Source organism: Heterocephalus glaber, unplaced genomic scaffold (genome assembly GCF_053883595.1).
Source record: "Heterocephalus glaber isolate CG9 unplaced genomic scaffold, H.glaber_assembly_v1.0 deba00001141, whole genome shotgun sequence".
Classification (NCBI taxonomy): domain Eukaryota; kingdom Metazoa; phylum Chordata; class Mammalia; order Rodentia; family Bathyergidae; genus Heterocephalus; species Heterocephalus glaber.
The window spans coordinates 3,267,291-3,401,905 of NW_028258201.1; the positions used below are offsets into that span (position 1 = coordinate 3,267,291).

Genomic DNA, 134,615 nt, shown 5'->3' on the forward strand with positions numbered 1-134,615 from the left:
GAGCGGCCGCCACGCCGAGGCCCCATTGGAAAGAAGAAAAAAAAAGGGGCACGAAAAAGGAGGTGGCGGCGGAGGAGGCGGCGGGGGAGGAGGAAGAAAACGAAAAGGAGCGAGGAGAGGAGGAGAAGGAGGAGGAGGAGAAAGGCGAAGGAAAAGACGGAGCCCGAGGGACGGAGCGAGGGCGAGGAGAGGAAGAAAGGCAGAAGGGCGTGTTTCTGCGCCGCGACTCCCCTCCCCTTTCTCAGGTCCCTCGCTCCGGCTCAGCGCGCTTTCTGGCCGCGGCTCCTCCGGGAGCGGCTGGGACTCCGGGCTCCCCGCCGTCCGCCGCGCCGGGCGCCCCTGGCCTCGCTGCGCTCCGCGCCACGCTCTCCCCGGCATCCGGCTGCGAGCGGCCGGCAGCAGCGCCCGCAGCCCCGGCCCGGCCCCGCCGGCTCCCCGCCCCTCCCCCTCCGCGCACCGGGCCCGCCGGCTTCCGCGCTCCCGGGCTTCGAGGCGGCACCGGCGGAGCCGCCGCGCGCGGAGCTCCAGCCATGGGCTCGGGGCGCGTGCCCGGGCTCTGCCTCCTCGTCCTACTGGTCCACGCCCGCGCCGCCCAGCACAGCAGAGCTGCGCAAGGTAAGGCGGGAGGCTGCGGGGCGGCCGGCCCCGGCCCAGGGCAGGGCAGGTGCCGGGAAGCCGGGCGCTGTCAGGACCCTGCTCGCCCGCTCAGGGGTCTCCCCCCACCCCCCACCCCGGCCGGGCCCTGACCTCGGGCGCCGCGCCGGGCGCAGAGCTGGAGGAGCCCGCGGCGGAGGGGTGAGCGGGAAGCCGTGGTGGTGGGCAGAAGTGACCGTGCACTTCAGAGCCCCGCCAGACTTCGCCGCCACCCCTCGGATCTTCGAAAGACTTTTTGTGCTCTAAAGTCGGAGAGAATCCTCTCTTCTCTCAGACGCTGCCAGACACTTAAAGTTGTGGCCTGGAGAGACTGCGGGAATGAAAACTTTTCAGCCGTGCTGTAGATCCCCACCCTGCATGCAAAGTTCAGAGAGAGAATTTCCGAGTTGCTGTCTTATCAGTGGAAACGTGTTACAGAAAAATAGACTATGGAAAACCCAACTCGCCTCTCACCCGATGGTAGGGGGCTGAAGAAGCGAAGAAAATTTCTGTGACTGGCTTCTGGCAAGAATGTTGCGTGTCTGCCTTTGAGGGGGGAAGTCTCTTTCGTCTTGCATGGCTTTCATTTCTTATCATAATATTTATTTATTAAGTCCTTGGGTTTCCAATTCCATTTAAATCCAGGTCAGAATTGCATTAAAATAACAAAGTAAAATTCCAGGCTGGAGAGCTCTGACCGAGCCCTCTAGGAATTAAAGAGAAGAGACTGGGAGGCCCTCCCGCCCCAGTCCCTGACCCCAAGCTCATCTCCTGGCCCATCCCGGGGCTGTGCTAGCAGAGACCAGGCTGGGGTCCCTCAGTTCTCTGGGGACAGACTCCCCTCCCCCTTGACCTCCTGCAGCACGCCTCCCCCAGTGGTGTCCTAACTAAAGAGATTTATATGGACAAAAAGAGAGTTCCTCCAGGCAAGGTTTTGGTTGGGACGTTATGATTCTGCCTGTTGTCCCGGGGGTTCCTGAAGCCAGCCAGGGGGAGGAGGTGGTAGGGCCAAAGGGAAAGTTGAACTTGGGAGTTGGGAAAGGCTGTGTCTGGCAGTAGGGTCGCTATGTCCCGGGGCCTTGAGCGCTTGGCCCGTAAGCTGCTCGGTTACTAGATGGGGTCCACTCGGAGCAGGATGGAACTCCATGCACGCCATGCTCCTCCCCCAAAACACAACCTCTTCAATGACCCCCCTTCCCCTCCAGCCTGTCTAACGCAGTCAAACACTAGAGACCCTCAGCTGTCAAACACCAGACGCCACCCCCACCCCACCCCGAAGGTTCCTCTTCCTCCCAGTCCCCAGCTACCCCCACCCCCAGCCTGGAGCAGCCCCTCTCCTCACTATGGATTTGCTTGTGTTTTCATAAACAAAGCTGGCTTTTGTAGTGCATGCTGACTTACTCATAACATGGAATTAGCTGGGGAGTTTAGTCTGAAGGAACAGATTTCATGAAGTAATCTAAAGACTAGATAAGGGCCTCTTTCAAGTTGGAGCCAGTGTCTGAAGTGGCCTAGGGAGACTGGGGGAGGGTGCTGGGGCCAAAGCAGAAGCAGATGGAGATCCCTAAAAGGGACAGGTGCGACCGAGCCAAGGTTCTCAAGTCTGGGAGATCGCCCCGTCTTCCAGGGACTCAGAATCCCTCTGGGGTACCCCAGGGTGCCCTCTTTCATGGGATACCCCTTTGGGTCCTGGGGGAAATGCAGCTGGAAGGGAGACCCCTACCCTGAGGAACTTAACAGACTAATAGTTTTGTTCACTCCTGGGCCACACCTGCTCCGACTGGGCTGCAATTAACTTGGCATCTTTCCCTCCCTCCCTCCCTCCCTCCCTCTCCTTCCTTCCTTCCTTCCTTCCTTTCTTCCTTCCTGTTTCTGAGTCTAGCTTGGCACCAAATGGAAGCCTCTCATTGACCCTGCTATTCAAGAAATCTATAAACCCTGCCCAGGAGTTGCCCAATGACAGGTTTGTGAATTAGAAAGTTGTCTCTGGACCCAGATTTGCAGATTTGCAGATTTGCTGCAGGAAATACAAGTACTGTTTGGTCAGGGCAGTCTTAGGGTCCTACACATAGGCAGGGTCCTTGGGCTTGGGAGGCCTCCCTCACCCCTAAACATATTCCCCTACCCCAGTCTTAGCAGTGCCAGGAAGTTTGTCCTTAGTGCCACGTGCTTATAGACGAAGCTTGAGCGGGTCTTTAGAATACAGACACTCTGGGCAGTCATCTTCCATGGAGCTACTGTACCTCTGGGGATGTCTGCGTCTCTGTCCTTTTCATCAGAGATCCACAGCAAGAAGCCAGAGTCCTGTGGAATGGGGAAGGGGATGGGGTAAGAAGAGCCCCAAGTGTAAAGTGGCGCGTGTGTGTGTGAGTGTGAGTGTGAGTGTGAGTGTGAGACTCACCACAATCACCCACCTGGGCCAGAGCCGGCGGCTGTGGGACTGCGACTTAAGAGCCATTGCTGTTGTTTTGCCTGTGAGAACTGAGGGGTGGGTCAGCAGTGGGCTGGGAGGGAGGCAGCAGGAGAGTGCACGGTTCTGAGTGTTTTTCAAGTGCCTGTCTGTGTATCTTAAGGTAGACGGACTGGATAACCGAGATAATTGTTAACTTAAAAGCATTAATTTGGTTTGCTTCTTGGGGGGGGGCAGTGGTTAGAAAGACCTAATCCTTGCACGGGGCTCAGGTTACAGCTGCATGCAGAGGTCTCAGGCCTCCAGGGAAACTTGTCCCGGGGTGGGCTCCTGGGAGAGTCGGCCTGGTCCTTTGGTTTACCTGGTAGTTTTCGCTCTAGAGTTTTGATAAAGTCAGGAATTTAGAGTTTCCAAATGACGCCATCCCTGGGACTGAGAGGGTTCATCTGGCAGGGAACAGTGTCTCTCTGTCTCCGAGCGTCTCTCCAGGTCTCTGTCTGGGTGTACGTGTCTCTCTTTCTTTCCCCCACCCCTCTCTTCCTCTTTAATGTGGCTGTTTCCTCTCCTCCTGCTTCCCTCGGCTCCTGTGGCCAGCTTATACAGTGAGGGGACTGTTCCTCCTAGCCCCTCCCTCCAAAATATGAAATGAAAACCATTACCGTGTCATCGGATGAGGTGGCTCTGCAGGCAGCTGGCGACTGCCTGTGTCCCCTCCAGGCCATACTGGCGAGAGAGGAAGGGAGAGAGCAGGAGGCACTGCTGACCCTACCCTTGGAGCGATCTTTAACCAGTTCCCCAAAGCCCGTTTTTTCCAGAAGGGGGTGGACTGCTTAGAAATTCCTCAGGAATCCCTTTGACCTCTCTTTTCTCAGTGACCTGTCTTGGGGGTGGGAGGAGGCAGGCATAGAAGATTCCCCGTCCTGCAGTCCTCCACCCCTGCCTCTCATCACCTTGAGTCTCTGCAGGGTGGAATGAGAGGGACACTGAGCCCAGACACACTGCAGGTAGAGGAAGAAGAAAGACATCAGCAGCCCTCAGATCAGATTGTTTGGTGTAACCTTCTGCAATTTGAGAGCATGAGAACCGGTTTGAGATGTGAGCGGCTGGGACCTGCCGTAAAAGGAGCCGGCCGGGTGTGAGTTTGGGAATGTGAGATGTGCATTCACTGGGGTGTATGAGCGTGCACGTGCATGACTGGGGGGGGGTGTGCGCGCTCCGATGAGAGGAAAAAGGAAGTGGGGCAATGTGCGCTTTGTTGTAGTTGGAGAGGTAAAGAAGTGGAATGACTTGGTCCAGTGCCTTGCATTGGGGATGGAGGAAGGGAACAGATGGCTTCCGAGCTCTTGAGAGGAGGTAGAGGCGGTTGCTGCCCGAGCCACCCTCGTCCCTGCCCCCGGCCCGGTCCCCGCGTGTCCGGGTGTGGGCCTCCTTTGACATCCTGTACCCCTGGCACATGACCACGTATAAGAAAGAGTCCCTGTCAAGGCTGGAAGCTGTGGTGCTACTCTGAGGCTGGCAGTGCCCGCAAGAGGCCCCGACCTGGGGACAGCTTCTTCAGGAGTCTGGAAATAGAAGGACTGCTGGGCCTCGGGGAAGACAGGCAACAACAGCCAATCCAGGGGTGGTTGGGGGGGGTGGCCACGCTGTTCACCTGGGCCACACAGACTGCCCTGTCTGCAGACTGACAACTCTCCTGCCGTGCCCACACGCTGCCAGTCTCAGGTGGCACCAGGAGGCTGTAGTGCTGACGGGTTTTGCCAGTGAGGAGCCCAAGGACTGGGGCCTTGGAGGAGATCACTGAAATCCCCTTCCCCACTTGTAAAATTTGAAACTGAGATCCTTCCAGCTGATGGCAGAAGATGCGGCCAAGCCTCAGTCCTGAGCCAGCCTCCCCTGGTTACTCAACCTAGGTGCCAGGCCCTTCCCCGACCCTGTTCCACTTTGGTCACTTGGCTACTTTTCCTTTCTTCCCTCCCCGGTTTCCTGGGGCCCAAAGTACCTGATAGTTTGACTGTGTCCTCAGGTGGTATTTACAAACAGGCCCTAAGGTACATGTGTGTGCACTCATGCACATGTGTATGTGTACACCCAACAAAGCTGGGAAGTGGAGCCCAAGTGTCGGTGTTGTAGGAACTGAGTACCAATGCCTGTGGCCACAGCGTGTGTTTCCTTGCTCCAAGGCTGTCCCTCTGTATTCTGCCCCAGCCTGGACCTCTGCCATCTTCAGAGCCAGGCCCAGCTTTGGAGTTGCAGTTGGATGTTTCGATTTGGCTACACAGGAGGGACAATGGCCTTTGTATTGGGTGCTGGGGCCTTGGCTTTTACCTGTGGTTTTCCCTGTGACTGTAACCATAACCCTAAAGAGCTGTGGGCTTTGATTTCAAGAGACTCACGGCAGGGACTGTCCAGGTCTGGTCACTGCTGGTGACAAGCTGAGAAAAGACCTGAACTGGAGCTGCTGGGATGCAGGAAGATGTAGGATAAGGCAGCAGACTTAAGGAATCCCTGGGTAAGGGTGGAGTATTGGCCTGTGCCGGCACTGGGGGAGGGCTGGAAGAAGGGGGGTGCCTAAAGGGTAGACCCTGGGGAGCAAGTTTACAGAGAGGAGGTTTTTACAAGATTCTAATTATATTTATTTGGAGTTTTCCTCTGGTGGTTTGAAGCTGTTAACAGCAGGAACCTGCATGCTGGTGTTTGTTTTTGTTTCTCACCAGCTGCTTGGCCCTTCTGTAGTGAATCCAGGGGCAGGCGACACCTGCCACTGCTGCGCCTCCCACCTCTTCTTTCCTTCAACCCTGTCTTCCCCTTCCCTCCCCACTCCTCCACTCTATGCTCCTCTTTTGCTGCTCCTGTGCCTGAGCCTTGGAACATCTGTGGAGTCACACAGGTTTCAGTTCCATCCCTCCCTGGTTCTGCATGGGATGCTTTAGTGACACGGGTCCCCGACCCCTAGGCAGCCTGTGGCCACACAGCAGGAGGTGGGTGGCGGACAAGCTAGTGAGGGAGAGGAGCTTCCTCTGTATTTATAGACTGTCCATCCCAGGCCCCAGTGACTGAGCTCCGCCTTGGTCAGATCAGCGTGAGAAGATTCTCACGGGAGCACGAACCCTCCTGTGAACTGCACACATGAAGGATCTAGGTTGTGTGTTCCATGAGAATCTAATCCTGAAATGGTCCTCCCACATTTGTCACTGGAAAAATTTTCTTCCATGAAACCAGCCTTTGATGCCCCAAAACTTGGGGACCATTACCAGAATCTGGGAGACAGTGGGTAGCGAGAGAGCCATGGACTGGGACCAAAAACCCACGCCCTTGCCCTATGCTAGCTATTTGCTCTTCCCAAGATAACTTCGCTGGGTTTTAGGCTCCTTGCCTACTTAATGAGGGATGCCCGCAGCCCTGCCAGATGACATCTGAAGAACCTGCGGGTCTTTGATTCATTGTCCCCAGACTCTTCTCGCCCCAGGATCCATCAGTGGATGCCTTGAAGTGGGTACTCGTCTCCTTTGAGTTTCTTGTCTTCCTTCTTTGACCATCCTGCAACCCAAACAGTTATGAGATCACGGGTGAGTGAAGAAGCAAGCTTTTGCCGAGCTGATGCTACAGACATCGATCTCATCCACCCACTCACCCGTGTTACAAACGTTTACACCATGCCTTCAGTGGATCCTTTGTCTGCTACACCCCCGGCCCCTGGCACAGTGCTGGACATATTGCAGGTGCTCGATAACTGTTGACTGGTGAAAGAAGTATGTTCAACTGTATTCCCATTTTTTTGTTTTTGGAGACAACTTGCTATGTAGTTCACGCTTGCCTTGAACTCACTAAGTTGTCTAGGCTGGGCTCAAACTCACAGCGATCCTTCTGTCTCAGCCTCCCAAGTACTGGGGTTACTGGCATGCACCACCACACCCAGCTTCAACTCTATTCCCACTGCAGTGTGGATTTCAAAGATTGAGAAGCCGTGGCCTCAAGGAGCTTACAGCACTGAGTTCAGTGTGATGTGAGCATCCAATATGTAATTGGGATACCGGAGGGAAAGTTAGAGACCGAATAAAATAGTAGCAAGCCCTTACTGAGCACTTACTGCATGGCCACAGAGTGGCTCTAGGTCCTTGGGATATTAACTCACCTGATTCTCACAGCATCCCGTGGGGGTCTAATGATTGTTATTCCCATGTAGGGAGGAGGGGCAGTGAGCTCAGAGGCTGGCACTGTCACTCCAGAAGCCCTTCTCAACTGCTTTGTCATGTTGCTCCCCCAGAGTCTCCTCCCAGCTTGGGCAAATAGTTCACCCACATTACCTGAGTTGGGAAGAGGGGAGAAACAGCAGCCCAGCCTCTCCGTGGAGACCCTGTTTGAATGGGTCTAGCAGGACCTAGATATTTACATTTTTCAAAGGTCCCCAGCGAGTCCACTGTGCAGTCAGAGTTGAGAGCCACAGGGCTAATCCAGTTCGTGCCCAGCAGTATCAGTTGATTTGCCAGCTCGTGAACACCTGTGCCCTGCCCGAGAGGACAGGCTGAGATGAGGTTTTGCCTGTGAGTACTGCACAGATCCCTGCGAGAACAAATTCTGGGCTGGCAGGCCTGGTGGGAGGGAGCTCTGCAACAGTGAACTAGCAAAAGGAGGAGGTGCTGGCTATAATTCGTTGCCCTATCATAGTTCTGCCTTAGGCCCGTTTTGCTGCAAAAGATAGCAAGTTCCCAGGCAAGTGAAGAAAGTGTTACCAGAGACAGCTTCAGAGTATATTAGCAGAGCAACTAAAAAAGAGTTGCAGATGGGCGGAGGCAAGCTGAATCCCCAGGACCACCGACTTGCCAGGAAGAAGGCTCACCAGGATAAGCTTTAGAGAAGACAATTTTGAGCCAGACTGAGAAAGCAGAGTGCAGTGTGGCTGGAAGAGGAGAGAGGAATACCATCTCCAGTGTGAATGTGAAGAATGAATGTGTGAGGAGGAATAGAATGGTTAGATAATGTGAGACAAGCACTGGGCACAAAGATGGGAGAAGGCCGGCTGCTGGAGGGGCTCTGCCAGGGAGCTTGGGTTTGCTGTGATCTGCATCACATTTCACTCTAGTACTGGTGAGCTTAGACTGGGAGACAAAGCAAAGAACTGGGGGCCCAGAGAGCCTGACAGAGGCTCCAGGGAAGCACCGTCAGGTCTGCCCTGGCCCCTTTGTCGCTGGGCCCAGGGTAACCCTTCTTCAGAACTCCTAGAGCAATGCTGTCCAGTAGAACTTTGTGTGATGTTTCATATTGGTGCTGTCCACTGTGGTGGCCCCTGGGCTGTGGCTAGTGCAACTGAGGAGCTGAATTTTAAGTTAATTAGGACTTGGGACTGGTGGCCACCATAGCAGACAGCCTGGTCCCAGAACATCTGTTGTCTGAGCCAGTGATTTCATACTTACTATCTCAGGGTTCCTGTACTGGGACCTTCTGGTCCATCAGACATTTCATGAAGTACTTCACATAAATTAATTCATCAACTGCCCACAGCCTGTCACGAGGATGTATCATCAACCCCATTTGAAAAGGGAGGAGATAAAAAATAAGAAAGCCTTCCCTAGAGAGTAGCAGAACTGGATCTTACTCTGGGACTGTCTGGTTCCAGTGTTTATGATCTTTCTATGGTAGTACATTCTGGGTTCTGTTTTCTCTCCATCAGTTTGACAAACTGATTCTCCATGTAGCTTCGTACCACCTGCAAGGTCCCTCTTGCCCTCGCTTATAAGCTAGGGCCCGCTCTCCTCCGTTCTCTCACTTGGGGATGACTTCCCAGGGTGGCCGGCAGACAGACACCGAGACTGTGGAGCTGACCCAGGAGGAGAGTAAGTGCAGATGGGCTCCCGGCACTTAGAGTCACTGGGCATGGTGGATGGCTACACAGCAGGAGAGAGAGGAAGGGAGGATCGAAGAGCTGAGTAGACGCCCAGAAGATCTGAGGCGGGGTCTTTGGAGGCCCTCTTCCAGGCTTCAGTTCTTCACATCTGCCCCTAAATACTTCTTTCTTTTTTCTCCTTAAGAATGAAAGCAGAGGCTAGGAAATTGCTTGGAGCCAGTCTAGCAATCCATATCTAAGTTGGAGAGATTACTGTCCATCCATTCACTGTCTAAAAATATGTTGAGGCCTGGGATTTAGCTCAGTGGTTCCGTCATGTGCCTCGAAAGTGCAAGGACCCAAGTTCAATCCCCTGTACCAAAAATAAAAATATGTTGAGCACCTTAAGGATTTAGATTCAGTAGATCCACAATAAGGCCTGAGAATCTGCATTTAAACAAAACGCATGCAGTTTTGCAGCCCACAGATCATAGTTGGAAGTCAGACTGTCTTGCTTGCAAATCCCATCTCTTATGGCAGACTGCTACTTATGCACTATCTTTGGTTTCCTAGTTCACAGGTAGAAATAATCTCTTCCTCCTTGGCCCTTCCCTGTAACTCAGGTTCTCGAACCTGGCTGCACATTGCAGTTATCTGGTATCTTTAGAAGAACACTTACCGCGGGGATCTGGGGGCTGGGACATCGCCCAGGGGAGCTGACTCTGATGTGTGTCAGGGCTGAGGCCCCTCGCCTTATCTGCAGTGCCTCATGGCGCACACTGCATCCTGCTTCGTGTTTCTCCTCTGTCCTTTTGGCTCGGCTGAGTCTCCTGGGCGCCTCCACAGCACCCAGTATAATGCCAACCACAAGCAACTCAGCGAAGCATTTTCAACTCGATGAAGCAGTCTCCCCTCTTTCACTGCGGCTTTGCAGGCACCGTAGTATGGCCAGAGGTTGGACTCTTTTTGCCAAAGACTCTTTCCTAGGTCTTTTCTTAACTGTCCTCATTTTTGCCAGATCTGGGGGGGCTTCTTCCTTTGACGTAGCTCTGTGTGTGTGGTGCCTGTGGTCAGACACACACTTAGGTTAGAGCAAAAGACTAAGGGTGGTGAGGGGACCTGGAGAGGCGAGAGGGCTGCTCTTACCAGGCTTCAGGTTGCCAGTGCCAAACTGCCGGCTCCAGGTCCTCTGCTGTTGATGGCACAAAGGCCAAAGGAATGTTCCAGGCTGAAACGTCTTTCCTCTAAAGCTTCTTGCTGCCATGGTGGGCAAGTGGGAGCAGAGGGGGTCTAAAGCAGACTCACGAGGCAGATGAGAATCCCTCAGGTGCCCTGTCACCCTTTCTTCACCAGTGACCACTGGACATTGTCCCCTTCACAGTGGCTGCTGTCCCTGTGCCTTTTGGCACCCCCTCCTGCTAAGCCTGCTCCTAAGAACAGTAAACCAGTTCACACTGGGTTGATTATTCCTAATCATGTTCCGTGTCTAAGGGTTTTTTTGTTTATCTTCAAGTGCAAGAGGAGTATTTCAGATGACAGGGGTTAGCTGTCACGTGCATTACGTGTTTTTGAAGGCGGGGGAGGGGTTCTTTCTGAGTTCCTGGAGTTACAGAGTCTTCCTTCTCTGAAATCTGACTGACACGGGAGAACACATCCAGAAGGGGTGTCGGCTCTGTCTTCCGGAAGAGGGGATTTTGCTCTTGGGAAACCCACCTTCAGGATACTCCTCAAGGGGTACCCCTGAGGGTCTCATGTGTCTCCCTCTGCCCCTGCCAGATGTGGATGAGTGTGTGGAGGGGACTGACAACTGCCACATCGATGCTATCTGCCAGAACACCCCTCGGTCATACAAGTGCATCTGCAAGTCGGGCTACACAGGGGATGGCAAACACTGCAAAGGTGAGGCTGGGAGGGTATCCAGAGAAGTGGGACCTCCAGGAGAGGGGAAACCAGTGTCACTGGCCCCAGCTGGCCACACTGCATTACCCTTAGGCCTGAGATCCCCACTGACCGAGCATGGGCAGCTACATCTTCTCAGAGAGGGCACCTTGTTCTGTCTTGCACTGGGACCATATGGACTCCCAGAGACCCTGGTAGGAACAGTTCCACAGCCACACAACCGACTGGGAAGATGAGTCAGAGTCATGTGACTAAGGCCTGTGGTTCCTGGAGCTGGAACTTCCACCTTGAGACCCTTATACTGTGCCGACAAAAGACAGGGACAGACCGGTACCCCAGGGGAAATTCACACTGTAAACAAACACATATTCCCCTCATAAGTGATGCAAACTAGAATAGCCCTGGGATATTGTTTTAAATTTACGGCCGTCAGTATTGATGAGACTTCAGTGGACAAGGTACATTTACTAATTCCTGATGGCCGTTATGAATGGGAAAATATAGTTATCCCTCAGTATTTGAGTGGGATTGGTTTTAAGATCTTCCAAGGGTACCACAATTCAAGGATGTCAAGTCCCTTATATAAAATGGCATGGTTATTTGCATAAAAACCATATGATTGGCCCTGGGACTTAGCTCAGTGATGGGCAAAGACCTGAGTTCTATCCCCGGTACTAAAAAAAAAACCCCAAAAAACCCCATATGATCCTCCTATATACACTTTAAATCATCTCTGGATTACTTATAAACCTAGTACAGTGTGAATGCCATGTCAGTAAATAGCTGTTATATTACATTGTTTAGGGAACAGTAACCAAAAAAATCTGTACCAATAGAATTTTTTCTTTGACTTTTTTGTTGTTTTGGGTTTGAACTTAGGACCTTGTGCTTGCGAGGCAGGCACAGTGCCACTGAGCTAAATCACTGGCCCCTTCTTTGACGATTTTTGATCCACATTGGTTGACTCTGTGGATACGGAACCCAAGACTGGAAGGCTGACTATAGTTTTGTAATACCTAGCAGTAATCATAAAAGGTATTTATAAGTTTTGACCCAAAGATTTTTGCTCTTGGAGACTTACTCAAAGAAAATTCAGTGGAACAGTATGAATGACAATGTTCTTTGATGCATTATTTATGATAGTAAAGTAAGTGAAAGAAATTTAAGTGCTCAGCAATAGAGAAAAGGGTCTAACAAATTATGATATAGCAACACAATGGAATATTCTGTGGCCAGGGACGCTGGTAATTAGAAAGACTGCACAGAGACATATAAAATGCTTATAACTTAGGTTTAGATGAAAATTAACCAGCTAATTATTGTGCCGTAAGCCTGTAATCCCAGCACTCAGGAGGCTGAGTCAGGAAGATACTGGGGATTAAACCCAGGGCCTCCATACTAAGCTACATTTCCAATCCTTTTATTTTGAGACAGGGTTTCACTAAGTCACTAAGGTGTCCAGGCTGGGCTCAACCTTGCAATCCTCGTGCCTCAGCCTCCCACAATTCTGGAATTATAAGCATGTGTCACCATGACTGGGTAGGTGATACATATATTTTTAAGTAACCACAAGGAGCCTGGGGTGTGGCTCAGTGTTAGAGTACTGGCCTAGCATGCACAGGCCCCAGGTTCATTCCCCAACACTACAAAAAACCAGACCAACCACAAGGCTGAGCCCAGGCCCGGCCAGCCGTTGGGGGCATGCGGGTGCCTATGGCTGTCTCAGCTTCTCTTTGCCCACAGATGTGGATGAGTGTGAGCGAGAGGACAGTGCAGGCTGTGTGCATGACTGTGTCAACATCCCTGGTAACTACCGATGCACCTGCTATGATGGATTCCACCTGGCACACGATGGGCACAACTGTTTGGGTGAGCGAGGGTTGGTGAGTGGCCACCTTGTAGGGAAAGAGGTGTCTTCAGTACCCCCGGCAAGGGGGGAAGTGACCACAAAGAGCTGCATTCCCTCCAGAGAGTAAGGTCAGCCTCCTCTTCGGGACTGGCCACGAAGGCGTGCTAGTCCTGCTGCCAGGAGAACAGCAGAGGCGATGGCAGTGGGGAGTTGTCCTGGGAGAGGGCCAGGAGAGAAGAGTAACGGTCTGGCCAGAGTGGGTAGAGCACAGTGGGTCCAGATAAATCCTGGCTCTGTAGCTGCAGAGCCTTGGGAAAATGAATGAGTCTCTGGGAATCTCAGTTTCCTCGTCTCTAACATTCCACTCGAGGCTGCTGGGCAGATGTCAGAGAGAACGTGTGTAAGAGCCCTGCACACTCCCGAGCACATAGCAGGTGCTCCATGAAGGGAGGAATGTTGCTGCTGAAGATGATGATGATGCCCCCTGGGCCCCTGGAGCCCCTGGTCCTACAGAGGGTTTTCTCCCAACTTCTCCTCTCTCCATGTCACCCTCCCTTGCTTCTGAGGCCTCAGTCTGACCTGCTCTGCTTTGCCCCAGGAGCTGCATCGGAGACAGAATCTCCAGGGAACTGAACTCACCTTTGGCCTCTGTCATTTTGAAAGGTTACTGAGACCAAGTGAGACTCCTCCAAGCAGAACACCTGAAGCCCATGGCAGAAAAGGATTTGAGATCTGAACCCATGGGCCCTCTCCCAGACTCTCTCTCTTTGGTTCCAAAATAGATATAGGGAACCAAAGCATAGAACAGGAGAGGAAGAGAAGCGTGATGCCCAGAAAGTGGGCTGCACTGGGCCCCACTCCGACCTGACTAAACACACAATTTAGGTGTTTAGCTCCTGCTGACCTCAAACGGCTTCCTTACTGTAGGCTGCCTCTACCTGTCACCCCATCCTTGAACTGGCTCTAGGCCTTTCCTCCCACCCCAGCCCTGGCCACCACTCCAGCCCCTGGAGCAGGGCCTCCTTTCTGCTCGCCTCTACCCGCTCACCCCTGATGACCTCCTTTGGGAAGAGAAGCTGTGACACCTGGAGAGGAGCGTGAGCTGCTGACAGAATTGGAACATCAGCTTCCAAGTGCTTTGGCTCCCGTTCCAAGCCCCTGGCCCTCACGCATTCTCTTTTCCCTATAAGTGTTTTGGGAAGGACTAATCAGAGGGACAAGAAAATGACCAGGAATCCAGAGGGTCTGTCTAGGGTTAGGGCAAAGCCTCAACTGTGCTTTTTTTCTCAGGGGAACCTTAAGCTGATCATCCCCTGAGGCTCAGTTTTCTCCAGAAAGTTGAAGGAAAGAACTTGGCTAGAGTAACAAAGCCACAAGACGGGAAGAAAGGGAGCAAGCAGGATGGAGTGTAGGATGGGGCGGAGACAAGAACAAAGGAGAGGGAAGTGTGCTGTCTCAGCTTTGCGACAGGTGCATCTCTCAGGCCAGAGCCAGCTGGATGAGGGGCTCTGCCCTTGGCCAGAGGGCAGGGGAGAGTGCGGGCCTCAGCAGAGGATGGGGAGGGAGGGACAGATGAGCCCCCGGAAGCCCAGATTCTAGCTGCTCCACTTGGTATGCAATCTCCCTGATGCCTCCGGGACCAAGGCAGACTGAGAAGGCCTGGGAGTTGGGAACCAGCAGCTTCCACGGAGATGGAGTCAGGGCCTTGAAGCGGGAGCCCCAGGATGAGCTCGGCTCTGGGCCATGGGGTGGTGATTGGGGGTAAGAGCCTGCTGCTCCCCCACCCATCCAGGGTGTGGCCTGGAGCTCTTCCTCCATCCCTCCTTGCCAGGCTGCCAGAGTTGTTTTGTTAAACCAAAATAGGAGAAAGACTAAGGCACATGGCAGCAAGCCCAGGCGGGGGGAAGGGACAGACAGGGCTGTGGCCTGGCCACGGAAATGGCCCCAGCCCCACAAGGAGTTGAGGTTCACTACCTCACCCCACGCTCCTCTCAATCTTGGTACCATGGCTATAGCTCGTCCCGAACACAGAACCATTTGCACGTTCCCCCATTTCCTGCCGACTTATCCCAACCGGCTGCTTCCCCTGGTCACCTCCCTGACCGGTGTGACCGATCTCCATCCTTATCTCCATCACTGGTCCTCTTCCCTTTCCCGACCTCTGCCCGCGGTGAGAGAGAGGGAGGTGAGGCTTCGCCCAGGGGAGCAAGGTTCAATCCCCCAACCGTACACACTTGCTTGGTTCCCAGCTCCCTCTCAGGGCCGTATTAGTTGACAAAGGGGTGAGAACTTCCTGGTCTAGGTGAGGAACGGGGTTGCGTCTTCAGGACTCCCTCAGCCCTGGCTGCTGAAGTCCAGGGCACAACTTGGACCCTGGGCTGCACTCCGTGGCCCCGCTGACCACCTGTCCTGCACAGATGTGGATGAATGCGCCGAGGGCAACGGCGGCTGTCAGCAGAGTTGTGTCAATATGATGGGCAGTTACGAGTGCCACTGCCGAGAAGGGTTCTTCCTCAGCGACAACCAGCACACCTGTATCCAGCGGCCAGAAGGTCAGCCCATGGCCTGGAAGGCTCTGCCCCCAGCGCGGCTTCTACCTAACTGTTCTTCAGTACCCCCTAAATTTCATTCTTCCTTTTCAATCCTGCCAGCTGCCCCTCTGTCCCTCAACTCAGTCACACCCTTAGGGGTTCATGGACAGACACTGTATTAGAGAAAAGGCTGAGGGAATTCATTTGGGGTTAGGGTCATTACGGGATCGAGGCTCCTTTGGGGTGAGCTCTGGCCCAGACCCGAGGCAGATCTCATTCCTAAATGTAGGTATTTGAGTTTCTCCAAGCTGCTGCTCACCAAAGCCTTCCTTGGCCTGGACTGGGGCGTTGGGCAGGAAGAGCAGAATATATTTTGCCTGTTTCTGTGGCTCACCCCCCCCACACACATACACACTGGACGGTGACATCCTGAGGGCAGGAACTATGTCTTAATGCCTCTTGTGTCTCCCGCACCTAATATACTGCCCTGCATGGAACGGGAGCTTCATAAATGTTTGTGGCAAAGTAATTATCTATACCAACCACTTGCCACTCACATTATAGATCTGATTCTTATGTATCTTCCCAGGTTGAGTGTAACTCCTTTGAGGGAAGTGAAGTGGGTCCTTTCTAAATCCCCTGAGTCCCTAGCACAGGGCTGTCGACTATTAGAGAGACACTGGTTGTGTGAAGGACAGAGAGATCATGGAGATGTTCTTTGGGGTGGCTGTTAGTACTTATTAACACCCTGTTGGGAACTGCTCTGAGCTCTGCTCCTTCGCATCCAGGTCTGTGGGCAAGGCAGGAGGCCTGTGACGGGAAGACACGGTCCCCTCTGTGTCACAGCATCAGTAGAACGCTAATTTCCTAAGCCTCCAACATCCCATTCTAGTTCCACCCAGAGCAGGCATCCAGGGGTACAGAACACTCACCCTTCTCCTCTTCTCTTTTAGAAGGAATGAACTGCATGAACAAGAACCATGGCTGTGCTCACATTTGCCGGGAGACCCCCAAAGGGGGTATTGCCTGTGAATGCCGCCCTGGCTTCGAGCTCACCAAGAACCAGCGGGACTGTAAATGTGAGAGATCACTGGGCTGGCAGTGGTGGGCGGGGGAAATGAAGAGGAAAGGATGTAGGACCCCAGCAGCAAGTCAGAGCTAGGAGGGAAGAAGGTGGGAGAGGCAACTAGGAAGGAGGGCTGTTCCCATGTGGCGGGGAACTGGTACCCAGCAGAAGCAAGCTGACAGGCCTCCTGCCCTCTCTGTGCATAGTGACATGCAACTATGGTAACGGTGGCTGCCAGCACACGTGCGACGACACAGAGCAGGGTCCCCGCTGTGGCTGCCACGTCAAGTTTGTGCTGCACACCGACGGGAAGACGTGCATCGGTGGGTGAGGCAGGGGAGAACTCGGTCCACCTGTGATGGGGAGGGCGGTGGAGGCCCCAGGGGACTGGGGGCTACTGCGGACCCAGGTGCTGGACAGTGCCTGGTGAGGGGTTGAAGAGCCCGACAGTGGCTGGTCTGGCGAGGGGCAGCTCTGAGAGACTCGAGGGCCACGTGGCCCTCTTCCCCGTGGCTTCCAGCGCCACCCCTCCCAGGACCCTCACCATCCTCTTCCTCCCCGGAAAAGTGTTGGGAACGGATCCTTAGCAGATGTGCTGGTCGACCAAGGCTGGGGTGGAGCAGGGGTGGGAGAGCTGGGGAAAGCAGCTGGCGACCCCTGCCCAAAGGCCCTGGTTGACTAGTGACCCCTCTCCCTGGTCAGAGGGGAGCTGCCACGGCCCCCTATTCGGGAACCGGAGGTGGGGCAGAGAGCTCTTTTCGGGAACCGCCGCCCCCGAGCTGAGATGGGGTTTCCTAGCTCCAGGTGCCTCCTTCCTCTCCATCCTTTCTCTCCTCACCCTCCTGCAGGTCCTCTGCTCCTCCCCACCCTGCCCCCTCTCTCTTCCAGTTCTCAGCTCCGCCTGGAGCCCTTTTCTCACCCACTGCAGCCTTCCATCGCTCTCGCCCGGGTCTGGGGCCCTCTTAATACCTGGATCCCTTTCCCAGAAGTCCTAGGCCGAACCTCACCTGTGTCCAGGTACCGGGGATGAGCTTAATTCCTTAAAGCTGACTCCTACTCCCTCAGTCTCTAGTGCTGAGAAGACAGCAGGTCAAGGGGTCCCCTTGGAGAAGCAGGAGAAGAAAGGGAGGAGCTCTGGCTGGGGCTAAGACCGGGCCTTGAGCCAGACAGGGGTGAGCTTGCTGTGGGCATAGGTGTTTACGGGGGGCCGTCTCTCGGGGCGCTCCTACAGGCTGGGGAGGGGAGCCGTGAACAGGCCTGGGACAGGGAGACACAGGACGGGGCAACAGTGCTCTTCTGGGGCTCCCTCGGCGCACACACTAATATGTGCTTCTGTCACTGAAACCCCTCCTGCTGCACATTTCCCTCCCGGTTAACTCATCCAACATCCAACATGTTGAGGTCTTCTTGCTGCTCTCCCTAGCCTGGGTTGTCCCAGCTCCTTTCGTTTTCCCCGCAGAGGTCTAATTCTGCTTTCTAAACCTCCCACCACCAGCCAGACACATTACCCATCCCGAGTCTGCCAGAGGGAACTGCATGCGGTCCCCAGAGAAAGGATGCATGAGTCAGGACAGCACTTAGGGCCCAGGGACACAAGGCCCGGATGGCACTCGGCTTCTTTCTCTCCTGAGGGTCCTGGACATGACTGCTTCTGAAAGCACCCTGTTAAGCTGGAGCTCTTCTCTAATCCTGGACCCACTCTGCCTCCGGGGCCATGGCCAGGGGAGCCAGAGGAGAGCAGATGAGGCTGTTCTGGGGTTGACAGCTGTGTCCTTTGCTGGTTCCTCTTCCACAGCTCCAGGAGCACTTACTTTGCCTGCCCTGTACCTCATTTTCCTCACCAGCCTTTGCTAGGAAGAAACTTCATTGTCTGGGGCCACCAGCACACTCAGATGTCAGGGGAGACTGAGGCTGGGGACTTGGCTGTTTGAAGATTTGATGCTGCATGCCACCTTTGCCTTTGGCATGCTGTGTGGTCTTGGGCCCACAACTGTCCCTGTGTGAGACTCACTTTTTCAGTCACTTGCTGGGACCTTGCCTTCTTTGAGGATTCCGGGCAGGACAAGGCTGAGAAGTGACAGTGTCTTAGGGCTCCCTGGGCTCACCATTTTGGGCTAGTGGTCTGGGCGGCAGGGTGGAGGGTGTGGGAGGGTCCAGCGGGCCACACTGGCTCCTGCCCGGCATCTAAACAGCTTTTTTACGATGTCAAACAGGGGAAAGGCGGCTAGAGCAGCACATCCCCACTCAGGCCGTTTCTAATGGTAAATATATCTGCTCTCTCCGCTTGCTCTCACTGGCTTGCTAGGGGAAGGGCTAACTTGCTGAGGCTCCCACTAACCGCATGCCCATCGAGCCCAGCCTGACTGGGCCCCAGCCTGGCAGTGCTCCCCTGGGCACTGGGCCTGTCGGGTGACAGGAACCCTGAATCCCCAAGAGCTGGCCCGGGAGCCCTCATGTTGGCCTTCTCTTCCCTCTCTCTGGCTCTGCTCCCTCCTCCCGGCCCTCCTAACACCTCAGCCTCTCCCCTCCCTTCATCACACAGTTAAAACCCAGTCAGCTCCATCCCAGCATCTCGCCCACTGTGCCACCGGAGATGGGGGTTCGATGCCATCCCCTCCTTAGGGCATCTTTCCTGGGTTCTCACCCACGTCAGTCACAGCCTGGCATCACTTGCCTTTCTCTGCTCCGTCATGGTCCACAGCATGGCGTTTGGGTTCAGACAGACCCGAGCTTGAAGCTTGGCTCTGCCTGGCTCTAACCACACAGCCTCAGGGCCTCTCTGATCCACAGTTCATTCTTCTGTAAAGTGAGGGGAATGACAGTCCTCCCCGAGGTGCTGATGACGGAGGTAGCATATGTGGTGCCTGTAGGAAGCACTGGCACAGTTAGCTCAGGGTGACTTGTGGTTTCGATTCTGCGACCTAGAGAGTCAACAGTGAGGCTGTGCCACCCTGCTCTGAGGAACACTGTCCTGACGAGGTGGACAGCTCTGCCCAGCTTCCTGGTCCAGCTGGGTGGGGATGGACATCTGCCGCCTCCATCCTGGACCCTTCAGAAGCCACCTAGCCATGGCACAGGATCTCTGTTCCCCACCCTCTCCCAGGACCTTGTGGGCCTCTTAGAACTCTCTTGGGGGCTAGCTGGGCTTGGTCTCAAGGTTCTTTCCGGGTTCCTCGTGGTCTTGGAAACCTTGGGATAGCTGAGGGAAGAATGACAGAGGATCCCACAATGGCTGCTCCTGAGCCTGGGACCAGGACATAGCTTGGGGCCCACAGACAGGGCCAGGCTTCTTCTGGAGTCCTGGCGACAAGGGTGGGACTTGTTAGGAGTGGAGATTAAAGGTGACAGCACCATCCGTGCTTTTCTCATCAGTTCCCCCAGTTCTGTGAACCACTCTCCTCTCTTCCCTTGCGGACACCTTGGGATTTTCTCTCTCTAGAGGGAAAAGCTCTAAGAATCTCAGACAAAAGGGTCTATAACACCTCCCAGTCTTGGGGTCAGGTTCTTGCACTATTTGAGCCGCTGGTTTTCCTGGACCTGTCCGACCGACTCTTACAAGCTGCTGTCTAAAGCTGTTTTTCTCCTGCTCTGAATTCAGAAAATAGGGAGAGTGACCCATGCATACTTCCCTTCTGGCCTCTCAGCAAAGGAAACTACCACCAGCCAGGAGGGAGCAACAGAAGAGACAGTGAAACAGGGCTCCTCCGGCTGTGTCTAGCTCTGGGGTTCTCTAACGCTCTCCCCTACCTTTTCTAGCCCTCTCTGCTCTGCATTCTTCTCCTTTGGCCCCTGCTGTCCCCTGCACATTATCTCCCATTAGGAAAGTAAAACAGTGACCAAAGAGTCAGCTCATCTCCTCTGGGAGCTGGGAGGGCCGGGGCGGAGGTGAAGGTACATGACCCAGTGTGCAGGCCCCTCGGAGCCTGAGCCGTCCCAGAGTGGGATCTTAGTACAGCTGGGCAAAGAGCGAGGGGAGATAAAGTGGGAGCATCCCTCAGCTATCTTAGGGACCCCCAGGCTCACTCTTCCCAGCCTGCCCCAGTGAGCCTGTCCCACTGTGACTCCACTCACCCGCCACGTCAGTGGGAAGAGGAGGAAACTTCTGTCCCTCCTGTTCCCGGGTGACCCCGTAGCTCCCATCCCTCCTGCTCACCCACCCCCGCACATTCCTGCCTGACAGCTCTGGCTTGTACCTGCCTCACTGCTGTCCACCTTGTTTCAATCAAGTAGGGGGCAGGGAGATGGACTGCTTGGCTGCACCGTGAGAGCTGGGGGTTGGGAGTGAGGGGAGGAAGTGGCCGCGAGCCTCCGCTTAATGCTCCAGCTAAAGCACAGGGAGGTGGCTCTGTCCTCTGTGGTCTCTACGACCCTGAAGTTGGGATGCCTCTTAGGCGGGTAACCCCATTACCACCCCTCACCTCCCTCCTAAACAGAGACCTGTGCTGTCAACAACGGGGGCTGCGACAGTAAGTGCCACGATGCGGCAGCGGGCGTCCACTGCAGCTGCCCCGTGGGGTTCATGCTGCAGCCCGACAGGAAGACCTGCAAAGGTAAGGGCTTGGAGACCTTTGGGCCGGGGCCGAGGGTGGCACCACACTTCCTCACACCTTTCTTATCAAGAACCCAGGACAGGGCCCAGGGCTGTCTCCTGTGCACCTTTCCCTGCTCAACTCAAGGGGCACAAAAGTCCAGCCAGCGGCTCAGCGCCCTCCTCTGCCCTACTCCCATCCCTGCTCCCCAGCAGGGCACAACCCTCCCAGTTAATGAGCCCCAGTTACATCTGCCCTGGGGCTGGGAGGATATTTGAGCCCTGACTTTGTGAGCAGGAGGTCACAGGTGTGTTCTGTAAGCCTAACCCGAATTCCTCAGACCTTCCCAGGGGCTCCGTAAATGCTCCTCCCTCAAAGGCCAGACTGGCCAAGGGAAGTAGGACAGCAGTTAGGCCTGGGGCTGTGCCTGGCTGCTGGGTGCAGATGCCAGCTCCGCCTCTCCTAGGTCCATGACTCTGGGCAAGTTACTTCATGGCGCCTGCCTCCTTTACTTCACAGTACTTGCCTTGTTGGTGAACTGTGAGGATTACATGAGATATATATTTAGGAAAGAGCTTGGTACATTGGGAGCATGTTGTGTTAGCTGTCATCACAGTATAATTTCCCATATTGTCTATTCTAGCTCCCTTTTTGAATTAGCTGGGTCTGAGGGAAGACAAGGGAGAAGGGAGAGAAAAAGGGAGAGAGAATATTGAAAATACTGATTCACCAAGTCTGTGTCCTTTGTTCACACAGAGTGGGGACTGCAAAGAGTAGCAGGCTCCTTTGTGTCTTTCGGCCCAGCAGCTGGGAGAGGAGGGGAGGCCTGGGGCAGCAGGTCAGCCTGAGTGCAGAGGTTTCCTGCTGGGAAGGACTGTTGACAGGTAGCTAAGAGTGAAGTGGAGGGCAGGAGGGCCGAGTAGCCTGGGTCCTGTCTGCCACCAGCTTGGGGAACTTGACCTCAGGAAGGAAGCTGCTTGCCTGCCCCCCTTCCCTCTCCATGCTGAAAGCTGCCTCAGGCCTGAGTCTCTCCAGACCTCTCCCGTCCAGGCCCCGGACTGGCCCCGTCCTCCCCCCTCAGCGACCCAGCCTCACTGGCTCTCCTGGAAGTCCTCCCTGTCTGGCCTCTTTCCCAGCTCCTCCCTGAAGGCTGGCCCTCTCCACTGAGTCACTTCCACTCTCCACCTCTCCACGGCCCCATGCAGCCCTCTTGACAGGACCCTTATGCCAGGGCTTGGGGACAGGAAGGGGACAACTCTACCCAGCAGCCCTCTTGGGAATGGATGTCAGCTGGAGAGTAAGGGGCACAGCCTGTCCTGCAGGTCAGATGCCTACCTGCTCCCTGCTCCAGGGAGTTCCTTGATGGCCTGAGCCTGGCTCCTGGGACTCGGTCCCAGAAGAGAAGGTGTTACCAGTGGCCGCAGATCCCCTGAGCAGGGAAGAAACGGGGCCACCTGAGTGGCAGAGGGCTCAGAAGGGGCAGGCCCAGGGCCCTCTGTGGTTTTGCTTGTCCCTGTGAGGAAGGGATCTTGGCTCCTTGTTTGTGTTTCCTGTTCTTCGATACTATCTTTGACTCTATTTTGTCCTTTTTTCCCAGACATAGACGAGTGCCGCCTGAACAATGGGGGCTGTGACCACATTTGCAGGAACACAGTGGGCAGCTTCGAATGCAGCTGCAAGAAAGGCTATAAGCTTCTCATCAATGAGAGGAACTGCCAGGGTGAGCAGACCCGGGCCAAGGGGAAAGGCTTAGGAGAGGTTCTTGGTGGCGGAGGGGAGCTTCGGGGAGGCCAGCATCTGAGACACTCGGTAGACACTGTGCAGTCTGCAGGTAGAGTTGTGCTGCAGGCAGGACTGGCTCCACACTGGCACATACAGTGTGGCAAGGAGGGAGGGACAGATTTCACCCCATGCGTGTCCTTGACAGAGTGCCTGCCTGCCCACACGTGGTGCCCCATCCTCCAAGTGGAGGGCACAGAGAGGGTGGGCTGGCATTGCTCAGCCACTGACTGGGAGCCAGTTCATGACTAGAATCATTCTGAACTCAAAGAGGAGCGAGCCAAGGGCCCCTTTACCTCAGCCAGGGTCAGGTGCCCCAAGGCAGATTCCGTTGCCTGAATTCTTGCTCTTCCAGATATTGACGAGTGTTCCTTTGACCGGACCTGTGACCACATGTGTGTCAACACCCCAGGAAGCTTCCAGTGCCTCTGCCATCGTGGTTACCTGCTATATGGTGTCACCCACTGTGGGGGTAGGTCAGCAGGGGTGCGCCCTCCAGCCACCCTGGCCCCTCACCCGCCTTCCAAATGGCAGCCCGACTGGCAGGCAGCACAGTATTAATTACAACCATAGTATCGTATGGATCCCTAGAACTCACCCCTCGTGCCTAACCAGGGTGCCTTGAACTAAGTCCCCACTCCCTGGCGCCTGCCCCACCATTGTCTGTCTGCCATCTCCTTCCCCCAGATGTGGACGAATGCAGCATCAACCGGGGAGGCTGCCGCTTTGGCTGCATCAACACTCCTGGCAGCTACCAATGTACCTGCCCCTCGGGCCAGGGCCGGCTGCACTGGAACGGCAAGGACTGCACAGGTGCGCGGCGCGCTCTGCTGGCCAGACCTGGCACTGCAGCTTCAGGGGTGCTTTGGGACTGGGAAGGGGTGAGGGGGAAACAGGGAGCATGTAGCCATCTGAGATAGACCTGTGGCTCTCCTGGTAAATATTCCCCTCGTCAGTGTCCAAGGCACAGCAGTAGTTCTGCGTGGAGCTGATTTCCTGCACATTCACCAACTGAGGAGAGGGTGGGAGAGCAATGCACCTGTCTCCTCAGGCCTCTCTCCCTTCCTAGAGCCAGTGAAGTGTCCGGGCAACCCTGGTGCCTCCAAAGCCATGCTCAGCTGCAGCCGGTCTGGCAAGAAGGACACCTGTTCCCTGACCTGCCCCTCCCGGGCCCGGTTTTCGCCAGGTACATGGCAGGGCAGTGCTGGAGGGCTGGGGGCTGCTCAGCAGCTCCTCTGGCTCCCTGGGACTCCTCAGCCAGCAGGCTTTGGGGGGCAGTCAGAGCAGTGACAGGCCCCTTCTCTCAGAGTCCGAGAATGGCTTCACGGTGAGCTGTGGTAGCCCCAGCCCTCGGGCCACCGCCCGGGCCGGCCACCCTGGGAACAGCACCAGCTCCAGCCAGTGCCATGGTGAGTGCTCTTCCCAGCCTCCTGTCCTACACTAACCCTTTGCTTTGCTTTGTCCTGAGTCCTGGCCCTTACGCTTTCCTGGGTCTCCTCCACTGCTCTGTAATTCTCCAGCCCTGCTGCCTCGTTCCTCTGCCTCACCCTCCGGCCCCTGGGCTTTCCTAACCCCACTTTCCAGCCCAGCCCCACCACACCCTCGCAGCAGCTCTCTCCCTGGGACCCATGCTGCGCTGAGCTTCTGCCATCCCTCTAGAGGCTGCAGCGCTGTCGGTTAAGCAGCGAGCCTCCTTCAAGGTCAAGGATGCCAAGTGCCGTTTGCACCTGCGGAACAAAGGCAAACTGGAAGAGGCCAGCAGAACCCCAGGGCCAGGTCTGGACTGGGGACCTCACTGCCATGGGCTACTTGGCCACCAGACCCTCCCCGCCCACCAGCTCCTCTGCTTAGTGAGATTTCTTCCAGCACCCGGAACTCCACACAGAGCAGGGGAAAGCAGATGTAGGAAGCCCCAGGATGGTCCCCCGACCATGTAACGGTGTCCTAAACTAAAGAGGGTGGAGGAGGAGTTAGTCAGAGGTGCGGTAAGGTCTGCCCGGGTGGCGGGGGGAGAAAACTTCTCTGTCCCCGGTGGTGCTCCTGGGGTTGACAAGGCCTCTCCCCAGGTGCTGCCCCCTGCTCTGACTGCCAGGTCACCTTCATCCACCTCAAGTGTGACTCCTCTCGGAAGGGCAAGGGCCGGCGGGCCCGGACCCCTCCAGGCAAGGAGGTCACCCGGCTCTCCCTGGAACTGGAAGCAGAGGTCAGAGCTGAAGAAACGACAGGTGGGACTGGGGACACCGCTGGGTGGAGGGCCAAGGAGAGGGCAGAGGTGGAGAAACCACAGGTCTCAGCCCAAGGAAGGGATGCAGCCTGGGCAAGGGACAGAGGCTGTGTCATGCAGGCCCAAGGACTTGTCCCTGTTGCTCATGCCACTCTCCTTTCTCTTCTTCTCAACATACACCGCCATCCACCACCAGCGGGTTGTGGGCTGCCCTGCCTACGACAGAGGATGGAACGGCGACTCAAAGGGTCCCTGAAGATGCTCAGAAAGTCCATCAACCAGGACCGCTTCCTGCTGCGCCTGGCCGGCCTTGACTATGAGCTGGCCCACAAGCCGGGCCTGGGAGCTGGGGAGCGAGCAGAGCTAGTGGAGGTCTGCAGGCCCGGGCAGCACCGTGCTGGGGCCAAGTGTGGTAAGGGAGCTTGCCAGGGAGCAGAGGAGTGGGGAAGGCCCAGCCCGGGCCTGGCTTAGAGCAGGACCCTTACGGCTTCAGATGCATTTCTCCAATTACAAGGCCGCCAAGACCCTCCTGTTTGTTGTCCTCCCTTCCCTGGTTCCAGGGTGAAATCTAGGCTACCAGGCAGGGCCAGCAACCCTCCTGCACACAGACTTGACCTCCCTGCCCTCTAAGCACAATTCAGTTTACTCCCGACAGAGAGGCTCTCCCAGAGTCTGGGGGAGCGGGAAGGGATCAGTCCTAGGCCGGGGGGTGGGGAATGGGGGTGGGTGGCTAGCACGGCCGACTCTCCCTCAGTCAGCTGCCCGCAGGGAACGTATTACCACGGCCAGACGGAGCAGTGTGTGCCATGCCCAGCGGGCACCTTCCAGGAGAGAGAAGGGCAGCTCTCCTGCGACCTTTGCCCTGGGAGTGATGCCCACGGGCCTCTTGGAGCCACCAACGTCACCACATGTGCAGGTGCCAGGGGAACAAACAATACAGAGTGGGCTAGGGTGGGCACTGGGACGCCCATGGGCATGGGATTTCCCAGAGGGCAGGCCCAGGCTCCAGGCCACTCGTAGTTGACATCCTCTTTGTATGCTTCTGTCCCCTGAGAATGGGTGACCCCATGGAGGTGACTTGGGACCATCCCCATCAGAGTTGAGCCCTTGGTTCATTGCAGGTCAGTGCCCACCTGGTCAACACTCCGTAGATGGGTTTAAGCCCTGCCAGCCATGCCCACGTGGCACCTATCAACCCGAAGCAGGACGGACCCTGTGCTTCCCGTGTGGTGGGGGCCTCACTACCAAGCAAGAGGGGGCCATCTCCTTCCAAGACTGTGACACCAAAGGTGAGTGAATAAATACCCTACTAGGGGACTCTCTGACCCCAATTGCTCTAAAAAAAAACCCTCTCCAAGTCTGCAGAGGAAGCTGAATATGTTCCTGCTATTGCCCCCAAAGCGAGAAAGGCCCAGCTGCCTAACCAACCACACCATCCTGCTCCCAGGACCCTTCTGGCCATCCAGGCCCAACCCTGGGGATCATGAATTAAGAGTCCCACTTTTCCCCCAGCTTTGGAGAACTGGCAGCACATTCCCCTCCATACCCCAAAGGTTTCTGTATTGGTTCAGCACTGTGCTTGGTGCCTGAAGGAAAAGGATTGGCACCATAGATAGCCACTTTGTGAAGTTTATTTTTCCTGAGCTTAAGCATGACTAGGAAAGGCTGGGACCCTGGAAAGAACTTTGGAGTCTTGGACCCCCTGATTCACCATGATGAACAAGTCCCCAGAACGCCCATCTGTCAGCCACACTGACTCCTGCCTCTCCCTCCTTGCCTGCAGTCCAGTGCTCCCCGGGGCACTACTACAACACCAGCATCCATCGCTGTATCCGCTGTGCCATGGGCTCCTATCAGCCTGACTTCCGTCAGAACTTCTGTACCCGCTGTCCAGGAAATACCAGCACTGACTTTGATGGCTCCACCAGTGTGGCCCAGTGCAAGAGTATGTGGCAGGCCAAGCTGTGGAAAAGGGGTAGAGGCCTGGGACCGATGGGCATGGAAAGAAAGAAAGGGAAGTGATAAACCCACACGGAGGAGGGTGGGTGGGTAGGCGGGAAAGTCCTACCCTCCACCTCTCCCCACCCCACTCAATCTCCAGGCCAGTTGTTAGGCTGAGCCCTGTAGCACCCTTTCCCTGGAAACCAGTAATGGGGAGGCAGAGATGGGTAAAGTGAGAAGAGAGGGCACTAAAAGCACAGGAAGGAAGGTGGACCCAGCACTTGAAGAGTAGACGATGAACCAGGATAGTGGCTGCCACACATCTGATCTCCAACTTCAGAACTCTTCCATATCCCCATCCCGGTTCCCCCACTGACTTTCCTTCTTTTTCTTGCTCTATCCCTGGGGCTTGGCTGCAGATCGTCAGTGTGGTGGGGAGCTAGGTGAGTTCACTGGCTACATCGAGTCCCCGAACTACCCGGGCAACTACCCAGCTGGCGTGGAGTGCATCTGGAACATCAATCCCCCACCCAAGCGCAAGATCCTTATCGTGGTACCCGAGATCTTCCTGCCATCTGAGGACGAGTGTGGGGACGTCCTCGTCATGAGAAAGAACTGTGGGTGGCTGCAGAGCTGGGCCAGGGAAGGGTAGTCTGAATCTGGCTGGGAGGGAGAGAGTTAGGTACAGGAAGAGTGGGAGCAGAGAAGCTGAGGAAGTTTAGGAGGAGGGAAGCTAACAGGAAACAGCAGTGGAGGGTGCAGCAGTCAAGAAAGCCAGCCCTAGGGCTAGAGTCCAGTGCTGTTACATGTGTCACTTTCTAATCCTAGCACTTTGCCAATTCATTAAATGTCAGATTTCATACACATATCACAAACATCACAGAGGAACTGCAGAATGAACCCAGGAAATGGGAGGGCTTTGGGGCTACGCATGTGTGTGGAGGGAGAGGTCTCTGTCAGAGTAATCCCGTTCCCCTACTCCACAGCCCTCCATGGGCAGGGCGTGGGTAGCCTGCCCTGCTGCCCTCTTAACCTGCCACTTGCCTCGCCAGCCTCCCCATCTTCCATTACCACTTACGAGACCTGCCAGACCTATGAGCGCCCGATTGCTTTCACGGCGCGGTCCAGGAAGCTCTGGATCAATTTCAAGACAAGTGAGGCCAACAGCGCCCGCGGCTTCCAGATTCCCTATGTTACCTATGATGGTGAGCAAGGGCAGGAAAGCTGGGGAGGCGATTAAGGAAGGGAGGCTCAGAGGTTGTGGGAGGGAGCTGGGAAGCAGAAAGAGCTCTGGTCCCTGGGCACCAGCTCCCACCTTGATCACCTTTGCAGAGGACTATGAGCAGCTGGTAGAAGACATCGTTCGGGATGGCCGGCTCTATGCCTCTGAAAACCACCAGGAGATCTTAAAGGCAAGTAAATACTAACAACAAGGACAGTTAACAGTGATGGGCATGTAACCGCAGGTTGCGTGCTAAGTGCCAGTGTGAACATGCAGAAGGTGGCTTCGTTCATCATTCCAGATGAGAAAACAGGCAGAGTTAAAGAGCTTGCCCATGGTAAAGCTAGGATTTGAGTCCAGTCTTCTGACTACAGTGTCACCCATACCATATTTACCTTGGGGAGATACTGGGGAACTGAAGAACAGAAAATGCTCTTGGCAGAAGTCCTTTCCATCCCTTCCTCTCTCCCCAGCCCACAGAGAAGCAGCAGACTAGCACAGCTGTCTCAGCATCAATTTATGGACAGACATCTTTTTAACTTGGTTGTACAGAGCTAGGGCATTGTGCATGCTAGACAAACACTCTACTACTGAGCCACATCGCCAGCCTCTAGATGTCTTTTTTTTTGGTACCAGGGATTGAACTCAGGACCTTGTGCTTTCGAGGCAGGCAGTAGCACCATTGAGCTAAATCCCCAGCCCATCTAGATGTCTTTTAAAGGAAGGGAGGCAGGCATGGTGGCGCACGCCTGTGATCCCAGTACTCAATGGGCTGGGGCTGAAACAGAAGGATCAGTGGGAGTTCAAGGCCAGCCTGGGCTACGTAGCAAGACCCTGTGTCAAAAAAAATTAAAAAGAAAAAGAAATTAAAAGAAACAAAATATTTCCAATATTGAAGAATAAACTAGACACTTTGGGTCTGTGGACCCCAGTTTGAGAAAATCCTACTTAAGAAACTATAGTTCGGGCCGGGGATTTAGCTTGGTGGTGCCGCCGCCTGCCTCGCAAGCACAATGTCCCGAGTTCAAGCCCCAGAACCAAAACAAAACAAAACTATAGTTGTAGTGAAAATTATCCTTCATAGGGCCCGGGGATTTAGCTCAGTGGTTACACCGCCTGCCTCGCAAATGGAAGGTCCCAAGTTCGATCCCTGGTACCAAAAAAAAAAAAATTATCCTTCATAAATTACCACTGGAAAAAAATCTATTTTTATTATTAGTAACAGAATTTACATATTATCAAAATAAAATCCATGATGACAGAAATCTCCTAGAACCTACGGACTTCAAAGCATATAATTCTGGCAATGCTTTTCAAACTTTTTTTAAGCACCTGAATCATTATTTCAAATCAAATATACCCTGGAACTCCAATGCATAAAGTAGTACAGCTGTTCTGATTAGAGTAGGGGTGAGAGGCTGGGAACCCCGCCTCCTGTTTTACAAATCCTCAGATGCAGTGGAAAGAGCCCCAGTCCAGAAGCCAGGAGATCTGAGTTCTAATGCACGGCACCTGGCACTGCACACGTCATTCTGCTGTTACAGATGGAGACCAGGAAAAGCCCTTGAGGAGGTCAGGGACACCCGTTAGAAGATGCTACCGAGCGTGAGAGAGTTGAGCATGTTTGAAACCTCAAAAAGCCCAGAGTGGCTCTGCAGGGGAAGGGAGAGCAGGGCAGAGGTTCCATGCAACCAATGTGCCATGCAAAGGACTTGGCTTTTACTCTGAGATAAAAGAAACCAGAGGAGCAGAGGGTAATAGCTCAGTGACAGAGTAAATGCTTATATGAGACCACAGCTTTAATTCCTACCCCTGCAAAGAAAAGAAAATAATAGATCTCATCCACGTGCCATGGCACATTCCTGGAGCCTAGCTACTTGGGAGGCTGAGGTGAGAGGATGGCTTAAGCCCAGGAGTTTAAGATCTTGTCCCAAAAAAGCAAACAAGAAAAAAGTGAGCTAATTAAACCCCAAAAGTCACTCTGGCTGCTGTGGGGAGAATAGCCTGTGGAGGGTCAAGGGCAGAAGCACAGAGATGGGTCAGGCTATTACAATGTGCAAGTGAGGGATGATGGGGCTTGGCCCAGGGTGGTAGTCATGGAAACGGGGAGAAGCAGTCAGACCCTGGCTGTATCCTGAAGGCTGAGTCAGCAGGATTTGCTGTAGCTGTGAAACAAGAGTCTGGGGTCAAAGATGGCTCCACAGATGGGTGGGGCAGTAGAAGGCTGCAGCTGCTGTGGACTTGTGGAATTCTAAAGGAGGAGCAGACCGTGAGGATGGGAGTCCAGAGTTCAGCTCTGGGGGTATGCAGTGTGAGGTGCCACTGGATGTCAAGAGGGGCTGCTGGATCGAGGCTGCTGTTCCTCCTTCCTGCTCCTGACACCAAGGCTGACATTGCCACGTGCCATCTCCTGCAGGACAAGAAGCTCATCAAGGCCTTCTTTGAAGTGCTGGCCCATCCCCAGAACTACTTCAAGTACACAGAGAAGCACAAGGAAATGCTACCAAAGTCCTTCATCAAGCTGCTCCGCTCCAAAGTGTCCAGCTTCCTGAGGCCCTACAAATAGTGCCCCTGGGCTCAGAGACCCAGCTTCTGGAGCCCGGAGACTCCTTAGTCCTCAGAGCTGGCAGCCCCTACCCTCCGACAAGGAACGAGTCCTGTCTTTCTTTTTGGAGGAAAGATATCACTACACAGACCAGGCACTCTCCCTTTCTATCTTTCTAGTTTTCTTGTTTCTCTGTTTTTTTGGTCTCTCCTCCTGATTTCCTAGATGCCCCCCAGAAAAGCCATTCTGTGCTGGCTCCCCTCCCCGAGGGTGAAGGGCAGCACTGGCCCCCCCCCCGCCCATCTCACCAGCTCACACGCCTGCCCCATCCATTGGAAAGGCTACTCAAGGCCCACGTAGGAAGTGGGTCCACTAGAGAATGGGGAAGGGGAGGAGGGACTTCTGCCATTGTAGGGTTGTGCCTTGCTAGTGAGGAGCCAAAAGGCCCCCTGGCTGTGCTCCCCAGGGTGACTCTTAACAGTCCAGGGTTCTGCCAAAGAAGCCTTTGACTTCTGGCTCAATGCCACCACTGGTCTGCTGGGGCACGTGGTTTGAGCCCTGGGCTGCCCACTCAGCTGGCTTCCTTAGCTATACAGCTCCTCTCTGTCCAACCCCACACGTCTGCCTGGGGTAGACTCCATAAGGGTTTACAGATGGCCCACACCACTGGGCTAGTGGACACCTCTGAATGAGGAAAAGCAGCAAGCATTACTGTGCATCGCGATGGCTCCCTGAGACTATAGCTCTGCAGGACAGAAAACAGGTTTTAAAGCATTGCCAAAAAAGAAAAAAAGAAAGAAAAGGAAATGTATCATCTGAAGGACTAAACGACAGAACAATTGGAAGCCAGCCTCAAACAGGAATCCCTCTTCTTACTTGTCCCCCCAGGCCCAGCCACGCCCTCACCCCGCCCTATGCTCCCTGGGGGAGCCCTACTCCCTTGCTAAGTGTTGCCCTTAGAAGCCTGGCTACTGACTGCAGCCAGCCTGGGCCTTAGCCCTCAGTCACCTGTCCCTTGTTGTGCTAGGTGGCTTGTGGGTGCCACCAAAGAGGACCCTGCTCTGCAGCTAGCCTGGAGCCACCTACCTCTGGCCTCCGGCTGTGGGCAGCAAGAGGAATGTGTGCACTTGGCGAGCCTCCTGCCCACCCCGTCCACATCTAATAAGTGCAATCATTTTGAGTCTTTCTATGTTGTCTAGAGGGAGAGGTTTTTGTTTTTGTTTCCTTTTTCTCTGTTAGAACAACCCTATTTATAGCTGTCCAAGAGAGAAGAGTGTATGTATGGAATGGAAGAATATCAGTTCTGAATCTCATGAACCTTGAGCGCTGGAGCATCTGATCTGTTTCATCTGTGGCCACTCAGACCTCTAGGGCCCTCGGCTGGGCCAACCCAGGGCTCCAGCTCAGAGGCATCTGATGTGTGGGACAGGGATTCTGGGGACTTGATGGAGCAGGAAGGAGAGGGATGTGTTTTCAAAACCAATCCTGCTGTTGCTTTGCCTCTCCACGGATTCAGCATGAACCTCATGACTACGGAGGCTGATGAACTTGATCAGTGATTCTCCACTCCAAGAAGGGAAAACCTCCACCTTTTCCCTGTCTTCATCACATTTTCCCCAGTGTGCACATGGAAGGAGACTGGGACAGATCCCCGGTGATGGGCTGACTCAGACTCCTGAGGCCACAGACACGGCTGCAGGAGCCACGAGTAGGACAGTTGCCCAGGCACGAAGCTGAAAAGGGACCAGATGTTTGCCTGGCATTGGCCAGTTCCCCTTACAGTTGGCTTCAAAGGAAGAAGAATCAAGTCCAAACCTAAATCCTGCATACACTCCACCCTAATCCAATTGCCGCCTGTAAATTTCTTTTCCATTTGCTCCTTCTAGTTCCCTAGAGCTGTAGTCCTGCTCAAAGGCTATCAGCTGACTCCTCAGGTCCAGATTTAGGTGACTCTCCCAGACTACTGTTCTCCCAGGAGATTCAACACTAAATAAAGGAACCTGGAACCACCTCTGGCCTTAGGCTGTGGACAACAGCCTTGGTCAATAACATTCACCAGCCAAAACGAGCCTTAGCAGTGGGTAGTAGATGGCACAGTTAGATGCTCTGACATCTGGGGATGGAGAGTATGCTATCATTGTCTCCCTTGGTCAAAGAGGGACACCATAAAGATGTTAAATAGCTGTACCCAAGCAAGGGAAATGATCACTTCATAGGAGCCTTTGCACTTCCCAGGAAGTGCCACGAAAACTGCTTAAATCAACTCTGATCATCCTAATTTCTTACCTGAAACTAAGTTCCTCTCTTCCATTTCGCATCTGCCTTGGGAAGCCAAACAGTAGGGGTGCTTCCCAAATGATGCCTTTCAGGGTCTGGCTTCTCCTTGCTCCCTTCCTTTCCGTCACACCACACATTCGCATAGAGACACTTCCTCCGGGCACTTATTTCTTGGTTTGTGGGGCCTGCAAATGAATTCCACAGTATGGAATCTGTAGACTACTGGGTTTCTTAACTGACATCAAGTCAGGTCTTGGTGAGCAGGGGCAGATCTGCTATCGTCCACCACATTTAAGTCATCCAAGTTAGGGATTAAGAATCTAGGCAAAGTTACTGCTGACCCTAAAGAGGAAACACCCTGAGGTGTCACACTAGGAGTCAGTACTCAGGGACTCTGTAGGAATTTACAGGTCAGACAGGAGTTTTTACCAGTGAAGGAAAATGGGAAGCTATATATAGGAATCCTTCACGAACTGACCCAGAAGCCTCCCTGCAGAATAGGGTATTTGTGGGGCCACAGAACTGTGAGGCCTTCATTTTAGTACCAAACTTTCCCTGATCTGAGTCTGGGAATGGGAAACCATTTCCTCAAGGGCCCCAAGCACAAATGATGTGTATCAGAAAGGCACTTACATCCTTAGCAGCACTGCAACTCTTTACTTCTCTGTTGGTGTCATCAGACCGGGCCCATCCCTAAATCTGAGGGAATTCTCAGAATCAGGAGAAAACTGACCACAGCCTGGACCTGAGCAGCCCACTGCCAGCCTAGAAATCCCCAAAGGCTCGTCCCTGAGCTGTTTCTGCTCTGACTTGGCCAGTACAAAGCTGTGGAGACTCAGATTTGTGCCAAAAGGTCAGTACTCCAGTCCAGGTCTTTGGCCCCAATGAAACATTTTTATGTCCCAGAAGTGTTCTCCATAGGCACGTTTGAAGTGTCTATGGAATGGATTAGGAGGTCACATCTCAATGTCTGAGAATGTTACAGAGCGTTCAGATGTTTATATTTGCTGCTTTACCTCAATATGACAGCCTCAAAGTAGGTGGATAGAAACAAAAGTATAACTGGCCATAAGCAGAAAATGATACCTGCCTGGTTTTTTTCTTCAGCATAGTAAGAGAAAAATGGAAGCAAACGCCAAGGTTTCTTTCAATTTGACCTGTTTCAAAGGTAGTGCAGCCTGTCCTTGGGCCATTATTTGGACTAGGAAATACTCCTTAAGAAAATACATGATTAGAGGGAAATAGAACCCCCAGTACTGTTATCAGCTCATCTAGACAACACCGACTAGCAGTTTGGACAAACTAAAAACTTTGTTCTTCTGTGTAAATTGAACTGAAGTTTCAGAGAATAATATCGCCATGTGGGAGGCTGTTTTTTTTTTAAATGCACAAGAAATCTCAAAAAATTGTATTTATGTCTGCCTTCCACTGCTGGCAATAGAGTAAGCATCTCCTACACAACCAACATTAAACAGCAAATGATGCAGTTCATAGAGTATTTTGCACTTGGGGAAAATATGTATCTGAACTTGTAAAAAGAAATGTTTGGATTTTGTATTGTCTTTTTTATTATTATTATTATTATTAAAATACTAAATGAAACTCTTCAGCCTGGTATCTATTTTTCTATCTCAGTAGCTTACCCTACAGCCAGAAAAAGCCTTTTGGATAAAGTGTCTTCTGGCTTCCAGATAAAGCTTACCCACATTTTTTTGGTGAGTCATTTTATTTCTAATGATTTTAGAATTTGAAAGGGCTTGTCTCTCTCTCTCTTTTTTTTTTTTTTTGGCACCAGGGATCAAACTTGGGTCCTTGCACTTACAGGACAGGCAGTGGAACCACGGAGCTAAATCCCCGGCCCCTCTTTAGCTACCTTTAAAAGCGGTATCAAGAATCATAGCCTGAGCCGGGGATTTAGCTCCGTGGTTCCGGTGCCTGCCTGATGCCTGGAAAGTGCAAGATCCTGAGTTTGATCCCTGTACCAAAAAAAAAAAAAGAAGAAGAAGAAGAGGCCAGGGATTTAGCTCAGTGGTTTCACCGCCTGCTGCTCAAGCGCAGGGACCCGAGTTCTATCCCCGGTACCAAAAAAAAAAAAAAAAAAAAAGAAGAATCACTGGGCCAGGGATCTAACTCAGTGGTTTTGGTGCCTGCCTCGCAAGCGCAAGGTCCCAAGTTCGTTCCCTGGTACCAAAAAATAAAAATAAAAGAATCATTGCCTGAGAGGGGAATCTAAGGAGTGAAGAAAAGTTAGAGTATTGTTCTCCCCCATCACAGTATGGTTCCAGAAAGCTGGCCAGGCCACATGTGGCTCAGACACTTCCCTGGTTAAGATGTCCCCCCTTTAGCACTGAAGGTTTCCCACAGTATTCCTTTTATGTAATATATTCTTAGCCACCAAAGAGAATACAGATTATCCAGCTACTACCATCATCACTATTCCTACAGAGCATAGGAAAGCAGTCTTTAATCTCTTATAAAGGAACAGCACCAATTTCTAGACTCAGAGATGATAGGCAACTTAATGGAATTATGTAAATCACTGACATGAAATTTTATTGGATCTAATATCTACATTATGTACCAATTTAAGAGTATGACTTGAGGAACAAGGAAAAATCTATCTGATCAGAAAATACACTGGACTGGCCTACCAGAATCTTGAACTTCCCCTTACTAGCATCTATAAAGAAAAAAGGTGCATTCATCCCACAGTTATTATATGCCAGGCAATGCATATTTGGCTATCATAGCTTGAAGACAATAGCTCTGTTCAAGATCCATAGTCTGAAATTTCTGATTATAACTGATGTTCCCATGATGAGATCCCAACAAGGGGGACAATCCAGCTGCCCTTGGTTATTTCATCTTTTAAAATGTTTAATTTTACTTCCTACTAGCAAACAATAAAGTTGTTTTTCTAGCTTCTCAGCCCCATTGTGTGGTTTTTTGTTTTTTGGGGTCTTTTTTTGGTACAGGGGATCAAACTCAGGGCCTTGTGCTTTAGAGGCAGGCAACGGAACCACTGAGCTAAATCCCCGGCCCTGGCAAATGTTTTCTGTACAGTGAATGGTCTGAATCTGCACTTCAAATTTTTAAGAAAAAGATCCTGAAAGAATGTAATGATAAAAGAATTTTATATGTGTAAAAAAAGGTTATATTGGCTGGGATGGTCATGCACACTTGTAATCCCAGCACTCTGGGAAGCTGAGGCAGGATTGCAAATTCAAGCCCAGCCCGGAGCAACTCAACAATTTAGTAGGACACTGTCTCAAGATTTAAAAAAAGAAAAAAAAAAGGGTTGAGGGTGTAGCTCAGTCCAAAGGCCTTGGGTTCAATACCCAGCACCACACACACACACAAAATATATATATATTGGCAAAGGAATATGGAACACAGTATCTGTTTGTGTGGGGGTTTTTTTTTTTTTTGGTACCGGGGATCGAACTCGGGACCTTGCACTTGCAAGGCAGGCGCCGGAACCACTGAGCTAAATCCCTGGCCCAACAGTATCTGTTTAACAAGGTATCTCTTAGTGAAAAGGTAACAGGTAAAATCATTTTTCATAAAATTAAAGCTGAGATTCTAATGACTAGTAAATCCTTTTGCAAGTTCAGTGGTTTCCAATTCTTTGCTTTTAATAAACTCCAAGAAGAACCTGTTTGACAGTATTTGATAATAGAGCACATTGTAACTGTTGCGATATAATTTGGACATTCAAAGACTTAAAGAATATCATTGTAAAATACATCTTCCTTTCCTAATTATGTGAACAAGGTTTCTCAACACTCAAGTCTAAAAATATTAAAACATTCTGTAGAGAATTGGAAGTATATTTTATTTCCGTCTACTGTTAAGTAATATTTATCATATTACTCATTAAGAGGTACATAAAAATAATACATTTTAGGATTCATGAGCTATAAAAATGCATATATATTTATGTTGTTTAGTAAATTATATATACTTACAGGAAGTGGATGGAATTAAGAATTTGAGAAGAAAGGGAATCTGTACAATTTCTATTAAAGAAGAGTTTGCCCAAATGCAGTATTTGTAAATATTTCAAATTTACTTCCTTTAGGGCCAGGGATTTAGCTCAGTGATTCTGCTCCCTGCCTCAAAAGCGCAAGGTCCTGAGTTTGATCCCTGGTACCAAAAAAAAACCAAACTGGAGGGTAGGGGGAAAGAGGATTAAAAAAATTAAGATGTGCTATGTATGTGTACCAACTCCCCATGACGTCTGTAATCACTATCTGCTACAAACATGTATTAATAAAAATATAAAATTATAATTTAGCGGGGCACTGTGGTGCACACCTGTAATCCCAGCACTCTGGGAGGCTGAGTCAGGGGGACCACCAAATTCGAGGCCAGCCTGGACAACTTAGTGACTTACTGAGACCTTGTCTCAAAATTTAAAAAAAATTTTTTTTTGGTATCGGGGATCAAACTCGGGTCCTTCTACTTGCGAAGAAGGTGGCAGAACCACTGAGCTAAATCCCCCCCCCAAATTTTTTTAAATAAATAAAAAATAAAAAAGGGTTGGGGGAACATCTGAGGAAGGTCTTGGGTTCAATCGTAACCAAAGGTGGAAAAAAAAAAAAGGCTGGGCACCCTGACACACACTTGTAATCCTCGTTACTCCAGAGTCAGATGCTCGAGACATTGTCTGAAAATTTGTAAATGTGAACAAAAGGTCTGGAGATGTAGCTTAGCATAAGGCCCTGGGTTTAATCCCCAATGCCGCCAAAAAAATAAAAATAAATAAATTTTGGCGGAGGAGAGGATGGTGGATACAAAAGAAATAATCAAAGTTTGAAAGGATGGCAAGGGAAAAGTTTCACTTCATTCCTCCAGGTACCCAGTTCTTTTATTCTTTTTAAAATTTTCTTTGTAGAGCTAGTCTTGCTAAGTCGCTAGCGCTCAGTTGCCTCGACAGGACTGGAATTTGTGATGCTCTTGCCTCAGTCTGCCTCACTTGAGTGCTGGGGATTATATCGTGCGCCAAAGCACCTGCTTCAGGTTTGTTTTTTTTTGGTATCGAGGATCGAACTCATGATCTTGAGCTTGCGAGGCAGGCAGGCTGCCACTGAGCTAAATTCCCGGCCCTCAAGTTCCTTTTTTTGTTTTGTTTGGTACCCGGGATCGAACTCGGGTCCTTCTCCTTGCGAGGCAGGCGGCGGAACCACTGAGCTAAATCCCCGATCCCCCGATCCCCCTCAAGTTCCCTCAAGTTCCTCTTTTAAGAGGCAATCTTTACCAGCTCTTTAACTCTCCTTATTTGTTGGTTTGTTTGTTTCTGAAAATTCCCCACTCGCGACCCCTCCCTGCGTGGAGCGGGCAATAATAGGAGGGTTTGATTGGCCTACCTGTTGCAAGCCTACCAAGGGGAGCGGCTGGTTTTGAGGCTGCGAGCGGTGCTGAGCGGAGTTTGAAAGGGAGAACCCGACAGGCCCGTCCGGGCGCCGTACCTACGGGCGAGTCCCTCACCGCGCCTACACATCGTCCTTTTCAACACTGGCTACCATTACCTGCAGTTGCGTCCTTCAGAAGTTGGCTCCAAGGTTGGCAGGCAAAGCCAGGGTGCTGCGTCCCTCACAATCTTTGCCCCTCAGGCCTCAGGCACGAGGCCACATCCCGGGCCGCCCTGCTCCCGCCTCAGGTGGACGGAACTCCGGAGTCCTCAAGTAGCTGTCCCGGTTGCTATAGCGACGGGCTCTTCGCCCGCGCCCAGGCCCCGCCCCGCGTTGTGACGCCATCACGCCCTCCCCGGGCGCTCGGCCTCGCAGGCCTGCGTCAGCCGGACCTGGGGGCGGGGCACCGTGGGGCTCAGCCGGTTCGGAGCCGGGTCGCCCAGGCTCCAGGGGCCCCGGAACCGGGATAAGTGGGACAGGCGCCGCGGCGAAGGGGGGTTGTGGGGTGGAGCGTGCTCAGTATTTCCTACACGGGTTCTGGGGCCCGGCGAAGACGCACCGAGAGCAGAGGGAAGTGCGGCGGCCCTGGAACCTGGATATCGCGCGAGGCAAGCCGCGCGCGGGCGGGCGGGCTATGGCGCAGGCGGTTTGCGGGGCCGGCCGGCGCTGGTGGCGGGGCCCGGTGCATGGCGGTCTGTCGGCGGAGTCGCCCTCGGGGGCTGTCAGGTTGGTGGCTGCGGGAAGAGTGGGTCCACCGTTCCCAGAGCGGGAGGCCGGGCGGGCGCAGGGCCCTGGGAAGTTCCCGAGCCCGTCGTGCCCACCCTTCTCCGGCCCCAGCCCCGCGGCCGGGCCTCTGGACGGCGGCCTGGCCCCGACCCCACGCAGGGTCCTTGCCCCTTCAATTCCCTTGCCCTGCGACTCCTCCCCCACCTCCCAAACCCACCTCTTGACTGCCTGTCTCCACCTCAGTGACCCTTACACCTCACCCGCCGGCCCCATACCTCACAGGTAACCCTTAATTCTTGCTCTGATCGCCAACCCCAGCACTTCTCAAAGACCTACCAACCCAGTGACTCCCTCACTTCGAATCAGTGACTCACAAGGACCCAAGATCCCCGCATTCCTCTAGTGACCCCCAAACTCTACCCTGTGTCCTCCACAAACTTAGTACTTCCCCTTGAAACCGCTCCTGGTAACTCCTAAGCCACACTTCAGTAGTTTCCCACCTACTCATCTACATAACACTCAGTATCTGTGTCCTGTAATCCCATGATCTTCAATTCCATGTTCTCCCTTCATCCTAAAATCGCCCCGCCGGCGTCACTCTGTTCTCTCAGCCCTCTAGTGTCAGTTAGCACTGTGATTTATAAGTGTCCAGCCTCCTTCTGGCGCTGAGAATATAGAGATGAATGCGAAGAAGCAGTAATTGGAGACATCAGAGAATTCTGGAGTCTCAAGTTCAAGTCGTGGCTCTGCTTTAGGGAACCTGGCCGAAGCCCCTTTCTCACTCCGTGCCTCAGTTTCTCATCAGAATTGTGATAAGGTTGGGCTAGATGATCTCAGAGTTTCCTTCCAACTGTGAAATGTGAAATTCTGCAATTCTCAGTCAAGATAGTAATGGTTTGCAATCATTTTTGTTCTCCACTCTAGAAGTTCAGGCTCATAACCTCAACCCAGGGTCCACTTGCTTCATAAAGTTTTCTCCCTCATTCATGTGACCCCTGCACTCTGAATTGCCCAAACTCATTACTCTTGATCAGGACTCTTGGTTGACATGTTTGCAAAGCAGTATTAGAGTGCTTCAGCTTGGGGTGTTGATGTCAGAAACCTAGGTTCCAGTCTAACTGACCCTTCAGCCATGGGACTTTGGCATACCCGTTAGCCTGTCTGAAGCCTTCTCCTAAGAGATGGTGGACAGTGGTGCCTGGAATAACACAAGCAGAGCACTTGGCACCTGGGGAGTCTTTTTTTTTTAACCTGGGAGCTCCTATAGGTCTTACTCTGTCCTAGATTCTAAGGATCCCACAAAGAACCGGAGACCCATACCTTGCACAACTGCTGACATCTGGAAATCCCCATCCTTATCTCTACTGAAGCATTCTTGCCTCTTTGGTTGTTTCCCTTGATACTGCCTTAATGATTGGTTTACTGACCACCTACTGTATTCCAAGCTTTGAATGTACAAGTTTACCTTTCAGCAAGCCCAAGAGGTAATTATTATGTCCACCACTGTCCCTCCCACCTTTTCTGGCTTGGTTTTAAATAAACCCAAAACTCATACAGCTACTAGAACAGCTGGGATTTGAGCCTAGTCTTCAAAACAAACAAATGAATCTTCATTGTTTCTCTTACCCTTTATCCCTGGATCTACCTGGTTTTTCAAATCAACTTCAGCCCCGTGTTTCTTATTTTCTACTAATTCTTAAACTCAACATCAACATTCTGTGATCCCCAGGGTTTCTAGGACCCTTTGCCCCACGTGGTGATTCTCATCCTATTCATGCCTTTTGGCCCATTAAGCCCTAAGACCCCTGCACCTTGTACAAGAGGGAAAATATATTAAGTTTATAGCTGAGGTCCCTAAACAAAAAAGGCAAATCAAGAGAAAAAGACAGATGTACTTACTATAATGTTTATGCCGCACAGGATCCTTTAATAAATAAGACCTAAAGAAAAGGTTAAACCTGTGTGTTATAATGCTAAGTTTGAAGAGTAAATAGTTGTGGAGGAAGACAATAAGGCCAAAAGGATGTGATCTAGTGGTGATAAATGGGGGAAACAGCACACCCTGTTCAGGTTCTTCCCTAATCTGTCTTCAAAAATAAGGACCTGAGGGCCAGGTACTTAGCTCAGTGGTTTCGCCGCCTGCTGCGCAAGCACAAGGACCTGAGTTCGATCCTCGGTACAAAAAAATAAAATAAGGACTCCTCTTCAGGGAGTAGGGCACCTATCACATGAAGGTTTTATCACCTGCTTCAGAGGAGAGGTGACAGTGACCTTTCTGCTTCTGTCATTTTCTCACACTGCCATGTTTTGAACTAGTGTGTCCTGAACCCAGTGAATCTTACTTATTACTTCTCCACATCCTTTGCCCAAACAGGAGTTCTTGGAATTCCCAGCCTCTGCCCCATGATCTCACCTCAAAATGTCTCCCGCCACACTGGGACTTTACCCCTACTCCCCCCACCCCCCCCAAATCCATATACTGTAAGACCCTTAATCCCTGTCTGTCTTCCTGTGATCTCTTCCTGGTTTTAGTATCAGTGTTCTGGCTTCTCCTTCCTCTTCTACTGTCCTTAGCCACATCTGGTTCCTTGTAACCCTCCTCTGAGTACCCCTTCATCCAGTGACCCCCTTATTGCCCAGTTTCAGTGAAGTGAGCCCCCTCCATGCCAGCATGGAGCCATCTGTTGTAACCGGTATCTCCCTTTCTGAGAGCTTGTCTCAGCACACCCCTGCCCAATATCCTGATCTCTTGGGATCTTCCTCTATTTTCATCAAGAATCACCTTTTCAACCCAAAATTCTCATTTTCATAGCACCCTCTCCTTCCTTCTTCCCTCTCTTTAGCCTCCCTAACCACCCACTCCCCTCACCGATCCTGTGTCACATCTTTATTTATTAGTGAATGTTGATTATACAGATTTTTATCTCACCAGTTTTATTTTGTTTTTTGGGTGTTTTTTTTGGTACCAGGGATCGAACTCGGGTCCTTGCGCTTGTGCAGCAGGCAGTGAAACCACTGAGCTAAGTCCCCGGCCCATATCTCACCAGTTTTAATGCACTTTGTCCTTCACACCAAACTTCATCAGCCTCTTTGGCTTTTCCAAAGAACTGCAGTACATTCTTCTCTGGAAACTGATCACCAAGATCTTGGTTCTTTAGGTAGCAAAGAGAGAGCTCTTGGAAATCCTTCAGGACTCACCTGGCTGTGTCCTGTCCTGTTTGGGAAGCTGCTTATCCTATATGCCCTTGGGGTAGAATCCTTTTGAATGTCAGCCTTCCCCAGCATTGAATCAGCCCCATTGTTTCCCGAGGCCTAGCAGGACTTCCCACTCCCCTCCCACCGGAAGCTAGGTGGTGAGTAGCCAATGTGACATTAAAGATCCACATCTGAAAGCCTGTTTTGTGCTCACCAAATTCCCAAGTCTCCTATAATGGACTTACTGCTACAGCAATAAAGACAGCAGGAGGGGAAACTACAGTTAGGGAAGAGGTGTACCGCAGGGTCTACAAATTATGTATGTGGGGATGCAGTTTAAAAAGGAGCATCTAAAAAGGGGCTTTACCTCAGTGGTTCTGCTGCCTGCCTGGAAAGCAAAAGGTCCTGAGTTCAATCCCCGGTACCAAAAAAAAAAAAACCAAAAAGGAGCAGCTAGCCTAGCCGTGTCATCTCTCTCGGCACAGAACATATTCTACAGTATGGTTCAGTTATCTGTGTACTTTTCTCCGCAGCTACTCTGTAACTTCTTCAACAGAGGCTGGGTTTTCTTTATTTTCTGTAGTCTTATTCCTGCCTCTCATATTTAGAAGATAGTAAATTCTTCCTCAATTGAATTATCTCACTTAGAAATTCTGTATCATGTACAAACAAGTCAAAACAGCTCATGAGTACGTTTTGTGACCACAACCTCTTTCCCCAATGCCCTCCCAGGGAATAATGGGCAAGTCCTTTGATTTAGACAGTCTGGAATTTAGGCGCTTCCTTTTTTAGTCATTGTTCTGGTGGGGGAATGGGTTTGTGTGTGTTTTCCCTATGTTCTTGGTATCGATAGTGAGATTGGCTGGTAGACTGCAGTTATAACACAAGTGCTGGTCTGTCTTATATAGACCTGTTCCCAAGAAAACTGAAAGGTGAAATTGTTCTGAGGGGCAGAGAGGATCAGAGAATGGAAGAAATGACTGGCAAAATGTTAGAAATTGCTGAAGTTGAGCAATGCATATATGAGATTCATTATAATAGGTTTCTGCTTTTGTATATGTTGTAAATCTGTAATAAGAAGTTGGGGGTGGGCAGCTAAATGAACAAGGACAAATTTAGTGCTGCTCTTGGAAAACACCTCAAAGCAAAATGAGCTGCTGTTACCAAGTCAGTCCTGTTATCTAGGTTAAGTAGTATGTTTAGTCCTAACCCATCTCTCACCTCCTCTGTTGGTGAGCTATCAGGAGGCTAAATTAAAACATTAGCACTCTGCAGAATTTTATACCTGGTGGTCTGGGAATTGTGACATCCAAGCAACAAGCACCTGTTGCCCCGGTGCTTCCCTGCTTTCCAGCACAGGTGTGGTTTCTGGGGGAAAAGCGCTGGACTATACCTGAGAGAAGGTGAGGCTTTGAAGGGGCTAGGGGTGCGGGGATGGAGAAAGACTAGCGCTCAGCTAGGCCTCCTGTGGCCCCAAGCTTTCAGATGACTGGGAGGTGCTGAAGATACAGGTATTCATCCTCTGCATCCGTCCATTCCACAAGTGTTTGGTGGATATCTGCTGTGTGCCAGGCGATGGAGGAATGAGCTCACCTACTGGGGAGCAGAGGAGGGCAAGGCAGACAATACAACATATATTAAGAGAAGCAAGGGCCAGGGATTTAGCTCAGTGGTTCTGCCGCCTGCCTCGCAAGCGCAAGGACCCGAGTTCGATCCCCGGTATCAAAAAAAAAAAAAAAAAAGAGAAGCAAGCAGAGAAGAGAGAGAGTGCCAAGCATCTGGGTTTGTAATTTTAAGGAGTGGTCAAGGAGTGTCTCACTGAAAAGGTTATGTGTGAGCAGAGACCTGAGAGAAGTTAGGGGTGAGTCAGTGTATGTGGGGGACGTTTATTCCAGTCAGAGTAAACAGCAAGCTCAAAGGCCCTGAGGAGTGTGCCTGGTATATTTGAAGAACATGAGGAGGCCAGCCAGTGTGGATGCAGTAGGGTAAGAGGGAGAAAAACCAGATGTTAGCGGGGGAGTAGATTGAGGCCCCGCATGTTGGGTAAAAACCACTGACTTACTGTGAACTGCGAGTGATATGGGCACCATTGGAGGATTCTAGGCAGGTGAGTGACCTGATCTCACTGATTTTTGAAAAGATTCTGGCTGCTGTATTGAGAATCAACTGTTATGGGACAGGGTGGAAGAAGGAAAACTGGTTAGGAGGCTACCACCTCAGTGGTCCAGACGAGAGACAGGGGTGGCTTGGATCCACAGTAAAGTAATAGAAGAGCAAGAGGTAGCTGGTTCTGGACTGACTTTGTAAGAGGACCCAACAGAATTGGCTGATGGATTGGATGTTTGGATGTTGAGGCTGACCCTCACATTTGGGGCCTGAACAGTAAAGAGTACGATTCCCATTTACTGAAATAGGAATGCTCACAGGCAGGTTGTGAGAAGAGGGGGATACAGAGTTCATGTCTTGTGTGAGATGTTTTTTGGACATCAAAGTAGAGTTTTGTGGTTTTTTTGGTACCGGGGATTGAACTCAGGACCTTGTGCTTTCGAAGCAGGCACCGGAACCACTGAGCTAAATACCTGGCCCTAAAGTAGAGTTGTTGATTAGCAGGTGGGTATACAAGTGTGTTGGACCCTAGAAAGTTATCTGTTCTCCCAGATATGGTAGGAAGCACACTGGTGGATTAGGTGTCAGGATGTGCTCCGCTACCAGGTAGCTGTGTGATCCTTTGGGACATCCCCAGCGGTGCTGGCAGTGTCTTCACTGGAAAATGATCTCGTTAGACTAGAAATGAGCGGTCTTCCTAGCCCTTCCCACTGTGAGAGCTAATGAATTTGGTGCTTAGTAAACACAGTATCTGTGTGTTGAGAGCATTTTGGAAACTGGCAAGCTCTAAATGAAATAGTGGAGTTGATGGTAAAATTCCTTCCTTTATTTGCCAAAGAAATACATGGCAGGGAGTGCCTGCCATGTGCTGGGTGCCGTGCCACACAAGGGTACAGTGATGGAAGGTGAGTCTGCACCCTTGTGGAGCACTGCAGATAACTCCCCCGCCCCCCCAGGTAGCTCCACTGTTAACTGCAGAGGGAGCACAGGGCTGGAGTCTGACATTGTGGTGTGGCATTAGCTGGGGAAAGCTTTTCCTTGACCTGGGTCTGGGAGGAAATAGTGAACATGGATGTCAGAGATAAGGCAAGATGATATTCCAGTTGAGCAAGTGTTCAGCCTCACTGGGACTGGGGAAGAGTTGAGATAGGAAGGAATGTGCTGGTGGGTCTCATTCCTTCCCGCCCTCATTTTTTCAACATTTACTGTCTTTCTAGGAGCTTCTCTTTAGAAGCTCATAGTTTTACCATAGATGAAATCTGGACTTAGAAGCTATGATTAGATTTTATTTACAATAAGTGGAGTTGAATTGAGATTCTAATTTGAGTTAATGGGCTCAGTTAGCACTGGGCACAGTGGCACATGCCTGTGATCCCAGCTACTCTGGAGGCTGAGGCAGGGGGATCGCAAGTTCAAGGCCAGGCTGGGCAACTTAGTGTGACCCTGTCTCAAAATGAAATTTTAAAAAGGCTAAGGATGTAGCTTAGAGCTCCCACAATCTGCAGAACAGAAAAAAAAAAAGAAAAAAAGGAGGGGCCTTAGTTAGCTATGTAACCTAGCAGTATTAATCTTTTGGTATCTGGGCACAGTCTTTGAATTTTTTTTTTTTTTTGGTACCGGGGATCAAACTCGGGTCCTTGTGCTTTCGGGGCAGGCGGCGGAACCACTGAGCTAAATCCCTGGCCCCTAGGACCTTGCACTTTTGAGGCAGCAGTGGCACCACTGAGCTAAATCCCTGGCCCGTTTGTTAGGTCCTAATTAAACCAAGAGGCATGTTTTCCAGAAACTTAAATTATAATCAGTATAACATTAAGAATGTGTTATTTGCCCCTAAAAGAGTCAGGTATTAAGGAAAGCACATACTCTGGCAGCACAATCCATTAATGTATCTGGAAGTTGTCTTCAGCTATGTTGATCCTTACATCTCTTAGATGTTGGTGCTTATACAGTAGTGCTCCTCTATCCGTGGGCATCGGGGCCAAAACCCCCAGTGCATGACAGTCTGGCCAGTACCGAACCCTGTAAGTACTGTTTTCTTCCTGTGCATACATAGCACAAAGTTACTTTTTCCTTCTTAACTAAGCATTTGTCACGATACTGTGGCCATTACTTTTGCAGTCTAAGTGCAACAGCAAAACTAGCATAAAGTTATTTTTCCTTCTTCACAATTCCATGAGTGGAGAATTTGTTTTTACTATCAATCTTAGAAACTTCAGCATGCAATTTTTTTTCCTTACTGAGAACTTCACCTTTTTGCTTAAAGGAAGCACTTTATGGCTACTCTTTTTCATGTTTGAATTACCAACATTACTTACTCTTGCACTGTGGGGCCATTATTAAGTGAAATAAGGGTTATTTTAGGTGTGGCTGCCCGTGACAGTCTAACCACTGATCTGCCTTTGTGGGATTGATAGGAGGGTAACGTGCCCAGAGAGCGTGGATACTCTGGACAGAGAGGTGATCCCTGTCCTGGGTGGGATGGAGCAGGACAGCGTGAGATTTCATCATGCTATACAGAATAGTGTGCAATTTAAAACTTACGAGTTGTTTAGCTCTGACATTTCCTATGTAATATTTTTAGACTGTGGTTGACCATGGGTAACTTTGAAAGTGAAACCTAGGATGGTGGGTGGGGCTACTGTATAGTGAAGAGAATCTGTGACCAGGTAAAAAAGAATACAAGATGCTGGTGGCCAGGGATGTAGCTCAGTGGCTCTGTGCCTGCCTGGCAAGTCCAACGTCCTGAGTTCGATCTCTGGTGCTGGAAAAAAAAAGAATACAAGATGTAGCCCATCCTAATTGATAGGCCAAGCACAAAACTAGTTTACAGTGGTCATATAATCAGCATCTATCACTTAGTGAAATGGGAAAAAAAATGGGAAAATTTATCCTGGTGGGTGGGAAGAAAAAAACCTGACATACAAATCTTAAGTGAAGATAAAACTGTCATCTTTAGCCTACTTCAAGTGCTGATTCCTAAAGCCACAAACCTAATGTGTATAGAAATGTGAAAAAAATCCTATGCAGTCATCAGTTTTGCTGGTAGTGGTACAGGACTTACAGCTCGGAATCACAGAGATCTGCCGTGTTGGGTGGGTTGCTCAAAGCCTCCTTATGTGCAAGACTAACCTGCTGTGAGTCAAAGGGTCTCCTCCAGTGCCTGTGGGTTAACACTCCCCAGAGCTTGCCACCCGGTGAGCTGTTCATCTCTGATCTCCATTTGGAACTGTTCATCTGTTGGAATTCCCTTCAGCTTTGGGATGGTTGATACAGCATGAGATGCAAATAATTAAGATGACAAAGTAATCCGGGGCTTCTTGAGATCATCGGGCTCACCTGAGGCGTGGGTGCAGGGACATGGTTGGGTGCCTAAGACCAGAGTTCTTTTCCAGTGCTCACTTCAGCAGAACATACACAGAGTTCTTTACTCTGTCTGAGACCACCCTGTAAACCTAAGAAGTACCAGGCTGGAGTGGGAGAGCCGGGAGGGAGAAGGGTAGTCCCTGTTTAGACCCTACATCAGCCAGAACTACCCTCACTGTTCCCTTATAATCAACTTGACCAGTGTTCCGTATAGAATTCCATAATGGCATTCAGGAATTGTGAGCTGAAGTGGTTTTGTTGCAAACCTGTAACATCATAGGTTCTTTCTTATCACTTGACTATCTGTGCTTCATGATTAAGGAATCATGGATACTCCTGGAGCCAACAAAGGGAGTGCAAAGCATGCTTTTAGGCTTTTTGAATCTTTCATTTATTTTGTATAGATAAAACATTCTCAGAGCTTAACTGAAGTATAAAAGAAAACCATTGAAAAGTCATCTTTCCCTAGTCATGCCCCAGTCACTCAGCTCCCTTCAGGCAGCTCTGATTAGTAATTTCTTTCTTTTCTTTTCTTCTTTTTTTTTGGTACTGGGGATCAAACTCAGGATGTTGTGCTTGCAGGGCAGGCATGGTGCCACTGAGCCAAATCCTTGGCCCAGGTTAGTAATTTCTTGACTGTCCTTCCATGGACTTTTTAGATCTTTCTAGGTTTTTAGGAGATTCCTCATTTGTGTCTTACATAATATGGAAGTTCATACTAATAGACATTTATGCTCCGTGTTGTGTGTGTGTGTGTGTGTGTTACTGGGAATCTACCCCAGGGGCACTCTACCACTAAGCTATATCCCAACCCCCTCTTTTTTGTTTGCTTTGTGTTTTTTGAGACAAGGTCTCCCTATGTAGTGCAAGCTGGCCTTGAATTCACAACAATCCTCCTACCTCAGCCTCCTGAGTGCTGGGATTATAGGCATACACCAACCACACCTGGCATCCTTTTCCACTTTTTTTTTTTTGGTACCAGGGATCGAACTCGGGTCCTTGCACTTGTGCAGCAGGCGGCGAAACCACTGAGCTAAATCCCCGGGCCCCTTTTCCACTTTTTGATAGTCTCACTAAGTTGTCCAGGCTGACCTTGAACTTGCAGTTGTACCTCACCCTCCTGAGTAGCTGGGGTGCTAGGTGTGTGCCACCACGCCCTACTGGAATAGATGTTTTTCTTTGTAGGTTCTAGGAGAAATGATGTACAGGAAATAATAGGAATGCTATGGGGAGAATAAAAGAAACCTCAAAGACAGAAGGACTGGCTTTTCAAGGTAGCATGTTTGGTGTAGAGCTGCTTCTCAGTCGATTGTTGGCATCTTTTTATTTCAATCTTGTTTGGTTCTTGCAATACAGGAGATTGAATCCAGGGCCTCCTGCATGCTAGGCAAGCGCTCTGAACTACAGCTTCAGCCCTTTATTATTACTATTTTATTATTGTTATTATTATTATTATTATTATTTTGAGATAAGGTCTTGCTAAGTTACCCAGTCTTGCCTCAAACTTGCATCCTCCTGCCTCACATTCCCAAATAGCTGGGATTATAGGTGTCCACAACCTGTATCTGTCTCAACCATCTTATTTTTAGTTTTTATTGATTTTTTTTTTTCACAGTGCTATAGATCTTCTCAGGGCCTTGTGCCTGCAAGGCAAGCACTCTACCAGTCCACCACTGAGCTGTATCCCCAGCGCTTTGACCATTTTATTTTTAAAGACTTCTACCCCTTTATTTGTTCATTTCTTTTTGTTCCCTTCTAGTCTTGTCTCAGATGGAGTTGAGTTTTTTGCAAGTTGGAATTGGATGAATGTACAACCTTATGTCTTTTTTTTTTTTTTCACTTATGGTTAATTTGTTAATCTCACTCTATTAATCCAGATGGTCTTCATGGTTCTTGTCTAAAACATTTAAACGAGAATCATTGTCCGAGTAGCTGCTGTTTATTGTGCATTCTTTTTGTGGATAAATTATGAAGATGAGGTTATTAGATATTGAATCCTGAACCTTTCCCTGTGGGGTTAAGCACAGATTGTTCACTTGAGAGCCTGGAGCAACTTCAGTGCTATGAGACACACTTGTGCCTGTTCTTCCACCTTGCCACCTTCAGTAGATGGATTTGGATTTTTTTTAATTAATAGACTTTCCTAAGTGATTTTAAGTTTATAGAAATATTGAGCAGAAAGTACAATATGTTTCCATATGCTTCCCCTACTCGTTTTATTATTAACGTCTTACATTGGCATGTATATGTCACAATTGTTGAACCAGCCCCAATATAGTATTAGTAAAGAGTGTACACAAGGGCTTACTCTGGGTTCCATAGTCTGTGAGTTTTGCCAAAAGATGTCATGTCACCCTTACAGTATCAAACAGAAGAGTTTTGTTGCCTAAAAGTACCCTGTGCTGCTCCACCTATCCATCCTTCTCCCTTTTACCCAGGACTTCTAGTAACCCCAGTTCTTTTTATTGTCTCTGTAGTTTCACCTTCTTCAGAATCTCATAGAATTGGAGTCATTTGTACATAGCCTTTTCAGACTGACTTCTTTCACTTAGCAATGTGCATTTAAGGTGCCTCCATGTCTTTGGGGGGCTTGTTGGCTCATTTATTGTTACCGCTGAGTGATGTTCTGCTATAGGGATGTATCAGTTTGCGTATTGAAGGATATCTTGATTGTTACCCATTTTTTTGACAACTATAAATAAGGCTGCTATAAATGTTTATATGCGGATTTTTCCAGGGACATAAGTTTTCAGCTTATTTGGGTAAATACCCAGAGAGCATGATTGCTGGATCATACCAGGAGTAATCAGAATATATGATGAGGGCCGGGGATTTAGCTCAGTGGTTTCGCTGCCTGCTGCGCAAGCGCAGCTACCCAAGTTCGATCCCCGGTACCAAAAAAAAAATATATATATATATACATGATGAGTGTTTAAATTTTTAAAAATTATTACAGTAAAAGACACATTGCTATTAATCCCCTTCAGAGTACTCCCCCTCACTTCAAACACACCTTTTCTCTCTTACCACTTTCTGAAGCAGTTCTGGAAGTCCTCTTTCGTGTCTTTATGAGGTATGGTCAAAAGTACATTGAATGCTGCCACTGATTCCCTTCCAACAGAAACACAGGCTCATGAAAACATCACAGTGTGTCCTCATCCATCTTATCCACTGGAGCTGGCACCGTATGACTTCTGACTCTTCCCCAAATTCAAAATGACCATGAAAGGTAAACATTTTGAATCAGTTCAGGACATCAAGGGAGCCACAACAGTCCAACTAAAAAGGACTTCCAGAACTGCTTCAGAAAGTGGCAAGAACAATAGGATACATTCGTTCAAAGAGAGGGGGAGTATTTTGAGGGTGATTGATGGCAGTGTGTCTTTTACTGTAATAAATCTTTTTAAATTTAAGCATTCACTGTAGTTTTCAGTCACACCTCATATAATGCTTGGCTTTGTAAGAAACTGACTCTTCCAATGTGCCTGTCCTTTTGTTGCATTCCTACCAGCAATGAATAAGACTTCCTGTCACTCCACATCCTTGTCAGGTTTTGATGTCAGTGTTCTAGATTTTCACCATTCTAATAGTTGTGTAGTAGTATCTCATTGACCTTTTAATTTGCAGCTTTCTAATGACACAATGTTGAGTGTTATTTTTTGTGCTTTTTTGCCATCTCTTTATCTTCTTTGCTAAGCAGTCTCTTCAGATCTTTCTTTTTTTGAGACAAGATTTCAATATATAGTTCAGGCTGGCTTTGAACTCAAGATGTATATAGCCCAGGCTTGTCTTGAACTCGTGGCAATCCTCCTGCCTCAGTTTCTCTTCCCCATTCTTTTTTTTGGTACCGGGGATCGAACTTCGATCCTTGCACTTGTGCAGCAGGCGGAGAAACCACTGAGCTAAATCCCTGGCCCTCTTGCCCATTCTTTAATTGAGTCATTGTATCCTGTGCATATTTCTTTGTCAGCCTTGACTATTGAATTTTGCACTTGTATTTTGTATTTTGGTAAAAAGTAATATCATAATTATTCTTTCCTGTTCTTTAATTATTGAGAGTCAAACTTTTTCAAAGTTATTTACTGGGCCAGGGATTTAGCTCAGTGGTTCCACTGCCTGCCTCGAAGGCTCAAGGTCCTGAGTTCGATCCCCAGTACCAAAAAAAAAAAAAAAAAAGCTATTTATTTACTGGGGGTGGTGGTGGTATTTTTTGCTTATGTGAATTCTTTTCTACCATTTGTCCAGTAGGAATTATATATTGTTTTTGGAACTTTGTGTGTGTCTGTGTTTTTGATATATTTTATTATTTTTTCTTTAATACTTTCCCCTGTGTTTTTAACCAGCTCGTCATTTGATTTTCTTTTGCTTCCAAAGTCCAAAATTTCTCTTCCTAATTACGATCCGGTTATTGTTCCATTTTGATGAACCGATGAAATAAAAATTGAACCTTTTTATCTCAGGGAGTGTTTTTAAAATAACATGTGGCTCTGACGACCCTGTGCCTCCTCAGGCTGATGGGATGTTTCATTTTCAGACAGCTCTCCCCAGGCCCGTGGTGACCCCAAGCTGAACTGCAGGAATAATTCAGATTGACCTTCATCCTGTCTGTGCTAATTTGCTTCTTGGTGTAGAGCTCACCCTTAGGATGATCCTTCCAAAATGCCTCAATTCTGGACTTTCCATTAACTAAAGGTGGGTTGGAAACCCAGGCATGATTTTCATGCTGGGTGTTTACAAACTGAGGTGTTAAAATTCACTTGAATATATAGCAGAAAATTAGATTTTAAAGTTATTTGTTTTAGTTTAAATGAATCCCACTCGGTAATAATGGGGGTCTGTATTATCATTGCCCTCTTAGAGTTGGAAATAATCCACTTTACCTAATTCTCTTTTCTGTGACTAATTCACATCTATAAAGATGCAGTAGCCAAATAGGAACCATACCAAAAGTATGATTTGGGCTTTTAAAATCAATGTGCCTTTTGCAAAGAGATGTTTAGCTGATGTTTTAAATTTGTGTCCTGTTAATGCAAGTTTCTGTTATTAATTTCCTGTTTTCTCTTCAGTGTTTAGAAACCCACGGAACTAAGCTCGCCTCACTAGGGGTTTTTTGTGTGTGTGCATTGAAGCCTTTTTCTGTAATAACAAATACTGAATCATTCTACTCCAGCTCTCTCAGATCTGGCCCTAATTTGTTCAACACTTGTCTCCATCAGCCTCTGTTCCTCCCAACGTAGTGTTTGTTTGCCATCTATGAGTTTTCCATGTTTGCAAATAAGGCATTTTCTGAGTGAAAATTGACATAATTTTTTTTTTCCAGTACTGGGGATGGAACTCAGGACCTTGTACTTGCCAGGCAGGCACGGCGCCACTGAGCTGCATCCCCAGCCCTATCATAATTTCTTTTCTGATGAAACGTGAACATTCTTCCCTTTCCAAGCAAATGTGTTTGTTTGTTTGTTATTTGGCTTTAAACTCAGTTGCCCTCCAGGCTGGTGAGGCAGAGTACAAGGTCCAAGGAGCTCTGTGTGGCAGAGGTGAGGAATAGTGAACAGGTGTCTGTGGTCGCCACAGCTGCACGTGGGTATGGATCAAGTTAGACCTCAACAATGACAAAGCTGAGAAACACAGGCACCAGGGCTGCACTTTAGTTTCCTGTCTTTCACATCCCTTATTTTTGCTGCCCTGAGGAAGTAGTTTATTTGTTTGTTTGTTTGTTTTGGTTTTATTTTGGTACTGGGGACCCTGCAGTTTCAAGGCAGGTGGTGGAATCACTGAGCTAAATCCCCAGCCCCCTGAGGAAGTAGTTTAACTTCATCTCATTTTGTGGGTAGACCTAAAGATTCAAAGCATCAAAAAGTTCCTTTCCTATTACCTCTTCCCAATAATTACATGTCATGTTTTTATAAAAGGAAACACATTGATATATTATGAAGCCATAGGATTGTTTCCTGCATTAGATCCAACATTGGGTTAAATTCATTTTTTAGGGCCAGGGATTTAGCTCAGTGGTTCTGTTGCCTGCCTTGCAAGCGCAAGGACCCAAGTTCGATCCCCAGTACCAAAAGAAAAAAAAAAAATTCATTTTTTAAAAGTACAACAAACACCTGGCTGTGGGACTCATTCTGGGAAAGTCAGGAGTCACTCATATCTGCTTTTCCCTCTTCCATGGGCTGGCTCTCCCCTGAACCCAGTTCAGGTCTTTGTGGCGCTGGTAAACCTTATCCCCTCCAAGGAGAAGAGGGAGGAGCTGCACCCCCGACTGCCTTCTCAGGGCCCCAGGAGTTATGAATCTGAAAAGGCCAAGGTAGGCAGGAGCTGCTCAGATGCACGCCCTGAGGTGCAGCAGGCCTCTCTGGCTCTGCCCATGTCACTGCTGTTGGTTGCCAGTAGACTCTCATTTAAAGGAGGGGAAGGGAGAGAAATGGCATTCAGGACCCTGGAGTGTGCTGGCAGCCATGAAACATCCTCACCCTTGTAGTCAGGGAGCCTTCGAGATCGGGAAAACCAGAGAGCGACTGTGGACTGTTTTAAAGTTCTTTATCATGAGGTTTAAGGAGGAAAAGTGAGTGAGTCAGGCTACTTAGATCATGCTAAGGAGTGGAGATTTGTTTTCTTTGAGCCTAGAAAGGGTTATTTTGGGAAATGCGGCTACTGGCTATCCTTCCTTTCACGGTGGGCAGACCAAGAAAGACTGGGTTTAAGTTCTAGGGTGTGGGGTGGAAGCTAAGCAACCTGTGTTCAAGTGTTTCTGAGTGCTGACAGTGTGTTAGTCACAGTGGATTAGCAGAAGGAAAAAGCGAGCCAGATTCCAAGAGGTTCAGACACTAGGGCAGCCAGCCTGGCTTTGAATCCTGGCTTCAGCACTTGGTAGCTTTGGGACCTTGGCCTTAGTAACCTCATCTGTAAAGGGGATGGTATATCTGCCTCCTCATGCAGCTATTTTTAAGATTAAAAGAGTTGAGCAGTGGCTGGCGCACACCAAGGAGTACATGTGTGATAAATGTTAGCATGAGCAGTGGAAAGGATTATAGGACCATTGGGCCCTGTTTTATAGATTGGGCTTCATTTTATAGATAAGGAAGCAGACATAAGAGATGAAATCAACACAAGAAGCCAGTTCTGCCGACCTCTAGTCTGAGGCTGTGGCCACCACTCCTGGCTACATTTTAGAAATACACAGACTTTGAAAGCATTTCCCTTTAAGGTGCTCTAACTTCTTCTCCTCAGAGCCACTATTTCCAGAATATTTCCTGTCTGCCAGCACTGTGCCAGATGCTGACATATGTGACTTCATTTAACCCTTACAGCAACCTGGGAAGCAGGTTGTATACCCTGTCTGAAGCCACTTGTATACCCATCTCTGGGATCAGAGGCTCAGAGCTGTTCTTATGTGTGCCCAAAACTGCACAGCTTCTAAGAGATAAAGCGTGGATTGGAACAAGGTTGTCTGACTGCAGAGCACACATACTAAAACTACCTCTGCAGGAGCCACAAGGCCCAGTCATAAGGGCTTGAGACCATTTTGCAATGCCTTTTGTGGTGGTTGTTTTCAGTACTAGGGATTGAACCAAGGGCCCCATGCATGCTTGGCAAGCATTCTACCACTGAGCTATACCCTGGGCCTCCTTATTTTTAAAGGATACAAGGTCTCACTAAGTTGCCCAGGCTGGCCTCAAACTCGTGATCCCCATGCCTTTGCCTCCCAAGTATATACAAGGCCTTTCAACCTACAGCCTGCTTTGTTTTTATTTATTTGGAGGGGTGGGTAGGGGGATCAATCAGGACCTTGCACTTGTGAGGCAGGCCTTGGCAGCATTGAGCTAAATCCCCAGCCCCTGGCCCACTTTCTTTTTAGATTAAAGTGTCTCCTACATGTCCTTATTCCTGACACAATGTGATTTCACTGAACAGTTAACAAAGGAATCTCTCTTCTTGATTTTAAAGAGAATGAAAGTTGAGGGCCATAGAGTAGACCATGAGAAGTCAGGGGCAGAGCTTTTGTGAAATAGGAACCACTGAGGATTATCAGGGCTCTTAGCAGGGTTGAGTCCTAAAGGACCAGAGAAGTTGGGTTAGGTTCCAGAATTCCCACCTTGACTGGTAGCTTTTATCCCTGTAATATTCTGATGACAGCCTTGGATTCCCTTCCCTTCTGAAAAATTCAGAGACTCACACACCAGAAAAGTATTTTCAGGTGATTTCAAGACCCCCAGCTTCATAGAACCTCTGTACTTGGCAGTGCAGGAGAGAACTTGAGAGCACACTCTGGACTGGATGGTCTGGGCTCAAAGCCACTTCCCACATTCACTGGCTTTGCAGCCTTGAGCAAGTTACTTGAGCTTAGAAGAGCTTACCTATAATGACATTGAAGCATAGGGCTGTTGCTTACACATGGTTGGTATTTCAATAGTATTCAGTATTGGTAGTGATAGTATAGCTCCTTGGAGCTTAGCTCATTCATTGCTTGTGGACAGAATGAATGAATAATTCAGTTGAGATGCCAAGCCTGGGATAGAACATCCCAATCATGGTGTCACAGATGGGCTATAGTTATACCAAAATATTGATCTGCTCAACTCTTGAGGCTGCCAAGGCCCCAACTGGTTGTTCTGGCTTCAACAGCAGCAACTGCCACATGACATACTAATACCCTTCTCTCTGCATGCCCTGACATGAAAACTGACTATCAGCTGGTAGGTCATGAGGCTCAAGCAGGCAGCTCCATTCCAAGACCAGGAGAATTCTGTGGATGGGTGGAAAAAGAGTCTTAACAACTAGACAAGAGCAGAGGTGGTGGGCTTCCCACAGGCTTCGTGGGTGTGGGGTCTGCAGCTAGGGTTAGCTCCATGCCACAGCAGATACACGAGGGTCTGTGGATAACCCAGAGCTGGAGGTGCTAGAGAAACTGCTGTGAACCCAAAACCAGAATGGAGCCCAAAGTCCTGAGTAGGCCATAGATCTTAGGCAGTGAGAAGTACGAAAGGAGGTGAGCACAGGGGTGTGAGTGCTGGGAGGAGGTGCTGTTCAGAACTACAGAATTTTTAACAGGACTCAGCTTTGTCTGCAAGGTGGACTTAGGGTGATAGTAAACTATTGAAGGGTTTTTCAGGGAAGCGGTATGTTTAAGTTTGTACTTTTTTCTTTTCTTTTGATGGTGCTGGAGGTGGAACCTGGGGACTCCTGCATACTACGCAAGAGCTCTGCCCCCGAGCTCCATGCCCAGCTCTATACTTTTATTTTTAAAGATATCCCTGGTAGCTTGTAGAAATGTATTGGAGATAGGAAAGGTTTTACCCAAGGATATAGAAGGTCTGGCAGTTGTGATGTGAGAGATGGTACTTGCCTAAAATAGGCTGCTGGAATTTTGAGGGAAAAGAGACTCAAGGACGATCCCCCCACGTCTGGGTGGGGATAAATTCAGTGGTTAGGTTCAATGTGGATCTTATGGGGAAATTTGATTGGGTTCCTGACCAATTCAGTTTGTGACCAGAGTCATGGAAAGAATTAAGTTCATGAACTGAGGTACCACTGTATTTGTCTCTGTCCTGGCTAGCTTCATTAAGTCCTTGCACCAAAAGGAAGCCGTGCAACCTTTTATGTGACACTAACCGCTTTCTCAGATTTGTGACCCGCAAGGAAATCTCTGACCTCGGCTGTGGCTCTTGGTACTGGCCAGAAGCCAACTTCATGTCTGAGTGCACGAGCAGCCATTTGCCATGGAGAGCTTGGGCCTGCAGACAGTGACCCTGAGCGACGGGACCACAGCCTACATCCAGCAAGCTGTCAAAGGTGAGCATTTTCAGGGACCTCAGGTTCCTTGGGGTCCTGTCCCTCACCCTGTGGAGAGAATCCCTTTCTAAGAGTAACCACCCTGCCTTCCCACCTACCTCCCTAGGCCCACCACCACAGCTAGCTCTGCGTGAGACTCTTCCGTGGTGCCTGATGGAAAGGACACTCTTTATTTATTTATTTTTTTGGTATTGGGGATTGAACTCAGGTCCTTGGGCTTGCGCAGCAGGCAGTGAAACCACTGAGCTAAATCCCCAGCCCCAGAAGGACACTCTTTAAAAGAAAATCTCCATCCATCTAGGCAAGCTAGTTAACCAGACTACCCAGCTGCAGCAGCCGAGACCTCTCAAAGACAGAATTTCTTCCATGTAGCGAGTAGTTCATAAATATTTCTGGCATGGATGAACACAGCAGTGTTGTGACTCCCTGCTTTTCAGATATTCCCTGTCCAGTTTCTTGGTGCTTTCTAGAGGCAGTTCATCATCTGTTTGGTTTCTGTCTGTTTTTTGAGACAGGGTCACTCTATGTAGTCCAGGCTGACCTTGAACTCACTGTGTAACCCAGGCTGGTCTTGAACTTGAGGCTGGCCTCAAACTTGAGGCAACCCTCCTGCCTCAGACTCCCAAGTGCTAGAATGATAGATATGTACCACCATGCCCAGCTCATTCATCATTTTAATTCAAGCAAGTTTAAGCCCTCGAACTATCTCCTGATACGTATCCACATACTGGATGCTCTTCTAGGTTCAAGAGGTGACCTAGAGCTCATACCTTAGTGTCTGGCACTAGTAAATGCCAAAAATAAAAATTTACTTTTTTTTGGTACTGGAACTCGAACTCAGGTCCTTGTGCTTGCGTGCAAGCGGTGGAACCACTGAGGTAAATCCCCGGCCCCCAAAATAAAAATTTAAATTCATATTGTTCCAAATATTGCATTGGGTATACTTGTATAAGCATAGGATTAAATACTAAAAAAATACTAAAATACTAGAAATACAGGTTGGGTATCCCTTATCCAAAGTGCTTGGGACCAGACATATTTCAAATTTTGGAAATTTTCAGATTTTGGAATATTTGCTTAGACAGTACCCATCGAATATTCCTAATTTGAAATCCATTCTGATTTTGGAGCATTTCAGATTTTGGATTTCCATTTTAGGGTTACTCAGCCTATACTCAAAATAACTTGTCATTTATCTGAAATTCAGACTCACCTGGGAATCATGTATTTTATGTGACAATCCTGACCCCACTGTGAGGGAACTTTACATCCAGGTAGGTCTGGAGAGGAGAGAGCTCTGTCTAGGGCAGGGCCTGCAGGCAGGAGTGCCCCTCCTTTCTTGCCATCATTCTCAGGCCTGCCAGCTGGTATTTGTGTCTTCTTGGACTGTGCTGGGTAGAGACTGCTATTCCTGTTCTTTACTTGACCTTTTCTGGATTCTGTGAACATCGCTGTTCTTGCAACCACATTGTCATTGGAACATTGCCCCCCTTCATTTCAACACATTGCCAGAATAAATTTCCAGTCCTAGGCTCACAGATACATTGTTTATTGATTTTATTTAAGTTGTCTGTTTACTGGTGGTGACTAAAGATGCCCTTAATGTCATCACTAAGCTCTTTGCATAAGACATTGCGGGAATGGTTTCTTATCATGAGCTGTTTGTGATCTCTGTGCTCTTTCTGGCTTCATTCTCTGGAAAATAGACTGTTTCTACAAGACTGAGGAAGCCTGAAACCTCAGACTTCCCACCACAGGCCTTGTCCCTCTGGTGCAGTCTTGATGGGGTGGAAGAATTTGCATCTCTAGATATGGTGACTGTGTGTACTCCTCGTAGTCGGTTATTTCCTAAACCTCTGTCTTCCACTGAGAATTAATGGGTGAAATGAATGAATTAAAAACCAGGTGACACATCTGACCTGAGAAAGCCACTCTTATATCTTCCTTTGTTTTTTTTTTGTACCGGGGATCGAACTTGGGACTTTCCACTTTTGAGGCAGGCAGTGGCACCACTGAGCTACATCCCCGGCATATCTTCCTTTCTTAAGTTTGAGTCTCTTTGCCTTCCCCACCTCCTGTTTATCTTTCATCACTCTGCCTGGCTCTGTTGCTTCCTCTTCTGTAGTGTTGCAGTGTATTTCCACGCACATGCATACACACACACACTCCAGATTTCCCACTGCCTGGGAAGCTCCTCTAAGGCTTGTTTTGTGGTACTAGGAATTGAACCCAGAGCCTTCACGGTGAGCTACATTCTCAGCCCTTTTTTTATTTTTAATTTTGAGACAGGGTCTTCCTGTTACCTTCAAAGTCACCAAATTGCCCAGGCTGGGCTCAAACTTGTGATCCTTCTGCCTCAGCCTCCCAGAGTGCTGAAGCTTGTGACTGAAACACTTTTGATGCTGTCTGTGCCCAGCTTCCCCACCAAGAGAGCCCTAGGACTTAGCTGTAATTAGGGTGATCATTCAAACCCGAAACTTTTGAGAGTGGAAGAACATGCTGTTAATAAATGCACTGGGACTGTTCTGGGCCAGTGGGACTGCAGTCCCACTGCAGTGAGATGCAAGGCCCCTTCTGGGCAGCAGCTCTCCTGACCTGCCTGGTTGTTAGAGGAAGTTGTAGGTTAAAATCCTTCCTCCAACACTCCTCCTCTGCATCTTGCTTCCTGCCTTGCAGCTGTCCACACTCTGCTGGCCGTGGCTCTGCCAGTGCTCTCAGAAGCCCAGGTACCAGTGCCCTTGCCAGGAAGAAAGGGAGTGCACCTGGCTTCCCACACTTGGAGTGGGAGAGATTCGAGTGGTCCCCCTCATCTCAGCTCCCTTTCCTGCCTCTTAGGCTCCTCACTGCGCCTGCCTTAGCCGGGTTGGTTGTAGGACAGTTCCTGACCCAAGAAGACAGCCTAGGGACAAGTTTGGGGATTCCCCTGAAGAGGTGATCGATGTCAGCAGAGAGCTGGGATAGAAGCAGCCAGCACATCCTTTTCCTTTCTCCTAAAGCTCAAGTTCCCAACCTGAAACTTGTAAAGAAAGAGACAAGCTGGGTCAGGGATTTAGCTCAGTGGTTCTGCCTCCTACCTCGCAAGTGCAAGGTCCCAAGTTTGATCCCTGGTACAAAAAAAAAAAGAGAGAGAGACAGGCAAATCACATGTCAGGAACTCTTCAGTCTCCCTTCCCACTTCCTTTCTTCCTTCCCCAGCTCTCAAAAGTCACTGCACATGAGGTGGGAGAGAGGAGCATCTCTTTCTAATTCCAGGAGCCTTTAGGATGTGATTTCTAGTAATATAAAGGAAGGGTAATATCTGAGGAAATCTGGAGTCTTAACTCTTTTTTTTTTTTGGTACTGGGGATCAAACGAGTCCTTGCACTTGCGAGGCAGGCGGCGGCACCACTGAGCCAAATCCCCAGCCCTGGAGGCTTACTTCTTACAATGCTGGTTGTTTTGCTTTATGTGGCTCAATTTTGTATTAAAAACTTGAAATGAAAATATCCCATATCAGTTAAGGACACACAAGTAAAGAGTGGCAGTGGGGTGAAATGTAGGTAGACATAGCATAGCAGTTACTCACATAGTTTCCTATTGCTTTATTTTCCATTTCCTTCAAAATGCACATTAGGCTTATTACAGTAAAAGCTAAAGTTTATTGAGGGCTGATCACATCCCCAGTTAAATAAGACACCCAAGGTCACACAGCTAGGCAGAGGCAAACCTGGCATTTAAACTCAGAAGGCTCAGCCTGGTTCCAGGGCCCTTTGCTGGGCATGGGTAGAATAATAAAGGAAGCTACTCCTCCTGAGAGTGACAGTCTGTTAGAGAAGTAAAATCCCTGCATGGGAGGATGTCTCTACCCCGAGGCCCAGGCCCAGGGAGGCAGCAAACAAGGGAAACAGTGAGTGTTACCTGTGCTTCGACCGAAGGCTGGTCCCCAGAGATTGAAAGGGGCCTCTGGTAGGAAGAGGCCAGCCTCAGTCCTTTCGGGGCCTGGCCCATTTCTCTCTGCTTCCACCTCCACAGGGGAGAAGCTGCTCGAAGGGCAATTGATCCAGCTCGAGGATGGGACCACCGCCTACATTCACCAAGTGACAGTACAGAAAGGTGAGGGCACTGCGACACCCTGACTGTGGAGGGAGGCCCAGCAGGCCTCACTGAGGGAACCCCATGGCCCCGAGCTCCAGAGAAAGGCTGTCGTTGCTCTCATTACAGAATCTCTCTCCTTTGAGGACGGACAGCCAGTGCAGCTGGAAGATGGCACTGTGGCCTACATACACCGCACACCCAAAGGTGGGGCCTTGGTCATCACCACTGGTGGGGAAGGAGAGGACACAGAACTGGCATGGGGTGGGGGACAGAGGGACACACCCTAGGAGTCGGAGTAGACCTGGGCGCTGTCATCCCCAAGCACACACAGTACTTCCTTACCTGGACAAGCAGCCTCCCCCACTTCCCTGGTGCAGGCCACAGGAGCGGCTGGTCTCTGCCACCAGGAGGCTGAGCCTTGGGGTCAGTATCTGGGCCTCAGTGGTGGCTTTGGCTTCAGCACAGGCCCAAAGTCTTAGGGCGTTGAATAGGACCCGAGGCCATCACCCAAGGACAGGAGTAATTCAACTAATATTTAAGAATGACACCAGGCGTGGTGCACACCTGTAATCCCAGCACTCAGGAGGCGGAGGCAAGAGGATCACCATGAGTCTGAGGCCAGCCTGGGCCACATAGTTCAAGACCACCCTGGACTACATAGTGAGATTTTGACTCAAAAAAACTAAGCTCATAGGGTACTGAAGAATAACACTACATTTATAAAGAATAACTATGTAGGGCTGGGGATTTAGCTCAGTGGCGCTGTACCTTCCTTGCAAGCATAAGGTCCTGAGTTCGATCCCCGGTACCAAAAAAAAAGAATAACAATGTAGTCCTTCTACAAGTAGCTTCTTGACAGCTACTCCAAACCAGGCAATGTGGTAGGCATAGAAAGTACAGCAGAGAATGAAATTAAAGTTGGGTGTGGTGGCACATGCCTGTAATCCCAGCTACTGTGGAGGCTGAGGCAGGAGTATGCAAGTTCAGCCAGCCTGGGCAACTTAGCAAGATCCTGTCTCAAAATATAAAAAGGCTGAGGAGATACCTCAGCGATAAAGGACCCGGGGTACCCGAAAATAAAAGGGCAAAGACAAATCCTGCTCACCCTCAGTCTAGTGAGGGAAACAGTATCACTGCTGAACTGATCGTTACAGACAGGGGTCAGGCTCGGGTAGGGGGCTGCTCTCTGGGAAACAGTGCTGGAGCTGGGAGCAGAAGGATGAATGGACTGAGCCACAGGAAGAGGGCGGCAAGGAGGGCTCAGTACTCCAGACAGAGGAACAGTATGCGTCGGTGTGAAGCCCGGGGAGAAAGAATGGCGATTCCTGGATCTGCCAGGAGCTGAGGTGGGGCAGAGGGTAGAGGATGTTGGTGTTGCCCCCAGACCTGTGGGGAGCTTTTGTGCAGGTGAGGCAGCTACATGACCCGACCACCTCTGCCCTGCAGAGGCCAGGTGAATGCTATACCGCCTGGCCGGAACTAATGGGGAAGGATGAGTGGCCAGGACGCCTTGGTCATCAGCGAGTTCCCGGTCAGTGTCCTCCAGGGAAGCAGCCCTAGCAGGAGGGAGGGCCAGCAGGAAAGCACCGCCAAGGCAAAGGTCAGGGGCCACTCGATGCTGAGACCTTCCTCCTGTGTATACCTGTCCTTAACTTCCTGCCAGGCTCCTGCTGTGTCTCTTCCCTGTGTGGCATCGGCACTAACCACATGTTCCTACAGAGGGTCACGACCCCAGCGCACTGGAGGCTGTCCAGCTGGAGGATGGCTCCACTGCTTACATCCACCACCCGATGGCTGTGCCCCCGGAAAGCACCATCCTGGCCGTGCAGACAGAGGTGGGCTTGGAGGACCTGGCAGTGGAGGACGAGGAGGGTTTTGGCACAGACACAGTGGTGGCCTTGGAGCAGTATGCAAGCAAGGTGAGCATGCAGAGCTCCGGACAGCAGGGCCTTGCCTGCCCGGCACTGCTTGGCCTGCCAGAAGGTTGCCTCTCAGGAGGACAAGGGCAGTCTCGTGCTCGCACACATCTCGAACACAAGCTGGGCTACTCCCTTCATCCCTTTAGTTCATCTCGAGCCCTTGGTCCCTGTCTGGCTGCGACTGCTGATAGCTGTCTACACTCGCCCTTATTTATGCTGTCTCTGCAGAGGGAAGGCACAAAGCACCGGCATCCTTGTGGTGGGAAGTTAAGCCCAGCTTCCCTTTGGCTGCTGCAGTAATCCACTGTGCTATCTGGGAAAGCCCCACCCAGGGCCCATGATTAGTTTTCCAATCCACTAAAGTCAGAAGCTCTTACATTTATTTCTCCTCTGCAACTCATTGAGTCATGTGGGAAAATAGGCTCAGTAGGCAGCGAGCAGGGCATATGGAGCAAGCAGCTGGGACCTGAGGCCCACACAGGAACTCGGCTGTGAAGGACAGCGTCCCGGCTCTCCAGACACCAGTCATTGTGTGTGCTTCCTGGACCCGAGGCCCTGCCTTTTTGGGGAGCAGGAGCAGAGATCCGTGGGCTTCCCAAATCCAATGCTCCCACCTAGGTTGGACTCAGAGCCTGGGGATGAGGCAGAGCTTCCCAAAGCGAGGTTTACCCAGAGACTGGGCAGTAGTTGTTTTCTTTCTTTCTTTTCTCTTTTTTTGTTTTTTTTGGTACCGGCGAACTTGGGACCTTGGGCTTGTGAGGCAGGCCAGGTGGCGGAACCACTGAGCTAAATCCCTGGCCTGAGGAGTTGTTTTCATAAAACAACAATGGCTGTGAGGTAGAGGAAGAGAGGAAGTCTTCATGTCTGTTCAAAACAAAGCACAAAACTTGATAGCAGCCCATTCTGTACCATACCCACTCCCCCACCCCGTTCCCCAAAGTGTATTCAAATGTGATGCCAGGTGCTGGTGGGAAGAGAACTGAGCTATATTTTGTCCATGAGCCCTGAGATCTGTGCTGCCTCACCGCTGAGTCCAACCTTGGGAGAGTCAGTCACTCCCCCCAGGCCTCAGCTTGTTCCTCCAGTACCATGAGGAGGGACCAGCTGACCCAAAGGTCACTTCCAGCCCTGATGATCCTTGATTCTCTCAATGGTCCAGGAGCAGGTGAGATGGGGATGAGATCTGTGAGTCCATGTGGGTTAGCCTGGCCCACAAGCCCAGCTGCCTGTGACCCCCCCCACACACACACCAGCTGCTTATGTCCCCCATGACACCTCTAACCTGGAGCAGGATTAGATCGACCTCACCACGAGTGGGCCTCACCCTGTCCTCTGCTCACCGTGACTTCTGAGTTGTTTCAGGCGCTCCTGGAAAGACCAGAATGTGACCCTCAGTATCCCAGAAAGAGGGCCTAAGGGACAGTCCTGCCAGGATGGGGCCTAGGAAAACAGAAAAGCAGTAAGGGCTCCGGGTGGCCAGAGGCTGGCATCCTATGGGTGGCTGTAGCCATGTTCCCAGGAAAGGAGATGGAGCGGGAGGCCTTGTCATTACCTGAACTCTGTGGTTAGAGCTGAGACTTCTGTCCCCTCTCCTGGCACTTCTGGTTATAGCTGCCACCCCTGGGCCCCTTGGCCTGCCAGTTGGACCTGGGTGAGTTCATCCCACAGCAAGCCCCTTCACGTGCTCCTGATCAGCCTTCCACCAGGAGAAGCGCCCTCCCCACATCAGGACTGATGTGTCAAGGTGGCAGCCTCCTAGAGGCATGTGGGAAAAGGGGCTTTCTGGCACCAGCCTTGCTCAGGGGTGGCCACCCTGACAACCTCACCCAGCCGTCAAGGAGATACCCTTTCCACAGTAGCTGTCAGAGCCCCATGACATTTAGTCCTCCCTCTTTCCATCAGAGGTGGGTGATGACTCCACATGCCAACCCTGTTTCTTCTCAGCATGCCTGAATGTCTGCCCCTGTCTGTCTGGATGTGACCCTCTGCCCTAGAGGGCCCTGACAGTCTAACTCTGCATATTGGCTGTTAGGCTGCCAGCTGGGCCCTGTATTCTACCCCTTTGCTCCCTTCAACGGGGAGAATACATGTAGGAACTCCAAGATTTTTCCTTAGGTTCTGCACAACAGCCAGGCTCCCCATAATGGCAAAGGGCAGCAGGTTGGAGACAGAGCTTTTCGCTGTGGCTACAAGGGCTGTGGGCGCCTCTACACTACCGCACATCACTTAAAGGTAAGTGGTGGGCAGGCAGCTTTCGCTCTGCCCTCTTCTCTGCTAAGCCACTGTCCTATCTTTGTGCTCTCACTAGCACTCGTCCGTGCCCTCAAGTTGCATGTTACCTCCTGGAGGGAAGAGACAAATACCCAAGCAGGAAGCTGTGACACGTGTGAACAGTGTAGGAGGAAGGGAACCAGAGAGCCCCGCTCAGACCCTGTCCTTCTGAGTTATGTGCTTATTGCTTATCCTCAGGTACATGAGCGAGCTCATACAGGTGACCGTCCATACCGGTGTGACTTCCCCAGCTGTGGAAAGGCCTTTGCCACAGGTAAACCCCTGGCTGGAGACTGAAGGTAGACCACTTCCGGTTGAGGGCAGAAGATTCTGGATGAGCTCCAGAGCCTCCTTGAGGGGACCCCAACACAGGCTGCTGTCAGGGAAACTCTTATGAGTGTTCTGACCCCCTGGTGCTCCCCCAAGGACGCCCTGCTGCAGATGTGAAAGGTGGCATAGCTAGGATAAAGGTGGAGAGACCTTGCCTCTCGTGTCAGCTGAGGGGACCATGTTGTCCCTGGGCCTCACTGTCCCCTCTGAAACAGGACCTTAGCCACAGCTGCCCTAGGCAGCCTCTTGGGCTCCTGCTCTGGAACAGGCAGGAGAGCAGAGTGGGCTTTTCTGTCCTCTCCATCTGCCCAGGCAGGTTAGGATAGAGGCCAGTGGGGCTTCTGCAGCCCCCCAGAGCACAGTTTAGATGGAGACCCTCTAAATACAGTGGGCAGCAGAGCCAGAGGTCCCACTGCTGCCCTTCCACCCCGCATCGCATGCATGGACAGGCTATGGGCTGAAGAGCCATGTTCGCACACACACGGGCGAGAAGCCATACAAGTGCCCAGAGGAGCTGTGCAGCAAGGCCTTCAAGACCTCAGGAGACCTGCAGAAGCATGTCCGGACCCACACTGGTAGGCTGGGTCCTGCCTCCCCACGGCATGGGGAGCGATGCTCGGCCCTGGAGCCTGTGCCGTCCCCTCCTTGCTGCATGGCTCCCTCCCACTCAGGTGAACGCCCATTCCGGTGCCCTTTCGAGGGCTGTGGCCGCTCCTTCACCACGTCTAACATCCGCAAGGTACATGTGCGCACGCACACGGGTGAGCGGCCCTACACCTGCCCCGAGCCCCACTGTGGCCGCGGCTTCACCAGTGCCACCAACTACAAGAATCACGTGCGCATCCACACAGGTGGGCCGGGTGGCATGCGAGGACCCCTCGGGCCCAGCTCCCTCCGCCATGGGCTTCTGCTCTAAGATGCATCCCAGCTCTTGGCTGGAGCTGTTCTCTGGGCGCGTGTGTCCCCACCCTCGCCAGTTCACGTGCGATGAGCACAGTTAGGACCTCCTGTGGGACCCCTCAGCTCCCAGCTGCCCTTGTACGTCCCAGTCTTCCCCTCCCTCCGTGAGGTTGAGCTCCGGAAGGGGCCAGGGTCAGGAGCGGTGGGGAGGAGGCAGAGTGGAGCATCACCTTCAGCTGCTCCCCTCATCCGCTGTCACGCGTCCGGCCAGCCTTCTGTGTGCCCCGCCCCATGGGCCCAACACCTCAGTCTCCACTCCGCCTCCGCCCTCCCACTGCAGCGCACACCTCCAGCCCTCGCCCTTCTCTCGCCCGGCCCTGCCCATGCCTCTTTTCTCTCCTCCTCATCATGCCCACACCTTCCCCGACTCTGTCCATCTGAAGCCTCAGGTCTCAGCCCCTCTCCCCTCTTCTGGCTCGCCCTCCGCCAACGCTGTCCCTCACCCTGTCCCCTTAGTTTCCCCTTTGCCAGCCCCAGGTCCCGCCCCCCTCACAGCCCAGTGTCCCCAGGGGAGAAGCCATACGTTTGCACGGTGCCAGGCTGCGGGAAGCGCTTCACCGAGTACTCAAGCCTGTATAAGCACCACGTGGTGCACACGCACTGCAAGCCCTACACCTGCAGCAGCTGTGGCAAGACCTACCGGCAGACCTCCACCCTGGCCATGCACAAGCGCAGTGCCCACGGCGAGCTGGAGGCCACTGAGGAGAGCGAGCAGGCCCTCTACGAGCAGCAGCAGCTGGAGGGTGAGGGCAGGCCGGGGAGAGGGACACAGGAGAACTGAGGGCTCCTGTGGCATCCGGTGGCATTCAGCAGCCTGGGCTCTCTTCTAGCCGCCTCTGTAACCGAGGAAAGCCCGCCACCCACGGGAGCCCATATCGCTTACCTTTCTGAGGTGAAGGAAGAAGGTGATGACGTCTCAGCCCAAGTGGCCATGGCGACTGAGGAGGATGGGGCCCCCCAGGTGGCTCTGATCACTCAGGACGGGGCCCAGCAGGTACCAGCCTTGGGGACCACTCCTCTCTCTGGGGACTCTAGGGAGCCCTGAAGCTTGGCCAGCCCCACCTCCCCAGATTCTTCTTACAGCTCTACGGACCTCAGAGAGCTTAGGCTGAGGGGACCAGACTGTAAGCCCACCTTCCTCGTGCCCCCAGCTCCATCTCACCCTCTAGGGCGGGGTCAGTAGTTTCCTTCTTGGAGGCTGCCAGGCCCTGGCAGTCTGAGGTGAACGTGGGGTGTCTTCTCGGGAGTGACCCGTTGGTGCAGAAGTCTCGAAGTCTGGCAGTCCCTCTAGTGTTGCTAGCCAGCCTTGTCCTCACCTGCACTGCCCAGCACACCTGTGCTTCTAGAGTTGTCAGGAGGACAGAATTCAGAGGAGACCCTGAGCTGCACACAGCAGGGGCCAGAGCCAAAGTGGTGGTGAATAGAAGTGGTCAAGCCAGGCATGGTGACACAGGCCTGTAATCCCAGCACTCTGGGAGGCTGAGGCAGGAGGATCACAAGTTAGAGGCCAGCCTGGAAAACTTAGTGACTTAGCATGACCCCATCTCAAAATGTAAAAGGCTAGGGATGTGGGTCAGTGCAAAGACCTTGGGGTCAATTCCCAACACTGACAAAAAACCAAAAATAGAAGTGGTCAGTAGACTTCTGCTAGTGTCCCTCTCTGTAGCCTTGGCCCTGCTTTGTTTGCTTGTCCCCACCCCCAAGAGCTGAAGCTCAGCTTCTCGGGAAGGCAGCCGCATCTCCAGACCACCCTCCTCTGGGCTCCAGCTCACCTTCTCCCTCCTGTCGCAGGTCAGCCTGTCCCCAGAAGACCTGCAGGCCCTGGGGAGTGCCATCAGTGTGGTGGCCCAGCACAGCAGCACCACCCTTGCCATCCCCAGTCATGACGATGCTTTGGCCACATCTGGCACACATACGGTCACCATGGTCAGCGCCGATGGCATGCAGACGCAGCCCGTATGACCAGGCGGTTTGCTGGGGGTTTCTTGTTCTCTTCTACCCTTTTCATGGGGCGGGCGTTAAAAGTTCAGCCCAGGACTGGGGATTTAGCTCAGTGGTTTCGCTGCCCGCTGTGCAGGCACAAGGACCCAAGTTCAATCCCCGGTACCAAAAAAAACAAAACTGTTCAGGCCAGACTTGTCCAGCCTTTTAGAAAGACACAGAGTCCCCTAGCTTTTCTGGTCCACAGAAATTTTCATCTTTAAAAGCATTTGATGAATCAAGAGAGTTTCTAAACCTCAGTACAGCCCTATTTTCCCTTGCCATTCTAGGCAAGTCACTTCCCCATAGACTTCCAGGTCCGTTTTCAGCTCAGGGGATTGACTTATCTCTGGGGTCTTTATAGGTCTGTCCTTTGGTGATTCAGAATTCCTACATTCAGTTGGGCTCTTGAGTTGGAGAAAAACTCAGCTTCATTTAGCTGTGCACCCCAAGCTAATCCATCTGACCCACAGTGGTTTTATCCATTCCCTTCTGGGTTTGGTCCAGTCATCTGGCATGGAGGCCTTTTACTTGGCTTGTGGAGAGGGAGGATATTGCAGGTGGGTGGAAGATCTTTTGCGTTGCAGGTCACAATCATTACCTCTGGGGCTGTGGTGGCCGAGGACTCGAGTGTAGCATCCCTTCACCATCAGCAGGTGGCACTGTTGGCCACAGCCAACGGAACGCACATCGCAGTACAGGTGGGTAGAAATGGAAGGAAAGGGGCTCCCAGACCAAGGAAGGGAATGGGCAGATGAGGAAATTGGGTGGTGATCTTGAGGAAAAGGGCATCAGGCATTAAAAAAAAGCCCATTTCATGGGGCCGGGGATGTAGCTCAGTGGCACTGTGCCTGCCTTGCAAGGGCCAGGTCCTGAGTTCGATCCCCAGTACCAAAAAAGAGCCCATTTCAGAGGACAAATCCTATTCTGCCTGTATCCACACGCCTGTGTTAGGCTCTGTCTAGGCTGGGGCAGAATGGAGAGACCCCTTTGGCCTTCAGGGTAACCGATGGCAGTCCTGTGGCCCCAGTCCTTCACCTCATGCCTCTCTCACCTGGGAGATGAAGCAGCTAAAGTAGATGTCATGGAGGTGCTCTCCGGCCAGTTCTGTGAGCAAGCAGTTCTCTGACCGTGGGCCCTCTGTGGTCCCTGCCCACGCCTCAGCACTAAGACTCGTATCTGTGAACTTCCTGCTTGTGGGGGCCCGGCCAAGAGCCCAGTGTGTGGCCCTTAGATGGAGGAGGTGCAGACAGGTGGGCCACATGGTGTTAACACTAGAGTCCAAAAGGGCCCCATCTCACACCTGCTCCTTCCACACCCCTCTCTGCAGCTGGAGGAGCAGCAGACCTTGGAGGAGGCCATCAGTGTGGCCACTGCTGCCATGCAGCAAGGGGCTGTGACCCTGGAGACAGCAGTGACGGAGAGCAGCTGCTGAGCCAAGAGGGGAGGCACACACCGTGCTGGAGGATGTGCTACCCTGTGCAGGCAGCCCTGCCTCGAAGGCTCAGCTGGCGGCTGACTCATAGAAGGCAGCCACATAGGTCTCTGGGATGAGAAGGCAGCCAGAAAGTGGCCTAACTGAAGAGCTTGGAGGTCCTGCCCTGGAGGAAGGCTCAGCAGCAGGCAACGGGAGTGAGGAGTGAACAAGCCTTGCACCAGGCTGCCCTGGCTGCCCACACTCCTCCCAGAGGAGGGCACACCCTTCCTGTCTTGGGCCACTCCTCTTCTCAGGTGGAAAGTGGGGCTGTGGTGGGGACTGGCCTCCACCCAAACTGGTCTCGGCCCATGTGGGAGAAGGCAGGCAGCTCTGCAGCCCAGCGGGGCAAAGCAGGCCCAGCCCCGTCCCTCCTAGCAATAACCACCTCCCTGGAGGCAGCCGAGGCGCCTTGTCCCTTGGCACTGGCGTTCCTGCCACCATAGACAGAATTAATTGCTCAGGGGCCTGTGGCTGGAGTAGAGGTGTCCCGCTCCCATCACCCCCAGCTCCCCCCAATCTGTGGCAGAGAGGCAGGGAGTGGCCCTGTGCAGAGACTGCTGGGATTGGCTTTCATTTGTTTTGTGAGTTTTTTTTAAAATTCCACTTTGACAATTATATTTCCTCCTGCTCTGGGTGGTGGTGGAAAATGGGTGAATGAGTATTTAATAAAAGTTCCAAGTTTCCACTAGGCTCCTCCATCCTTCCAGCACAGAGCGCTAGCGGCAGGGCTGGTCAAGGCCAGCTCTCATCCCTGTTTCCCTGGCACAACCCCTGCTCAGCTTCAGTGCCTGAGCAGTAGGCGATGCCAGTGGGAGAAAGGCCCAGTGTAAGACGAGGAGCTGTCGGTGGCTTCTTGCCACTCCTGCGCAGGGGACTCTAGGCCAGCTGGTTAGGACCAGCATAACCACTACCTGCAGGCTCTGGCTGATCCCAGGCCTCAGGCTGGTCGAGCTGGAAGAACTAGGTTTTTTCTCCTTTACTTTGGCAGAATGTAGCCCAGGACCCTCCTGCCCCGGACACCCCTGACCACACACAGCCAGCTGGTTCAAGAGGGCAGAGCCCAGATCAGAACAGGCTGAGAGGTGCCTTTGCCCTCGTTACTGAGGTTCTCTGAGGCCTTGATGCTCCAGTGCTACAGTCCTGGCTTTGCTACCTTGCTCCTGGGGTGGGGCCTCCTAGGTGTCTAGGGCTGCTGTGCTGTGGGATTCCTAAGACATAGGCCCCACTGGAAAGTGAGGGATGGGCCAGCCCCTGCAGGAGTAGGTGCAGGGGGTACAGGTGGAAAGGACCCCACCTGGATGGAAGCACTGTGGGAACTGGGCGCTTCTTCCCCCTCCCTCTCACTACTGCGATGAGTGTTCCTCGAGCCCCTTCCTACTCTTGAGAATGGAGGCCCCTCCCCTGAATGGATGCCCAAAAGCTCCCATTTATCCCTGCCATCAACCCCCTGGAGGCAGAGGAACTGGGGTGTGACCAGAAGAAGCTGTCTCCACATTGACCTTCGGGCTTCTCCCACAGACTCACCCATGAGGGCACTGGGTCTAATAGAATGGCAGCACTGATGTGCAGGGCCGTGAGTCCCAAGGCTGCCCTGCTGGGACACCCAAGGTGGGCCCCATGCAGGTTTCAGTTAGAGTCGGCAGCGTTCTGAGTGCCTTGCCATTGCCAGGCCTGGGGAGCCAAGTCCATCTCACCTGGAGGGGTGCCCTGGCCCAGTTCCTCCTCCAGCTCGGTGGGGCTCACTTTGTTTTCTTCCCCTTTGTTAGGTGGCACCAAAAGGGATGCTTTAACTAGAGTCCACTCTGCTGAAAGTCTTTTTTTTTCCTTCCTTTCTTTTTTTTTTTTTTGGTACTGGGGATTGAACTCAGGCCCTTGCGCTTGTGCGGCGGGCGGCGAAACCACTGAGCTAAATCCCGGGCCTAGACTCCACTCTGTGTACTATTGTCAGCCTTCCAACTCTGGGAGGCTGGTGTTTTATACATCACACAGAGCAAACTGCTCTAGGAGGCTAAGTAACTATCCGAGGCCTTTCACCTAGTAAGCCTTGCTCCCAGCCTGACCACAGTCACTGTGGGCTTGCTTTTCCCCTAAGTGAACTGCCTCTGGGGCAGGGCTTTTTTTAAATTTTTTGTACCAGGGATTGAACTCAGGACCTTGCGCTTTCCAGGCAGGTGACGGCACCACTGAGCTAAATCCCTGGCCCTAGGGCAGGGCTTTTAAAAAGGCCCTCATGCGCCCAGCAGCCCGGCAGATCAGAAGGCTGGTCAGAGCACTGCAGCCCTGAGAAGGTCGGTCAGTTCCAGGCAGGGTGCAGGGCCCTGAGTACCACCAGAGCAACAGGCAGCTCGAAGCTCAGCAAGCAGGCAGGTGGAGCTCTTGCTCCGCATCAGGGCGCCTCTGCGGTCTGCAGCCGTTTGCATTTCCTGAAACCGGATCTTGGTGTCAGAGCCGCCCCTGGGCCGGGCGGGCGCCTCAGCCATGTCCCTACGCAAGGAGCTGCTCAAGTCCATCTGGTATGCCTTCACTGCGCTGGATGTGGAGAAGAGTGGCAAGGTCTCCAAGTCCCAGCTCAAGGTGAGGGCACCCGGGGCCCAGGGAAGCTGGCAGGGCACCACACCAGCGCCTGCCGCCAAGCAGCCAGGCGTGAATGCTGCGCTTCCCAGGGCACCCAGCCATCCAGCGCCGGGCTGCGGCGGGAGGCCCCGTACTGGGCAGCTGGGCCAGCACGCTTGGGAGATGCTCTGCTCATGGTCGAGGGGCTCCAGGGAAATCCGTCCAGGGCCATTGCCCGGAACCCACACCACTGGAGGTAGAGGGGCATCACGGGGTTCTGAGGGCCAGGAGCCAGGCCACTTCCCAGATTCCATGTGGTGAGCAGCGCGGCTCCCAGAGTCAAGCTTGGGCACGCACCCTCCTCCTCCCTGCCGCCGCTTCCTCCCGGCCTTGAAGACAGCCCAGCCGGTACTTGTCAGTCGTTTCCTTTAGGGCTAGGCGAGGCACGAAGGGCCTCCCCACCGCCAAACCAGTCTGGCCCGCAAAGCCTGCATTTGGGACAGAGCTGGGGGGCGGGGTGAGGACTGAGGACCCCATTACGCTGCTACCCTGCTCATCATCCTGCTCTACCAGTGCTTGAGTACTGGGAAACTTACCTTAGGCCTTAAGCCTCCAGGCAGGGAGTGTGAAACTGAGCCCGGAAGAGCCCTAGCAGTGATTGTCCTAGACCCCTGGACTGTTCCAGGAGGTTAAGGAGTTTTCTCCTGCTTCCTTTAGCTGTGGGTTGACGCTGCCACCCACCCTGTTGGCGGAGAGGAAGCAGCTCCCTGGGCTGCGGGAACGGGGAGCTGGAGGGAAGGAGGTGCGCAGGCCGCAGCTCTCCGGAACCTGCCTGGGGCACCCATTCCTTCGCAGTGAGGCTGTGTCCCTGGCAAGAGGGTCAGCCCTGGATCCTGGGGCCTCCCCACCCTCCCTTCAAAAGAGGGGTTCAGTCTCAACCTCCCTTCCTGATGACCAAGGTAGGAGGTAGCTGGAAGGCAAACCGGCAGGGTCAGCACTGTTCCGCACCTCCATTCTACCCCTCCCACTCACTGCTGGGCTCAGACCCCCTATATAGAGTTGGATGCCCCATCTCCGAACCAGACTGGTGGGCATCTAATATATAACGTTCGACTTCTCACTGGAGAATCCACAACTCCCATGGTCACCTGGGGAGACCCCCACACAGCAAGCAGGTTCTTCCCTGCATCCCATTTAAAACCCTTTTATTTTGCCAGGGATTTAGCTTAGTGGTTCCAGCGCCTGGCACACAAGCACAAGGTCCCGAGTTCGATCCCCAGTACCAAAAAAACCCTTTTATTTAGATCATGTCATCTATCTAGTTGGGTCCTTGACATGCATGGAAGAAAATAAATCATCCAAACACCATCCGTGTAGAAACCTTGTGCCCCACACCCACCTCCCACTCTGCCCCTTTAATATCTTGCCAGGACAATCCAACCCCCATGGCTTCTTGCTTCCAAGGTACATTTCTCACCTTATGGGGCCTGAAACCTCTGTCCCTCACCTATGGAGGGCACATCCCTAAATGGCTCCTATTTTGTGGTGCCATCGGCCACCAAGGCCTCCTTGCTTGAGCTTCTGTCCTGGCCTGCAGTGACCCTGAGAAGTTGAGTGTTCCCAGAGAAGAGTCACTGAGACCTTGCATACTTGACCTTCGCACTCTGTACCACTTGACAGCTCTCAGATTGAGCCCACTGCCAGCACCATCTGTAGTCACACCGGTAATGGGAGATTTCAACCCTGCCTGACAGAAACTTTGTCCCCTCTGGGGGACAAGCCTGGCTCAACAGTGGGAGTCTCAGTGGCCTTGTGGGGGCAGTTCAGAAATAGCAGGTCCCTGCACAGGAGGGATGGTGGTTTCCCCAGCCCCAGAGTGCTGGACACTGGAATGGGAGGAAGCAGTGATGGTGCTGGGGGATGGGATGCCGGCAGGGCAGAGAAGAAGTAATAAAGTAATCTGAGGGCAGACAGATACCCCAGCAGCTCCTGCCCCCCCAGACCTGGGATAAGGGAGAAGTCTCTGGGTCAGGCTATTCTTACTAAAACTCCCCAGTCCTGGGTCCTTCCTCACTTGTGACCAAGGGACCCTGTCAGGCATGTCCACCAGTGTCGGTCACCACGTCTCCCAGGTGTTGGGAGAGGGGCTGCCTTGGCTGTCCTGGGCAGACCCCAGGTGGGCCTGAGGAGGAAGGACACAAGTCCTGGGAGAAGCCAAGGAGTCGGAGTGTCTTCCCTGGGAAAAAGAAGGCCAGATAGAGGCCAGGCCTCCTCTCTGAACTCTGGTGGAAGTGGATCCGGCTGGGTTGAGGACAGTGTAAGCAGACCAGCAGGAATGACGCTTTTGCCCGGGGTGGACTGATGCGGAACCCAAAACTTCCCAGGGAGTTCTATGGGTCTCTAGAACCTCCTCTAAAGAACCTGAGGGGTGAGAAGCCATGCCTAGTGGCCACACCCTCTGCCCAAGAGAGGATCAGCCAAGAGCTTGGTGTCCTTCCTCCCTGACTTCCAGGCAGTCGGCACTGTGGTGGGCAGACAGAGCCATTGGTCTGGCTCCTGGGGACCTGGGAGGCAGTCAGCCTGCTGCTTCCCCTTGATGGGCAGAGCTCGGGAAGGTAGGGACTGCACAGGGACTGCCCAGACTTTGAGCCTCCAGCCAACATGCTCAGGGCAGTCCTGGAACCCAGGGAGGGCCTCTTACCCAGTGGATCTCTGAGCTTCAGGCTCTGCCACCTCTGCAGAGAGAAAACCACCTGCTCCGTGGTAGAGGGAAAGTGAGAACAAGTAGTCGGGAAACCTTCTGGCTTAAGTCATCAGCTTTGCACTGTGGACTGCAGGTCTCCTTGGGCTAGGATGCGGGCTATGGAGGGGAGGGATGCCTTACTGATACACAGACCACTGTACTCAGAACCTGTACTGCTCCCCAGCTGGGTGACCCTGGGCAGGGCGTGCCCACCTCTGAACCTCCAGTTTCTCCTCTATAAAGCAGGAGGGTTGAACTGGGGATCACCATGGCACCAGCCAGCCTACAAAAATAACTTTAGAAATAAAAACGTCAAGTGGGTGAACTCAACCTTTTTTTGAGCGGGGTGGGGTGGGGGGAGTGGGGATTGAACAGTCTTCACACTGAGCTACATCCCCATCCTTGTTTTTTGTTTTTTTGGGTTTTTTGGTACTGGGGATTGAACTCAGGACCTTATGCTTGTGAGGCAGGTGAATCTATTTTTAAATTTTGTTTTGTTTTTTCTTTGGAGACAGAGAAGTTACTAAATTGCCCAGGCTGGGCTTGAACTTGTGATCCCCCTGCTTCAACCTCCTGGAGTGCTGGGATTATTGAGCCTGTCTGTGAATGAAATCCCTTTTCTGGGCCTCTGTCTTCCCTTTGATCCCCACACCCAACTCCTCTAGCCCCTTCTTTGCTCTCAGTAAATTGCACAGCTAATCCACACACTCCCATATTAGTCCCCAGCCCTCTTCTGTGACGTAGCTGCACTTCATTTCCCACTAGAATACACAGAGTATCTCTTGCAAGGATCTCTTGAAAGGATTGCCTGGAATCTAGGCTGATTTAAAGACCATAGTCTATTTAGAAGGGAGAGATCATTTATTCTTTCTGAAGTCCTTGCTTGGTGCTTTTATGGACACACACATGCACCCCAACCTGTTTCAGCTCCCAGGTATAGGACCCCAAAGGCTGGGAACTACAGAGGCAGTCTTTACTGGGTTTTTTGATTTTTGTTTTTTTGTTTTTTGGGGGGTTTTTGTACCAGGGATCGAACTCGGGTCCTTGCGCTTGGGAGGCAGGTGGCGAAACCACTGAGCTAAATCTCCGGCCCTTTACTGGCTTTTTTGAGACAAAGTGTTGCCATGTAGCCCAGGCCAACCTCGAACTCTCAATCCTCCTGCCTTGGCCTCTTGAGTAGCCGGGATTACAGGTGTGAGCAAGGCACCCAGCTCCTTACTGACTTTTTTTTTTTTTTGTACTAGGGATCGAACTCGGGTCCTTGCGCTTGCACAGCAGGCAACGAAACCACTGAGCTAAATGCCCGGCCTTACTGACTTCTTATTGTCAGCGTGGACCTAACACCCACCCTTTTACCTGCACCTGAGTTTTTAGAGGAGTCCAAGTTCCCAGAGAAGAACCACTCCCCACCCCCATCCCTCCGAGGAAAGGGAATACATGGAGCCTCTCCAGGTCATTGGCAGCTCACCACAGGCCAGGGGCTGCCCTGTGGGTGGGGGCACTGTGGCCTCCTTTCTGAGAGAGTCTGGACAGCAGCTTGGGAAAAACACAGACACCTGGGGCCACCCCTGGACACTCTGAGTCAGGAGGTCAGGGCAGAGTAGCTCATTTCAGTCTCAGCAGCTGGCCAGGTGATGCTGGTGCTGGAGCAGGCTCTGGAGCCAGACCTGGGGTGAGACACTCCACGCCCTGAGCCCGGAGGTCCTCACCTGGAAAACGAGGCTAATGAGAGCCCTGCCTCCAGGCCCAGGCAGTGATGGAGCACTGATAGAGATCTGCCAGGGAGCTCCTGCTAGCTGCTTCCTTTCCAGCCTAACCCCTCTCCCCGAGCCACCCCAGCCTGGCACAGGAAGCCTGGCAGGCTGAGATCTGTGAGCTCCAGGGAGAGCTGCTCTTCTGGAGCCTTGAACTCCTCCCTCCTGACACTGACAGCCCACGGGGTCAGAGCTTCTGCCCTGGGCTCACAAGTTCAGCAGTGCAGGTGAGAACCCAGCTAGGTCAGTCCTGGAAGGGGAAAGAAGGAAGGAAGGAAGGAAGGAAGGAAGGAAGGAAGGAAGGAAGCAAGCAAGCAAGCAAGCAAGCAAGCAAGCAGCTCAGAGAGCTGTGTGCTGCTGTGCGGCAGGTTCTCTTCTGGGGTGGGAGGAAACTGAGGCCCGGGGAAGATAATTTGCTCAGAGAGATTTACTGCATGTCTGTCTGGTGTTTGTGTTTCTTTCTGTTTCTTCCCATGAAGTCTTTGAGTCCATTCATTGGGTATTTATTGAGCAGTGGGCAGCAGTGAGTGACAACTCTCCATCTTCATGGTGCCTACACTCTAGACAGAGGAGACAGATGGTAAAATAAGTAAATAAGAAGCCTGTCTTGGGCCAGGGATTTAGCTCAGTGGTTCTGGTGCTTGCCTTGCAAGTGCAAGGTCCTGAGTTTGATCCCCGGTACCAAAAAAAAAGAAGCCTGTCCTGGTGGAAAAGGGCACCTGGCATGAGGACATAGAACAGAAGCGGGGCCAGCAAGTGTGGAGTTTAGATCTAAAGTGTTCCCCCAAAGTCGAATGGCCCATAGATTGCGGCAAGATGGCCAGGGCAGCCCTCTCTGAGGAGGTGACATCTAAGTAACATGGGAAAGAGGACAAGGTTCGAGGCATGCAGTGACCTGGGAGAGGAATGTGCCAGCCTGCAGGAAAAGCAAGAGCGGAGGCAGAAGCAAGAACAGGGGCCAGCAAGGAAGAGGCCGTGGTGGCTGGACAGAGGTGAGAGAGAAAGGGAGAGGGGAGGGGAGGGGAGGGGAGAGCAGAGGAGAGGAGAGGAGAGGAAAGGAGAGAGAGGAAGGGAGGAGACAGCACCCAAGTCCCTCTGGAAGGACTCCAGCTTTCAAGGCTATGGGAAGCCATGAGGGCATTTCATTAGACTCAGAGACAACCAGCCTGTGAGGACGTTACACCGGCCCTGGGGTCAGGGCTGGGATCGAGTCCTTGCTGTCCTTGGGAAATGTACAACACCCAGTGCCACTCTCACAAGCAGGGACAGCACGAGAATTCTTTACAGAACAACTTAATAACAGGGCAAATTAGGCCCCAGGATGTAGCTCAGTGGCACCGCACCTGCCTTGCAAGTGCAAGGTCCTGAGTTCAATCCCGGGTACCAAAAACAAAAATAAAAATAACAGTGCAAATTAATAGCTGTGACTAATGGCACCCTTTGCTTTTTTTTTTTTTTTTTAATCTGTATTGTTTTAAAGATTTTGTCATAAAGATAATATATGCTCCTGGTAGAAAAAAAAATCAGAGCACAGAAGCATACAGTATTAAAGAAGATGAAAATCCCTTCCCTCCTCCCTCCCTGGAGTGGGGTCAAGGGGTGAGATCTGTCCAGTTTGCTGAGTGTTATGGATTTTTTCCTATGTGGAAATAAACACATTAGGTTGCACTGTATGAAATTTCTGGCCTCGTGTGGTGGTAGCACATCCCGTAATCCCAGCTCCACAGAAGGCTGAGGCAGGAGGATTGCAAGTTCAAGGCCAGCCTGAGCATCTACAGGAATGAGTGATTAGAAATGAGGGGTAAAAATCACATCCAAGTTTGATAGATTTTTGCATTCCAGAAAGACAATCCATTCACACCTTGCTAGCAGGACATTAGAGTCCCCATTTCTCCACAACCTCCTCAGTACTTGATATTATCTGTCTTTTACATCTGTGTCAATTTGTTTCTTTCTTTTCTTTTTTTTTTTTTTTTAAATACTAGAGATTCAACACAGGGACTATGTACTGCCCCATCCTTTTATTTTATTTTATTTTTTTGGTACTGGGGATCAAATTCAGGCCCTTGTGCTTACGCACCAGGCAGGGAAACCACTGAGCTAAATCCCCAGCCCCTGCCCCACCCTTTAAAAACACAATCTCACTAAGTCTCTAAATTGATTCTAATTTTTCTTACTCCTGCCTCAGCCTCCTGAGTAGCTAGAATTATAAGCGTGGACCACCACGCCTGGTAGCATGTGTGTTGATGTGTTAGGCAAAAAGCAGCACTTTCTAGACAGGAAGGGAACTTACATATTTTCTGTGCAGACCTGAGCCTGGAACTCCATATATGTATTTATTATCTCATGGCCCCCTCTCCATGGTGGGTATTAGTATCTGTTTCATTGACAACAAAACCAAGGCCTAGGGAGGTGAAAGACTTTATCCAAGACCCCACAAACAGCAAGTGGACATCCCTGGTCTTCCATGTCCCCTCCCTTTAATGGAGTGTAGCTATTAGCAGGGCCTATGCAGGCAGCTTCCTCAAGAGGCGCCCCCCTCCCTGTACCAGGGATTGAACTCGTGACTTTCTGCTTGCCAGGCAGGTGCGCTGTCGCTGAGCTACATCCCCGGGCCCTCAAGAGTTGCTTTAAGAAGAGGCTTGCTTGGGTTGTGATGTTGAATGCCTGTAATCTCAGCAGAGGCAGGAGGGTCCCAAGTTCAAGGTCAGCCTGGACTTCATAGAGAGTCCAAGGCCAGCGTGGACTACATAACAAACCTAGTCTCAAACAAACAAATGAATCAAAGGAAGGAAGGGGGGAGGGAGATAAGGAGCTAGCCATGATGGTGCACACCCGTGATCCCAGCACTCTGGGAGGCTGAGACAGGTGGATCACCAAGTTTGAACGAGCCTGGGCAATGTAGTGACTTAGTGAGGCCCTGTCTCAAAATTAAAAAGGGAGGAGAGCTGAGAATGTAGCTCAGAGTGAAGGCCCCAGTTCAATCCCTGTACAGCCAAAAAAAGGAGAAAGAGAAGGAAAAAAGGACATGGGGTAGTTTGGAAAGAGGCCAAGGGACACCAGATGGGCATATAGGAAACCTGTAGAATAACACCTGTCCCTTCAAAAGCAGCCGGTGGGTGTTTGGCACTATTACTTTCTTGAGTCGGTCACCCTAGATTTTTAATGCCAGGCCATGAGCCAGTCACACCCCATAGAGTGGGGATTGTATTCCAAGACCACGAATCCATTCGTCAGGACTTTTCTGGATACAACTGATAGAAACCAAACCCCAGGGACTTTCGGGAGAGGCTGTGTATTGGCTCACACAGCCAAAATTCCAGGGTGGCTGCCCAGAGGGAACTGAGGTGAGAGAGAAACACTGACCCCTCATGGGGCCCCCTGCCCACATTGCCAAGGAGAATCTGATGCCCAGGAGAACACTGGGGAGAAGTCTCGGCGCTCTCTCCTGCTCCTCTAAAGAGAATAAAAAGGCTTGGTGCACGCACCATATCTATGACCGTGCTGGCCCTGCTTCCGAGGAACCGACCCCACCGTGAACTGCTGATATGGCAGAGGCTCTTCAATTAGGACAGTGTGGATTGATTGATTGATCATTGACTGCATTTGCTGTGCAGAAGGCATAGGTGCCGTGGGACATAGAAATGAATGGAGACCCCTTTCCAGAGTTCACCACACAGTGTCAGGATCAGGATTCTCACAGGGAGGCAGCCTTTGGAGCTGGGCCACCTGGCTCCACCCCAGAATCTTCACCTGAGAACCAGGAATGTTTGCATGTGGAAGTGGTGCTACAGCTAGGAAGGGGTATACGGAGCACTTCAGGTTGGGGCCGGAGCTCAGCCGCACAGCACCTCCCCGTCATGTGCAAGGGCCTCCATCATCTCTAACACCCCTCAGGGGTTTTTTTGTTTTTTGGTACTGGGGATCAAACTCGGGACCTTGTGCTTTCGAGGCAGGCGGTGGAACCACTGAGCTAAATCCCCGGCCCGAACACCCTATAGATTTTTAAAAATGGGGAGGCCTCATGCAGTGGCTGGCGCATAGTGTGTCATAGTATTTTTCATCATCCACGCTGTCTGTGATAAATTTCCCCAAGGCCATTTTATTTTTTATCAGGTCTCCTCAAACTTCAGCCCTTGGTTCTAATAGCGTGCATATGTTCAATTAAACTGTGTTTTCCTTGCATACCGTCATGACTACCATTCCTTCCAAGGCTTGCTCTCTGTCTCCTGGATTGACCTTTGAGTCTTCTCCAACTCCCTTTTTTCGGTGGCACTGGGGATTGAACCCAGGACCTTCCCACTGAGTTATATCCCTAGCCCTTCTTTATTATATATTTTGAGACAGGATCTCGCTAAGTTGCCCAGGCTGGGCTCGAACTTGGGATCCTCCTGCCTCAGCCTACCAAAGTACTGGCATTATAGGCCTGTGGCACTGTGCCCAGTTCCCTTTGATCTACCAGAGGGCCTTTCCCAGATCAGACACACCCTGTGCTGGGCACACAGCAGTCTGTTGGAAATGATGAGGAGTTCAGGGTCGCTTTGAGATAGCCCAGCTCTGCCAGAAGCACTCAGGCTTTGGAGTCTGACAGAGCTGGATCAGAATCCCAGCTCTCCTCACTGTGGTCCTTGGGCAAGGTACCAGATCCCGTGAGCTGCATTGTCCTTGTCTGTAGAAAGAGCTCACTGACATCTGATAAAGTGGTTAACAGTATAATCGCCAACATTTGAATCCCAGCTCTGCTGGCTCTGCCAACGAGAAACACCTCAGATCTTTTGCATCTGTAAAATGGGGTTATGAGCAGTTGTCAAGGAGGTTAAGCAAATGATGTGTACAGAGGGGCCGGGGATTTAGCTCAGTGGTTCCACCACCTGCCTCGCAGCCGCAAGGCCCCAAGTTCGATCCGTGGTACAAAAAAAAAAAGATATGTACCGAACTCAGGGCCTGGCACATTGTAAATATGCACGCTGTCATTATCACTGAACTGAACCGTGTGTGCAGGGCCCTCAGCCGGGATGGGTGGGAAGGAGCGGGAGGTGGGCACTGGCTCCGGGCCCAGGTTTGGTTGTCCTGCAGGAAGGCAAACTGTTCCCTGTCTCAGGTGCTGTCCCACAACCTGTACACCGTCCTGCATATCCCGCATGACCCCGTGGCCCTGGAAGAGCACTTCCGAGATGACGACGACGGCCCGGTGTCTAGCCAGGGCTACATGCCCTACCTCAACAAGTACATCCTGGACAAGGTGGGGCCTGTTTGGGAGGCAGCCCTAGCCTTCCCCTCTCCCAGCCAGGCCAGCACCCTAGTACCCTGCTACTCCAACTCTTCCCTCCTTCCAGTAAACTCTCGCTTCTGCCTGCTCTGTCCATCCCTCCTCTCTCATCTCCATCCTCCACATCAGCCACCTGTCCCCTTCTGGGCCCCTGAGCTCACCATCAGTGTCCTCACCTCCTTCTGGATCTCGTCCTTCCTGTAACCTTCTGCCCCTCTCTGCTGAGGCCTCCCCCAGCTTCCAGCCACAATGTCTTCCCAGCTTCTCCTTGGCTGTCCAATCCCCCCCAGGGTCCCCCTCCCACCCCACTCTGTCAGGTGGCGTGGGTTGGGGGATTGGGATTTGGAACCAGCTAGTCACCTGGTAATCAGCTCAGGGACTCCTCACATTTAGGCCTGGGCTTGGCAGGGTGGAGAGCAGGGGCGTAGATGAATCCAGATAACCATGAGGGAGCCTCATTTGGTCCTAGAGCAGAAAAGGGCCAGTGGGCTGACGTGCAGACCTGGTGGCAGGTGGAGGAGGGGGCTTTCGTTAAAGAGAACTTTGATGAGCTGTGCTGGACGCTGACGGCCAAGAAGAACTACCGAGCAGATAGCAACGGGAACAGCATGCTATCCAATCAGGATGCCTTCCGCCTCTGGTGCCTCTTCAACTTCCTGTCTGAGGACAAGTACCCGCTGATCATGGTTCCTGATGAGGTGAGGGTGATGACAGACCGAGGGACTGAGTCACTTGGGGCCAGGCCCTAGCAAAACCATGAGAAAGGCCACATCCCCTTTCTTCACTGTCTCCCCCATGCTGTTACCTGTCCCCACCAGCTGTCTCTGTACACCTGGAACTGCTCATAGCAGAGCAGCTGAGCCTTGCTCCAGAAGAACCAAATGACCCTTCTATCAGGTTCTGCTGGAACTCATGGGAGGAAAATGACCTCAGACTACTAAGCAGAAGCATAAATGCCTGCTACATCGCCGAGCAGTTTAAAATGACACCAGTTGAGATCAAATAGTGGGACTTCAGGCACTGTGGTAGTCTAGGAAGGTGGTTTATAAGGGGAAGGGAGACCTTTCTGAGACAGGAAGTAACTCCCCAGTTACTCAAGGTGGGGACCCAAGTCTGTCCCTCTGTGTCTGGCTCCGGATTGTCCCTTTCTGTCTTTTCTTCATGGAGAACTGGGGCAGACACAGTGCAGGTTCCCAGAGAGGGGGCATCCTGACAGGAGATGCCAAGAATCTGGCCCCCACCTCCTCAGCTCATGGGTGAAGTCAGAGCAGCCCCTTGCCTGCCCACCTGCACACCCACTCAGCCTTCTCTGACTCCAGTCCTCTGGCAGCACCACAGTGAATTTAGGTCGTTAGAGTAGGGCACACAGGGGAGCTGTTCACGAGAAGTCCTGGAATGTCTCACCACTTCTGTTTAGGGAGAACCACTTGAGCCCTGAGCTGATGCCCTCCACTAAACCCCAGTTGAGACCCAGGGGTCCCCAGGATGAGTGTCCCAAAGAGTTTCCCAAGAAGCTGCTGGCAAGAGAGGGACACGTGTCCACCTGCACAGACACCCTGGCTGATGCCAGCCAGTCTGGGCCAGGTGGCCTTTCAGAGGCTGGAGGCTTCTTGGTGCTGAGATCAATGTGCAGTGAGAGCACACAGCAGCAGAACGTACCCCAACCACCACTTCCTGTTCCTCTGTATGGGTTTCCTGTCCCTGCCCTGCTTACCCCCACCCCCAATCCCCTTGCCCTCCTGCAAGGGAAGGATTCCCAGGGTTAGGGACTGGGCTTTGGAATACAGACTGGAATGGGAATCCAGAGATCCAAATGGAGTTCTGGCTGCCCCCACCTTGCTCTGTGACTTAAAGCAAGTCACCTCCCCCTTTGGGCCTTGCTCTTGTCATCTGCAAAGTGAGGGTATTGGATGAACGGGTTCCTGTGCCTCCTCTAACATTGTGATTTCACTGCCTCTCCCTGGCCCCAGCTCTGAGCGCCCCACTACACCCTGTCATAGTTCAAGGCAAGAGGAATGAGACTGGCTGGGAAGGGGATGAGGTTGCTTGAATTGGGCTTGGAGCCCCGGGGCCTCCTCCTGAATCCCTGTCCTGGTCTCTACTTGGTCCCCCTGGCCTTCCAAACCCCTGTCCCTCATCCCTTCTGCCCAGCCTGCAGGAGCCTGACGGAGCGCCCCCTGGTGTTAGTGCCGTCGCAGTCCGCTGTGCTCTCAAGGCCTCCCTTCTCCCCTCCAGGTGGAATATCTGGTGAAGAAGGTGCTCAGCAGCATGAGCTTGGAGCTGGGCTTGGGCGAGCTCGAGGAGCTGCTGGCCCAGGAGGGCCAGGTAGCACAGGCCGCCGGGGGGCTCAGCGTCTGGCAGTTCCTGGAGCTCTTCAACTCTGGCCGCTGCCTGCGGGGCGTGGGGCAGGACACCCTCAGCATGGCCATCCACGAGGTCTACCAGGAACTCATCCAGGACGTCCTGAAGCAGGTCGGCCCGGCGGGCGCGAGGGGAGGCTGCAGGAGGGCGGTGAGGGCCTCGGGAGCTGCTGACTGGCTGTGGCCAGCAGGGCTACCTGTGGAAGCGAGGACACCTGAGGAGGAACTGGACCGAGCGCTGGTTCCAGCTGCAGCCCAGCTGCCTGTGCTACTTTGGGAGCGAGGACTGCAAGGAGAAGAGGGGCACCATCCCTCTGGACGCCCACTGCTGCGTGGAGGTGAGGACCCCAGCCGGGCCCAGGGCGGTATGGGCAGGGGACAGGCGGGGGAGCGGAGTACCCCACTTTCTGCACGGGGTAGCCTAACCCAGATACACCGGGCCCTCGTGGCCTCTCTCCACCACATCTGCCTTTAAAAGAACTAAAGCCGCAAATCAAATACCGAAACTATTGGTGAACAATGGCTTCTGCTGAATATTTCAGAAGGGAGGGCTGATGCCTACAGGGCACAGCCAATCCTCCTGTAGACTCCCCTTAAGAGGTCCTTCTCCTCCACCTGAATTCTCTTTGACGGCTCTAGGCCTTGCTGTTCTTCCTCCATACTCTTCTCATCTCCCTTTTCCCCACTGCTCGCTTTATTACTTTAGAGGCTTAACAACAGTATTTTTAAAACATATATTTATTAGTGTCTATTATAATTTTACCAAAATACTGGGTTTCAATGTGATGTTGTCATACACACACACAAGGTCATATCCAGCCTCTTACTCTCCTTTATTTCCTTCCTCTTGTGTAAAATCGTCTCCTTTCTACTTGTATGCCATCTTTTTGTTTTTAATGAATCTGTATATGAGGGAAACTGTGTGATACGTATCTTTCTGAGTCTCACTTATTTTGCTTAACATGATGATCTCCAGTTACAACCATTTGCCTGTTCTTTATGGCTGAATAATACGCCATTGTGGATATAGACAACATTTTACAAAACCCATTCATCTATTAATGGGTACCTAGCTGGTTCCATATTTTGTCTATTGTGAGGTGTGCTGCAATAAACATAGGTTTGCAGCTATCCTTATGGTATGCTGACTTTCACATACCAAGGAGTGATATAGCAGGGTCATACAGTAGTTCTACTTTTAGTTTTTGTTTGTTTGTTTTTTTGGTTAGTTTGTTGTTGTTGTTGTTGTTTGGTACCAGGGATTGAACTCAAGACCTTGCATTTTCGAGGCAGGCATGGCACCACTGAGCTAAATCCTCCGCCCTGTTTGGCTAGTTTTTTTTTTTGGTACTGGGGATTGAACTTGGGTCCTTGCCCTTGCACAGCAGGCAGTGAAACCACTGAGCTAAATCCCAGGCCCTTGGTTAGTTTTTTGAAACTCACTATGTAGTTCAGGCTGGTCTTTTTTTTTTTGATTAATTTTATTTTATTGGTACATTTTAGGTATACAATATAATGACATTCATCATTGGAAATTTGCACCTTTACATAATCTCTCTTGGTTCTTATTTTTTCTCCCTTCCCCTGCCCTCCCTTCAACCACTCCATTCCTCCCTATTTACAAAGACTTTGTTCCTATTTTTCCATTTTCTCATATAAATCCCATTCCCTTCTTTCCTTTCCCCTACCCCTCCCACTTCCTTCCCCTTTGCCCTTTTCTTCCTATTTCACATTACCTATTGTACATTTTAGTCCTTATTTACACTTTCAGTTTCTCACACCAGAGAAACTATTCAGTATTTATACATGTGTGTCCTATTTATTTCACTTAAGAGTATCACCTCAATGTGCATCCACTTAGCTATAAATGTCTCTAATTTCTCATTTTTTATGGCTGAGTGGTACTCCATTTTATTAAAAAAAAACACATTTTCTTTATCCAGTCTCCAGTTAATGGGCATTTGGGCTGTTTCCAAGTTTTAGCTATCATAAACTGTGCTGCTATGAACATGGGTGCACATATATCACTGTGGTATGATTCTTTTAATTCTTTGGGGAAGATCCCCAGCAGTGGAATAGCGGAGTCAAATGGGACTTTCAGTCCTAGTTCTTAGAGGTATCTCCATACTGATTTCCACAGTGGTTGCACCAGTCTACACTCCCACCAGCAGTGGAGCAGGGTTCCTCTTTCCCCACAGTCCCACCAGCATTTGTTATTGGTTGATTTCATGATAGCAGCCATTCTTTCTGGAGTGAAGTGGAATCTCAGCGTTGTTTTCATTTGCATCTCTCGAATGACTAGTGATGTTGAACATTTTTTCATGTATTTATTTGCTATTTCTACTTCTTTGTCTGAGAAATGTCTGTTCATTTCAGATGCCCATTTTCGGATTGGGTCTTTAAATTTGGGAGGTCTGATCTTTTTAAGTTCTTTATAGATTCGAGATAGTAGACCTTTGTCTGAGGAAAAGCAGGTGAAGATATTTTCCCATATTGTAGGTTGTCTCTTCATACTGCTGGTGGTTTCTCTTGCTGTGCAGAAGCTTTTTAATAAGAAGAGATCCCACTTGTTGATTGTTTGTGCTAGTTCACGGGCAACTGAGGTTTTGTTCATAAAATCTTTTCCTATACCGATGTCTTCGAGAGTTCGACCTAGCTGCCATCCCAAGCTCCTAGGGCAGAGAAGGTGAGCCAGTCCCAGAACCTGGAAGGAAGCTCCCCTGCTGCCGTCCCAAACTCCTAGGGCAGAGAAGCTGAGCTGTGCAGGCGCCAGAAGCACACCACCCCCCGCCCCCATGGAAATGAGAAGACACATAAACAAGTCTCAAAAACAGACTTCTGGATCACCTACAGCAACCCCAAAGGGAAACGAGATGGAACAATCTGATACTCAACCACCTGGACTCTCTGAACTGGCAACAAAAGAGGATCTGGGAAAAATGAAATCAGAAATAATTACTCAGATAACAGCAAAGATTTTCCTCATGGTGCAAAACATGATTAATAAATCTAGAGAGGACACAGATAAAAAAATAGAGGATCTGAGGAACATGATGGAATCCCAACACAGGAAACAAATGGAATCCATAAAACAGATCCAAACAGATTTCCAGGAGATTAAAAACTCCATCGAAAATTTGCGCAGCAGAATGAACCAATGTGAGGATAGAATTTCAGATATAGAAGAAAAGATTGCAATTAGTGACCAGAAAAAGAAAAATTGCTTTAAAATTGTAAAGGAACACGAGAAATCAACCCAGCAGCTGCTAGACGATGCAAAGAAGAATAACATAAGACTGATTGGAATCGATGAAGAAAGAGGAAAGAGTGCAGATGACATAAAAAAAACTGTTCACAGAAGTGATGGCAGAAAACTTCCCAAGGAGGGGAAAAGAACTTGACATACAGATAAGTGAGGCATATAGGACTCCAGCTAGCCTTAATCAAAAAAAATCTACACATAGGCATATAGTAGTTAGGATTCCAGAAATCCAACAGAAGAACAAAATTCTACAAGTAGTGAGAAAAGAAACAAACCACATACAAAGGAAAGCCCATCAGAATCACAGCAGACTTCTCAATGGCAAACCCTCAAGGCAAGAAGAGCTTGGAGTGATGTATTTCAAGCCCTAAAGGAAAACAGCCTCCAACCCAGATTGATCTACCCTGCAAAACTATCTTTCAAAATTGATGGAGAAATAAGATACTTTCATGATAAAGAGCATCGCAGGAACTTCATGAATATCAAACTGGCACTCCAAAAAATTTTAGACAATACCCTAGGAAAAGACAATGAGGATCACAACCCCAGGAAACCCAACAGAATGAATCCATTGGGTGTGACAAATTAAACGCAAAGGGGGAGAATCCAACAAAAAGAAAAAGTCAAGACAAGGCTTTTAAAACTTAAAAACTTCATCTCCCTAATGAGTGTATAATTCAATCTTGTTATTGTACTTATTAGTATTTTCCTGATTCTAGAGTTGCACACATTTCCCTGTGCTGTACTTGCTATTTATCATCTTCTTATGTCTACTTTTTAATTGGGTTGTCTATTAACAAGCTGTAAGAATTCTTTATATATTCTGGTCATAGGTTATATGCATTGTAAATATGGTCTGTTTAAGGACTACTTTTCATTTTAATGATGTCATTTAAAGTTCTAAATTTTGATGGAATCTCATCAATTTTTTTCTTTTATACATCATGTCTTTTGTATACTAGGTAGTTCTTGCCTACCCTGAGTTCATAAACATTTTCTCTTATAATTTCTTCTTAAAGTTTTATACTTTTAGGCTTTCATGTTTAGGTTCATAGATCCCTTCAAGTTATTTTCATGTATGGAAAAAAAGGGTTGAGTTTAATTTTTTATATACGGATACCAGGTGTTCTAGTGCCGTTTGCTGAAAACACTATCTCTTCCTTGGCTCTTGAATTGAGTTTATATTCTATAAAATGCTAATGTTAAATAATCTTTCAAAACTCAGTGGACCATGTATGTGTGGTTCTATTTCTAGATTCTCTGTTTTATTCACATGATCTATATGTCTTTCCTAACACCAACAGTGCCTTGATTAGTGTAGCTTTAGAAGAAGTCTTAAAATTAGGTACTAAACGTCTTCCAACACTGTTTTTGTTTTTGTTTTTTTTTAACTTTTCTAGATCCTTTGTACTCCTACATAACTTTTAAATTTCAATATCCAATTCTTCATTTATAGCAAGTATACACAGACCTGAATTTTTATATATACCTTGTGTTTTCTAATCCTGCTAAATTCAAATACAAGTTCTAGGAGCTCCTAGAGATTTCTTAGTATTTTCTCTGTAAATGATCATTTCATCTACATATGAAGATTATGCTTCTACCTTGCCAATCCTATCCTAATTGTGTCATTTTATTGCCAGACTATTTTGGTGGGGCCTACGTTTCAAAGTTTAATGGACAGATAAAGAGCAAGCATATCTGCCCTTGCTCCCCACCTTAAGGAGAACGCATTGTATCTTCTCCATTCATATAAGGCGTTCTGCTGGAAGTATGGGGTACATGTCTTTAATCTGTTGAGAAAGTTCCGTTCTACTTCTAGTCTCCTGATAGCTTTTACCATGAACAGCTGTAGAATTTAGTCCAATATTTTTTCTCCAACTAGTGATAGGATCATATGGCTTTTTCCTTTCCTCTGTTAAAATGATGACTTTTGGGGGTGGATCTTCCAATGCTGAACCAACACTGTCATCCCTATAACAAAACCACTTTCTACATCCTGCCAGATCTGACTTCTATTAGTTTGTTTTGTTAAACAAATTTCTATCTATGTTCATACTTTTTTCTTCTATTATCTTTACCCAGTTTTAGGATTAGCACAATGTTGAGTTCCTAAAATGAGGGGAAAAGTGTTCCTTCTTTTTTTCTGCTTTAATTGTTTGATATAATTTATCAGTTAAAATGTATATGAGCCTGCTGTTGTCATATAGGTAGGTTTTCAAGCTAGGAATATACTTTCTTTAATAGGTGCTATTCAAATTTTATATTTCCTCCAGAGTTAGTTTCATTAATTTGTCTTCCAAGGTACTTCTTAGAAGTTGTCAAATTTATTTCAAAACCGATTTTTGAAATATGCTTTCTATATCCTTTTAAATTCTGTAAAATCTGTGGTAATGTCTCCTAGATCTTGATATTGTAATTTAAAAAATGTAAAATTGATATTGTGTAACAGGAAGTAAAGGTCTAAAGGAACAGGGGAAGTGGGAGGGGTAGGGGAAAGGAAAAAAGGGAAAAGAAAAAATATGAGAAAAGGAAAAAAATGGAAACAAAGTCTTTCCAAATAGGGAAGGGTGGAGGAGGTGAAGGGAGGCCAAGGGAAGGGGAAAGAAAAATAAGAACCAAGATACATCATGTAATAGTACAAGATCCCAATGATGAATGTAACTGTATTTTATACATAAAATGTACCAATAAACTTAATGGGAAAAAAAAAGAGTTCTACCTAATCTCTGTTCCAACTGGTTCAGAGTTTCTATTTTAATATTTAGATCTTTAATCCATTTTGATTTTAGTTTAGTGCATGGTGAGAGATACAGTTCTAGTTTTAATCTTTGGCAAGTTGAAACCCAATTTTTCCAGCACCATTTGTTAAAGAGGGTGTCTTTCGTCCAGTGAGAGTGTTTGGCTCCTTTATCGAAGATGAGATGGCTGAGTGTGTCTGGAGTTGTTTCTCCATCTTCTAATCTGTTCCACTGGTCCTCAGGTCTGTTTCTTTGCCAGTACCATGCTGTCTTTATCACAGTAGCTTTGTAGTATAGTTGCAGGTTGGGGATTGTGATACCCCCTGCCATGTCTCTGTTACCTAAAATTGCTTTTGCTATTCTGGGTTTCTTCTTATTCCAAATGAATTTTTGGATTGTTTTCTCAAGGTCCATGAAGTATGCTGCTGGGATCTCAATTGGAATTGCATTAAATCTATATAGCAGTTTTGGAAGTATGGCCATTTTCACTATATTAATCCTTCCTACCCAGGAGCAGGGGATGTCTGTCCATTTTCTGATATCATCTTCAATCTCTCTTTTCAGAGTGCTATAGTTTTCAAAGAAGACGTCTTTGATTTCTTTCATTAGGTTGATTCCTAGGTATTTAAGTTTTTTGGATGCTATTGTGAAAGGAATTATTTGCCCTATTTCTCTCTCAGTGAGTCTGTCATTCGTGTAGAGGAAAGCTATTGATTTTTGTGTGTTGACCTTGTAACCAGCTACTTGACTGAATTTGGTTATTAAGTCTAGAAGACTTTTGGTGGAGTTCTTGGGGTCTTCTATATAGAGTATCATGTCATCTGCAAATAATGACAATTTGACTTCTTCATTTCCTATCTTTATTCCTTTTATTTCTTTCTCTTATCTAATTGCCGTGGCTAATGTTTCCAGAACTATATTGAACAAGAGTGGTGATAGTGGACATCCTTGTCTTGTTCCTGATTTTAGTGTGAAAGATTTCAGTTTTTGACCATTTAGTATGATATTGGCTGTTGGTTTTTCATAGATGACTTTTATCAGTTTGAGGTAGAGACTATCCCAATTTTTTGTAGGGTTTTTATCATAAATGCATGTTGGATTTTGTCAAACACTTTTTTTGTGTCTATGGAGATAATCATATGGTTTTTGTCCTTGGCTGTATTGATATAGTGTATTACATTGATTGATTTGCGTATGTTGAACCATCCCTGCATCCCTGGGATGAATCCCACTTGGTCAGGGTGTATGATCTTCTTGATGATCTTTTGCATTCTGTTTGCCAGTATCTTATTAAGGATTTTTGCATCTATGTTCATTAGTGAGATTGGCCTATAGTTCTCCTTTTCAGTTGGGTCTTTCTCTGCTTTGAGGATGCTTGCTTCCAGGAATGAATTTGGGAGTATTGCTTCCCTTTCAATTTCATTGAAGAGTTTAAACAGTAGTGGCAGCAGTTCCTCTCTAAATGTCTTGTAGAATTCAGCAGTGAAGCCATCAGGGCCCGGGCTTTTCTTAGTTGATAAGTTTTTAATTACATTTTCAATTTCTTTGATTGAGATTGCATTGTTTAGAATTTTTAGTTCTTCTTCATTCAACTTTGGTAATTCATAGGTATCTAGGAATCCGTTCATTTCTTCTGTGTTTTCCATCTTATTGGAGTATAGGTTCTGGAAGTAGGTATTGATGATCCTCTGGATTTTTGCTGGTCTTTTCATTCCTAATTGCATAGATTTGGGCCTTTTCTTTCCTTTTTCTGATAAGATTGGCTAAGAGTTTGTCAATTTTGTTGATTCTTTCAAAGAACCAACTCTTGGCTTCATTGATTTTTTGTATCGTTCTCTTAGTCTCCATTGCATTGATTTCTGCTCTGATCTTTATAATTTCCTCCCTTGTATGAGCTCTGGGGTTGTCCTGCTCTTCTTTTTCTAGAAGCTTGAGCTTCATCATGAGGTTGTTTAATTGGGCTCGTTCTGTTTTCCTAATATGTGTATTCACTGCTATGAATTTCCCTCATAAGACTGCCTTCATTGTGTCCCATAGATTCCGATATGTTGTATTGTCATTGTCATTTAACTGAAGAACTGTCTGATTTCTTCTTTAATTTCCTCTGTGACCCATTGGTTATTCAGAAGTGTATTGTTCAATTTCTATGTGTTTATGAAATTTTGTGGTTTATTTTGCTATTGATCTCCAATTTCATCACACTATGGTCTGATAATATTCAGGGGATAACGTCAGTTCCTTTGCACTTACTTAAACATGTTCTATGAGCGAGTGTGTGGTCTGTTTTGGAGAACAACCCATATGCAGCTGAAAAGAATGTTTATTCTGATTTTGTGGGGTGGAAGACTCTGTAAACATCTGTTAAGTTCATTTGTTCAAGAGTTTGATTGAGTTCTAGTATTTCATTGCTTGTTTTTTTTCTAGTTGATCTATCTATTTGTGACAGTGGGGTATTGAGGTCCCCCGCTACTATTGTATTAGTGCTTATGTGATTTTTCATGTCCGTTAGTATTTGTTTATATAGCTGGGCGTACTAATGTTTGGTGCATAGATATTTATGATTGTCATCTCTTTCTCTTGGATTGTTCCCTTTTCAAGGATGTAGTGTCCTTTTTTGTCTCTCTTAATCAGTGTTGGTTTGAAATCCACTTGATCTGCAAAGAGGATAGCTACTTCTGCTTTTTTTCGGGTTCCTGTTGCATGGAGTATTGTTTTCCACCCTTTAACTTTCAGTCTATGAGTTTCTTTTTGAATTAAGTATGTTTCTTCTATGCAGCATATTGTTGGATCTTGCTTTTGACCCATTCTGCCAGTCTATTTCTTTTTTTTTTTTTTGGTACCAGGGATCGAACTCAGGTCCTTGCGCTTGCGCAGCAGGCCATGAAACCACTGAGCTAAATCCCCGGCCCTCAGTCTATTTCTTTTGATTGGTGAGTTGAGAACATTAACATTGATGGTTATAACTGATACGTATTAACTTATCATTGTCATGACTTTTTCTTTTTGTTAAATTCTCCCCCTTTGCATTTAATTTCTTGTCATTCCCGATGGATTCATTTTGCTTGGCTTCCTGGGCTTGTGATCCTCATTGTCTTTTCCTAGGGTACTGTCTAAAATTTTTTGGAGTGCTGGTTTGGTATTCATTAAGTTCCTAAGGTCCTCTTTGTCATGAAAGTATCTTATTTCTCCATCAATTTTGAAAGATAGTTTTGCAGGGTACATCACTCTGGGTTGGAGGCTGTTTTCCTTTAGGGCTTGGAATTTGTTGCTTCTTCCCTTGAGAAGTCTACTGTGATTCTGATGGGCTTTCCTTTGTGTGTGATTTGTTTCTTTTCTCTAACTGCTTGTAGAACTTTGTTCTTCTGTTGGGTTTCTGGAATCGTAACAATTATATGCCTATGTGTAGTTTGTTTGTTTATTTGTTGGTACCAGGGATTGAACTCGGGACCTTGCACTTGCGAGGCAGGCAGCGGAACCACTGAGCTAAATCCTTGGCCCTAGATTTTTTTTGATCAAGGGTAGTTGGAGTCTTATATGCCTCACTTATCTGTATGTCAAGTTCTTTTCCCCTGCTTGGGAAGTTTTCTCCCATTACTTCTGTAAACAGTTGGGGTTTTTTTTGGTACTGGGGAGCGAACTCAGGTCCTTGCACTTGTGCTGCAGGTGGCAAAACCACTGAGCTAAATCCCCGGCCCCTGTGAACAGTTTTTTAATGTCATCTGCACTCTCTCCTGTTTCTTCATTGTCTCCAGTCAGTCTTATGTTATTCTTCTTTGCATCATCTAGCAGCTGCTGGATTGATTTCTCATGTTCCTTTACAATTTTAAAACAATTCTTCTCTTCCTGGTCACTAATTGCAATCTTATCTTCTATATCTGAAATTCTGTGCTCACATTGGCTCATTCTGCTGTGTAGACTTTCAATGGAGTTTTTAATCTCCTGGAAATCTGTTTGCATCCATTTTATGGATTCCATTTGTTTCTTATGTTGGGATTCTGTCAAGCTCCTCAGCTCCTCTCTAGATTTATGAATCATGTCTTGCACTATGGGCACAGTCTCTGCTGTTATCTGAGGAATTATTTCTGATTTCATTTTTTCCAAATCCTCTTTTGTTGCCAGTTCAGGGGGTCCAGGTGGTTGAGTATCAGAGTGTTCCATCTCATTTCCTTTTGGGGTTGCTGTAGGTGATCTGGAGGTCTGGTTTTGGTTTTTTGGGGGTTTTTTTTTTTGGTACCAGGGATTGAACTCAGGACCTTGTGCTTTCGAGGCAGGCAGTGGAACCACTGAGCTAAATCTCAGGCTGGAGGTCTGGTTTTGAGACTTGTTTACTTGTCTTCTCATGTGGCCGGGTGGGGGGTGGGGGGTGGTGCTGCAGGCACCTTCGAGGCTCACCTCCTCTGTGCTGGGAGTGGTGGCACTGTTGACCTGCAAGCCTCCTCCTCTGTGCTGGGAGCCAGTTCAGGCTGGTCTTGGACTCACTATGTAGCCCAGACTGACTTTGAACTTGCAACAGTCCTCCTGTCTCAACCTTCTGGGTGCTGGAAGTGTGTGTGTGTGTGTGTGTGTGTGTGTGTGTGTGTGTGTGTGTGTCTGTCTGTCTGTCTATCTGTCTCTTTTTGAGACAGGGTCTTGGTATGTAGTTCAGACTGGGTTTGAATCCACTGGCCCAGGCTGGCCTCAAACTCTAAGCAATCCTCCTGCCTCAGACTCCCAAGTGCTGGGATATTACAGGCATACGCCACCACACTCAGCTTCTACTTTTAGGTTTTTTGGGGTTTTTTTGTGGTTCCGGGGATCGAACTCAGGTCCTTGCCCTTGAGCAGCAGGCGGCGAAACCACTGAGCTAAATCCCCGGCCCTACTTTTAGTTTTTTGGGGGCCCTACTTTTAGTTTTTTGGGGAACCTCCTAATGATTTCTATAGTGGCTGTACTAATTTACATTCCTATCAGTAGTGTAGAGGAGTTTTTTGTTGTTTTTGCTGTTGTTTGTTTTTGTTTTTGATTTTTTGAGGCAGGGTCTCACTTTGTAGTCCAGGCTGACCTCAAACTTTTGGGTATCCTCCTGCCTAAGCCTCTCGAGTCCTGGGGTTACAGGCGTGCACTACCTTCTTTTTTTTTTTTTTTTCTTTTTTTTTGGTGCCAGGGATCGAACTTGGGTCCTTGCGCTTGCGCAGCAGGCAGCAAAACCACTGAGCTAAATCCCCGGCCCAACTACCTTCTTTTTATATATATATATTTTTTGGACCGGGGATCAAACTTGGGACCTTGCACTTGCAAGGCAGGCAGTGGAACCACTGAGCTAAATCCCCAGCCCAGCCCGGCCCTTCTTTTTATATTCTTGATGATAACCATTCTGACTGGGATGAGGTGAAATCTCAATGTAGGGGTTTTTTTAATTGAACTGAGGGCTTTTGCATTGAGGATTGGTCCTCAGTCATCTTTTACTTTTTATTTAGAGACAGGGTTTCCACTATATTGCTAATTTGCCCAAGTTAGGTTTGAATTTGTGATCCTCCTGCTTCAGCCCCACCCACCAAGTAGCTGGGATTACTGGTGTGGGCCACCACACCCAGCTTATTTTATGTAGCTTTGCTTTGCATTTCCCTAATGGCTACAGATGTTGAACATTTTTTCATATACTTATTGGCCATTTGTACTTCCTCTTTTAAGAAGTGTCTGTTTATTCACTTACTTATTGATTAAGCTATTTGGGTGTTTTGTTTTTGAGTCCTTTACATATGCTAGGTATTAATCCTCTGCATTAGAATAGCTGGCCAAGATTTTCTCCCATTCTGTGGACTGTCTTTCACTCTTGGTAATGTCCTTTGATGTACAGAAACTCTGGGCTTGAATTTGTGATCCTCCTCCCTCAGCCTCTCAGATTTCTGGGATTACAAACATGTGCCACCACACCCAGCTCAGAAATTTTAGTTTGCTGTAGTCCCATTTGTTGATTCTTGCTATTACTTCCTGTGCTATTGGAGTCCTACTCAGGAAGTCTTTCCCTGTGCCTGTGACTTCCAGTGTTTCCCCTAGGTTTCTTCCAGCAGTTTCAAAATTTCAGGTCTTATACCTAGGTTTTTGATCCATTTTGAATTGATTTTGGTACAGAGTAAGAGATAGGGATCTAGTTTAAATCTTCTATATCACAACACCCAGATTCCCCACCTCCTTTGTTAAAGAGGCTGTCCTTTCTCCAATGTTTTTTGGCCCCTTTTTCAAGAATTAGGTGGCTGTAGTTATGTGGGTTTTAAAAAGTATCTTCTGTTCTATCCCATTAGGTGTTCGTTTTTTGTGCCTGTACCATGCCTGCTTTGTTGTTGTTACTGTGGTTTTGTAGCATAATTTAAAATTGAGTATTGTGATGCCTCCAGCTTCGGTCTTTTTGATCAGGGTTGCTTTGGCTCTTCTGCATCTTTTGTGTTTCCATATGAATTTTAGGATTATTTTTTTTAATTCTTTATTTGGTTTTTTTTTAGGATTTTTTTTTTCTAGTTTTGTGAAGAATGTCATTGGAATTCTGAGAAGGATTGCATTGAATCTGTAGATCACTTTTGGCAATTTGGCCACTTTAACAACATTAATTCCGCCAATCCATGAACAAGGGAGGTCTATCTTTCTATCTCTCAATGTGTTCTTCAATTTCTTTCTTTAGCTTTCTATAATTTTCACTGTAGAAGCTTTCACTTCCTCTATTAGGTTGATTCCTTTGGTTTTATTTCTTTATCTTTTGGTACTGGGGATTGAACTCAGGACCTTGTGCTTGCAAGGCAGGCGTGGTGCCACTGAGCTAAATCCCTGGCCCAATTACTTCGTTTTTTTTGTTTGGTGGGTTTTTTTTTTTAAACTATAAAATAACAGGGGCCGGGGATTTAGCACAGTGGTTCTGCCACCTGCCTCACAAGCACAAGGTCCCGAGTTCGATCCCCAGTACCAAAAAAAAAAAAATAGGGGCTGGGGATTTAGCTCAGTGGTTCCAGTGCCTGCCTCGAAAGCACAAGGACCTGAGTTCAATCCCCGGTACCAAAAAACAAAACAAAACAAAAAATAATAATAAAATAAAATAACAGCATTCTAACAAATAACAGTATTTTGGCTGGGGATCTAGCTCAGTGGTTTTGCCGCCTGCTGCGCAAGCGCAAGGACCCGAGTTCGATCCCTGCTACCAAAAAAATAAAAATAAAAATAACAGTATTTTAAACAGACATGAACTTTGCCATTTTAACCATTTTAAGTATTTATTCAGTGGCAGTAAGTACCTTGACAATATTGTGCAACCCTCACCACTACCTATTTCCAAAACTTTCATCATTCACACAGAAACTCTCTCCCCACTGAGTAATAATCCTCATCCCGCTCCATCTCCTGAGCCCTGGTAGCCTCTATTTTACTGTCTGTCTCTATGAATCTGTCTATCCTAGGTACTTTATTGTAGTAAAATTATACAGCAGTTGTCCTTTTGTGTCTGGCTTCTTTCACTAAGCATAATGTTTCCAAGCTTTATCTATATTGTAGAATGTATCTGAATTTCATTCCTTTTTAAGGCTGAATAATATTCCATTGTATGGGTATGCCACATTTTGCTTATTTATCTATTGATGGATATTAGAGTTGTTTCCACCTGTTTGCTATTGTGAACAGTGCTGCTCTGGGCAAGTTTCTGTGTGGATATGCTTTCATTGCTGTTGGGTAAATACATCCTAGCAGCAGAAATGCTGGATCAAATGGTAATTCTAACTTTTGGAAGAACTGCCAGTTTTCTTCAGCAGCTCTATTATTTTGTATTCTCATGTATAAGGATTTCAATTTCTCTACATCCTCGGCAACTCTTGCTGTTTTATTTTTTAAATTACTATTATAGGGCGGGGGATTTAGCTCAGTGGTTCTGCTGCCTGCCTAGCAAGTGCAAGGACCTGAGTTTGATCCCTGGTACTAAAAAAAAAAAAAAAAAAAAAAAATTACCATTATAGCCATCCTAGGCTGTCTGTTTTTGTCACGTAAGGAAACAGGTTTGGTATGAAAAGGCACAGATCTAGGCAGAGCGCCCAGCTGCGTTAACAGGCCCTGCGAGTCGGACAAGTTCTGGGGCTCATCGAGCCTCAATTTCTTCCTCCGTAAAGCAGAGCTGATACGCCTGCCTGGCGAAGGTGCATGGGGGTAGTGTATGAAATAAAGCTGGGTGTGGTGACTCATGCATGTGATCCCAACAATCAGGAGGCGGAGGCAGGAGTATTGCTGCAAAATTGAGGTCATCTAGGGCTACATAGTAAGACCTTGCCTCGGGGTAAAAATCACTTCTACAGATACTGGAACAGAAGAAGTTCAATGTGTGGCAGCTGCTTTGAGGAGACAGGGTTGTGGTCCGTTAGGCATACCTCAGCATCCCAAACCCCCAGAACCATGACTGGCATTTAGTAGATGTTCCAAAACCCCTGTGGAATGAATGAACTTTCTCCCCGGGCAGGGCCTTTGGAAATGAGCGGTTGTAGGTAGTGAGGCCCCTCTCAATGGAAGTGTCCAAGCACGCACTACACACTCGGGCCTGTGGAGGCCACCAGGACCACGTGGAACCGCGCAGGCTCCTGGCAGAATGGGCAGTGTCCCTAAGGGAAAAGAGTTGGCCAGGGGGGCAGGTGTGGCCCTCACCTCAGCCTGCGGGGCCACCCGCCTCTCCCAGTTGCTGCCCGACCGCGACGGGAAGCGCTGCATGTTCTGCGTGAAGACCACCAGCCGCACGTACGAGATGAGCGCCTCGGACACGCGCCAGCGCCAGGAGTGGACGGCGGGTGAGTGTGCAGGCGGCCGCGGCTCTGCTGCGCCCCTCTGCGGAGGGCCAGCGCGCCCCCACCAGGCCGAGCCCCAGAGGAGGCCCCCGGGCGGCAGCGGTGAGCCAGATCTCACTGACCCGTGCCGGTCCAACGCAGCCATCCAGACAGCCATCCGGCTGCAGGCCGAGGGCAAGGCGTCACTGCACAAGGACCTGAAGCAGAAGAGGCGCGAGCAGCGCGAGCAGCGGGAGCGGCGCCGGGCAGCCAAGGAGGAGGAGCTGCTGCGGCTGCAACAGTTGCAGGAGGAGAAGGAGCGGAAGCTGCAGGAGCTGGAGCTGCTGCAGGAGGCGCAACGGCAGGCCGAGCGGCTGCTGCAGGAGGAGGAGGAGCGCCGTCGCAGCCAGCACCGCGAGCTGCAGGAGGCGCTGGAGGGCCAGCTGCGTGAGGCCGAGCAGGTGCTGCGGCCCCTGGGCGGGGCCTGAGCGGGTGGGTGGGTTAAGGGAGGGGCATTGCGTGTTCGGGGTGGGGCTATGGCTGGTGGGTGGGGCTGACCAGGGGCCGAGTCCTGGGGCTGAGGGGTGCTGCTAAGGTGGAGTATGGGGTGAGGGACTGGAGAAGAACTTGGGACTGGGTCTGTGCCCAGGGCGGGAGTGACTCCAGGAAGGGGAGTGCGGGAGGCCGGCTGAGGCAGGATAGCCTGAGGCGAGGGGTGGTGGGCTGGAGCTGAGTGACAGGTGTAGAATCCAGGTTCAGGGACCTTGTGGGGGAAGGAGACGGTGCTTCGGCCCAAGGAGCCGCTCCTGACCCTGTGTTTGGGAAGGGTTTGGGCCGAGGCTAGACTCCCCTTCCCAAGATTTCAGTGAAACCAGTTTAGGGGCCGGGACGGGAGATAGGCAGGCGCAAGCGGAGACTCGGGAGGGCCCAGAGGCCGTTAGATGTAGGATTCAGCGGGTCTAGACCTCGAGGCAGTGCCAGCCCGCCCCTGAGCAGCCGGAAGTCACTCGGCCTCTGTGCACCTTTCACCCCGAAGTAAATGCTGATGCGCTGTTTGCTCTTAGAGGAAAGGTGAAGGTCAGGTGAGGAAGCACTTGCAGAGTTCGCTTTGAGTTGTGAAAATTACAGTCACCTCCTTCCTAGCACCTGCCATAATGATATATTATAATGCTAATTTATTAGGGCTGGTGCCGCGAAGGTGATTGTACTTTATTTTAATATATTTTTATTTAATTGTAACAGAGCATGGCATATACTATTTAATTATATACACATATTTTTATATTTGCCGTGCTGGGGCTCGAACCCAGGGCCTATGGACATGCTAGGTCGGTGTCTCCACTGACAGGCGTCCATGCCACCGGTTATTACTAAAGCTAGTGACGGGGGCAGTTTGAGGCCTCTGTCCCGTTATCCAACCCATTCTGGCTCCCCGGAAGGAGTCAGATGTGGAACTTGACATAAAGGAATCCCTTAGACCTCACCCCCAGTAGCCTGTCTGCCCCCGGCGCCCCTAAAGACCTGGTTCTGCATCCCCCACCGCCCCACAGGCCCGAGCCACCATGCAGGCTGAGATGGAGCTGAAGGAGGAGGAGGCCGCCCGGCAGCGGCAGCGCATACAGGAGCTGGAAGAGATGCAGGGACGGCTGCAGGAAGCCCTGCAACTGGAGGTCAAGGCGCGGCGGGACGAGGAGGCCGTGCGGCTGGCACAGGCCAGGTAGGGCCCTTCCGGCTCCCCGCCCGCCCCCCGCACCCCGTCTTCTGGCTGGCCGAGCACCCGCAAGGTGCAGGTGCAGGACGACACCGTGCCTCTCCGGCAGGCTGCTGGAGGAGGAGGAGGAGAAGCTGAAGCAGCTGATGCAGCTGAAGGGGGAGCAGGAGCGCTACATCGAGCGCGCGCAGCAGGAGAAGCAGGAGCTGCAGCAGGAGATGGCGCAGCAGAGCCGCTCCCTGCAGCGGGCCCAGCAGCAGCTGGAGGAGGTGCGGCAGAACCGGCAGAGGGCGGACGAGGACGTGGAGGTGAGCCCCGCGTGGCTATGAGCCAGGCTGATGCCCTGGAGCTCTGGCACCGTCCTCAGCTAGCTGTGTGACCTCTGGCAAATTACCTAACTTCTCTGAGCTCAAGTCTTTAAGCTGGGAAGGAAACTGATAATTCCATTGTTTCGATGATTAAACAAGATAAAACATGGCGTTTCCTATGTAGTAAAGCTAAAGAACATTTGCTGCCGGTGTTAACATTATTATTAATCTGGGCAAAATATTTTCCTCCTGCTCATCAAGCCCCTCTCTTGCAGTCCCAGTACTTGGATTCCACTCCTTGGAGCCTGAAGCACCATATGATAGGATTTAAATTCTTTTTACTGTGATGTTTGACGGGTTTTTTTTATTAATATTGATGATTTTATTTCACTTGGCCAGCTTACATAGTCATTGAAACAGTTTTAAACGATGACATATGTAACATAGAAGGGAAATTCCTCCATGGTCAATCCAGTCCCCCACCGCTAATGTCTGTTTGGGGTTTTTAAATTTTTTTTTAATTTTTTTACTTTTTTTGGTACCGGGGATCAAACTCGGGTCCTTGCGCTTGTGAGGCAGGCAGCAGAACCACTGAGCTAAATCGTTGGCACTTTTTTGTTTCAAGACAGGATCTCACTATGTAGTTCAGGCTAGCCTTAACTAATGGTGATCCTCCTGCCTCAGCCTTCCAAGTGTCAGGATCACAGGCATGCCCACCATGCCTGGCTTTCATGGCTCTGTTTGTGCGTGGGCACCTGGCAAGGTGGCGGTACAGGGTGTAGAGCTGTGTGTGTGTCCCTGGGCAAGTCACTGAAGATCTTTTGCAGTTGCTTGTTGTTAACTTCTCTGAAAGTTAACTAGGACTATAAATGTGCTTAGCACATCTTAGCTGCTCAATAAGCAGAAACTATTATTATTTTTGACCCTTTGAGGGTCCATGCATCTCCTGAAATTGGAGGCAAACTCATATATATAACTCTTTAATTTTTATTTTTGTCAGCTTTTTTTTTTTGGTACTGGGGATCGAACTCAGGTCCTTGTGCTTGCGAGGCAAGTGGCAGAACCACTGAGCTAAATCCCTGGCCCTTAATTTTTATTTTTATTAGTCCACATTTGCAGTACATGATCACTTTCATCGTGGGGAGCTGGTACCTGTGCACAGCACATCTTCCTTCCTTTCTGAGCCCTCCCCTCCCCTCCCCCATCTCTTGGTCCCTCCCATTTGCAGATTCCTGTCTCCCTGATTGTTATTTCCTGCAGTAACGCTTTCTGCACAACCATGGTTTTCTATGGAGATGCTCAGTGGTCTCGGCCACACTCTAAGGGGCTGTGACCCTGAGAAGGTCAGCATCTCCTGCAGGGACGGTGGTTCTGACCCACTTCCCACTGCCCCCACAGGCTGCTCAGCGGAAGCTGCACCAGGCCAGCAGGAATGTGAAACACTGGAATGTCCAGATGAACAGGCTCATGCATCCGATCCAGCCTGGAGGTGAGAAGGGGTAGACTGGGAGTGTCCCTGGGGCCGAGAGGGAAAAGAGAGAGAAGGAGGCCTCAGATCCCCAGGGCCCGGATGTCCCCACCCTGCCTCACCCTCGCATGAGCCTTTCTTCTCACTTGGCTGCCTTCTCTCTCCCAGATAAGCGCCCGGTCACCAGCAGCTCCTTCACAGGCTTCCAGCCCCCTCTGCTTGCCCGCCGTGACTCCTCCCTAAAGCGCCTGACCCGATGGGGATCCCAGAGAAACCGGACCCCCTCACCTAACAGCAATGAGCAGCAGAAGCCCCTCAATGGTGGGGATGAGACTCCCGTCCCGGCTTCCCCCTCTCAGGAAGAAAAACTGGATCCAACACCAGAAAATTAGCCTTCCTCACCCCTTGTTCCTACCAATGTCCCGTCCACCAGGACCTGGCCACAGCTGGCCTGTGGATGACACTGTCCTCTGCTAGGAGGGCTCTGAGGTCCTGGTGCCAGGAGCCCAGCCCTCCAACTGGAAGACTCTCGCTGGGACCGGGTGGTCTTTCTCATCAGCCCCAAGCCTCAGACCTGGGCCATCCAGGATGTTGGTACTTGAGACCTTGGCCCCGTGCTTTAGTCCCAAAGACCCAATGACCTGGGCAGGGACAGAGAACAGACAGACAAGCCGAGGGCCATCTGCCCCTAGGCTGCCACCAAGCTGTGGAGGCATTTTTCTAAATAAAAACCACTCTGGGAAAGAATTACTGACTCAGGTCTGTCCACTCTCAGCCCACTTCCCCCTTCCCTCGAGTCTGGCAGAGGCAGCAGGTGTGGTGGGATTCAGACTTCGGAACTGGGCTGCCAGGGTTCTGAACTGAGCTCTGCGGCTCAGGGACTGATTGACTTTGTTCAAGTTTCCTCACATCTTGGTACTGCAGGTTCCGCACTAGTGGAGTGGAGATAAGAATCATACCTACTGTAGAGGGCTACGTAAGGACTGTGTGCTTAGCATCAGAACTAGGATTAGTATCAGCCAGTGTTTACTGAGCACCTACTTTATGCCTGGCAATTTCTCCGGTTATTTGATTCTCACAAAAACCTCCAGGGCTGGATTTTCACTACTGTCGTTTTGCAACTGGACAATTAAGTCTCTCGGGAGATTACACAACCTTCCCAAACTTTTCTTCTCCTACTCTGACTCACTGACCTTATTACCTCAGATGAGAGATCTGCTTATCTAGAATTTAGAAAGATTTTCTTTCTCTCCCAGTTCCCCTCATTCCAAACCTATCATCAAATCCATTAGATTGTCTTTCCTTTATATTCTCGCATCTGTCTCCTTTTCTATCTGCTCGGCTACACTGTGGCTGAGGCCTTGGTATCTTTCACCTGGGTGTTGACCTTTGAGTCCTTCTCCACCTTGCCTGATATCTAATAAATCAATGACTGCAATCAATCAGACTTTCTTGGTTACTCTCAAATCTACCTTTGTGGTGCCATGTCTCGGGGCCACCGCCTTATGCTGGCCCCTGTCACCTCCCAACAAGATAAGAGTTATAACCCAGTCTGTGTGCAGTTGTGCATGTGTGTTACTGAGGATTGAACCCAGGGCCTTGGCATTGAGCTACATCCCCAGCCCTTTTTTTCTTATTTGTAACAGGCTCTTACTAAGTCACTGTTACCCAGGCTGGACTCAACCTTGTCATCCTCCTTCCTCAGCCTCCCATGGTGCTGGGATTACAAGCATGCACCGCCACACCTGGCTAACTCAGTCTCTGCAGACTGCTCTCCCTTTTGTGGCTTGTGTGAGATTCCCAAAATGCAGCTGCATTCTTGACTCTCTCCAAACTCCAGTCCCTCAGTGCTGTCCAAGAGTGTTAATAGTCAAGTTCACATTCTCAAACATGGCATGAAGCACGTGACAATCGGACCCCCCCCCCAAAGGCGCCAAGGCCCTTACCTTCTTGGTCCACTTGTGGTGCTGTCTTTTGTCTCCCTCATGGTCTTACTCTGGCTGCCCTTTTCTCCTTAATCACACAACAGCATCCATAACTAAACCAGCCTGGCCTCGCACTTGCAGAGATCCTCCTGCCTCAGCCTCTGAGTGCTGAGATTATTGACATGCCTGGCAGCTTCCATAACTAAATGTTGAGTTCCTTGAAGGCAGGAGCCACATCTCCAACTATGTTCCCAGGGCTTAGTATACTACTTATCTCTTAGAAGATACACAACACATATTTATTGAATTAATACATAAATAAATCCTGAATGAATGACAATGTCACACAGCTAAAAAATGTGATGGCACGATTCACACTCAAGTCCATCCATTCAGTAAATGTCACCTAAGCTCTCATCACACACTCGGTGTCAGCAGGTGCGAGGTACTTGGCGTGGAACGAAAGCACACAGAGTCCCTGCCCTCTGGGGCTTGTGTGCCATCTGATATCAAAGATCACGTCTTTTGCAAGCCACTAAGATCCCCAGCAAGGAACTTCATTACAGTGTCAAGTGTCACAACGCCAGCTGCTTGTATAACATGATGCAGATTTCAAGAATGGGAAGAGAAGTTAAAACTCTAAGTGTGTGGGAAGTCGGAGAAAAGGGAAGTTTTAGGTAGGAGCTAGAATGTGAGATACCTTCTTTTTTGTGTGTTGATGCTGAACCCAGGCTTGTGCGTTGAACCCAGGGCTTTGTGTATGCTAAGCAAATGCCCCATTACAAAGCTACACTCCTAGCCCCAGCTCTCAGTTTTCAACAAATAAAACAGGAGAGTAGAGCTAGGCGTAGTGTCACACACCTGTAATCCCAGCTACTCAGGGGCTGGGTGGTGAATTCAAGGCCAGCCTGAGCTACACAGCAAGACCTGCCTCAAAACAGAACAAGACAAAAAAAAGCAAGAGGAGTGTAGGATTCAAGGCTTGGTGGCGTACACCTGTAGCTCCAGCTATTTGGGAGGCTGAGTCAGGAGGGTATTGAGTTCAAGGCCAGCTTGGGCAACAGAGTGAGAAAAGAAAGAAGAAAGAATGGAAAGAAGAAAGGAAAGGGGAAAGAAAAATGGAAAGAAAGTAAGAGACCATGAAAAAAACAAATAGGGTTGGGTGTGGTGGCACATACCCATGGTCCCAGCATTCAGGAGGCTGAGGCAGGAGAACCACTGAGAGTTCAAGGCCAGCCTGAGCTATTTAGTGAGATCCTGTCTCAAAAAACAGACAAAAAAAAAAAAAAAAGCATGACACATTTATGGTCACAAGAAGTCTGGATCCTGGATACTGGATGGGAGGATTAATGATCTTCTAATTGGAGTAGGGTATCCCAGGAGTTCACAGAGTCTGAAGAAAAGCTATTTGCAGGTCTTCAAGTATTCTCTTCACCAAAATTGCTTTCCTCGCTCACAGTTTTACCTTCCCTGCTTTCAAAAGGCAGATTCACCCCTCAGCTATCCACACTCTTTGAATAGTGGACCACCCAGGGGGCTATGTACCTGGGACACAGAATAACGCAGCAATTTGGAACACCAGTGAGAAAGTGGATGGCAAAAGATGAGCAACAAACCCTTCTTGTATTCAAGTCAGGGGCTTTCCAAATCTTTGCTTTGAAAATGGCAAGAGTTAGCTGGGTGTGGTGGTGCACACCTGTCATTCCAGCACTTGGGAGGCTGAGGCAGGAGGATTACTGAAAATTTGACAAATAAAAGAGTTAAGGTTAGAATTGGGGGTAGGGTATGTAGCACAGTGTGAAGGCCCCTGTCCATCAACCACTGACACAATTAAGTCCTTCCCATTTATTTGTTTATTTATTTAGCAGTACTGGGGATTGAACTCTGGACTTTGGCACTGAGTTACATCTCCAGCCCTTTTTATTTTTTGAGACAGGGTCTCCGTAATTCACTAAAAAGCCTAGGCTGAGTTTAAACTTGTGATCCTCCTGCCTCAGCCTCCCAGAGGGCTGGGATTACAAGAGTATGCCACCACACCCAGCTCACTTCGAGTTTCATGGTTACATGAACCTTAAAACATTTCAAAATTTCAACATGTGCCAGGCGTGGTGGCTCACGCCTGTAATCCCAGCACTCTGGGAGGCTGAGGCAGATGGATTGCTGCAAGTTTGAGGTCAGCCTGGGCTACTTAGTGAGTTTAAGGTCAGCCTGGACTACACAGCAAGATCCTGTCTCAAAACAAACAAACAAGGGCTGGGGATGTAGATCAGCGGCACCATGCCGGCCTGGCAAGCACAAGGTCCTGAGTTTGATCCCGCCTAAAACAAAACAAAACAAAACAAACAAACAAAAAATCAACTATATATATATATATGTATGTATATATATATATATATTTTGGTAACAGAGATATGTGCTTTGGTGATCATCAGAAGACTTTCAAGCATAAGCATAAGCATATATTATTTCGTAGTTAGCTTTCTGAGAAGACAGTGTAGTTCAGATACAAATATAAGGAGAAAAAAGGACAATGTAAAACCTCTGCTAATGAATGTGAAGTGTACTCATTTTTTCAAAGGATGGTTGTATCAAATCATTGCAGGATTAGAGTCTTTCTTATGCAGTAGCAGTTTTACTTTAAAATGTCAATATTGGGCCAGGGATGTAGCTCAGTGGCACTGTGCCTGCTTGGCAAGCTTAAGGTCCTGAGTTCGATTCCCTATACCGGAAAAATAAATAAGCAAATAAAGTAAAATGTCAATATCTATAAAACACTAGAAATTATATCGATCCTCTGCAATGATTAAATTTTAAAGTAATGAAAAATATTAGATGTCACTTAATAATATGCAAGGAGGAGCTGGGGATTTAGCTCAGTGGTTTTGCCGCTTGTTGTGCAAGCACAAGGACCCGAGTTTGATCCCATGTACCAAAAAAAAAAAAAGAAAGAAAGAACATTTTTAGGGGGCAGGAGAAGATATTTTTCTGATCCTTTAATCCCAAGGTTAGAACGTAACTTCTCTCCTTTCCAACTTGCTGAAGGACAGCGTATCCTGTCTTCCACGTCCTCAGAGTCATGACCTGGGCGCCACGCGGGGAGCACAGCTATTGTGGTCCCAGATCCGTCCGTCCGTCGGTCTGTCTGTCTGGTTTGACTGTGAGGAAGGGTGGGGTGGTGGATCTGGTGTGCAGGAGGTGTGTTAGACCCTCTTGCCAGAGAGCGCAGGCTCCGGAAGTGGCTGACAAAAGTTGCTTCTCTGATCCTCGCTCGCTCGGCTGAGGGAGAGGAAGAGGCCTCGCCAAGCAGGCTGCCTGAAGGAGGCTGCAGCGGCGCCACCTGCTGGCCAGAGCGGGACACGGACGCGGCGAAGACGGCCGAGGACTTCGGAGCCGTTCCGGCCGTTCCACTTGGCCCTGGGAGTTACTCGGTTGCTCAATGATTGGGCATCAGAGTGGTTCGGATAGCTGAAGTTCTGGCTGGCCTGGGAAGGGCTGCAGAGGCTTGGTAGGGACCAGCTTGTCCCACTCAGCTGTCCCTAAGTCAAGACGAAGACTAAGGGAAGCTGCTTCAGCCTGGGCTTGTGATTCAAGTACCAGACTGAAGTAAACAGAACAGGACTTTCTTTGTCTTTATTTTTTGTTTGGTTTTGTTTTGGTACCGGGGATCGAACTCAGGTCCTTGAGCTTACGCAGCAGGCGGCGAAACCACTGAGCTAAATCCCCGGCCCAGAACAGGACTTTCTTAGTAGAATATAGGGGAGCTTTTTAAACAGTCGCGAGGCTGAGTGAGGCAGTTTGCAGGCTGTGTAGGCAGGAGCAACACCCACGTCAGGCTCCACAGCAGGAGGCACCGTGGCCAAGCCTGATACAGACGATGCTGGGTGTCACCTGGTTCCGCAGACTGCTTCTACAGCTGCTGCCACAGCTGTGCGTGGACAGGACCGGGAGCTGCCGCTGCCTCTTGCAGAATGGATTCTGCGTGCTCCCTAGTTCTTCAGCCACCCAGCTTCCCATGTGTCTGACTGGTGGAGCCCCAACCTTGTGGCTGTGCTGTAGCTGCAAAGGAGGCTGGCAGCCACCGCCTGACACTTGCAGCCACCAAGGTGAAGGGAGAGTCTAGAGTGGAAGATGTGCTGGGTGTGGTGGTGCACATCTGCAATCCCAGCACTCAGGAGGCTGAGGCAGGAGGGTCACCCTGAGTATGAGGCCAGCATGGGCCACATAGTGAGTTCAAGGCCAGCCTGGGCTACATAGCAAGACCCTGTATCAAAACAAAACAAAACAAAACAAAACTCACACAAAAAACAAGAGAAGCCTTGGAGAGGACAGATACACACACCATGGTGCATTCTGAGGCCAACAGTCTTGTGGTAAAGGGAGCCAGAGCTGTTTTATATGAGAAGCCAGGGGTGTGGCACCTTGCAAAAGAACCCATGTAAGGGTACAGGGCCACATGTCAAAAGGGCTCTTTGGAGGAAAATCATTGGATTTAGTTTACCTCCAAGGGATAGAGTGAAGATTACTGGGTAGGAAGGAGCACCAGGGAATAAAATTCTTTGCCCAGTGTAAGGAGGTATTTTCTTTTTTCTTTTTTTTCTTTTTTTCTTTTCTGGTACTGGGGGTCGAACTCAGGACCTTAGACTTTCGAAGCAGGCAGCGGCACCACTGAGCTAAATCCCCAGCCCTTGTTTTGTTTTTTGAGACAGAGTCTCACTATGTAGCTCAGGCTGGCCACGAACTCGTGGTGGGATTACAGGCATGTCCCACCACACCTGACTAGGAAATTTTTTTTTTTTTAATTTTTTTCTCTTGGTGATGCTGGGGATCGAACCCAGGGCCTTGTGCATGTAATGGAAGAGCTCTACCACTGACCCACATCCCCAGCCCTAAGAAATATTTTCAATATAAAGTTTTGAGTTTTTTTCTTCTTTGTTTACTACATGATATACCATCAGAAGGATACAATGTAATTTACCTAAACATTTCTCTGTTGTTGTAGCTCCATTTTTGTTGTTGTTTTAGATATCACAGAGCTGGGGGAGACAGCATCTGCCTGTAGTTCCTGTAACTCAGCAAGCTGAAGCAGGAAGATCACTTGAACCCAAGAGTTCCAGGCCACCCTGGATAATATTGCAAGACCCCATCTCAAAAATAAATAAATAAATAAATAAACAAAGCTGCTGTGGCTCACACCTGTAAATCCCAAAACTCTGGGAAGCTGAGGGAGGAGAATTACAAATCCCAGCCATGCCTGGGCAAATTAGCAGTTTAGCAAGACCCTGTCTCAAAGTAAAAAATAAAAAAGGGTGTAGCTCAGTATGAAGGCCCTGGGTTCAATCCCAGTATTGCAAAATAAATAAATATTGCAGTATTTTAAAGCCTTTATTTAGGGTTATTTACTAAACTCTGTATTTAGGGCTATTTCTTCAAAACAGATTACCCAAAGTGATATTACAGGGTCTAATCATGAGTGAGTTACATAGTGAGTTCAAGGGCAGTCCAAACTACACGGTGCCCTTTCTCAACACCCTCCGCCATTAACACCTTCATAATACTCCTAGAATTTTCTTTTTTTTGGTACCGGAGATCGAACTCAGGTCCTTGCGACTCCTAGAATTTCCTTTAGCAAAGGAGCTGTCATTATTAGGGGGAAAGCCTTTTAGAGGTAAAAGGTGAGATTTTCAGGGGATGAGTGTTAGCAGGAGCACATCATGCAGTTCAGGGTGGTTTTGAACTCACTATGTAGCTCAAACTGGCCTTGAGCTTGAAATGATCCTCCTGTCTCAGCCTCCTGAGTGCAGGGATTATAGGCATGTGCCATCACACCCAGGTAGGTGTCCCTTTCTGCTTGGAAAGCTGGGGCAATTTGTGTTTCCTCCAGGGAGAGTGGGACAGAGGACTGAAAGGTAGGGCAGGGAGGAGACTCTCAAGAGAAGGCCAGGGCCTAGGGCTGAAAGGTCAGCGAGAGAATTTGAGTGTGTGTGTGTGTGTGTGTGAAGGACTTTAAAGAAGTGGGTGAGTTCACGCTGTCTGTCCTGTATCCCATGATCCTGCCTGGCGTCTCCTAAGGTCTCCTGTGCTCAGTGGGGTTTGTGCGGGAAGAGGCGTGGGCCGTTTTCTGGAAGGGCTGTTTCATCTTTAGATTCTGAACTGTGCTAGCGCAGCAGCCTGGCAGAAGCAGGAGCGAAGGAGCAGCCGTATTCAGAACGCAAGTCTCTGGAACTTGCAGAAATCTGAGGGAGGGATTTGATGTTCACAGTTTGTTTCTACTACAGTCTCATACGGGAAGCAGTTGACATCCAAATTTAAAAATCGATCCAGTTCCTTTCAAAAATGGGAAACAAGAGAAGCAGAAATTAGTGTTCCACCGTCCAGAAAGCTGAGGCCCTGCTGCCTAAGGAGTGGGGTCAGAGGCTGGGCGGTTCCCAGTGCAGGTGGAGGGCGGGGTTACTCCTTGGTCACACGCCTGAGAGTCATGTTTTGCTCATTTTCAGATGACAAATCCAAGTTCTTCCAATAAACTGCCTCCTGGGCTGCTCTTCCCTCCATTTATTAGGATGCACAATAAATACATGGGAATTGGTACCTTCTTTTGGTTTATTTTGAGACAGAGTCTTACTAAGTCGCTAAATTGCCCAGGTTGGGCTCCAACTTGTGATGTCCTCCTGCCTCAGCCTCCTAGAGTGCTGAAATTACAGTCCCCCTCCACTCCTTAAGATAGGGACGGGTTGGAATAATAGATCCTTTCCAAGGTCCTAAGGACAAGTAAAGTTTGCTGACTGGAGGGATGAGGAGGCGCACTAAACGACCTCTGGTGTTCCCTTCCAGCTTTGAATTTCCTTCTCCGAGACTTGCAGGACTGGTTTGACGCGCCTGGCGTTCCTCGACTCCTCCCGAGCGCTCCTTCGGCAGCTGTGCCTGCATCCCACGCTAGAGGACGCTGCCGGCGGGCCCAGGGCAGCGTGCGAGGGGCGGGGCGCAGAAATCAGGGGAGTCTCCGGGAAGCGGTGATTGGCCGCGGCGGGGCGGAAGAGGGCGGGGAGGGGGCGGGTCGAGCTGCGCGGTGGCGTCACGCTGGCGGGGGCGGGGCCTGCCCCGGAGCGTGTGACGCCGCGGAGCTGAGGATTAATGGGAAAAGTTTTGGCAGGAGCGGGCGGATTCTGCGGAGCCTGCGGGACTGCTGCGGCGTCGCGGGGGGCGGCGGGACAGGTCAGTCGGGGTCGGGGCGGTGGCGGGCCCGGGGCGCAGGCCCACGGGGAGCGGCGGGAGCCAGCTCGGGCAGCGCCCTCCTCGCCGGCGCCTCGCGTGCGGCCCGGACCCCGGCCTGGCGCCCACGCGCGGCTGCTGCAGCCCTGGCGGCGCCCGCTCCCACCGGCCCTGCGCCCCTGCGCGGCCTCCGGGCCTCGTCTGCTTCCACGCAGAGAGCCAGTCCCTGTCTGGAGGTCCCCACCCCTCTTTGGTGTCCCCACATCCTCGCCCCCCCGAGTCCCCGCGGGGCTCCTCCGTCCCCTGCCTCATTCTCCCATCCCTGCCCGCTGCCTTCTCTCTCTCTTTCCCCCTCTTCCCACCCCTCTGCCCGCTTCTGTTGCCCATTACTCCCCTCTCCTCCTCCCTCGGGTGTTGGGAAGCTCTTCCTGTCCCGTGCCTGCCGTCCCTGTTGCCTAAGCGTCTCCACCCTGGCCACGGACAGTGGCCCTGTTTCTGCCCCTCCGGTTTCCTTCGTGTCAGCCCTGTCCCCGCCGTTGGTGACACCCACCCCCTCTCCAGTTCCGCGCCTGTCCTCGGGGAGGAGCGTGGGTCCCACCTGCAGCTGAGACGCCCGCGGGGCGGGGTGGGCGTGTCGGGCGAGCCCGGCGCTCCGTGTGTTTGCCTGTGAGATCATTTCCTAGGGTCTGCATCAGGGACAGTGTCCAATTTGTAGGCCGGTCTTCTCATCTCAGCTTTAATACTTCCTCTTTAGGAGGCTGTCGACTTCCTTGAACCCTTGAGGGGAGACTGTGCCGAGTTGGGTCTGTGCCAGGGGTAGCCGGAGGCCGCATCCAGCTCCTTTCCCCTTCCAGGATAAGGGATTCAGTGTCTTTTCACTTGGGATACATGGAGCACGTTTCAACCATGATCCGCTCTGTTCTGGCTGCCACCTTTCACATTCTGCCCTATCCCATAGATCTAAGAACAATCTCCAGAAACTTACGCCCCAGAGAATGAATGCCTGTAGTCCTCAACCCTTTACCTCTGTACTGGCTCCAGAACATTTCTTTTTCTTTTTCTGTTAGAGTTTTGAAATAGATTGCTGGCCTGCTAGCCCCAGGCTCCCGGCATGTGTCCCTTTGATTATTGGTGGCTTCAACCAGCTGCTGATTTTCTCTTGTGTATCTTTGGTGTGTGTATGTGGTTTTTTTGTAGGTTTTTTGGTACCGGGATCGAACTCGGGACCTTGCACTTTCGAGGCAGGCGGCGGAACCACTGAGCTAAATCCCCGGCCCCTCTTGTATATCTTTGAGTAAATGTTCCTCTGATGATAGTCACTGAATTGGTTCTCTTGGAATCCCTTCTCCCTCCTTTTTCCTAGGGAGTGGAATTTCCTGTGGATCCGAGAGGGAGGCTGACCCTGTGCCTCCGTTCCCTTTGCCCAGAGTGGGGCACTGGGTTAATGCCTGCCTAGGGAGGTTGTGGGTCTGGTCTTTGAGGATCACTCTGTCTTTGAGCCAGAACGGGCCACGGCATTGATACTAGCACTGGCAGCCTTCAGGAGCTGAGGCGAGGGCCACTAAACCACTCAGCCAGGCTGCACTCTGCTGTCCGCCTCTTCTGTGAAAGCCGTAGGGGCGTGGGTGTCCTGTTATTGATCAGGTCCCCTTTCCACTGCCGCCCAGCCCCGTCTGTGCAGCACTTTGGGGGATTTGGGCAGAATGGACTGGAAGCACCCTCTGGGGTTTTAGTGGATCACTCTAGAGAGGCTGGGTGTTTGGTAGTAACTTGGTCCACTCTGATTCCCAGGAGAGATTTTACCTGATTCTCTTGAGAAGTTTGCTGCTCCTGTCTTTTGTTTTTTTTTCAAACCCTGAAAAACTAGGACCTTTGCACTGAGCTACATCCCCACCCTTTTTATATTTTTTATTTTGGGAGTCATGCATGCTAAGTTACCCAGGCTGTAACTTTGAACTTGTGATCCTTCTGCCTCAGCCTCCTAGAGTGCTGGGATTACAGGTATGCACTGCCACTCCCAGCTTGCTGTTCCTGTCTTCGCTCACCTGTTAGTGGTGTTCTGCTGAGGTGGCTGCTCAGAGGATTTGAGCTCAGGGCAAGTCCAGCCCTTGGGGAGGAGCTGGGACCCTGGCAGCTCTGGGCGGATAGCGTGGCACAGCTGGACCCCTGTGTGGGCTTCTCTGTGGGTAGCTGTGCTCATCCATTACCAGAGCCCTCTTCAGAGGTTTTTGTAGTGTTTGGCCTCTGTTTCTTTTTCTTTTCTTCCTCCTCCTCCTCTTCTTCTTCTTCCTCTTCCTCTTCCTCTCCTTCTCCTTCTCCTTCTCCTTCTCCTCCTCCCCCTCCTCCCCCTTTCTTCTTTCTTCTTCTTTCTTCTCTTCTTCTTTTTTTTTTGAGACAGGGTCTTGCTGTGTAGTTCAGGCTGGCCTTGGACTCACTACATAGCCCAGGCTGGCCCCAGACTCGAAATGATCCTCCTGCCTCAGCCTCCCAAGTGCTGGGATTACAGGTGTGCAGCATCACGCCTAGCCTGTGGCCTGTCTGCGGTGTGAGCAGACAGATCCCTGACTGTACAGTCCCAAAGGTCCAGCCTGTCAGCTCAGTGCTGAAGAGACCGCCCTTTCCCTCACCATTTGTCTTTGCTGCTTTCTTGGCACTGCCTCAGCCTGCCCTCCTCGACTTCCAGCTCCTCCTGTGGTCCCTGTGCCCTTTCCTGGGCGTTGGACAGGATGCATGCCCATCTCCTGGGTGAGTTGGTGAGGTGTGTCCTGCCACACAGGGAAGCAGCCTCGGAAGCTCAACTGTGGTGCCCTCGCCTAGGGGGCATGGAAACTCCATGGGCCCCTCTGCCCAGCGTTGCCCACATTGGAGAATTCTCATCTTCCTCTCTGCCCGTCTCTGTGGACTGTCCTGCCAGGACCTGGCTTGTTGTGGCAGAAGTCCTGTGCCCAGTGCCAGTGACCTTGTGTGGGACAATGGCTCACATTGCCCGGTGGCTGTTTCTTGAAGCTGGTTTATGTCCCTGAGTATTTTTCTCTGCCTTGGGAGCCAGGGAAGGGGCAGCTGACGGCAGCTGGATTTCAGGCTGTCACAGGAGAGCTGGGTTCTTGGCGGGAGCCTGGCAGGGAGAGCATGGCTCCTGGCATCGGGTTTCAGAGGTGAACCTTCTTCCTTGACAGATCGCTCCTGGCCCTCCTCGCTCAGCAGGCTGGGGCCTGGAGTGTGACTCCCGTCGTGTCTGTGGGGCTTTGCTGAGGAATCAAGCGTGACTCAGGGCATCTCCATTTAGGAGCTGCCACCCATGGCAGGCTTGGGCACCACCCCTTCCTTACCTTACCAGCTCCTGCTGCCCCACCCTGGTAAAATCAGCAAAGCCAGTGTCTGCTTGCTTGGAAGCACTCAGCCCACTTCCAAGATGGGGAAATAGCTGCGGACTCAGGCTCAGAAGAACATCTCAGGGCCGGTGTGGAGGAGTCTGACTCAGGAGAGCTGTTGGTGCCCCTCGACTAAGGGTGTTGGGTTTCTCTCTGCCCTGCAGTGTCTCGAGGTGCTTTGGGCATGAGCCTGGCGGCCCCCCCAGAGGCTTCTCACCCGTGGATGAGGACGGGCGCACCCTAAGGTAAGGCTGCTTCCCTAGGTCGGGACCTCGGGGCTGCCTGACACACCCATTTAGGATCCCGGCCTTGGAGCTGAAATCATTGCACTGGGGCTGCGTCCCAGGCCCCAGAAGCTTGTCAGCCTCGGTACACATTGCCTATCATTGCTCACACATTAAATAATTATTGAACGTCTGGGCTGGTGTAGGTTTTTCAGGAGCATGGAGATTCTCACCTTTGTAGTCTCTAATAAGTAAACTCCCGAGAGGGCAAGGATTTATTGTGTTTCCTGTTTTGTTTAACACACAGGCTCAACTGTGGTGCACAGAAGAGACGCTGAGTAAATGTTTGTTGAATGAGTAAATGAACAGACTCTCTTCTCTAGCCATGTGGGCACCTAGGATGCCAGGCCACCGAGGTGCCAACTGACATTCCCTTTTATTTATGAAACATATTTTTGAGCGTCTGCCATACACCAAGCACTGGGAAAATGATGACAGTGCCTCCTGGGCTGTTGGTTGTTTCGGCTCCGCCACTGTGGTTGCTGGGTCCTCCCCAGCCTGAACAATGCTGTGTCCCCAGGATGCTGGCAGGTTTTATAGGAGCAGCTCCAGGGAACCTGACGCTGCTCATTGTCCTGACTGTCCAGAGAGTGGGGCATGGTGGGTCCCTGCTGGGACGGGAAACCCAGCCTCCTGGCTGTTTTCGTCTCTGAAGTCTGTGGCTCCCGGAGCTGTTTGTGAGCCACACTTTCCTTTGCTCTGACACCCTGCCGGTTTTCCTGTAGCAAGACAGGGTTGCGGGCCTGTGTCTGTCTGGCCTGGGAGGGTCAGGGTGTTTATGGATCTTGCAGGCAGGGGCCCTGCTGTGCTCAAGCCCACACGGAGGCCTTTCCTCTGTAGGGAATGTAAGGGAGGAAGAAGGGGGTGGAGGCTTCTGAGGTTCCCAGGGGGATGGGCCGGGAGAGTCCTGGAGCCAACAGATTTGCCTCATGTCTGTTGTTTTTGTTTTGGTTTTTTTGGTACCGGGGATCGAACTCGATCCTTGCGCTTGTGTAGCAGGCAGTGAACCCACTGTGCTAAATCCCCCGGCCCTGTCTGTTTTGTTTTATTTTGAAACAGGCTCTCACTATGTAGCCCAGGCTGGCCTCGAACTCGCAGTGATCCTCCTGCCTCAGCCTCCCAAGTTCTGGGAGTACAGGCCTGCACCACCACGCCTGGCTGTATTGGTAGATTTCTGAGCTTTGAGCTCCCCATCCTGGTGCATTCTTGTTTTGGTTGCCTCTGGCAAGAGTAAGGTTATATTTCATAGTTTTATTTTTTTGTGTTAATCTAAAAAAGGCCAGGTGTAGTGGCACATGCCTATAGTCCTAGCACTCAAGAGGCTGAGGCAGGAGGATCACCTTGAGTTTGAGGCCAGCTTGGGCTACATAGCGAGACCCTGTCTCAAAAAAAGTTGTGATTGCTGCCATCTTCGTCTTTCCTACCTGTGGCACTTCCGTGGGCCAGGTGTTTCAGATGACAGGCGTTTCAGACCTGGGCTTTGGTTGCCACCCCTCCTGCAGGGTTGAGGAACCTACCGTGGAGAAGACACATGCACCAAAAAAGTGTTTGAAATACTGTGGAGCTGGTGGATACTAAGAACACGGTCCTCCTGTTTAGATGAACAGGTTGTCCCTGAGGGCTGGCTTTCACCCTAAAGAAACTTAATCTTCTTTTTTTTTTGGTTCCTGGAATCGAACTCGGAACCTTGCACTTGTGAGGCAGGGATGGTGCCACTGAGCTAAATCCCCAGCCCAAGAAACTGAATCTTAAAGTTTTGTTTTGCTTTGTGTTTTTGGTTTTTGTTTTTGGTACTGGGGGTTGAACTTGGGTCCTTGCACCTGCGCAGCAGGTGGCGAAACCACTGAGCTAAATCCCTGGCCCAGTTTTGCTTTGTTTTTGCCTTTTGAGACAGGGTCTTGCTGTGTAGTTCAGGCTGGCCTTGAACTTGCGACAGTCTCCTGCTGTGAACCTGCCGAGTGCTAGGATCCCAAGCTTGTGCCACCGTGCTTGGCTAGACAGTCTCTTAAGTTGCTGAGTTGTCATGGTGGCCTTGAACTTGCAGTCCTCCTGCCTCAGCTTCCCAGAGTACTGGGATTACAGGTGTGCACCACCACACCTGGCTCTACATGTTATAAGTGACATTTTTAATGGAAGAATAACTTTTTAAAGACAAAATTATTGAGGAAAGTGACATTGTTTTATATTTTTGCCGAACTTTTTGTCTGGCAAGACAGCTGAGTTGTTATATCAACTTCTGTATTTACGTCTGTATAGTATTGGACTTTAGTTGAAGGACATGAAGAAAATCGGGCCTCATGTGGATTGTAGTGTAGGAAGGAGTATTTTTAATAGCTTTGGCAGATAATTGTGGGTATTCTTATTGGATCCCATGTCTAACTTGAAAAGTAGTAGTTTCCTTAGGGTTAGCCACCATGAATAAATTTTTTATTTTTGTGACATTACAATCCATCTGTATTGATTAATTGATTCATTATAGTCCTGGGGTTTGAACCTAGGTCCTTCTTTGCACTGAGCTGCATCTCCATCCTTTTTTCAATTTTTATTTTGCGGCAAGGACTCACCAAGTTGCTCAGTTTCCCAGGCTGGACTTGAAATTGTGATCCTTCTGGCTCAGCTTCCCAGAGTGCTAAAATTATAGGCGTCACCACCATACCAGGTTCCCTTGGTATATTTTGTACTTTAAATGGGTCATTTACTTTGAATTGGTCATTGGGAAATACCAGTTCACTAAGTTACATAGATCTCTCAAATGTTGACATGTTTCATTTTACAGTATCAAGAATCATATTCCTTAGTATTATCACCAGTCTCATAAGAAAAATCTCCATGGATTGAGAAGCTGTCAAGTTTATACTAGATACATGTTTTTCATAATTAGAATTTTTTTCTTGAGACCTTGATTTGTCATTATGAACATTCTGTTAATTCTTTTTCTTTCTTTTTATTTTGTTGCGGTACTGGGGATCGAATTCAGGACCTTGTGCTTGCAAGGTAGGAGGCAATGCCACTAAGCTAAATCCCCAGCCCTCAATTCTTTTTCTTGAAGTAACAGGCTCACTTCATTAAATAAGAAAAAATTTATCTGGGCTCGTGGCGCACACCTGTAAGCCTATCACTGAATGAGTGGCTGAGGCAGGATGATCACATATTCAAGCCCAGCCTGAGTAGCTTAGCAACTTACCCAGACCTTGACTCAAAAACTAAAAATTTTAAAAAGCTGGAGATATAGCTTAGTGCAAAGGCCCTGGGTTCAACCCCCAGTTAAAAAAAAAAGAAGAGTTTGAGTTCTTGCCTGAGCAATTTAGACTATCTTGTTTGTTTTTGTTTTTATTTTTGAGAAAGTGTCTCACTGTAGTTCAGGGTGGCCTTGAACTCTAGATGATCCTTCTGCCTCAGCCTCCCAATTTGTAGGATTATAGGTGTACGCCACCACATCTGGCTCCTGTCTCAAAAATAAAAAGGGTTGGTGATGTAGGGTGGTAGAGTAAGTACCCCAGGGTTCGATCCCCGATTCCACTAACAACAAAAAATAGTCCTAATAATCACTATGTTAATCTTTCTTTCAAGTAAAAAATGTTTCATGAAAAAAGTGGCTAGTTTCACTTGGAACTCATAGAAATATTTTGTTGTGTGTGTGAGTGTGTGTGTGTGTGTGTGTGTATGTTTGTGAGAGAGAGAGACAGCATTTTGCTAAGTTGTCCAGGTAGGCATCAAACCCACAATCCTCCTATCTTAGTCTCCTGAGTAGATAGGATTATGTTTGCTTTTTGTGGTATTAGAAATTGAACCTCAGGGTGCTCTAGCACTGAGCTGCATCCTTAGCCCTTTTTACTTTTTTAAATTTTTTTTTTTTTTTTTGGTACCAGGGATCGAACTTGGGACCTTGTGCTTGCAAGGCAGGTGGCGGAACCACTGAGCTAAATCCCTGGCCCCTACTTTAAAAAAATTTTTTTTTTTGGTACCGGGGATTGAACTTGGGAACTTGTGCTTGAGAGGCAGGCGCCAGAACCACTGAGCTAAATCCCCGGCCCAACTTTTTAAAATTTTGAGACAAGGTCTTGCTAAATTGCCTAAGCTGGCCTTGAACTTGCAATCCTCCTGCCTCAGCCTCCTGAATATCTGGGATTACAGGCATGCACCTAGCTAAGGTTCAGCCAAGGTGTAGTGAAGCTAGTTTTCACTGGCGTACCTTGACGTTCTGCAGTGAAATTGGCGCTTTTTTGTCTTCCATGCTTCTGAGAGTGGCCTGGCCCAGCAGGCTCTCGCTGGGCGTCCTGGGAGTTGCTGCATTCAGGAGGAGTGCCTGGTGCTAGCCTTGGCTGGTTGCCTCCCTGCAGCCCCTTGTGTGCCCTGTGCTTCCCACAGTGACAGCTGAGGCCCTAGCGGGAGCATCCCAGAGGGACAAGCATCCCGAGACACCGGGAGATACCGGGAGAGTTGGCGGGGTTTCTCTGCTGTCTTGGTCACAGATAGCTCAGATGGGCGTGGACTAAGGAGGGTGTGACCGCTGAGGGACTCGGTTCATCGGGAGGGAGGGGAGACCTCTCTGGAGACCAGCATTGGCTTTTTATTGCGCTTTAAGTGAGGCAGCCAGGTTCATGAGCAAATTACTTGTGAAGGAAAGAAGCACATCTCCCATCTAACTTCCACTCCAGAAGTAGTGCTAGGGAGTTCCTAGCAGCTGTAGAGGACGTGGAATGCCCAGGGAAGGAATTTGCACTCTGTTCTTCAGGCAGTGGGGAGCCGTGGATGGTTTTGGAGCAAGAAGTGATGGTGTTAATACTGTAAAAAGTTGGCTTGAATGGGCAGAGAGCAGAGGCAGGAAGGACAGGTAAGACTGCTGCGGTGTTCTCACCTAAGAAAGTCCTCTGTCAGTCCGGGTTCCCTGGGTTCATTCAGTTAAGGGCTTAGGCAGGGGGCTGTCAGCTACACAGATTAAGCACCCAGACTGCAGGAGTAACACCTGTCCCCATGGACAGTGACAGTACCCGAAAAGGTTACCTAAGAGGTTACGTAAAAGGTTCACAAATGTTGAAAATGAATTTATTTTTTTATTGTCAACACATAAAAAGCATGTTATTAAAAAATAAGAAACAAAAAATAAAACTTCATTCTACACCACTGTGTTTTAAATACCCTTCAGTTTCAATATGTTTGACTGTTAAAAAACCAGGAGAAGCTGGCCATGGTGGCACACACCAGGAGTTTCAGCACTAGGGAGGCTGAGGCAGGAGGATCACCTTTAGTTCAAGGCCAGCCTGGGCTACATAGCAAGACCCTTGTCTCTTTAAAAAAAAAAAGCCAGATGGGCCGGGAATTTAGCTCACTGGTTTCGCAGCCTGCTGCACAAGTGCAAGGACCTGAGTTCAGTCCCTAGTACCAATAAATAAATAAGCCAGGAGGGGTGTGAGAAGGGAAAAGGAGGACAAATTAGAGAATGGAAGGCGAAGTGAGGCTCCCACAGGGGAACAGCAGGCAGGACCCGAGCAGGCCGCTGAGGGAAGCCAGTGTGCGCTTCCCTCCCAGAGTCCGGCTTCTGGCTCAGCACCCATGTCCTCGGCGCTTCTCTAAGGGCCTTTTGCTCTCCGAGGGGTCTTGAGTGGGTTGGGGCTGGGTGAGCCGGAAGTGACTCTTGGCTCTGCTGTGAGCGCCTGTGGCGGGAGGGTTTGTGACTTCGTGTCCCGGGCTTCGTAGTCTTCTCTGGGTAGTGCCACTTGTCCCTTGCGTCCTGAGCTTGGGGACAGATGGCTGTCTGACCCAGTCCTGTCCCAGCTGTCCGGCCTGGGCACAGACAGCCCAGCCCCCGATGAGGAGCCTCCGGGAGTGGAACAGCCCTCGGCATTCAGGGCGGTGCCCCTGCTTTTTCTCCTCCGCCTGGGCTGCAGCGCCTCCCTGCTGCCCTGCTTTGTCGTCGTGTCAGCAGCTCTCCTGGGACCATTACCGAGTCTGCCGTGGTGAATGGGGACACAGCTTGAACGAGTTCTCCTGTAAGGATGACCTCGCAGGAAGCAGCTCCTCTGTCACCCTGCTCGCCGCAGGCCTTCACTCTGATCCGCTGCAGCCCTTGGTCCTTACCGCTGCTCCTGCTCCTGGCACTTGCCGCGTCGAGGCATAGTTTCTTGGCTCCTACTCAGACAGGAGGACAGGCCAGCTTCCTTTCCAGCTGGCAGCGCTGGCCGGGCTGCACCACGCTCTCTGGGCCCCCTCGCCTCTCAGACAGGCTGTTTTTTTCTTGAGATTTTGTTTTTTGAGACGGTCTCGTACTCTTGGAGAGCCTCCTGCCTCAGGCTCAGGAGTGCTTGGAGTACAGGCATGTGCACCACCACGCCCAGCCTGACAAGTGCTGTTTGCATCTGCCTCGATCCAGGGCCCTACCCATCATCCCTGTTTCCAAACGAGTGAGGTGCGCTTCTCAGTTTCCCTCAGTTGCCTGAGACAATTTCTGGTTGTAACTGTCACTCTAGTACGCGATTTCTCTGGCCAGTGCTCTGTCCTGGGGCAGTGAGCAGCATCCCTGGCATCTGCCCAGTAGATGCCAGTTGCACTCCCCTCTCCCCAGTTGTAAAAACCAAGATCTCCAGGGGTTGCCAAGTGGCCCCCGGGGACGGAACCCCCTCGTCTCGTGAGGACTGCTGCTACCATTTCCCCACTAAGGACTGCTGGCCATTCGGGTGTCCCCGTGAACACAGCAGGAAACGGTGTGACATGCACAGTTCTTTGGAAGTTTACCATCCTCAGCCACCTCACTGGGCCCTGGGGGGCTCTGGGGAGCAGTGAAGCAGTTCAGCTGCAGTGCGTTGCAGCTAAGCAAGAGACCACATGATGTCCACATAGCCGATGGGCACCTGCAGGGCAGAGCTGCCTCTGGAGCTGTGTGTTCGGGCTGAGCTTCTCCATGTTTCATGAGGTCTGGGCGGAAGGCTGCTTCCGGTAGCTCCTGGAGCTGCCTCGTAGCAGAGAGTGGGTGCCACACACTGTGCAGATGCCCGTGACCACTGTTCTTGGTGTCTGAATTGGCCAGGGAGGTGGTCAGTTGGGCTGTGGGCCCGGCATCCTTCCACCCCAAGCCCAGGTGGCTCTCAGAACCCACCAGGCCCGGGCAGTGCTCCCGAGAGAAAGCTTGTCTGCCATCCTGCATCTGGAGCTTGCTTGTCAGGTCCAGCCCACTTCCCGGCTATTCTCTGTGTGAAGCCTTCAGCTCTGTGCAGAGATCCAGGTGGGTTCCCGTGACCCCTGGAGCGTGCTCCTCACAGCCCGTGGAGGGCTTCAGGTTGGAGAGGGGAGAACTGCCCTTCCCTTCAAGGAAGCCCCAAGGGCCTGCGGCTCAGTTCCATGAAATGAGCTCCTCTCTGCCTGCTTACATGGCAAGCAGGTAGAGGGAAAGACAGAGCCAGGCCTGGGGATACCACCAAGGCTCCCAACCTGGCGCTGCTTTGAGCTGGATGGGCATCTGAGCTGCGTTTCTCTCACACCCCCCGCATTTCCTTCCTTGGTGGTGAGTGGCACAGTGTCCCCCAGAGACATCCAGGCCATAGCCCCTGAGACCCGTGAATATTGTGTGTGGTGGCAAATGACTTCACAGATGTGATAAGTTAAGGATCTTACGATGGGAGATTATCGTGGATTATCTGGTGGGGCCTAGATGCAATCACAAGTGTCCTTATAGGGAGGTGACAGAGAGATTTGACACAGTTGAAGAGGCTGTGTGACCCAGGCAGCCAGATGCTACACTGCTGGCCTTGACTGAGGAGGAAGAGGCCAAGGAATGCGAGGAATGCAGCCCTGGCAGCTGGAAAAGGGAGAAAAAAGGATTCTCTAAGCAAAGTGCGCCTGTTAACCCAGTGGTTTTGGTCCAGTGAAACCACTTTTGGACTTCTGACCTCTACAACTGTAAGAGAATAAATGTGTTTTGTTTTAAGCCACTAGGTTTGTGAGAATTTCTTACACCGTAACAGGAAATAATACAGGGATCATCTGCCTCCAGGCCCAGAGGATACCAGGCTGCTTGTTGCTCTTACTTTACTCCCTGTTCCCTTTACAGTCTGCACTTGGGGAGCCCGCAGAGAGTTCTTGGGAGCAAAAGGGACGCCGCAGATACTGCAGTGTCCGACCCTTGCTTTTGGACCCACCCTCCCCCACGTCTTCAGTCCAGTCGCTGCCAGAGGGTTTCCTTCAGTCTTGAGGATCCATCCGGATTAGCGCCAGTCTTATTCCAATCTACCACCCCCCTTACTCCCCTTTTGTTTATTTAACAGATACTCACTGGGTACTTCCCATGTGTTGGACACTATTTGTGGGGATTGGGAACAAAGCAGGTTTTTTAAAATTTTAGTTTATTAGTACATTTGTATAGTACATAATGTTACATTCCTTGTGGGAAGTTGGTGCATGCACATAACGCATCTTAATTCCTTTTTTCAGGGAACAAAACAGTTTTTAAAAATCCGAGCCCACCTATAGCCCTGACTCAGTGGAAGGCTGAGGCTGGAGGATCACTTGAGCCCAGAAGTTTCGGGCTAGACTGGTCAATATAATAAGACCCCATCTCAACAAAAGGAAAAAATTTCCTGCCCTCTTAATAGTTCAGGTGGTGGACGGGGGAGGGACCCAGACTTAAGCAAAGAGTAGCTGATGATGGTGATGAATGCTGTATAGAAAAATGAAGCACAGAGGGTTCAAGGGCAGTTTGAGAAGGCAGAGAAGGCCCAGAAATGGGATATGGACGCTGAGAGAAGAACGAGCCACATGTGGGAGACTCTCATGGGGGACAGAGAAAGCAATGCAGCTGCTCCTTCAGTTACACTGGGGCTATATCCAGTAAACCCACAGTAAGTTGAAAATACTGTATATCAAAAATGCGTGTGATACACTGAACCTACTGAACATCCCAGAGTTGTCACACAGTGTACTTTAGAGTATTGGTTGTTTGCCCCAAGGGTTGTGTGGCTCACTGGGAGGCTCAGCGTCTCAGCAGAGTATGATCCTGCAGATTGCTAGCTTGGGAAAGGATCAAAATTCAAAATTCCAGCTACTCTGGAGGCTGAGGCAAGAGGACCACAAGTTCAAGGCCAGCCTTAGCAGATTCTGTCTCAAAATGAAAAATAAAAAAGGCTAGGGATGTAGCTCAGCACTGAAACATTTGCCTAGTATGTGTGAGGTTTTGTGTTTTCACCCCAGTACTTAAAAACAAATAAAATCATGGAATCACAAGTACAGTTTCTACTTGAATGCATAGGCTTTTGCACTGTTATAAGGTGGAAAAATTAAGTCAAATTCTCATCATACAGGGGCCATCTGTGCAAAGGCTGGAGCTGAAGTACGTGAGGACCACCAGAGCCAGGGTGGTGGACAGAGGGAGGGCAGAGGTGCATGGGAGGGGATGGGGTCAGAGGTGAGATTGAGGCCTTGTGTTCTATAAATCTTTTATTCACTTGCCCTTTGCACCTTCCTCCTCATATTCCCTCTTGGTTTCTTTGCCTGTGTCCTTGGTGCTTTTATATAAGATATTTGTCTTATTATATCTAGTGTGTTGCTTAATCTCAGTCATCAACTTGATTGGCTTGAGAGACGCCTAGGGTTAGTAAAGCATGCTTCTGGGTGTGTCTGGCTCCTTCCTCTCTGTCTCTTTCCGACCTGCTGTGCTTCTAGGCTGCCATGAGGTAAGCAGCTTTCCTCTACCGCTCCCTTCTGCCGTGACCATGGACTGAACCCTGTGCAGTTGTGAGCCAAAGTAAACCTTTTCTCTTGTAAATTGTATTTGTTGATATTTTAGCCCAACGATGAAAAGCTGACTAGTACAGGAGTATCAGCAGGCAAACATAGTCAATTTAATAAAGAATCTCCTCTTCCTGAATAGTGAAAGCAGGGGCCAGGGATTTAGCTCAGTGGTTTCGCCACCTGCTGTGCAAGGTCAAGGACCCGAGTTCGATCTCTGGTACCAAAAAAAAAAAATTAAGTATGAATAGTGAAAGCAGTTCCCCCGCAGTGTTGTTGTGGGCTATGTGCTTGCATTCACCAGACAGCTTCCTGGGTCGCTTCCATCACCCTTCTCAGCCCAAGCCTGCCCCTTCTTTCCACCTCCCTTCCTGCTCTCCCCTGTTGGGTCCCACAGATGCCCTCCTGAGATGTTTTCCTGGCCCCCGTGCCTCCTCTCTGCCTCCTCCTGAGCAGCGCTGACTGCCTCCTGGCTGGGGCTGTGCCACCGCACATCCATGACTGTTGCCTGGGTTCTTGGCACTCACAGTGCCCATCCCTGAGAAGCTGTGGGCTCTGCTTCATCAGCCTCGGAGATGACCCAGCATTTGTGCACAGCTTCTCTCCTATCTCTAAAGGCAATGGAGGGAGACCTGCCTATGCCCCCTGCAACTCCTCTCCCTCCTCTGGTCCTGCACTTTTAAAAATTGGATCCCCCAGGTCAAGGCAGCCTAGCTGATAAGTTGCTCTCCCTGGAGAATGACAACTCTGGTGCCCTGGCTGTGTCCCCAAATGCCAGCTTGTCAGTAGTCCCTGGAAAGCTCCGGCATCATCGGGGCTAGGGTACAAATTGTCTCAATGGATTAAATCCTCCTGCCTGTGTTCTTGAATTCATAGTCCTGGGTGACTCTGTCCAGCACCTGCCTTAAATAGTGGGACCGAATATGTGGCGTTTTTCCCAGCACCACCCCTCCCCGGGCTCCCTTCTCCCACCTCTGGCTCGGTTCCTACTGTGGTATATAATGGTGGAGTTATTGCTTGCACCGTAGACTTTGGACTGAGAGTTCAGGAGCTAGGCTGACCTGTGTCCCCACCTATGAGTGCTCAGTAACTGAATGGAAGATGGACCATGTGTTGAGTGCATGGGGCCACTCCCTTTACACCCATTGTTTTGTTTAATCCCACTGCAACCCTCCAAGGGAGGAAGTGTATTCATTTTACAGTTGAAGATATCGAGGCTCAGCCTAGTTGGGAAAATTGCCTAAAGTTGCACAGCTAGTAAGTGGCAGAGCTGGGATTTGAACCCAAGTGGTTAAAGCCACGTCTTTGCTCCCCACTCAGGAAGGGCTCCGTGGAGGGATGGCTGGCTGAATCTGATTGTTACAGTTTGGAAAGTACCTGATTGATCTGTGGAGGTTTCAGAGAGCAGCAGAGGCCTGTTGGTCGTTGAGCGAAAGCAATATTTTGGCAGGCTTGGTGCCCCCTGCAGAGTCTCATTCTGGGTCACTGAGCAGAGGAGACCCTGTGAGTGTTGGCTTGGCTTCGTGGCTTCCCGGATCTGCTCCAAGACAGCAAAGTCTGGAAGAACGATGAGACCAGCCAGATTTCGGGCCCGGTGTGGAGGGTGGGGAGGACTCCATCTCTGCTCTGAGCAATCCAGCAGCAGCTTTCAGTCTGGGGAAGGGAGAACAGAAGGCGATGGCCCATATGCACAAGGATGGAGAGAAGGAGGAGAGACTGTCTTTATTCGGAGCTGTCCTTGGGCCAGCCTGCAAGTTGGGGATGAGAGTCACAGCCGGCCAACTCACACGGTAAACAAGCGGCAGAGCTGGCATTGGCGCCCTGCGGAGTAGAGTCCCTGTTCTTCTCAGCTCAGCAACCACTTCTCCTGCCCATGTTGCCTCAGCCTGGGCTTTGCAGGCCTGTGAGGCTGACACGTGCAAGTGTGCATCAGACTCTTGTGAGCAGAGGCTGAAAGGGACCCAAGAAGGCTCCTGCTCTGAGACATGGGCCTTACACAGAGCAGCAGCCCTGCCAGTGCTCGGACCGGCGGTGGTGTGGTGTTTTCTCCTTGCTTGTACCCTGCCACCCCTGGCTTATTTTTAGAGAACCATTTCTATTTCTGTTCCCATTTCCTGGCCTGGGGGCAGGAGGTAGGTGCAGGGATGGTGCTGGGACAAAAGAGGCAGGCATAGGTAGCCTCTTAGCCATGGCTGTGGCTGGCTCTGGAGACCGTGCCTGCTGGCTGCCTGCTGTAGCCTCTGGGATCCTGGACTGCAGAGTGGGAGGCTGGGAGGGCTGCCAAGGTAGACACTGTGCTCCTCTTCTTGGGCCTCTCTGAGGAGAGGGACCTTCCTCCAGAGGGAACAGGAAGCAGGAAGTAGCACATGTGCCGGAGCTCAGCTGCCTCACTCTGAGGGTGCAGACTTTGAGGGAATATGGGGAGTGATTAAGAGGCAGACTTTAGGGCTCTGGCTCTGGTAGTTTCTAACTGAGCAGCCCCAGGCAAGTCACAGTGCCCCTCCATGGGGGGTGACTGCAGACCCTGTGCCCCTGAGGATTAAAGATGCTCAGACCTGGCAGGGTACAGAGGGGCTGCTCGCCGAGTGCACCCAGCATCGGAGGTGGACACCAGCAGACTTTGGTTGGACCAAACAGAACTTCCGGCATCTGAGCACTGGCTTGACGGGAGCTAACTGAGTCTGGTGACTGCCTGTGAGACCCTGCAGGGCACTTCCCAAGGACAGCTGCCTGTAGCCCACCCTGCTAGCCCCGCCTGGGCCCTGGGAGAGGCAGGGGACATATGTGGGGAGGAACCTTCTACCTAGGGATGCCAGCAGCTTCGCCCTCCTCTGCTCTTGCACCTTGCTGAGCTCTGGAGCAGTCAGCTGTGTCCCTTTGGTACAGGTAATTCTGGGCATTGGGCATAAGGTTGTGGAGGAGGGGTCTGTTCCTGGCAAGGTGTCTAGGTATCTAGCAGCAAACAGTGAAGGACGCCTTCAGAAAATGGCATTTGAGCATTTAGAAATGTAATCAGAGGCCAGGCACGGCAGCACACACCTATAGTCCCAGCTGCTTGGGAGACTGAGGCAGGAGGAACACTTGAGCCCAGGGATTCAAGGCTTCCCTGGGCAGTGTGGCTCTGTTGCACGCAAACACAAATGCACTGATAGATAGGAGAGGGAGGGAGGAAAAGAGTAATAAGATGCCATCAATGAGTCAAGTTTATAGAAACTTTTTAGGATATGGGATTGGTGTCAGGCATAAATTTCCATGGGTGTTATTTTTAATGTATTACAAAATGTTCTAATTATGTAAATAATGCTCATTATAGATCACTAAAAAATATGGGCAAGTGGTGAGAAGTAAATAAAAATTACACATGATCAAGTGTAAATTTTGGTTTATATTCTCCGATTGTGTGTACCTAATTTTGTTGTTTGTTTTGTGATTGTGGGGACTGAGCCTCGGGGCCCCCCCAGTGCCCTACACCCCAGCCCTGTTTCTTTTTATTTTGGGACTGCCTCGGGGGCAGTGGGCGGGGATCTGAGCGGAGGAGTCGCGTGCGGGTGATGCCCACCAACCGTGGAGTCCACAGCTCAGGTTCCAGCCCAGAAAAATAGTTGGAGAGAGGAAGAGGCAGAAGACGTGTTTGTGGGGGACAGGCTGTGCTCCCCTTTGCTTCCTGCGGAATAAAATGAGGTCTCTGGCAGTAGCGAGGACAAGGCCTCCCTGGGCCCTGTGGGTGAGGGGATCGGCATCTCCGGAGCCGGGACTGCACACTCAGCAGCAGCTGGTCTCCCCGAGCCTCACGTTCCGTGAGCCGGCCTGGGTCACGCTTGTCCCCCTGCCCTGGGCCCTTGAGACCCTGCTCAAGCTGTCCAAGCAGCAGGGCCCACGGCTTCCTGTTCATCCTCTCCAGGCCTGCACCACCCCCTCCTGTCCCCCGCTCCTGAACTATAATTAAGTTCCCGTGTGAAACCGTATCCCTCAGCTGACACACGCGCGAAACCACAGCCCTGGCCATTGGGCAGCTCATCTGGGGTGACTTCGGGGGCTGTGTCTGGGCCTCCAGACACGCTCGGGTGGGCCCGAATGGGTGGGGCGTCCAGGAAAAGCTGGGTCAGTGAGGCCGGGCTTTGCCCAAGAGTCAGAAAGTTGGAAGTCCTGGAGAGAGGACGGGTGAGCAAGCGGTCAGGGGACACAAGTGGAGGGCCAGGCAGGCAGCGGCCAGAGCCACAAGGCAGTGTGAGCTGTTTGCTTCTGTCCTAGTCCGAATACTTTATAGCATTTTAAAATGGAATACACAGGCTGGAGATTTAGCTCAGTGGTTCTGCCGCCTGCCCCGCAAATGCAAGGACCCAAGTTCAATCCCCGGTACCAAAAATAAAAAATAAAATGGAATACACTTCTCTTAACATAAAAGCACCGCTGGGTACCCTTGGTGGTTTGTACAGCAGATGCTCGGCTGTGTTGTGTAGCCAGCCCAGTGTCCCTCCAGAGCATTTACATCGCCCAGAAACAGAGCCATGCCTGTTAGCAGTCAGTGCCAGCTCCTCCGGGCCCTATGCATCTCCTCCTCGCAACCACTACACTGCTGCCCTTCTCTGTGGTTCTCTCCATTCTGTTTCACATAACTAGAATCACGCACTATATGTCCTTTGGGGTCTAGCTTCTTTCACGTAGTGGAGTGTTTTCAAGGTTCATTGATGGTGTAACATGTGGTAGTACTCTATTCTGTTTTAATGGCTGAATAATATTCCATCGTATGTGTACATCACACTTTATCTATTTATCAACTGATAGAAGGTTGGGTTGTTGTTTTTTTTGAGACAAGGTCTCGCTCTGTGGGTCAGGCTGGCACAGTGAACCTCCTGCCCTAGTCTCCTGAGTGCTGGGATTATAGGCATGCACCACCGTGCCTAGGAAAGACTATCCCTTTTTTTTTGGTACTGGGGATCAAACTCGGGACCTTGCGCTTGTGAAGCAGCCTGCAGCACCACTGAGCTACTAATTTTTCTTCTTTCCTTCATTCCTGTAGGACCCTTAATTGTTAAAGACAAGTCTTTTGGGATCTCCAGGACACTTTCTAGTGTATTTTTTTTGTCTACCATGTCTCTGACCCTTGTTTCTAGACGCTTAGGTGCTGGAAACTTGGACTTCTGTGTTCACTGATAATGTGTAGAAATGCAGTAGGTTTTGTTTTGTTTGGGGGGGGGGGGTTGTACCAGGGATCAAACTCAGCACCTTGAGCTTGTGAGGCAGGTGCAGCACCACTGAGCTAAATCGCCGGCCCAAGAAAGTATATATATGACATATATGTATATATCTATATATATATCTTGTTACCTTGCTGAAGTTACTAATTCTAATAGCTCTTTTTTCTTTTCTTTCTTTTTAATGTACCCCTTGGGATTTTCTCTGTAAGAGATTGCATTTTGGCCACAGAGATAGTTTTGCGTATTGCTTTACAGTCCAGATAACTTGTCTTTTTCTTGCTCATTTACCCGGATTAGAACCTTCAGTACAGTGTCAAACAGAAGTGGGGTGATGAGCTCCTCGTCTTGTTCCTAATCTTGGGAGAAAAGCTTTCAGTCTTGAATAGATCATTCTCAACAGGCTGCAAAGCCCAGAAGGTGTTCCGTCTTTCCCTCCACAGCTGTTCCACTCATGAGCAGGAGTGGAGCACACCCCGTCCGCTTCTCCATTAGGACCTCAAGACTCTGCCTGCTGTTCTTGCTGGTCCTCTCCTTGCTTCACTCACCGGGTCTTGGTGTGTGCATGTCAGATGTGTGATGCTTCCTCATTCTTGGTCCCAGTGACTTCATGCATTGTATGGGTGGGCCATTGCTATCCCCTGCTGGCTGATGAAGTGCAGGTGTTTCCACTCTTTCCCCCTCTTTTTGATGAACATGCATGTATGATTTTGCCCAGCCTAGGTTGACGGTGCTACATTGTGTCAGGTGTAAAGGTAGAGCTTCTGGGGGGAGGAGGGGCGTCCAGAGACCCCCTCAGGGCTCCCTCCGAGGCCTTGCTCATCGTGGACATCAGAGTGTGAGCGGGCCTCACAGGCTGGGCTGAGCCTCAGTGGGTCTAGAGGTCGTCGGAAGGTCAGTGCAAGCAAAGCAGCACAGCTCATGTGTGAAATCAGGAGAGTATTAAGTCATCTATTGCTGTATGACAAGGTACCCAAAACTTAGTGCTTAAAACATTTGTTATCTTGCAGTTTCAGTAGTGAGGAGCAATTTCACCAGGATGTGAATACCAGGAGATAAGCCGGGAGAAAGCTGACTCCCCTGGCAAGTTGTGGTGCGGATGCCACAGGCCACAAGGCAGACGGGAGCCATTACTGTAGATAAGCCCTCTGTGCTTAGCCGAGTGGTTGGCATTGACTTGAAAACAGTGGGAGCCATGGAAAGTCTTTGAGCAGCAGAATAATATACCTGTCACTTAGGATAATTAACCTGCTAGTGTTATACCTACGCGAGCTTCAGAATGGAGAATTACAGACGGAGACCTCGGGTAGGTGATGTCTGCAGTAACCTAGGCAGGAAGTTTCTGAGCTCTAGTAAGTTACTACATATTGAGCACCTTCCTGTACTGACTCCTTCAGCTGTGTTATCTCTTATGTTGGAAATGACCACAAAAAAGAAGGCATTACTGACTGATACTCCGTTTGCAGCTGAGGAAGCGTGGCTTCAGAGAGGTAAGAGACTTGTGTATGGTTGCACAGTAAGTAAGTTGCAGAGCAGGCCTTGGGTCCGCCTGGCTTTGAAGACTGTGCTCTGGGTGGCAGTGGGAGCAGAAGGGTGGGGTGACTGGGGGGATGAGGTCTTGGTCCTTTCCCGGATGCTGACAGCAGACCAAGGGGTCTGACAGCTGGAATGGAGATGACACTGGGGCGGGAAGAGGAGAGTGTGGAGGAAACCCTGGGGTGCTGGGGAGGCTGAGTCACCCTGGAACTTGGGGAACCTGTTGGCAGAGTCCCTCCTGAAAACCGGGGAGTCAACAGTTCCCATCCCTTGGCTATGAGAATGCTCTGGGAAGGGGTGTGGTAGGTCGCTGTCTTTGTGAACTTGGGGTTCGCAGGTTCCCTCAGGAGCCAGAGCCCTGTGGCCGCCTCCGGGCCCGTGTTGGTGCAGCTTCAGTCTACACTGGTGACAGCCATGGCACTGAGCTACGTGTCTGTCTGCAGAGCCCTTTTATCTCCCTAGTGGAGGTCACCGCTGTGCTGTTTGGTTGATGAGGAAACCAAGTCTCAGAGCAGAAGTGCTTTGCTGAGAAGAATCAGGGTTTCTGTTGCCTTCCACGAAACTCAGTGGCTTAAACAGCCACATGTGGCCTTTCCCCTGGTCCTCTGTGTTCCCGGGCCCAGCTGGCTGGTTCTGCCCTGTGATGTCAGCCGAGTTTCCCCAGCCCAGCGGTACCCTCCAGCACGGCCTTTCTGTGTCGCCCCTGCTCCTTTGGGTGTCCTTCCCGGGGTGCTTACAGAATGGCGGCAGGGCCAACAGGTCAGAAGCCAGTCCTGTAGAGACCTGGGCTCAGGTCCAGAACCTCGCCTCAGCCAGACTCTACTGGCCAGAGCTGTCACTGGGCCAACCCAGATTCAGGGACGGGAACTGGCCGGCTCCTTTTTGGGAAGAGGGCCAAGGGTTTGTAGCCCTCTTTAATCCACAGGCAGCGAGGAATGTGATGGGGAGCCAAGGTTTGAACTCAGGTCTGTGTGACTGTGTCCCATTCTGCTTCTGACCCCTCGGAAGCTGCAGACGGAGCTCACTGGCTCTAACGTGTTGCTGGAGGGCACTGATTTTTCTCCTAGCCTTCTCCAGTGGAAGCTGCACTGGGCATCCTCTTTTCACATTGGCATCCAGGATCTCCGGGCCCAGAGAATCTTCCAAAACAGGGCCCCCCAAGGGATTTGCTAGCTGCCCCCAGCATCGGTGCTGGTGGCCAGGCATGCATGGACTTTCCTCTGGAGTTTCCCTCTCTGCACTCAGTGGCCTCTGATCCACAGCACTGGCCTCGTGGGATGCTGGCTGCATTGTGGATGTGCAGGCTGGCCCAGTTTTCAGCCGTCCCAGGTGGCATCTAGTCCAGCAGTCCCCACGCGTCCCAGCTGGCATGTTTGCCAGGGAGTTTCAGGAACAGGCGGAGTTAGAATTCCAAGTGCAGTAATGGGTGCTCCGTGGGTTTGGGGTGCGGCCTGACTGGAAACCCTGTGACTTCTGGTTGGTAGCATCCTCCTTTAGCCCCTGGCATCTGAGAAAGATCAGTCAGAAGGCAGCACCAGAGAGAGAGATTCAGAGACCACACTTGACACCCGGGATTGACTCTTGGCAGAGTCCGGGAAGTTCCTGGCAGATCTGCTCACATCTCTCAGATGCTTTTTCATTCTTCTGTAGTTGGAGCTTTGTGGACTAGAGGTTTTCTCTGGAAATGTTGTCAGAGGGGCACCAGCTCCTTTAGCAGCCAGCAGACCCCTCACCGGGAACATGTGATTCTTTTGCTTTGTTGTCCAGTTGCTATCTTTGGTGTGAAGAATATGATGATGCTTTCTAGGCTTTTCTAGATTTCAGGACCTTTGTAGACTTGTGCTGTGGACACACTTAAGGTATGCTTATGCAAGTAGATTCTCCTACCCCTGTACCAGGAATCAAACTCAGGACCTTGTGCTTGCGAGGCATGCACGGTGCCACTGAGCTACATCCCTATACAGGTAGATTTTAATACTCCAAGTAATTTCTACTACTTTGTATGTTTTCAAATACTCAAAAAATGCCAACAAATATAGAAATGTAAAGAAGGAAATAAAACCTACCTGGGCTCTTCTCAGTTACCAGGGTTAATATTTTGATGGATTCTCTCTCCC

The 134,615-nt window shown here is 50.3% G+C and overlaps 3 protein-coding genes and 2 long non-coding RNA genes across 17 annotated transcripts; 4 read left to right on the plus strand and 1 right to left on the minus strand.

Moving 5' to 3' along the window:
- The first annotated feature begins 487 nt into the window (after positions 1-487).
- Positions 488-34,328, plus strand: Scube3 (signal peptide, CUB domain and EGF like domain containing 3). 4 transcript variants are annotated; one of them, XM_004846725.4, is made up of 23 exons: positions 488-615; positions 10,641-10,763; positions 12,507-12,632; positions 15,030-15,164; positions 16,097-16,222; positions 16,416-16,532; positions 18,423-18,470; positions 20,643-20,759; positions 22,336-22,458; positions 22,873-22,989; positions 23,205-23,330; positions 23,587-23,703; positions 23,825-23,926; positions 24,177-24,293; positions 24,584-24,742; positions 24,938-25,153; positions 25,496-25,657; positions 25,863-26,030; positions 26,525-26,686; positions 27,102-27,299; positions 27,735-27,887; positions 28,015-28,094; positions 30,321-34,328. In XM_004846725.4, the coding sequence occupies exons 1-23, from the start codon at positions 531-533 to the stop codon at positions 30,468-30,470; spliced, it is 3,027 nt and encodes a 1,008-aa protein (XP_004846782.1). In that variant the 5' UTR covers positions 488-530; the 3' UTR covers positions 30,471-34,328. The 4 variants fall into 4 exon arrangements, with proteins under 4 accessions (XP_004846782.1, XP_087066631.1, XP_004846784.1 ...); XM_087210505.1 differs by having other exon boundaries at positions 24,584-25,153; XM_004846727.4 differs by lacking the exon at positions 18,423-18,470.
- Positions 28,073-38,447, minus strand: LOC110349622 (uncharacterized). 2 transcript variants are annotated; one of them, XR_002395721.2, is made up of 3 exons: positions 38,258-38,447; positions 32,736-32,911; positions 28,073-30,314 (listed from the first exon to the last, which is right to left on the minus strand). It is a non-coding gene; the product is annotated as an uncharacterized LOC110349622 (long non-coding RNA). The 2 variants fall into 2 exon arrangements; XR_015451019.1 differs by having other exon boundaries at positions 32,736-33,425; positions 38,258-38,445.
- An 86-nt stretch (positions 38,448-38,533) lies between these two features.
- On the plus strand, positions 38,534-71,016 carry Znf76 (zinc finger protein 76). Of its 7 annotated transcripts, none has more exons than XM_087210508.1 (15): positions 38,540-38,748; positions 52,065-52,222; positions 57,154-57,322; positions 61,334-61,414; positions 61,523-61,600; positions 63,116-63,315; positions 65,431-65,547; positions 65,785-65,860; positions 66,366-66,491; positions 66,588-66,767; positions 67,386-67,619; positions 67,707-67,870; positions 68,668-68,832; positions 69,444-69,557; positions 70,187-71,016. In XM_087210508.1, the coding sequence occupies exons 3-15, from the start codon at positions 57,250-57,252 to the stop codon at positions 70,289-70,291; spliced, it is 1,713 nt and encodes a 570-aa protein (XP_087066634.1). In that variant the 5' UTR covers positions 38,540-38,748; positions 52,065-52,222; positions 57,154-57,249; the 3' UTR covers positions 70,292-71,016. The 7 variants fall into 7 exon arrangements, with proteins under 7 accessions (XP_021115618.1, XP_087066634.1, XP_012928328.1 ...); XM_013072873.3 differs by having other exon boundaries at positions 38,748-38,866; XM_021259959.2 differs by lacking the exon at positions 52,065-52,222 and having other exon boundaries at positions 38,534-38,748.
- A 191-nt stretch (positions 71,017-71,207) lies between these two features.
- Positions 71,208-104,706, plus strand: Def6 (DEF6 guanine nucleotide exchange factor). 2 transcript variants are annotated; one of them, XM_004846719.3, is made up of 11 exons: positions 71,208-72,907; positions 82,485-82,625; positions 83,165-83,350; positions 84,888-85,124; positions 85,204-85,350; positions 99,693-99,801; positions 99,940-100,238; positions 101,328-101,494; positions 101,598-101,796; positions 103,195-103,285; positions 103,433-104,706. In XM_004846719.3, exons 1-11 carry the CDS (start codon positions 72,812-72,814, stop codon positions 103,654-103,656), a joined length of 1,896 nt encoding a protein of 631 aa, XP_004846776.1. In that variant the 5' UTR covers positions 71,208-72,811; the 3' UTR covers positions 103,657-104,706. The 2 variants fall into 2 exon arrangements, with proteins under 2 accessions (XP_004846776.1, XP_087066633.1); XM_087210507.1 differs by lacking the exon at positions 71,208-72,907 and adding an exon at positions 72,928-73,845.
- A 7,557-nt stretch (positions 104,707-112,263) lies between these two features.
- Positions 112,264-134,609, plus strand: LOC147828332 (uncharacterized). 2 transcript variants are annotated; one of them, XR_015451021.1, is made up of 3 exons: positions 112,264-112,398; positions 115,931-116,011; positions 123,720-134,609. It is a non-coding gene; the product is annotated as an uncharacterized LOC147828332 (long non-coding RNA). The 2 variants fall into 2 exon arrangements; XR_015451020.1 differs by lacking the exon at positions 123,720-134,609 and adding an exon at positions 116,298-123,713.
- The last annotated feature ends 6 nt before the right edge of the window (positions 134,610-134,615 follow it).

Coding starts and splice junctions, on each gene's coding strand:
- Znf76 (XM_021259959.2), top strand. CDS start 57,250: ATGGAGAGCTTGGGCCTGCAGACAGTGACCCTGAGCGACGGGACCACA. Junction 57,323..61,333: donor CATCCAGCAAGCTGTCAAAG/GTGAGCATTTTC, acceptor CCACCTCCACAG/GGGAGAAGCTGCTCGAAGGG. Junction 61,415..61,522: donor CCAAGTGACAGTACAGAAAG/GTGAGGGCACTG, acceptor CTCTCATTACAG/AATCTCTCTCCTTTGAGGAC.
- Scube3 (XM_087210505.1), top strand. CDS start 531: ATGGGCTCGGGGCGCGTGCCCGGGCTCTGCCTCCTCGTCCTACTGGTC. Junction 16,533..18,422: donor CGACGGGAAGACGTGCATCG/GTGGGTGAGGCA, acceptor GATGTCAAACAG/GGGAAAGGCGGCTAGAGCAG. Junction 20,760..22,335: donor CGACAGGAAGACCTGCAAAG/GTAAGGGCTTGG, acceptor CTTTTTTCCCAG/ACATAGACGAGTGCCGCCTG.
- Def6 (XM_004846719.3), top strand. CDS start 72,812: ATGTCCCTACGCAAGGAGCTGCTCAAGTCCATCTGGTATGCCTTCACT. Junction 101,495..101,597: donor GTGCGGCTGGCACAGGCCAG/GTAGGGCCCTTC, acceptor CCTCTCCGGCAG/GCTGCTGGAGGAGGAGGAGG. Junction 101,797..103,194: donor GGGCGGACGAGGACGTGGAG/GTGAGCCCCGCG, acceptor CTGCCCCCACAG/GCTGCTCAGCGGAAGCTGCA.